Source organism: Sminthopsis crassicaudata, chromosome 4 (assembly GCF_048593235.1).
Source record: "Sminthopsis crassicaudata isolate SCR6 chromosome 4, ASM4859323v1, whole genome shotgun sequence".
In the NCBI taxonomy this organism is placed as follows: domain Eukaryota; kingdom Metazoa; phylum Chordata; class Mammalia; order Dasyuromorphia; family Dasyuridae; genus Sminthopsis; species Sminthopsis crassicaudata.
In genome coordinates, this window is record NC_133620.1 from 477,286,092 (window position 1) to 477,424,423 (window position 138,332).

Sequence of the window (138,332 nt, forward strand, 5' to 3'; positions counted from 1 at the left end):
CAGGAGCCTGGCACATGGACAGAGGGATGGGCCAGATTCATCTTGGAGAGAAGACTTGGGGCATGGGGGACCCGCCCTCCGATTGGCTAAGGAGGTGGGCGTGGCCAAGAGGCAGGGGGAGGCCTCCCCAGGGAGCTGTCCCAGAACCTCTGGCCAGGCAGAGGAGGGGGGGCTCCTCAGCGTCTTGGGGCTTACCCCGGGGCCTGGCACATAGTGGGCAACTTCTAAAGGCTGACTGGCTGATGGTCTGGGCTTGACAAGGGAGGGCCGCAGTGGGAGGTTCGGCCCACTCTGAATATTCTGTAATTCTGGGAAGAGATGGGGCCAGAGGGAGAGCCTGGGGAGCACACAGAAAGCACGTGGGCTCCGGGCGCATGGTGCAACAGCGGCTCCCAAAGGGCCCGCCCCCCAGCGGTGAGTGGGCAGGGGGCCAGCTTTGGCAAAGGCCAGTGTGGACAGTGGGCTTGTGACCCCGGGCGAGCCCCTTGGGGCCAGGGCCCGCCCTCTTCCCTTGCTCAGCTTGAGAAATCCACATGAACTCTGCCCCATCAGAGCCTTTGCCCACAGGCCGCTGAAGGCTCTCTGGGGCCCCTGCCCCTGGACCCGGGCCCCTGGGAGCCCAGGGCATTGCTAGAGAGGGGTCCCGCTAAAGCCCACAGTGATGGCCCTTGCCACGAGCTTCCAGAGCAGAGGGGATGTCCTGGGGAGGGTCCTGCTTTGGGGGTGGGCCAGCGCCAAGGGGCTTCCTCAGTGCGTGCCAGACTCCAGGGTTAGACCCTGCTCCACAAGCTCTCAGAAGCTGACCCAGGACATCCAGAGGGGATGCTCAGGATCGTCCAGAGGCAGACCTTGATCTTGGGGTCCCCTGACTCCAAGGCTGGCCCTTTCCCCCCTCCCGGGCTCCATTTGGGAAATGCTCCATCTGCAGCCCTTGCTGCAACTGGTCCTTCCTGCTGAGACATCAGCTCCGGGTGATGAAGCCCCCCAGGGACCTGCAGGTTCAAAAGGTGGTCCTGGCCCAGAAAGGGCCAACGGGCTTTAGTCCAGCTGAGAGGGCCATGGAGAGAGTCAGAGGAGCACAATCTGCAGGAGTGAGGGCTGTACCATGCCGAGGAGATGGGAGTCTTCCAAAGCCTCCATTTTCCTTGTCCCAATGAAAAACCCAAATCTTCACCCTGAGTCCTGCTGTGTCCACTGGATGGCGTTAGACCAGATGCTCTTTAGGTTTGGGGGTGTCCTGGATCCCTGGGACAGCCTGGGAACAGTTTCTTTCTCCAATATCATGGTTTTCAGAGAGAAGAGACTCAATTGCGGTGAAAATAAGCCCCCCTGCCTCCCTCGAGTTTCTGGACCCCCTTAAACAGATGCGCCGAGAATGAAGGATGAAGGCTGACATCAGAGAATAAGGGAAAGCCGTCGGGTTTTGCTGCGCTGACAGGGCCGAGGCTTTTCCTACTGCCAGTGGTGAGGGCCTGTGGAAGAGCACACAAACTTTGGGGTACAGAAAAGCTCTTCAGTGGCAGAGGTCGTAGATTCCGGACAATGGGCGGTACTCTTGCTCTCTCGGTCACAGGGGAGTGAAGCAAGGCCTGCTTCTGAGCTCTTTAATGGTGTTTTCAGAGATTTTGTCAGACGCCGTCCATGAGGACGAATGCACGGTCAGCGACCAGATTGACGGTAAACAATTGGACTTGAAAGGGAAACACAAGCCAGAACTCTAGGAGAAGGAGAGTCGGTCCTCTCTGCTGCTTGTGCTAATTTGGGCCTAACGACACCAAGCAAACACGGGTTCTCCCCCCCCAGCCAGCCCCACACAGCCAGCATGGAACGGTTGGTCAGAGCAAATGGAAAAGTTTTGAGCAGTGTGGCTAAGTCCACTTCCTTGGCAGTGTGGATGAAGAGGTTGGCACCCGCACTGCCAGAGCTGGCTCAGTGCTTGGGAGGCTCTGAAGGAAGGGCTGGGAGAGGAGATACAAATCTGACTCCCAGACTGAAGATCTACAGAGCCCCCGTACTGACCTCCTGGTGTACGCCCGTGAAACCCAGCACCGTGCCGGAAACCGAGGCCCCTTCCATTCCAATTATCTTGGGAAGATTCTGAACATCGCCTGGCAGGACAAGGTCCCAGACCCTGAGGGCCTTTCTCAAGTAAACCGCCCACTCTACTGCAGAGACAGCAGTCTGGCCATGTTCGGCTAAAAACAAGTTTACAACGACTCACCCAGGACGCGCACTCACCAGACAGTCGGAAGAAGTGGCCGAAGAAGCTCAGGCTCTCTCTGAACAACTCTGCAATCCACTGGGACACGGTAGACACGCCGACCCAGTCTCGCCCTATGCCATGGAGAAGAGATAGCGCCCCCTGAACAATGCAGAATTGCTGAGTACTCCGTGTCCAGAGAATCCGCCCCAAATGTTTACATGGGCCCTGTGCCCAACCTGCAAGGGAGCCGTCTGGGCTCATCTTGTGTGATCGGCCACCGGACCTCGACCCTGGAACAGTGATGGCATTTGGGTTCTCTTGGAGAACAGAGGACAAGAACCAAGCGTCATGGCTTAAGGGAACTGAGATTGTACATGAGATTGCATGAGATTGCACGAGATTGTGTGAGATTGTACAAGATTGTGAGATTGAACGAGGTTGCACAATTGTGTGAGAATGCATGAAATTGTGTGATATTGAATAAAATTGCACAAGATTGTGTGAGAATATGAGACTGTGAGATTGTATGAGATTGTGTGAGATTGTATGTGAGATTGTACAAGATTGCACGTGAAATTGTACAAGATTGCACAAGATTGTGTGAGATTGTGTGAGATTGCACAAGATTGTGTGAGATTGTGTGAGATTGTGAGATTGAACGAGGTTGCACAATTGTGTGAGAATGCATGAAATTGTGTGATACTGAATAAAATTGCACAAGATTGTGTGAGAATATGAGACTGTGAGATTGTATGAGATTGTGTGAGATTGTATGTGAGATTGTACAAGATTGCACATGAAATTGTACAAGATTGCACATGAAATTGTACAAGATTGCACAAGATTGTGTGAGATTGTGTGAGATTGTGTGAGAATGCAGAAGACTATGAGCTTGTGTGAGATTGTGGAGATCCTCCCAAAGTGTAAGTCTCTCTGTCCCTGACACCGTCTTGTCTCTCAGAAGCTTTGTCGGAATCCTCAGCAGCTCAAGGTTCCCGGACGGAGCCAGGAGCAGTAGTAAAGCCTCCCGCTTTCCCCTCCATCATCTCTGCTGTGTAGGAAGCACCCGTTTGGCAGCGGGCACCCCCACTCCCTGAGGAGGGACTTCTCCCAGGACTGGCCATTTCCTGTGAACACGTTATTAATATAGAACACTAGATGGAGCTGGGAGGTCCACGCTCTGGACTTCAGACGGCACACCCCCATCCGTGTGCACACATCCACGGACTCTCACACACACACACACATTACACACACAGACTCACACTGTGACATAAACAAGTTCCAGACAGTTTCTGGGTAACTAATGACTATTAATCATGCTGTCGATAACCAATGACCGGGTCAGGGGCACTTCTGAACGCAAAGGCGCCTCCCAGAACCCACCCAACCCTTCCAGGCCCTCAGAAGAGCGGGCAACATGGGCATAACAGCCACACACATATCCCTATGTACAAACACAGACACACACACTCAAACCCAGACATAAGAACCTCACACTCACACACACACACAAATGCAGACTCATGAGCATAGACACACACGTAGACACACTCTCACACTCACATAGACACATACATTCCCATGCACTCCCAGGTACGCACACACAGGCACATGGACACACAAACATATACATGCACACACATGTGCACACACACACATTCCTTGCAAACCTATGATGTCATCCTTTCAAAGGCTCCTCTATCCCCCTTCCCCCAAAGCCAGCCCCCCCAGTGCCTAGGCGGCAGAGGCCAGGCTGCCTTTCCCAGACACCCACTGCCACGACCTTTGCCCTCCGGACCAGGAAGAACACTTCCTTCCAGGTCCCCCAGGGTCAGGGTCCGCGGCCTTTTGAAGGGACCCTGGTTACTTCGCTGTCCATCTTCATCTCAGTGTAAACATTGGGGGGGGGGGGCAGGTGCTGTTTTGAGTCTGTCTGCTTGTAGCACCCAGCAGGCGTCTCATCAGTACTTGTGAAGCCTGGCTGAGGGGTCAGTGAGGGCAGGGGCAGGTGGTGTCTCCATGGGGTCCTCGGAGACAGGAAGCCACGGGCACGAGGGCTTCAAGAGGCCCAGACTTTGGTACCCGGCCCAGGATCCGCCGTCGTCTCCCCGCGGGGGCAAAGCCAGAGGTGGGCCCGAGCGCGTGGGAGCATGGGGGCCGCCCCCCACTGGGGAGAGCTCAGGGGGGCCTCTCTGGCCAGACTCCGCTCCCCCTCCAGGGCGCGGCCCAGACACATGTTTGCCAGTGTCATGGCAAAGATGCATGTGACCTTTGCAAAAAAAAAAAAAAAGGATGGAGAGGGCTGGAGAGGAGCTCTGGCCCATGGGCAGCCCCCAGCTGGGGGGGGGGGCGCTCCGGGAGGAGTCATTAGCGTCCAGGGGAGTGCCCACGGGCTCTGGGCCGCTCCTGGCGCTGTCCCGGGCACGGTTCCGGGGCAGCATCGGTATTTGCGGATTTCCAGTCCCCTCTAAGCCAAGATTTAATGGGTAAAATACGTCGCTGCTGTCCAGTGGCCTTGGAGTTTTCGGAGCAGATTCGAGTTGGGCCGTTTCCTGCTCCATTTCGCAGATGAGGAAACTGAGGCAAAGGGGGTGCGCGCTCAGGGTCCACAGCCTTGTCTGAGGCAGGATTGGGATGGGGGAGAGATTCCGGGCATGGGGGGCAGGCGGCCGGAGCCTCCGGGGCGCTTCATGGGTGATCCTCCATTTACTGGTCGGTGGGGGAGGATCTGGTCCCTCGCTCCCCGGGCTCCCGGGGTGAGAAGCCTCTTTTCCTTCTCTCCCCACTCTTTCTCTCTCCCCTCCCCCGCCCCGCGAAGGGGCGGGCCCTGGCTGAGGCTGGGGCGGGATCAGGCAGGATCGGGGGGCGGGCCCGAGGCGAGGGCGGGCCTCCTCAGGCTCCCCCTCGCCGCCGGACACGCCCCCTCGGCCCGTCCCCCGTCCCACTGCCTCCTGGGCCTCGTAGTCCTCTGGCGCTCGGCGCGCACGCGTAACCGGGAGCCCGGGACTGCGAGTCCCAGAAGGCCGCGCGCCTACTCCCTCCGCCCCCGCCCCTTTCTCTCCGGAGTGCCAACAGATCTTTCCCTGCCAGGCCCGGTCCAGCCCAGCCCAGTCCGCTGTCTGCCGCCGCCCCGGTGTCCGCGGTCCGGTCCCGCTGCCGCTCGCTGCCTCTCCGCGGCCGCCGCCCGCGCCACCGCCGGGGACCCCCCCGCCCCGCCTCCCGCGCAAGATCCCAGGACTTTGGTGCTGAGAGCACGTGACTCAGGTACCGGCATCTCCGGCTCCCAGCCCTGCCCGGGGGTCCGCGGGGGGCGGGAGACGCAGTGCCCCGGAGTCCGGCCTCGGCCGCGGACGTGCGTGGCTGTCTGCCGGGCCGCGAGGAACCCGCGGTCCTGAACCTCCGGCCCGGACCTGGGTCCCGGCCCAGCGGGGGGCCGAGGAGAGGGCGCGGTGGGGGCATGGCTGAGGGGCGAAGGGCAACGGGCCCCTCCCGAGCCCGCGCTCAGCCCCCGTCGCTCCGGAGCACATGGGTGCGCCACGTGGGGCCCTCCGGGAGGCCCCAGATCACCCATGGGGGGGCAGGGCCGGCCCCAGCCCCCTCTGTGAAAAGGTAAACTAAGGCCTGCAGAGGGAAGGACTCGCCCCCAGACAAGGGTGGCCAAGGAATTGAACCCTGGTCACTCGGGCTCCCCCATCCCCGGTGCGCCTCCGCCTCAGTATCCCCAGAAAGTCTTTGGGGAGGAGCCATGCTGGGGACCTCCTGCTGTGACCCTTTCATTCTCTCAGAGGAGGAGACTCCAGAAAGCCCCAGCCAAAGTGTGTGTGTGTGTGTGGGGGACTTCTAGGGACCCCTCCCAGCCTCCCACCTGTGTCTGTATGGGACTGGTAGGGAGAAGGGGGTGGGCACCAGGACACAGACCCTCCGCTCCTCCTTCCTCCCCGGGCCGTGGGGTCCTAGGCAGAAAGCCCCGGGAGGAAGTCCCTGGGCAAGAAGCGCAGGTGCATGAGTGTGTGAGTGTGTGAGTGCGAGCATGAATGAGGGAGAGTGAGTACATGTGTGCGTGTGCAGGGTGCCGCGGCTGGCGAGGGCAGCAGATCCAGGAGGGGAGGCCTAGGCCTGGACAATCTCCCAGGGTCCCTCAGGGCCAACCGTGGCCCTGGGACCCCTAGTGGCCAAGCTTGAGGCTCCTTGGCACCAGGCCGCTGGCATCCCTCGGGTCCTGCAGGGGTCCCCCGGCAGAGGCCAGAAGGGGGGGCTCCCCAGCTAAGGGGGAGGCAGTGAGCAGATACGGGCCAGACAGGAAGTGATGGACAGGGCAGGCCCCAGAGTGAAGAGGGCTTTGGGGGGCAGGAGGGGGGGATTTTAGCAGGGACAGAAAGGAATCTGCTGGGAGGGTGTCCTGCCATGGGAATGGTGATGCAAAAGCAAGGAGGTGGGAAACAGTTCCAAGTGTGAGGGACCGAGAGGCCAGTCTGAACTTGGCCAATCTCAATGTGCTGTAGAAAGGGGGAAGATGGGAGGGGGAGAAGGAAGGAGAAAAAGAAGCAAGAAAGGAAGAAAAGAGAAGGAAGGAAGGACAGAGAGAGGGAGAGAGAATTAAAGGAAAAAGGAAAAAGGAAGGAAGAAGGAAAGGAAAAAAGAAAGGAAGAAAAGAGAAGGAAGGAAGGACAGAGAGAGAGGAAGGAAGGAAGGAGGAAAGAAAAAAGAAACAAGGAAGGAAAAAAAGGAGGGAAGGAAAGAAAAAAGGAAGGACAGGAAGGAAAGAGGGGAAAGGTGCATATATTAAGAGATTAGTAACCCCTGTGACACAGAGAAGCCAGACAGTCTGCCCTCAAGGCAGTCGTCACATCTAGAGCAGGGCAGCAGCCGGGCAGGAGGAGGGGCAGGGTCCCGAGGGCGCCGTGGCGGGGCAGGAGGAGGGGCAGGGTCCTGAGGGCGCCACGGCGGGGCAGGAGGAGGGGCAGGGTCCCGAGGGCGCCACCGCGGGGCAGGAGGTGCAGCCTCTTCTTCCGTCATTGTTCCTGATAAAACAGGTGGAAAGTTGGGGCCAGCTTCAGTCCCAGGGCTCCTGCTCCGGCTTCCGGGTCTCTGGTGCCCCCTCCCCCCAAAGAAGGGGTCCCGGGCTTGACTCCTGCCCCTGCTGCAGGCGGCTCAGCCAGAGTTAGCTCCTTTCTCCGGCGCTGCACAATGCCGAAGGCTGCAGAGGGACGACCTCACTCGGTTCTTTGCTCCCAAACCCCGGCGGGGGCTCTTATCCCCCAGGCGGGTTGAGGTGAAGTGACCCTATCAAAGTCACAGCGTTAGGGAGTGTCTGAGGCTGGATTTGAACTCAGAGCATTCTGACTCCTGGCTGCCAGCTGCCTGGCCATCAGGGGCCCCCTTTGTCCCCCTCCCTCAGGGGTGGAGAGTGCCATCTGGGCAGCCTTGGAGACTTCTGGCTCCGCTCTCACTTGTGCCCACAGGGGAAGCTTTGACCTAAAACAGGAGCCCCCGAGGGTGGCGGGGGCGCCGAGTGCCAGCCGTGGCCCCTCTCTGTTCGCTCAGTCCCTGGTCAGGTGGGAGGAGGGAGAGGGACCTCAAGGCTTCCTGGTAGCCTCCTCCTGCCCTGGGCCGTGGTCATTCCTCATACCGGGACAGGGAGGGTGCCCCCCCCAGGCTCGGTGCCTTTCTAACCCCTCTCCCCTTCCCCCCCCCTCACTCATTTCTTCACTCTCCCTCCTCCTCCCCCCTTCTTTTCTTCCTTCTTTCCCTCCTCCCCTCCTGCTTCCTCCTCCCTCCCCTTCACCCTCTCTCTCCTCCTCTCTCCCTCCTTCCTCCCCCTCGGAGCCTGGGCTGGGGGTGGGCAAGCTGCCCACAGGTGAGGGGACGGAGGCCCTGAAGGGCAGGGCTGGAACCTCTGTCCTGGGTTGTCTCGTCTATACTGTGGCTCTGGGCTGGCTCCGAGCTTGGCAGGGTCCCGCACACAGTAGGGGCTTACCAGACTCCATTTCATGTTAGGCCGGGTGGCCCCGCTGTCCTAAGAGCCCGCCCCTCAGGGCCTGGGGCCAGGCCCCCCCCACAGCTCCCTGGGGCTTGGCGACCTAGAAGCTGGCAGACACACCTCTGAGGAGGAGCCTGGGAGGAGGCCCGAGGACGCCGGGACAGGAGTCCCAGGTGGGGCGCTGAGGCCTTTGGGAAGCTCAGCCGGCCGGCAAGGCCCCGTGTTGCTGCCCGGGGCCCCTGTTCTGGTGCTAGTGGGGGGCCCTGCTGGACGCAGTCTTTGAGGGGCAGGGCTGCAGTCCTTGAGATCCTGGAGCATAATGGCTCAGCCCAACCATGGGGCCCTTTCCGGGTGCCTCAGTTTCTCCCTCTGTCAGTGGCTTTCCCCCCCAGTCTGTGGCCAGTTGAGTCGGAGCAGTCCCCTTCCACCCCCCTCCCTGGCGGATCTCGGCCGCCGCGGGGATCATTCTCCAGACTGGGAATGGCCACCGAGTCCTTGGGCCCAGGAACTGCTCTGGCCTCAGCCTGGGGGCCGGGAGGCTCTGGGGCCCATCAGATTACTGCTGGGAAGAGACTCTGGAACTGACTTCTCCCCTCCCCCTCCAGAGTCATCCCTGGCTTCCTTCACCCAAGCCCTTCCTCAGGGACAGACACTGGGCGGGCTGTCCCCAGGGCGTGGGAAGGGACAGATATAGCTGTGTCCTCCAGGTCCCCTGGGGAGAAAGACCTAGACCTCGGTGGGGGAGGGCGCCAGACCGGACGGCCGAGCACTCCATACTCCCAGCAGAGGGTAGGTGACGGGGGGGGGGCTGCTGCCGCTGTCCTGGGCTCACAGGTGGACCATCCGCCTGACCGGGGACCCTTGGGCGTCCCTCGTGTCCTTTGCAGACTGCGCGCTAGGTTAGGAAACGTCTCCAGCCAGTGAGCTTGGTGACTGGGACTCGAATCCAGCTCCGCTCCTTCCTGCGGTGTCTCCTCAGGCAGATCCCTTTCTTCCCTGTGGCCTCAGTTTCCCTTTCTGACGTGAGTTGTCAGAGGAAGTCGAAAGGGCCTGGCGCCCAGCGCCAAGGAGCAGCTGTTGAAGGAGCCGTGAGTCTGGCCCGGAGAAGATGGCTCTTTCCAGTTCTCTGGGGCCTTATCGTCTGTACAGCTTCTGTAAAGGAAGTGCCTGTGGCCACCAGGGCCTGCGGCAGCAGAGAGCTCTGCTGGCTTTGAGACCCTGGGGGGCTGCTCAGGACAGAGCCAGGGACAAGGGGCGGTGAGGGGAAGAATCTGTGAGAGCCATCCCAGTGTGGGGGAGCCATCGCGGCATGGGGGAACGTCTCAGGGTGGGGGAATCATCTCAGCATGAGGGAGCTGTCCCAGCATGGAGGAAGGGTATCTCCGCTAGGAAGACTGAGTAAGAATAGAGTGTGCACTTGTCATAAGCACTGAACCAGGCTCCTATGAGCTACAAGTGACCTTGGAACACTATTTTTTTGGGGGGGGACTTGTTCTTCCGAGGCAGAGGTGTGTCCCCTGATGCCTGCTTGTCACTTCTGCTCAGAAAACTTCTGTGAAGGGGAAGGGAAGGGAATGAGCATTTATGTAGTACCTACTGTGTGCTGGGCACCTGCTAAGTCAGAACTTTTATAAACGCGATCTCAATCGATCTTCAAGATGAGGACAAGAGCATACTGTTATTATAACCCATTTTACAGTTGAAGAAACCGAGGCAGACAGACTTGCCCTGCATCGCAGAGCTACTAAGTGAAGTCACACTTGAACTCAGGTCTGCCCGACTCCCAGACCAGCGCTCCGTGGCTCCCTTGTTCCAGATTTTTTTTTTTAATAGTTTTTTCTTTTTAATTCTACATCCTCTTCCTCCCTTGCCCTTGGAGAAGAGAAATGAGGTTGCTCGCTGGTACACAATGGAGCCACCCAGACATCTTGCCCTCTTAGCCACATTATGGAAAAGGAGAAAAGCTTTTGAAATTACAGGAGGCCGGCTGCTGCGCCCCCCCCCCCACTCCCAGTCGGGTGACTCCCTCTCTCCAAGGCCAGGCCTTTGGCTGTCCGGGCAGAGCCTGGGTCTGGGCTAGTCACAAAGTCGCATTGGATACTTTGACTGTGTTTGCTACAGTGTTTCAGGTGCTGAATACTTTGGCTGGGCTTGTTACAATGTCTTAGTTGCTGGATACTTTGGCCATGTTTGCTACAGTGTTTCAGGTGCTGAATACTTTGGCTGAGCTTGTTACAATGTTGCAGTTGCTGGATACTTTGTTTTTCCTTGTTCTTTTGTTTCCAGAATTCCTCTGGCAGGCTGGGCCTGCCCAGCCATGTGCCCTGCAGCTCAGACAACTATTTCTGTTTGTAAACTTGTCTGGTGTTTTCCTTCCCCTGTCTTTGCTCACATTGTTCCCCCTCCTAGCAGTACCTCCTTCCCCTTCAGCCTCTCACGTTCCTGACTGCCCTTTCAAATCTAACCCCAAGGTCATCTCCCCATCAAGTCTTCCTTGATCCTCCCTGTTGGGACTTCACAAAATATTTTGTTTTGGACTCCAGCTGCCCATGAGTCCTCCCCCCATATATCCCTAACTTCCCGCATCCTCCTCCTCTCTTGCCTTTCTTCACATCAGGGATCAAGGTGAGGGTCTCTCCAGCCCCTTCACTTACTCCTGACTAGAGATGGGGGGTAGACAGAGTTTTGGACCGACGCTGTCCTTGTTCCTTTTGTTCCAGGCCCCACCGGAAGCCAGCCTGGGGTGCCATGGCCCCCACCATGGCAGATGGGGTGAAGTCAGGGGCTGCAGCCCCTGAGAAGTCCTGGAGGTTCCTGGTTTTCTACATCTGCTTTTATGGCTTCATGGTTCAGATACGACCTGGGGAAAGCTTCATCACGCCCTACCTGCTGGACAACAACTTCACCCAAGATCAGGCAAGTTCAGGGGCCTCAGCACAGCCCCACCCGGGGAGCCAGTGGGATTCCACCCCCAGCCTCTCCCCCTCCCCGTGAGGCCGTCTCCTCCCAGAAGCTGGCTCCTTAGCTCCAGCCTAAACCCCCTCCGTCCTGGAGGATTGTCCGCTGGTGCCACAGGGTGCCCCTTTCTGGTTCTTCTCATGTGAAGCACCAGGCAGGGTGGGGGGAGGAGCCACGGGATAGGAGCTGTGGCACGACAGCTGGGGCCTTGGCAAAGCACACGAGTGACTTGGGGTCATGGGGCCTCCCGAGTCCCATTTCCCCTAGATCTGGGACCACCACGGCTTCTCTGGTCCCTCAGTTTCCCCATCTGTAGAAGGGGCTCAGCAGTCTGTGGCCCCTTCTTTTGCCGAGCCTTGGGGGGCCTTCTCTGAGAAGCTTTTGGTCGGTAAAGCCACCTCACAAAGCTCCCCTCTGTGTGTCTGCCCTTCTCATCCACTCTGTGTGCATCTCGTTGATGGCCAGTTATTGATATAGATATCGATATAGACACCTGGCCTTCGGCCCTGGCCTCCCTCTTTTGCCCCTGGCCTCCCCCTTCCGCCCCTGGCCTCTGCCTCCCCAGAAGGTGAGCTCCTTGAACTAAGGGCTCCCACACAGGCACCCAGCAGGTGCTTCGGGGATGCTTGTGGAATGATGGGGGGGAGGGGGGCTCTCCTTCAGGTGAGGAGAGTCAGAGAACTCGGGGGACAGGAGGGAGGTAGGGAGAGGGGCCCGGCCCCTGGAGGACCTGAATAAAGCACTGGCCTGTCGGGATTGCAGGTTGTCTCCCTTGGAAGGGGAGGTCGTCCCGCGGCCCTTGCACACCAGGGGGCAGCTGGGCAGCCAGCTAGGAGGAAGCGGGCGAAGCCTCAGGCTCTGGGGCTCCTCAGACTGTATCAAGACCCCCAATGTATTCCTCCCAGGCTGAGCGGGGGTGGGACAGTGTCCTTCCAGTGGAGGCTCTGGGTGAGATTTCTGTGGAACACCTTCAGACTTTGGAAGCGTTCCCAGCTCTGACTGATTAACCAGCCTGGCCCCAAGGGGCCTACGTGCCTCAGCCGTGGCCACGCCCCCCCCCTGCTCCTTGGGCAGAGGAGGCTGGGAGCGGCTCCCTCTCCTCAGAGCCTGTTTCTTTGCTCTCTGTAAGTGGGTCGGGGCAACGAGGGCAGGAATGTTTGCCTGCTGGGACCCCGCGGGAGCCCAGAGACAAAGTCCAGGTCAGGGGACACTTAATTACAAGCCCTGTCCCCCCGCCAAATCCTTGGCTGCTTAGTCACCCAGCAGCACAGCTGGCGATTTTCCCCTTTACTCAGCAAGAAAAGGGAATGGAGACGTGCCTGTGCAGCCCGCCCGGCCAAGGCGGCGCTCCCTGAAAACCCATCAAGATCGGTCCATTCCCTGACGGCCGCTGAGCCCTCTGGGCCCGGAGAAATGGGGACCGGCCACGGGGGAGACTGGTCCTGACCCCAAACGCCAGGTCTGACCCAGAGGCCCCTTCACGCCCCCTTCACGCCCCACCTCAGCATGCGGAGGACCCCGGCGATTCACCACCTCCCGAGAGATCCAGATTCCAATCTCCACCAGCGGCGGCCCCTCAAGGACATACCTTGCTGAGGAGGGGCCAAGCTCCCATGGCCCGTGGTTACTACAGATATTATCTGTATGCATAGAAAGCCACTCCCACCCCCACTGAGGGGGCATGCCGGGCTCCCTCATTAGAATATCAGCTCTTTTCCCCTAGGGACTCTTCCTCTCCCTATCTAGGGCCCCGTCTGCTGGGTCCTTCAGGCCCCTGGCTGCAAAGGCGCCAGTTTCTGGCCGGCTCTGGGCTCCGGGCTTCCCCCTTGCCCCAGTATTGCGGTTGTTGCCCTGACCCCGGACAGCGGAAGCTCTGCGAGGGCCAGAGATTCCCGCACACAGGAGGTGCTCGAACCGGACTGAACCATGAGGGCGCTGGCCAGGATTGCAGGGTGAAAGGCCCAAGGTCCCAGAATGGAAACCGGCCCGGGAGCTGAAGCCATTGGACCAGAAGTGAGCGCTTGGCCAGGTTGATTGACGGGCCTGGGGGAACCTTGCTTCTTCAGCACCGAGGTCAGCGCTCTCTGCCTTAGTGCCACCCTGGCTAGCGGAGGCCATTGAGTATGAGTCCCAGGGGCTGGGGGCTGTGTGCCGCCCAGCCTGGCCGAGCGAGGGGTGCAGAGGGAGGCGACGGGATTGAGACGCCACGCTCTCCCGAGTCTCGAGGCAGCCACCCTCCAGGGGAGCCCAGATCTCCTGAACTCTGGCCACCATCTTGGTTGGTATTTCTATACCCGCCTTTTCCTTCCTGAAGCTCGCGAGAAGTCTCTGCCTTGCCCAGACTGACCTCCCGGGGTGGGAGCTGGAGGCCTCGTGTGTCCACCCTGGGTGGGTCAAATGGCAGCGGGTGCTGCCCAGGGAGGAAGCTGGGCCTCCCTGAGCCCCAGCCCCCCTGGAGAACCTCCCCTTCCACATGGGTTCTGGTTTCCCAGCAGATCCCAGCCTCTGGGCCTCCGTTCTGCCCCCTGGCAGGTCAAGGGAAGGAGGCAGGTGGAAAGCCTCACAAGACATGGTAAACACTTGCCTTGTGACCTCCCTAAGCAGCTGATTTCTCCCCCTTCCTCTTCCAGTCTGGATCATTACTCATGCCCCTGACTGTGCTCCCTCAGCCCCATAATCCACTGCTCCCACCCCAGAACCCGCAGGAGCTGCCAACTCCATCCCCACCCCCTCTTCTCTCTTCCCCCTCTCCAGCAGGGTTGGCCCAGCGGGCCCCCCAAGCCTCCCTGGCCTTCTGAATCCTTGCTCCAGCTGGAGGGGGGTGGGAGCTGCGGCTTCTGAGCTAGAGTCCTTTCCTTCCCAGCAGACCCTCAGCTCTTGTGGGAGGTGAGCAAAGTAGCTCAGGTACATCTGTTGGGGGGGGGGGGAGTTTAGTGAGGAAAGCCCGGGCTGAGTTCAGCCTCCTAACTCTGTGGTCCTGGGGGAGTCACTGCCCGTGCCTCAGTTTCCTTATCTGTAAAACAGAAATGGTAGCATCCACTACTATGGAGGATTGTTGAAAGAATCACCTGAGATAGCTTAGAAAGCACTTGAGGAATGTCAGGCGCTGCCAAATGCTCTTATTATTGGGGCCGTTGCTGTGAAGAGCCCTGCCTCATTCCCAAGTAAACCAGGAGGGCCTGAAGAGCAGGAGGGCAGCCCCCGCGGGCAGGCCCGGCCCCCCCCACAGTCAGGCCCGCCCCCCCTCACTCTTGGCCAGGTGCCCCTAGGGCCCTGGCAGCCCAGGATGAGGGGCCCAGTTCTGTCTCCCTCCAGTCAGTGAGAAGGGAACGGGGCCTTTATGGAGCAGGGGCTCCCTTTGACTGAGCGCTCCGACCTCATCACCCCCCCAGTGGCTCTCGACCCCTGGCCGGCCAGTACCCAGGCCAGGGCAGGCCTCCTTTCTGGCCATTGTCTCCCTGGTAACCAGCCTGCCCCCTTGCTGCCAAGTGTGGCAAAGGTACACCGCCTTGGGTTTCAGAGCACTGGCCCAAGCTGGGCCGCGGCCTGCTCCGGATGTGGTGGCAGACAGGCAGGCCCGGCCCTCTCGAGGGACAGAAGCCCGGTGTCTGGACAGCAATAACAGAAGGGTGGAGGCCGGGGCCCCCTAGGCGTGGGGACGCTGCTGCGCTGGTGTTCTCTCGGGGGCCCTCGCCGCCCGCGCCTTCTTTTTCCCACAGAACCGTGCAGGTGACGGCAGGGGGCTTGTGAAAGTGGGAGACCTGAGGGCCAAACCCTTTCCCTCCCCAGTCTCCCAGGGAGGGGGCAAGAGGAGAGATGGAGGGAGAGCACTGGCAGCACTTGCTTTTTTTTTCCTTTTAGAAAATGCCTTAGAACATGTTGGAGTAACTCTGGGTAATTCCCACGTGTCCCTGCTCATTAGCACTGAGAGTCCACAGTGGGCCCCAGAGACCTGAGCATCCCCTGCTCAGGGTCACCCACTCAGCTTGTCCCCCAGCACCAAGAATCCCGAGTGGGCCGCTGCGGACGCAGGCCCCCCCAGGTCATTCTGTCCCCCACGAGTCCCCAGTGGGCCGCTGCAGGCCCAGGTCCCCCAGGTCATTCTGTCCCCCACGAGTCCCCAGTGGGCCGCTGCAGGCCCAGGCCCCCCCCCAGGTCCCCCAGGTCATTCTGTCCCCCACGAGTCCCCAGTGGGCCGCTGCAGGCCCAGGCCTCCCCCCAGGTCATTCTGTCCCCCACGAGTCCCCAGTGGGCCGCTGCAGGCCCAGGTCCCCCAGGTCATTCTGTCCCCCACGAGTCCCCAGTGGGCCGCTGCAGGCCCAGGCCTCCCCCCAGGTCATTCTGTCCCCCACGAGTACCCGGTGGGCTGCTGCAGGCCCAGGCCCCCCAGGTCATTCTGTCCCCCACAAGTGTCTGGTGGGCTTCTATGGGCCTGGGCCCCCCCCAGGTCGGCCTGTCTCCCCAGTGGCCCCCCGCCCAGGCTCAGCGGCCGGCCTCCCTTGCAGGTCACCAACGAGATCACGCCCGTGCTGACCTACTCGTACATGGCGGTCCTGGTGCCCATCTTCCTGCTGACGGACTACCTGCGCTACAAGCCGGTGCTGATCCTGCAGAGCCTGAGCTACCTGTCGGTGTGGCTGCTGCTGGTCCTGGGCAGCGGCAGCCTGGTGGCCATGCAGCTCATGGAGTTCTTCTTCGGCATCACCATGGGGGCCCGCGTGGCCTACTCCTCCTACATCTTCTCGCTGGTCAGCCCTGCGCGTTACCAGCGCATGGCCAGCTACTCGCGCTCGGCCGTGCTCCTGGGCGTCTTCACCAGCTCCGTGCTGGGCCAGCTCTGCATCTCCGTGGGCCAGGTGTCCTTCCTCACGCTGCACCACACCTCCCTGGGCTTCCTCAGCTTCAGCCTGCTGCTGACGCTCTTCCTGAAGCGGCCGCGGCGCAGCCTCTTCTTCAATCGGCCCCGGGAGGCGGCGGGCGCCTTGCCCTCGGAGCTGGACCAGATGAGGCCCGAGCCAGGGAGGGCGGCAGGAGGCGGGCCGGGCCGCCGGCTGCTGGCCGCCTGCAAGGGCTCCGTGCTGGTGCGCATGCTGCTGGAGCTGGGGAGAGTGGCGCGCGTGCCGCAGCTGCGCCTCTGGTCCCTCTGGTGGGTGCTCAACTTCGCCGGCTACTACCTGGTCATATATTACGTGCACATCCTGTGGAGCGACACGGACAGCTCCAAGGTCTACAACGGGGCCGTGGACGCCGCCTCCACCTTGCTGGGTACGAGGCCGTTCCCCGTGGCCCCCGCCCCCCCCCCCTTGCCGGGAGGTGCCGGCCCGAGTAACCCTCCTGTCTCCGCAGGGGCCCTGACCTCCTTCGCCGCGGGCTTCGTAAAGATCCGCTGGGCGCTGTGGTCGGAGCTGGTGATCGGGGCCATCACCGGCCTGCAGGCCGGCCTCATCCTGCTCATGTACAGCACCCGCAACATCTGGCTCTGCTACGTGGCCCTGGTCTTCTTTAGGGGCTTTCACCAGTTCCTGGTGCCCATCGCCACGTGAGTCTCCCCACGGGTCCGGGGCGCTCTTCCCTTCCTGCCTCCGGCAAGGAGGAGGAGGGTCCCAGAGTCGCTCTTAGGTTTGGCCCCCCCCCTTCGGAGGTGTCTGGGGACGGTGACGCCTTAGTTCTCCACGCTCTCCTCCCGGCCCTGCCGTGGGCCTTCTGCCATGATCACGGCTCGTGTCTCGTGTCCGGGAGGAAGGGGGAGGCTGAGGTGCCTCCAAGGCCGGTGGCTTGCCCTCAGTTTCCCCTGAATAGCCCTTCGGTCACCCCGCGGGACTGGGAGAGAGCCCTCATCTCTCTGGTCGCCCCCATTTCTCTGACCTCAGAGAGGGATCGTACCTTGTCCCCAAGACATTATGTCAGAGGCCCTCTGACCACAAGCCTCCGGGGCAGTGGATGCCGGGGGCGGGGGGGCAGGACGGGCAGAACTGGGAAGGCTCCTGGGTCACAGGAAGCCCAAGGCTCATATGCCCGTATCACACAAGGGCTTAGGGGAGCAGGGTTCAGATCCTGCTTGTGGCACTTCCCCCGCACCCTTTGACGCCATGGCCGGTGTCTCTCTGCCCAGTTTCCAGGTCGCCTCGTCGCTGACCAAAGAGCTGTGCGCCCTGGTGTTCGGGGTCAACACCTTCCTCGCCACCATCCTGAAGACCGTCGTGACGATCATCGTGGCAGACAAGAGGGGCCTCGGGCTCCCCGTCCGCTCCCAGGTACGCCGTGGCTAGCATTTATGTGGCGCCAACGGCGTGCCAGCCACCGTGTTTTACCAACTGACCTCGTTAGAGCCTCAAGACAACCCAGGGAGGGAGAGAAGTGCAGTTATCATCCCCATTTTACAGATGAGGAAATGGAGGCAGGTAGTGGTAATGAGACTTGCCCAGGTCTGGGACCAGATTTGAACTCTAACCACTGCCCCACTGAGCTGTTGCTGTCATTTCTTCCTTCGCCACACTACCTTCCTTCCTGCCTTCTGCAGTCTGGCCAAGTCGCCTTCCGTCTCCCACCTCCACGCCTTTGTAGCGGTCATCCCGCCCCCTACCATGCAGCCCAGCCCCCACCTCCTGCACAAAACCCTGCTTCTGCTCCCGGCTGCCACTGGCTTCTTTTTCACCTGCTTTTGCTTAGGAGAGGCCGTGGGAGTGGGAGGTAACCGGCAGACCTCCCTGCCTCCCTCCCTCCTTTCCTCCCTGCCTCCCTCCCTCCTTTCCTCCCTGCCTCCCTTCCTCCTTTCCTCCCTGCCTCTCTCCCTCCTTTCCTCCCTGCCTCCCTCCCTCCTTTCCTCCCTGCCTCCCTTCCTCCTTTCCTCCCTGCCTCCCTCCCTCCTTTCCTCCCTGCCTCCCTCCCTCCTTTCCTCCCTGCCTCCCTCCTTCCTTTCCTCCCTGCCTCCCTCCCTCCTTTCCTCCCTGCCTCCCTGCCTCCCTTCCTCCTTTCCTCCCTGCCTCCCTCCCTCCTTTCCTCCCTGCCTCCCTCCCTGCCTCCCTCCCTCCTTTCCTCCCTGCCTCCCTCCCTGCCTCCCTCCTTCCTTTCCTCCCTGCCTCCCTCCCTCCCTCCCTGCCTCTTGCCTCTTGCCTGACTTGCCCCCCACCGTACCGGTACTGGGGGTTTCCCGGATGGGAGAGACTGCCACGGGCTCTGCACCGTTCCCACTCCCTCTCAGGAAGCGGTGGGAGCAAATAGAAATGCGTGCTTCAACCATGGCTCCTAGAGCCCCTGCTGGAGCCGCCCAGTCACACAGGTCACTGACGCGTGACATGGGCGGCCATAAGCAGGAACATCATTCCCCCCCCCCCGCCCCGAACCAGAGCAGTCAGGACCCACGAGACCGGAGCAGGACTGAGCAGGACGTGGGTCCCAGGCCCAGGACATGCCCAGGAGCGGGCACGTAAATGTGGGGCCTCGGGCCCAGCCTACGAGCCGCTCAGTCTAACCATCTGTGGCCTATGTGGGGAGTAGCGGGCCCGCCCCTCCCCTTTCTCAGCGAGGCGGTTTTGAGAAGTCCCTGGGGTCCCGGGCTGGACCAGGCCGCTCCTCGGCCATAGGAGCAGAGGGCCTGGGGCCCGCCGACTGCCCAGATCTGCCTCTGGGGCCGAGCGCAGAGGCAGCCTGAGACTTGCTCACTAGCAAGCGCTCTTCGGGACTGCCCCGAGCAGCTTGCTGGGCTTCTCCCCGGGATCCCCGAAGGGAGCCGAAGCCAGCCTTTGGCCGCTCTGGCTTCCTCTGAACCCGGGCGGGCTCTAGACGAAGGGCCTTTTCCTCCTGTCGGTCCCGAGGGCGGGAGGCGCTTCTCAGAGCCACTCCCTGCAGCCCGGTGAGCCCGGCCGGCTTCTGGCCGCTCGCCCACCGCCGTTTCTGACCTGTCCGTGCTCACCGCCCGCTCCTCTCTTGCAGTTCCAAGTCTACTTCGGGTACTTCACGGTGCTGGCCGTGGCCTATTTCTCGGGGGCCGCGTACACGGTCGTGAGGCACTGTCGGCAGAGCCGCTTCCACAGCGTCCCCTTGGCGACCGAGCTGAGAAGCCCCACGGAGGAGTCAGAGAAGGCGCAGAGCCCCGAGGAGGATGGCGTCGATGGCGTCCGGGCCTGATCGGAGACGCCGGGGGCAGGAGGATGATGGCGCGTGTTCGGAGCCGGCCCGGCCTGCCAGTGACGCGCCCCTGCTCGCCGTCCCTCCCGCCCGACCTGTGCAGGAAGTGGGTCCGGGCACGCGGCCGCAGCCCCGGCCAGTCCGGGCTCACGACACGGGCACCTTGGGGAAGCAGGGCTGGAGCACGAGCCCCGTTAGGTGGCCGTCTTTGTCCCGCTTCCGTCATCACGGGTAATCCCTTTTCCTCCACTTAAGAAACACTTCTTGCCCGGCCCGTGCCATGACGCCATGCTGAGCCTCGGCTGCCTGGCCAGACCAGCCGGGCTGGAGAACCAGGCGAATCGAGTGCCCGAGGCGTCGCCCGCCTCTCCAGCGGGGTGGCCGAGCCCAACCTGAGACAATCGCAGTAGGAATCCCCTCCCAGGCCCCAGGCGTGCTCGCAGCCCACACGTGGACACGTCCACGCGTTCTCACACTCACGCCCACACACTCACCACAGACTCCTACACACACTCACACTCGCACACCTAGATCCGTTCACTCATACTATAACACACGCAGACACACACATTTGCTCACTGAATACCGTAAAGGCGGAGACCCTCCCCCCCAGCCCTTCTCATGTCCATGAAGACAAGCGGGATTTCCCGTAAATGGGGGACCCTCTGGAAGAGCAGCGGCGCACCCCCTTCCTTGCGCCAGGCTGGTCAGCCAGTGCCGGGGGGAGATCGTCCCTCCCTCGTCCAGTGGCCGATTGCACCCCGAGTCTCGGAGGCCCGTCTGAAATTGGGAGGCGAGGGGGTGCTGCTGCTTCTGACCGGCCCCGCCCCCGCCCCCGCCCCACGGCTCTGTGTGGCCTGTGGTGTGATGGCAAGTTCAGATTATTGACCTTGAGGAAGGAGGGGCTGTGGGGGGGCACCATCTGTGTGGACCGGGATCTGCTGGGAGAGGGAGCGGCCGGCCCAGGCCCGTCATTAGCGAGCCTCCCAGGCCCTGCCCTCTACCCAGAGCTTGGCCGAGTGCCCGTCCCGGCCTCCCCGCCCGCCAGACCAGCGTGGGCCAGGAATCGTGGGTGCTCCCCGGGCGTCCCACCACTCGGGCCTCTGGGAAATCGGAAAGCTGCAGTCCCCCCTCTGGAAGCAAGGCTGTGGAGCCCTTCCGCGCGCGGGGCTGTCTCGGGTGCCGAGTGAATCGTTTTTGTGGAACGGTCAGCTGCCCTGGCCATTCCTCCACCCACATCCTGATGCACCGTGGCTGGTCAGCCACCTCCTGGAGCCTCGGACTCCCCATCTATAGAATGGGTTAATACTGACCTACCTCACAGAAATGTTTGGGGGGTAGAGGAGAGCAGCTAAAAGGGGACTCAGTCGGGGCTCGGGAAGAAGTGGGGTGTGCCGGCGCCGGTCCCCCAACAGTATTATCTCCCCCTCGTCCGGGATTGGATCGGGCCTGTGTCTGGCCCTAGCCGTGCCAGTGGTTGCCTTACATTTTTCATTCTCTGCAGAAGAACCGGCCCTGCCCCCCCGGCCCCCTGCCCCTGGCCCTGTCCTCCCCGGTCCCCGGCCCAACGGGCTGCACTTGATACACAAACCAGCTGCTTCTGAGCCAAGGGCACTGGACCCCTCTGGGCGCCCTCGTGCCCTCCCCCCCACCCCCGGCATCCCATCCCCCCTCTCACCTGGGAGGGCCTTCTCCGGGGGCCCCTCGGAGGGGGAAAGCTTGGGAACCCACTCATCGGTCGAGAACCTCAAGAAGTTTCAGAAATCCGATTTTCTGCTAGAAGAGGATTTCTTTTTTTGTGTAATAAACCGGCTCCTGCGAGGAACGAGTGCTGGCTGCTGCTTTGCTCCGCTTCCTGGGCTGGGGGGAGGGCAGGGAGCCCCCCAGGAGTGAAGGTCAGAAGCTGCAAAGAGAACGAGTCCTCCTGGGAAGTGGCGTAGTCGGGCGGCTCCTCAAGCTGGGGAAGGTCCCAGGCGGGCAGAAGTCGGGAGGAAGGGCCCATTGCCGAGGAGCGGGGGGGGGGGGGGGGGGCTCCGGGGAGTGTCCCCATAGCTGAGGGGAGGAAAGTTAAAGCAGCCCGTGGGGGAGCCCCGAAGCTCCGGCTGTGCTTTACAAATCCGCTCTCGGGGGCTTCTGGGCCGAGAGCCGGGCGTCGGGACGGGGACCCCGGGACGTGCAGCTAAATCGCTTTCCCAGCGTTACGGCCGGGCCTTAAGCCAGCCTGCCTCCCGTCGGCCCCGTCGGCCGCCCGGTCTGGACCGGCTCCGATGGAAGGAGCACGCGCTCATCTGTGCTTTGGCCGGAAAGCCCGCGCAGCCGTCCGCTTGTTCCATCTCCTGGTTTCAAACCGGGCCCCAGGGCTCCCCAGCCTTGACCACGAACGCTGTTGCCCTGCTCAGGCAGATCCGTGGAAGCCCTGAGCTGTCCCACTGCATCTCCCTCTGGCTCTGGAAGGGAAACTGAGGCAGGGGACCCTCCTTCTCCCTCGTACATGAAGGACAAATAACAACCCAATGATAGGGGAGCCAGGGGGGAGGAGCGGGTTAGACAAAGCCTGGAAACAGCCATTGTTCTCTGAAGTAAGTGGGACGTTTTGCCCAGAGAAGGGGGGCTCTGAGACCCCCCAAGAATCCCACCAGAGACCTGGTCTGTGAGCCCCTCCATGACAGCACTGACGTTCTACCTGTCTGAGCCCAGGACGAGGCAGGGCCCAAGGAGGCGCAGGCGTGAAGGCCCGGAGGACTTGGGTGGGTGCCGGGGAAGGCCTCCCAGCCGAGAGTCCTGGCCAGAGGGGGCTTTCTCCTGAAGTGGGGGACCCCCCCCCCCGGAGCGGAGGCCGGCCGTCTCAGCGTGCGTGCTCGCGGAGGCCCAGCCAAGGCCCCTCCCGGCCGGGGCTTCTGCGGCCACGACGCGGCCCCGGCCGCCCCCCAGACAGTAAGCCAAGGCCCGAAGGAACGACACGTGGTCCGTGAAAGAGGCTACTTTCCTTTATTCAGTGCTTTCAGAAAACGGTCCCGGCCTGCGCACGCGGAGCGCGCTTCCGGCATACAGCAGACGCGGAAACAGGAGGGGCCGGGCTGCTTGCTTGGGCCTCCTCAAGGGAACAAGAAACGAGGAACCAAGCGGGGGCCTCTGGCCCCCGGATGCTGGGACAGAAGCGGCCCTCACGGCGAGCTTCCAGCAGCGCGCGCCCCATTAGCCCCCAGAACGCAGACTAACCTCGGCCCACACTGCTTCTGGGCTGGCCCGCCATCCTCACCAGGCCCAGACCCCGCCCGCTGCCCACATCAGCTGTGGCGCGGCGGAAGTTGGCGAGCGCCCGTTCTGTCCCATTATTCACAGCTATTTCTTTCAGATCCCTGCTCTTGGCCCACACCCCTCCCCCATGGCAACACCGGGGCATTTGTCTGCCCTTCTCCCCTGCCCCCCAAAGGCTTGGGTCCCCCAGCAAATTGCAGGGAGATTCACAGCTGCCCAGCTTCAAAGTGACCCTCTGCTCCTGAAGGTCTGAGAACTCCAGCCCCAGCATGCAACAGTCCCTTTGGAGGCCCCCACTCTCCTCGGGAGCTTTTAAAGGTCCCCTTAACCCCCCCTCACAAAAAAGGCATCTGGGTGAGATTTGCACTTCAGGCCCCCCCAGCCCCCGCGGGCAGAAGCTAGAGCGTGCCCGAGGCCTCTGCTGAGGCGCCGCTCTGAGTTCCGGCATAAAGCCGGGCATCGGGTTTTGTCCTGGGTGGACATGGGGGGGTCAGCAGCGTGAGCGGGCAGCTCGGCCTTCCCAGCAGGCACGGCCGCCCCGGGCACTCGAGGGCTGGCGGGGCCAGGGCTGGGGGCCATAGAGCGTCCCAAAGGGGCTGCTGGCTCTCCAGCAGAAGCACCATCACTTCAGGTACAGCACAGGTACGTGGGCATAGGTGGCGTGCCCGTGGAGTCAGAGGGCAGGAAGGGGCCAGCCACCAGGAAGGAGAAGCCCGGGGGCTTCGAGAAGACCTCAGCTCCCCAAAGTCACGAGGGGGAGGGAGCCGAGGCGCAGGGAGCACCAGCGCAGCCCTTTGGGGAGCCAGCTCGAGCCAAAGCAGACTGCGCCAGGCAAGCGCCAGCCCGGCCTCTCCTTGAGGGACGGCGGCTCACTGCCAGCATGGTGGCTGGCTTCCTCTGCCCCTCTGATCCCTGAGCCCAACGGCTTTCCTTCCAAAGCCGCCGTGGCCCCCGCACAGGGCCAGGCCTCGCCCCCTGGCACTGCCAAGTGTGGGCAGATTCCTTCACTGCCCCGTCTCCCCGTGGCCTCCCTGTGTGCCCATGAGCCCCCCAGGGAGAGAAGGCTGGAGCAGAACAAGGGACTACGGTGCTGAGCCCCAAACTTCAAGGGGGTCCCCAAAGCTGCCACCAGTGCTCGCCCCCCTCCTGCTCACTGGAAGACCTCCTGGCTTCACCTGGCCCAGCTTCCTCAGTTTCCCCATCTGCGAAGTGGAGACATTGTGGCTGAGGCTCCCTCCTTCTGCCCTTCTGGGGGGAAAAGAGTCCTCCTGGGTGGCCGTCCGTCGGGAGGAGGCTCTGGACGGGCACGGGCGTCTGCCCTCGCAGGGAGCTGGGGCTTCGGGAAGCAAGGGCTGCCCACGTCCCTGCGGCGGGCTCGGGGGGAAGACAGCGCCCACTGCCCACGCGAGAGAAGGGCGCCGGGCTGCCGAGAGCTCTGGGGCTCTGGCCCCTTCAGCAAAGGCACGGAGGCAGAAGCGCAATTTGGGCACTAGGTGGGGGAGGGGGACAAGGAGAAGAAGATGAAGGAGGAAGAGGAGGAGAAGCTGTCACTGAGGCCAAGCAAGAACCCTTCCCCCAGGCAGACCTGCTCCTGAGCGGGAAGGAGCCCCGGGCCAGGGCGCTAAGGGGCCACGGCCACCGTGCCGGCCCGCAGGTCCGGAAGGGCAGAGCCAGCGGCCCCACCCTGGCCCAGCCCGCAGGGCAGCCGGACCGGGGGCCGGGGGCCGGGCTGGACCGAGAAGGGAGGCGCCTTCGGGACCAGCTTTCTGGTTACACTTTTTAAAAAATACACTCTTTGGCTTCTTTTTATTTCTTCAGTGATTACATGAAAGTCGGGGCGGCCGCGGGCCGTGGGTGCCCGTCTGGGCCCAGGTCCTCTGGGCCGGGCCACGGGCCACCCGCGGAACCCGGCCCGGTCCTCCGTGCGTCCATCCGTCCCTCGGCCACCCCTGGGGGCGGAGGCGGCTCCTACTTCTTGGAGGAGGAGGTCATGAAGCTGTTCTCGATGCAGAGGACGACGAAGGAGTTCTGGCAGCTCACGGCCTTCTGCTCCAGCAGTCTGCCCGAGAACAGGGAGGACGCCTGGCCGGTGGCGGCCCCCTGGTCCGTGCGCCAGGTCTCACAGTAGCTCTCCGTCAGCCGGCGTCCCTTGGCGTCAGAGCCGTGCCACACGCTCTTCTGCGGCCTACGAGAAGCACCAAGATGCCGGCGTGGACCCAGGGCGCGGCCCACACAGTGCCCACACGGGCCCGGGCTCTTATTCACCCAGGCCCAGCTCAGGCAGGGCTCACACGGGCCTGGCTCCTCACCAGGGGCTAAAATGGGCTCCCACGTGGCTCACATGGGGCCCACGAGGGCCCGGCTGAGGGGACTTTTATTCACCCAGGCCCAGCTCACGTGGAGCTCACATGAGGCTCTGGGAAGCCAGACGCCTGGGCCCACCCTGTCCCGAGCCTTGCAAGCGCCGGCGCCCCCCCGAGTGCCAGGAAGGCCCAAACAGCAAGGCCGCGTCCCGCCCGCCCAGAATCCCAGGGGACTCACCAGGCGGCGTGCTGCAGGACGTCCCTGCCGTCGAAAGAGAGGATGCGGGCGCCGGGCCGGAGCTGGCCTTCGGAGCCGGAGAACAACGCCTCCCAGTTGTCAAAGAGGAGCTCGTCCTTGGGGGAGGAAGAGGAGACGTTTCCGCGCAGCCTGCGGGCGGGGGGGCTGAGCCCCACCCCGGTGCCCGGCCCGCGCAGCCTACCTGGAGGTTGAGGATGGGCACGTTGCCGCGGTCGGCCCTGCGCACGATGCTGTAGAGGTCCTGCAGCCGGGAGGACAGGAAGGCCCTGAAGGTGCCCATCAGGCCCACTTGGCGGGCCTGCTGGAAGCACTGGAAGTCGGCCCCCCGGATGCCGCGCATGCTGCCGCTCTGGGGACTGTTGAGAGCGATGAGATGGAGCTGGAACGAGAACGGACACGGGTGAGCCGCCGCCATCCGCTGGCCGAGGGGCCGCGCACCGGCACAGGTGAGGGGGCTCGCCGCCCACAGGCCAAGCGGCTTCGGGCCAGAGAGAGGAGGGGCCGGGCACTCACCGCAGGCTGGAAGTCGTGGTGGGCGTGCAGCAGAGCGGCCGTGGGCTGGGCCGGCCGCCCGTTGGCGTAGGCGCCGTGGTAGCTGGGGACGCGGTCGTGGTGCTGCTGCACGCCGGGGTACGGGGGGTGCTGCCCGCCGTGCTCGGGGAAGCGGGGGGGGCCGGCCCGGATGTCGTCCGCCCGCCACGGCTTGGCGGTGGAGTGCGGGTGGCCCCGGCGGGGGTAGGGAAGGCTGCCCGCGGGCGCCGGGTTCCCCGGGGAATACTCCACCACGGGCGGCTGCAGGACCGCGACCTCGTTGTCCTGGAGGAGGGAGAGCGACAGCGCCTCAGCCCGGCAGCGCCTCAGCCCGGCTCCTCTGGGGCCTCGGGCGTGTGTGGGCTGCGGCGGTCCACAGGGGCTGGGGGATGCCCAGGAGGGGCTTTGAGGTCCACGCTGGCCCGAGCCCAGTGGGGAGGGTGGGGGGACCCCGGCCCCCGCTGTCCCGGCTGCCCCTCCCCTCCGCCACCCCGGGGCCAGCAAAGGGTCTCACTCACCGCCCCCCGAGAGAGCGCGATCCGGGCCTCGAGCTGCAGAGAAGACACCCCCGTCACCGGCTTGGCCACATTCCCCTCGGCGGGGTCCCCCGGCCCAGCCCTGCCGCCTCCATCCCCCCGTCTCGTGGGTCCCGGCCTAGCTCGTCGGCAGACCCCCGAGCCGGTGCCATTTCTCTCCCACGACCTCATTCCCCAAGGCCGGCGGAGGGCCCGTGCCCCAGGCGTGGGCAGAAGGCCTGTCTCAGGGACCCCCGAAGGTTCGCAAAGGCCTCCCTGCGTGGAGCAGGACCCTCACCGCAGCCCCGGGCCTCCCCGTCCCCCAGCCGGGCAGCCCGAGGCCACAGCCGTCGGGGCACTCACCAGGACCTTCCTGAGGCCGCCGCGCACGCGCACGAACAGCTCCTCCCTGTCGGCCACGTAGACCAGCCAGCCCTCGGGCACCTCGTGGGCCTGCTGCAGCATGGTCTGGTAGCTGCTCCACAGTCTCAGCTGCTGGAGACCCACACGCACGAGCCCCCGTCACTGGCGCCCCAGAGCCGGGCAGAGCCCCAGAGCCGGGCGGGGACGGCAGCCACGAGCCCGAAAGCCGGCCACGCACCCTACCCCCGGCCATGTGCCCCGCACACTGCACCCCGCACCCGGCCACCTCTCTGGCCACCTCCCGTCCAACCCTAAGGGGTGGGGGCCAGGCCCCCCGGGGAGCCACGAGAGCCAGCGCCAAGCCTCCCGGGAGCCCCGGCTTGTTTGAGGGGGGAGGTCCTGGCGGGTCAGAGTCCGTTCCCAGCATGCCGCCGTGTGCCCAGCACTCACCCCTGATGATGTGCCTGAAGTCCCGGGGGGGCCCGGGGGACCTGGGGGGCCGGGGGGGCCAGGAACACTGATAGCTGAAAGAGAAATGCTCGCGGATGAAGCCCCCGGGGGCGCCCCCAGCCAGAGCTCACCGTCACTCCCCTGCGCCACGCCTCTCCGGGGCCCTTACTCTGCCTGTGGGGTCCTGGGAACGATGGGGGTCCTGGAGGTCCGGGGGGCCCAGGGGGGCCCTGTCGTCCCTCGTAGCCTATGCCCGGAGGCCCCTGAGGTCCCGGGGGACCGGGCTGACCCCTGATGCTCTCTCCCTTGGGCCCCTAAGCACGAGACAGGGAAACACACAGGTCGCATCGGTTTTCCCCAAGGTCAAGGTCCCCAGAAGCCCCTCCAGGCCAGGGCGGCCTCCAGAAGCCCGGCTCCAACCCCGCAGCGGCAAGGACGGCTCGGTGTCCCAAGTGCCCGCGTGCAGGCGACCACGGGCGTGCCGGTGACGACGGCCCCTCGGGGAGCCTGGGCCCCGGACCCCAGAGGCCCGGAAGGGGATGGGCCGGGAGGGGCCGGCTCTCCCACGGTGCCAGCCGGGGCGAGGGGCGGCCTAAGAAGGACTAATGGGCACAAGTCACTCCCCTTCCCCAAAGCAATGAGCCCTGAGATGTGCCCTGGGCCCAAAAGAGATGAATGGGAATCTGGTCAATGGGCACAGCGGCGGCTCCTGTTTGGTCCAAAGGCTGCCCTGGCATTTCCCTGGGGCCGCCACAGAACAGGGTGCGTGGCCAACATGGCCCTGGAGAGCCTCAGGAGAAAAGGGAAAGGGCCAGGGGGTGCAGGGGAGCCCCCAGGCCAGCATCCACCCCTGGAGGCAGCCCCTGCCGGCGGCGCGGCCTTCCTCCACCTCTCTGGCTTCCCTCTCCCACGTGCTGTGGCTCAGCACCTGGCAGGGAGCCCTGGGTGGGCAGTGTGCAGAACCCACCCCCACAACTTCCAGCTGCTGTCTGCCCGTCCTGGAGCCCCGGGAGGTCCCGCTGCCGCCCCTGCCAGAGACCCGGCGTGGGGCTCAGGCTTACCGGAACTCCGGGGTACCCCGGGGGGCCGGGGGGGCCGGGCGGGCCTGGGACTCCGGAGCCGAAAAATCCTCCACCGCCGGGCTCCCCCCGTTCCCCTTTCGCGCCTGCTTGTCCCTTCTCTCCCTGTAGACAAAAGGAGCAGGTGAGGAAAGCTTTGGGGGAGGACCGGGGCACGGGGCCGGCCCCCCTCGGCCCAAGCTGGGCTTCCCCTCCCGCCAGGAAGCTGGCCACGCCCTGCTCCCCTGTGCGCCATCCAGCGCCTTCACTCCCCTCACAGCCACAGGCGCCCATCCAAGTCACTCCCCCGCTCTCCGGCTCTCCGTGGCTCCCTAGCGCCTGCCCCAAGCTAAGCCAGGGCCGGTTCGTGGCCACCGCCCCCTCTTGGGGCTCACCAGCGTTTGCTGTTCCAGGGGCCGCGCTCTGCAGGCCTGGGGAGTCTCACCTGATCTTCCCAACAGCCCCGAGTTAGGCCCATTTTATAAATGGGCAAATGGAAGCGACTGAGGCCCCCCAGCTGACAAGTGTCCCAGGCCACGTTTGAACCCCGGACTTCCTTCCCTGCCCTGGAGGCCCAGCAAGGGCCTCTCTCCTTCCCCCCCTCCCCAAATAGCCCCAGCTCCCAACGTGACATTGTTCTCGGGCTCTCCACACGACCTCCCCTGTGAGAGGGGACGGGTTCAAATCCTCCTTCAGATTCCCAGCAAGTCACTTCACCACCGTCTGCCTCAGTTGGCTCCTCTGTAAAACGGACCCATGCACCTCCCTCCCAGGGCTACTGGGAGGCTCGGCGGAGGTTATCCGGGGCTGCCTGGGCAGGAACTACCAGACTTGGGGTGGCACCCCACCCAGGCCCAACGCTCACGGCGGGCACTTAATACGGGCTGGCGCGTGCCGGGCAACAGGGCACAGGGACCCTGCGGAGGAGGCCGGGTTCCAGAAACGATCCTAACTTGATGGAGCCGAGGGTCCCGGGCCCTCCTCCCCCCAGCTGGCAGGCTCGGCCCCGGCCTTCGGAAGGCCGGCCCTGCCCTCCAGCCAAGCTCTCAGCCAGGGAGCCCGGGAGGCGCCCTCGTGGGCCGAGGCTGGAGAGAAGAGGCCCTCACCTTCATGTGCTCAACCAGGGCGCTGAAATCATACGGCAGGAGCCCTAGGAGAGAAGGGAGGCGGCTGTGACGGGCCCCCTGGCTCTCTGGGGGACTCGGGCCCCGGACCACTGACCAGAGCGCCTGGGGACCGAGGAGCGGCTGCCTGGCCTGGCCGGAGGTGACGCTGAGCGCGTGCCCCAGCCTGAGGTCCTGCCGTTCCAGCGCCCCTCTGGCTGACCCCCGCCTCCCCGCCTCCCCGCCTCCCCTGACCGTGGCCTCCCCCCTCTGCCTCGAGCCTTCCAGGAGCCAAGTTTGGAAAGCGAGCTGGCGAGGAAGGGGAGGGCCCATGGGGGCCCCCGAAGGGCACACGCTCCACGTGATGGCAGCTGCCGGGATCCCCCGGCGCCCAGACACAAACTCCCCCCACGCCCAGCACGGCGCCTTCGGGCTCACCTGGAGGCCCGGCAGGTCCGGCTTCTCCCTTATCGCCCTTGGGTCCGGGGGAACCTTGGTAACCTAGGACAGGATGGCATCTGGGCATTGGGAGCGGATGCCCAAGAACTGCCCGGCCGGCCCCTCGGGGGCCTTGCAAGGCCAGAGGCAGCGCCAAGGGGTACATGACGAGGGGCAGGGGGATGGGAGCCACGGCCCCTCCGGGGGGGCGGGCACGGCCCAAGCAGCCTGGGCTGGGCCAGAGCCGAGCCCGGGACGCCCAAAGCAGGGCCCGGTCAACAGTGGGGGCAGGGGCCCACCCAGGAACTGCCAATGGCCTGAGGGGAACCCGTGGGAGGGAGGCTCTTGCCCCAGTCAGGCTGGGGGGGAGCGTGAGTGTGGCTTCCCTCCCCTCCCCCAAGCCTGCCCGCCCCCCCCCCCCCCACCCATTCTCCTTACCTGGCAATCCCGGAGGCCCAGGGCGGCCAGGCTCGAGGAATCCCTGAGAAACACAAACAGAATCCGGAGCCCAGGTAAGATCGGGCCCAGAGAAGCCCCCTGCCCGGCGCAGGCCCCCAGCAGCCCTCCCCTTCCCCCGAGGAGCCCCGACTTCCAGGGCCTCTCCCCGCTCGTTCTGACCAGGCGACAAAGAGCCGAGCTCAGGGGTCACTGACGCCGCCCCCGGGGGCTCCCCCACTCCTTCCAGCTCTGGCTCCAAGGACCCAGAAGCGCCCCCGTGGGGACGAGGCCAAGGTCAGCACTCGGAGCCCCCACAACAGTAACCATGATGATGAGCGTGTGCATTTACACAGCACCTACTATGTGCCGGGCACTGGGCCGTGCGCTTCTCAAATAGTAACTGATCCACAAGCGCAGCAGCCCCCAGCCTGCCCCGGGCCCCGTTCGGGGACTTCTCAAAGGCACAGGGGGAGGTGCCCTTTGCTTCTCCAGATCATTTTACAAATAAGGAAACTGAGGCAATCAGAGTGAAGCGGCCGGCTCAGGGTCCCACCAGGGGAAGTGTCTGAGGAGCTCGGGCCTTCCTGACTCCTCGCTGCCCCTATTTCAGCTTCCGGAGGCTGGTCTCGACCCCGTGCGAGGTGAAGGCCAAGGTCTCCCCCAGCCGCCCTGCGGGGGCCCCGGCTCTTTCTCTGGGTCCTGGGAGGGGGAGCATGGGCCAGAGGGAGGAGCTACTTACATTATTGTCATAGAAAGAAGTGCCAAAGGAGCCTGGGGGGCCCGGGGGGCCCGGGGGCCCTGGGAGTCCAGGAGGGCCCTGCGAGGGAAGGAGGAAACAATCAAGGAGGGAACTCGGGCCCGAACGGGACGGGACAAGAGAACGAGGCTGAGGGAAAGTGGCCCAGACATTTCTAACAGCGGGAGAACCGGCAGCGTCAGGCCCGGGGGGGGGGGCCCTCAGGGGAACTGGCAAGGGGGGGAGGCGCGCACAGGGCCCTCGGGGGACCGGTAGCGTCAGGCCTGGGGAGCCAGTGACGCTCGATGGCTCTGGCAATGTTTCCTCCAGCTGCCGGAGGGCCCGCCTCCTCCCAAGACCGCCTGAGGCCAGGGGGCATCCGTGCCCACGGGGGAGCTGAGGGCATTCTTCCCTGGGACAGCCTCTTGGTCCCCAAGGTCCAGGTGCCCCCCGCCACACTTGGGAGCGTTTACCCTTGGTCCCACGCTTCTGCCGCCGTCCGCAGGCTCCCCCTTCTCGCCCTTCAGGCCGTTCATGCCCGGGCGGCCCTGAAAGAGGCAGGGGGCGGAGTCAGCTTCCCCCCCACAATGCCCCTCCGTGTCCGCCTCACTTTCAGAAGCCAGAGGCCGAGCCAGCCAGCGTCCGAGGGGCCACGGGGGACCACAAGGGGCCACGGGGGGACGAGGGGCAATGAAGGGGCCCCGGAGGCCCACATACAGACGGAGCTCGGGAAGTGAGCCCTTTGAGAGGAACCCACCCCCACCACGTCCTGACTCTTCGGCCTTGGAGCCCAGTCCAACCGAGCCGAGCCCACGGGTCCCAGGGAGGGAAGTCTGCCGGGCCGCGGTGTCTGTGCCAAGGCCTGGTGCCTGATGATGCTCAGGATGCCGCTCGGCCCCCAGAGAGCTGCCTCGATGGACCCCGAGCCAGCCCTTCCCCCTGCTCCTGCCCACTTCTCCGGGCCCTCTGTGGGGCTGCGGGCAGTGAGGGACGCCCCTCTGCCCAACCCACTAGTCGCCCTATTGCCACCCTTTGGCAGCAGCAGGCCTGGGCTCCTGACAGCGAGACCGGGGCAGGGGACGCTGGGAAAAACAAAGTGGAAATGGAGGTGGAGAAAACAAAGACGGAGCGATGCTTACCGGTCTTCCCGGCATTCCGATTTCACCTTTGTACCCCGGACGCCCGTACGGACCCTACGGCAAAGAAACGGCCTTTGAGAACCGCTCCAAGGAGGAGGAGGCTTCCCCTGGGTCGGCACTTCAGAGGATCCCAGAACCTGACTAGAGGCCCTGAAGTCCAGCCTCCATGTTAACAGATGGGGAAACTGAGGCTCAGGGGCATCATGGGATTTGTGACTGGTGGGCCCTTAAGGCTCAGAAGGTGGCTGCCTGGCTGAGGTCCCTCACTGAGCCAGCAGCAGAGCTGGACCCCGAGAACAGGTCCCCAGCTTACCCCACATCACCCCCATTCCCACCGGAGAAGGCTGAATGCTCAGCAGGAGGGAGCCTGGGAGGAGCCCGGGAACGGGTGGGGCGGGCGGGGGCCCAGGCTCCACCGGTGACAGCGGGCTGGGAGCCACTGCTCCTGTGCCAGGGCTCAGAGAGGGCGGGGCCTCGGTCAACGGATTTCTCAGGCTCTTGGGACAAAGCGAGGGCACCAAAAAAGCATCCAGAACTTACCGGAGGCCCCCTGTGGCCTTGCTCCCCCTGTCAAGGAAAAGCAGGCCCCGTTAGTGCCGTCACTGCCGCCACTGGTCCCTCTGCCCGCCCTGCCCCCACCCTCCCACCCTGGAGACCCTCGCTCTTGCCCGAGAGTGGGCTGTGGGCCTTGGAGAGCCATCAGGGCAGCTGTCTCCGAGAAAGAGCCAGGAGGAAGGGGCTCCCCTGAGTGTGGGGGGGCCGCTGAGTGCCGGGCTCCCCTGAATGAGGGGCCCAGACCCCCCTCACTGCCCCCAGCCCCAGCTTCATGCCCCGGCCCTGGTACAGAGCACAAACACCTGCTACTGGTCACTCCCTCTGCCAGGGGCGGGTTTCAGCACCCTGGACAGCACCAGGTGGCCTTGAGGCCACAGCACAGGTGCAGCTGAGGCAGGGGCTCCCCTGAGTGTGTGGGGGGGGCCCAGACCCCCCCTCACTGCCCCCAGCCCCAGCTTCATGCCCCGGCCCTGGTACAGAGCACAAACACCTGCACAGATCCCTCTGCCAGGGGCAGGTTTCAGCACCCCGGACAGCACCAGGAGGCCTGCAACCACAGCAGGGGCCAGAGCAGCTCAGAGAACGGAGCCTCCCTTCCCTGGGACGCCCAAGGCTCAGAGCCTCGGGGGGCACTTCCCTCCCTCTGGGGCCACCTGGGAAGGGCGCAGGGGACTGGAGAGAACGGCTTGGCGTGGGGGTGCTGCTGGGGAAGTATGGGCCCGGCCTGACTGCCCGCAGGCTCCCAGAGTCCGGGGCGCTCCGCTCCCCTCCCCTTTGCTCTAGAGCGCCCTTGTTCTGTTCCCCAAGCCCGGGGATGGAGGGCGGGTCAGCTCAGCGCCTGGAGCTTTCCCTGCCAGGGCTTCCTCCGGGGCTCGCCTCCCCAGCTAACAGGGGCACCCCTCTCAGTCCCAGAGTCTCCGGTCAGGAAGCCCGGGGCACGGGGCAGGGGAAGGGGCCGGACAAAGCTTCTCACCTTGTCTCCTTTCTCGGCCAGCGTGAGGACGCTTCCAGGCTCACCCTTCTCCCCCTGAGGTCAGGGAGCAAAGGACACGCAAGGATTAAAAAGGAGGCGGACTGGCAGCAGAGCTCTCCTCTGGGCAGTGACTTGGGCCCAGTCTCTGTCCCAGAGCAAGGAGGTCGTAGCCCCATTGTACAGCCCAGAAAACCGAGGCTCTGGGGGTGGTGCTCAGGGCCGGGCTTTGCTCACCTCCCCGCCTCCCGACTCTCTTACCTTGGCTCCCGGGGAGCCCGGCAGCCCATCATCTCCCTTGGGACCAGCGGGGCCCTGGAAAGGAAGCGGATCGGCACAGATGTGACGGAGCCTGCTGCCGGTGCTGGCCAGAGGCCGATGGGCCTCCATGGCCATTTAGGGAAAGGCCCCGGACAGGAAGCCCCGTGGCGGAGTGCTCCCTCTCTGACCCATTCCCAAAGGAGCAAAACTGGCCGGGCCCTGGCTCCCACTTGATCAAGAAAGGAACTGAGGCTGTGGCGGGGCCTTCTCAAGGCCGCCCAGACCGGACCCAGATGCCAAGTGTCCCGGCCCGGGTCTGGGGCTCTTCCCGCCACACCTCGCCGCAGCCGGACGGGGCTGTTTCCCTCCCTTGCCCACCCTGCTCGGGCAGCGTTTCTACTTTAGCCCCTGTAGGTCTTTATTTTGAGGCTGCTCCTATATGGGGGAGCACCCCCAAAAGTGGGACAGGAGGTGGGCAGGAGCCCCAGAACTCCCAAGGGGCCTCCTCCCTCGAGAACTGGGGGGGGTCCTCCGTTCACCCCCACGCCTTGGAAACCTGCCCCCTGGCCCTCCACCGCGCCTGGGACTCATGAAGGCGGGAAGCTGGCGTCTGTCACCCCAGCGGATGCTGCCAGAGTTCAGCAAGGGGCAGGGGGCAGGGGCAGACAGTGCCAAGGGTTAACAAGGGCATAGGGAGACTCCTGGGACGGCCACTCACCGGGAATCCAGCGTAGCCGGGTCTGCCCTGGGGGAAAGCCAACAGGCCGGTTACCCGGGAGGGAGGGAGGAAAGGCCCACGCGCCGTCCCACACTCCCGCCAAACCCCTTGGCCGGAGCCCCGAGAACCAAGCCCGGCCACCTACCTCCCGTCCTGCCACGCCAGCCAGCGTTCTCTTTAAAGCCACCGAAGGAAAGAAAGGAAAAGAGAAATGAGACCCCCAAGGTTCGGCTCCCGCCGCCCGCCCTCTGCCCATCACGCAGCCCGGGCCAGGTGCTGGGACGCACTCCGGGTCAGCCCGAAGCTTCTCTCAGCGAGCCAGACCCCTGACCCTCCCCCCAGTCTCATCCCTCAGAGAGGGTGCTCCTCCCACAGGAAAGCCCCCCCACCAGCCCCCAGCCTCCCAGAGAGTGGCTGCTTCCAACTGGCAGTCAGATCCCTCCTGGTGACAAACCCCTCAAAAACAGAACAAGCCTGGCCTTGGGCAAAACGCTCCCCCTAGAGAGCGGAATGTCATCCGGCCATTAAGAGGCCCTCTGAGCAGTGAGGGGCGTGGGGAGCACGGGCAATCCAGTGTCAGCTACCTGGGTCACAGTGGCATTAGTGCCATGGTTGGGCATGGGGAGCACTCAGAGCCTGCCATTAGCTCCCAGTTGGGCATGGGAAACAAACAAAATCAATGCAACCACGGAAGAAGGGACAATGGTGCGCCTGGTAGCTGGTGCTGTCCATCCCGGCTGCCTGCTCACCCCGCCCCTCCTTTGGGTCCCACCTACAAGCCCACCAGAGGGGCCTACTTCAGGGGCTCACTCTAAGGCGTCGCCCCCCCGCCGGGGTGAGCTGCGGGCAATCTAGCCCTTCCTCCCGACACTCTCGTCCCTCCCTCCTGCCGGTCGCTGATGTTCTGGCTTACGGCTGGGCCAGATCTCAGAGACCGTCCTGTCTGCTCTCCCAAAGGAGGCCCCAGGAAAGGGCCGGGGAGTTGGGCCTGGAACCCAGAACCGGGTTCTTCTGGCTCTGGCCCAGCTCTCCAGCAGATTGAACCCCCAAGGGGCCACAGGAAGGGGAGGCAGCGACGGGGCCTGTCTGCCACTCATCACAGAGGCTTCAGGCCTTAGATCGCAGGGCGTCTAGCTGCCCGTCCGAGCTCAGGGAGGACGCCCAAGTCACTGTCAGAGACCCCCGGGGACCCACGGGCTCCGCCCCACATCCAAGCGCAGCCGCAGTCTGGCCAGCACCGTCCCCAGATCCTGACACCAGGGAGCAGACGCATTCCTTACCCCTCCCTCTGATACGTAGGTCAGCTCTCCTGGGGGGCCGGGCGGCCCGGGGGGGCCGGGCAACCCCACCCCGTCCTTCCCTGGTTCTCCCTGCAACAAAACACAGAAACCCTCTCAGCAAAGCCCCGGATGCTGGCAGCATGCAGAGGGCTGGATGAGGGGGACGGGGAGGACCGGCCGGGCAAACCCCAGCTCCCTCCTCCCCAGCTCCCACACGGCCCCAGCATCAATCTAGGAGGGAAATCAGGGCGGCAGCCAAGAGCCCGGGGAGCTTTCCCACACTGGGACGGCCTCAAGCCCCTGAAACCAGGGTGATCCGGCGTCCAGCACCCAGCCCTCCTGCCCGCCTGCTGCTCGTGCTTTGGGCACAAGGGGAAGGTCATTTCACACTGGAAGGGCTCTTAGAAGTCTCTGAGGTCAACTTCCCCACTTTACAGAGAGGAAAACTGAGGTCTTGGAGGCTTAGGGACTTCTCCAAAGTCACACAATCAGGGAGCGAGGGAGGCAGGAGCTGAGCCAGAGCTTCCTCCAGCCATTAAGATGCCCACACCCTGGCCACAGGCGAGCCCCTGGCATCTGGGGGAGGGGGTCACAGTCAATTGGTCAAAGGACAACAAAGCGCAAGGCGCCCTTTCTCCTACCTTCTGCCCTGGGCTTCCTGGATCTCCTTTTGGGCCCTGCAGGGAAATAAAGGTGGCCTTCAGACCTGGAGAAGGAGAATTCCCTGCTCCGGGACCGGGGAATAAGGCCCGCAGGTTCCCAGGCCTTGACCTGCACGGGGGCCGGCCGGCCCGACCCCCTCAGCGGAGGAAACCGAGGGGCCCCTGGAGGGGCCAGCACCCTAACCGCTGCACCATCCTGCCCGGGACAAGATGTAGGCCGGACCGGCCAGGACCCTCGGCGTCCCTCTGGGGGGAGTCACTAGCTCCACTCTGCAGATGAGCAAAGTGAGGCGACCCCGGCCAGCCCCCTTTCTCCTGGACCTTTGGGCTTCTCAGAAGGGAGCCCACGGGCCTGCGTGACCTTGGGACATTTAACGCTTTGTCTCACAGAAGAGCACTGTGGTGAGCACACAGTAGGTGCCTAATGTTTGCCGACCCTCCCTCCTGCTCCACCTTGCACTGGGGCGTCAGTCCCAGGGAGCCGCAGGGACGTGCAGCCGTACCTTGCACGGCCCTTGGGGGGAGGAGGTCCCCGAAGCTGGGGCTCTCCAGGACCCCTCAGAGAGCTGGGGGTCAGGGTGGAAGGCGTGGTGGTCCCCTCCCCCACTGCCCCCCTTCACTCCCTTTACCTGAGCCCCTGGCACGCCTTCGCTCCCTGGAAGCCCGGGAAAGCCAGGATCTCCCTGAAACGAAGAGGGGAACCCGGGTGAGCCCCTGCCCTCCGCCGGGCAGCCCCTCCTCCAGCCCTGGGAGGGGCGATCCCCCCCAGCCTTCCCTTTGGCAATGCTTGGCGATGGCTCCCTGGCCCCGGGGAGAGCTCCCCTCTGCCCTCTCCGCCCTACAGCCGCTCCCCCAGTGTCCGGATGAACAAATTGAAGCCCTGGCAGGGAATAATTTCTCCCAGAGTGCGTGGGGAGCAGAGGGCAGGGAGAGATTTGGACCCAGGGCTCCAGCCTGCCCCATTCTCCGTTTGGCATTCAAGGCCTTTTCTCCCCGTGCACACACCCAGGACCTCATCCAAGTCCCCCCACGGGGCCCGGCTGGTCAGGGGCAGGGGAGGAAGATCATGGGGAGAGGGGAGACATGCCCCGGGGGGGCCCAGGCGGGCCCCCCCGCTCTGGCCCCAGGCATGGCAGCCCACGCCCCCCCGCAGTCTGCCCAGGGCAGCCTCACCTTCTCTCCAGGGAGTCCAGCCGCGCCCCGGTCACCCTGAAACGGACAAAGCAGATGGGAGTGAGCCCGGCTGAAGGGGCCGAGAGGGTGGAGCCTGGATGGGACTGGGGGGCCTCGGCCGGAGGGGCCGGGAGGGAGGGGCTCGGCCTGTCACTCCCACGCCCGCCTCCAGCGCGCCCCACTGGGAGCGGGCCCCGCAGGCCCGGTCTCTGAAGTTTTCCTCGTAGGCTCCAGGACCCCGAGGGGGGCCCGGCCGGACCAAGGCAGACCCGGCCACGCCAGGTAGGGGCTCAGAGGGCTCCTCGCCTGGCCGACTCCTCATTTTACCAAGGAGGAAATCGAGGAAATGGATCCCAGGGCCCTAAACTCCCCAGGCAGAATTTGAGCCCGGGGCCTTGGACTCTGTGGTCCAGCCTCTTTCCGCGGCTTTGACGTGTGGGACGGATCGCGGTGGGACTCCCAGCCCAGGGCCGAGCGGTGGGGGGCACCCCCGCCCTCCAGGCCCTCCCGCCCCGGGCAGCTCTCCTCCCACGTTGGGAGACCGAGTTGTCTCCCCCATTGCTTCCCTCGTCACGAAGCAGATCCCCTTTGACTTCATCAGAAGGGGCGCAACAAGCGCCCCCCCCGATGGCCCCCGTAGACACGGTCACACAAGTTCACTGAAAACCAAGATGAAAATGTTCTCTGACCTTGATCCCAGGAAAGCCAGGCAGTCCCTGTTGGAGAGAGAAAGAAGCCGCCATCACTACCCAAGCTGTGGTCCAGGGAAAGGGGCACGGGCCGGGGGGGCTGCCCGAAGGGGAAACGGGCACGGACTGGGGGGGGGGGGGGCCGCCCAGGGAAACGGGCACGGGCTGGGGGGGGCCGCCCGGAGGGCTTAGGGCTCCCTCCGCCCACTCCGGGTGTGGGGCCTGTGGGCATCGATTCCCCCGGGCCAGGCCCAGCTCAGACCCACTAACCAGGGCATGGGGGGGGCATGGCTGCCAAGGTGAGGGGGTGCACCCCCTCTGACTCCATCTCGCTCTAGCCCCATGAGAGAGACGCCCAACTGCTTCCTCCCAGGGGAAGGGACCAGGTTTCCTCATTCGGCCCATGGAGAGCCATGTGGGCAGCTCCAGGTCCCCCCTTCGGGGCCAGACCCTCCTTGGGCGCCTGCTCTTGTCCCCCCAGCCGTCCGTACCTGCGGTCCTTCGGCCCCTCGCGTGCCCGGGCCGGCAGTCCAGAACGGCCCCCCTGAGCCTTCCATGTCGTCCTAGGGGCAAACACAGACACACGCTCGCGTGCCGGGCTTCCCAAATGCGGCCAGGTGCCCCGAGCTGCCAGCTCAGGACGAGGGAGGCCCGCCTGGGCCACGAAGCTCGGGAAGTGTCCAAGCCCCAAGGGAAAGCCGGGGGGCAGGCTCCCGGGGGAGGGAGCCCCCACTCAGCTGCATCGAGCTGGAGCCAGAGTGCCAGGGGGTCCCTGGTGGGCGAGCCAGGAATCCTTTCACAAGGAGAAGCCCCAAAGTCCGAGGAGCCGGAAGCAGAATGGGACTCGGCCCAAGTCCCCCAGTCACCGTGCTTGTGACCGAAGGTCTCTGGGCCCTCCACTCCCAGGCGGGGCGGCCGGCCCCCCGCGGCCCCCCAAGCTCTCTCGCAGAGGCCCCTCGAGCCGAGGTCTCGGCGTGTCAGAAAGGCCGTTCCTGGACCTCCAGGGGCCGACGAGCGGAGCTCGGGATGGCCGTCTCGGCTCAGCCCCTCCCACGGACGTCTCAGAATACCAAGGGTCTGCTTTAACAGAGCGAGAGCCCCCACACACGAGGGGAGATTCCAGGGCGCCTAAAGCTCCCCGGGGGTCCCACCAAGGAGAGACAGCTGTCCGGTATTCCTGAAACCCCCAGCCTCCCTCGGCCCAGAAAGGGCGCGAGGAGACTGCGGCCTCGGAGCCGGGAGCGGGCCGGCCGCCACATCCCCTGCTCCCGCCTGGCACACGCCACGCGTGACCCGGTCCTCGGCTGCTGGAGATGACGGCAATGTCAGGGGGGGCCCAGTCAGGAGGGTTTTCAATGGCTGCCCCCCAACCCCCCACTTCATTCGGGTCCAGTCTAAATGAGAGGGCTTCAGGTGCACAGACGGCCCCCAAACCACAGGGGGCGGAGGGAGGGAGACGACAAATTCTGGGGGTCGGGCCCAGGAGCCCCCTGACTCTCAGCAAGCTTAGACAGGATCTCGGGGAGCAGAGGAGAGGGAAGGGGTCATACTTACAAATCCAGCTCCCCAGCCGGGGCCAGGAGGCCCAGGGGGGCCCGGCAGTCCCCGAGGGCCCATGGGTCCAGGGAGACCGGCCAAGCCCGTTTCGCCAGGAGCGCCGACTGGGCCGGCGTCTCCCTTGCTGCCCTGCAGGGGGAGACAAGCAGCAGGCTGTCACCCTGCCCTTCCCCGGGGGGCGACCACCCAGCAGCACTTCCTCTCGGGGACTCCCACTCCCTGCAGCTGACCATCCTCCCAGCCTCTGCCGGGGAGCCCCTCCAAGGACCTGGCCGGCTCCGCGGTCAGTGAAGTTCCTCCTCATCCTGGGCTGAGGTCTGACCCCTGTCCACCCCCACTGCTTCCTGTCCTGCTCCTCGAACCCCAGGCCAGAGACCTCACCCCCGGAGCCCCACCTCCCGCGGCTGCACGAGCTCAGCCACCCCCCAACCGTCCGAGAAAGGCAGGTTCAGGCCTACCTTCAGTCCTGGGGAGCCCACATCGCCCTGCGAAGGGGAAGAAGGGAAATCAAGGTCTCTGCTGACGGGTCGCCAAGTAGTGTGCGGGGACTCGGCCCCGGGCTCGGACTCGGCCCCCACCACGGACTGGGTCCCGGGCTCGGACTCAGCCCCCGCCACGGACTGGGTCCCGGGCTCGGACTCGGCCCCCGCCACGGACTCGGCCCCGGGCTCGGACTCGGCCCCCGCCACGGACTGGGTCCCGGGCTCGGACTCGGCCCCCACCACGGACTGGGTCCCGGGCTCGGACTCGAGCCCCCGCCACGGACTCGGCCCCGGGCTCGGACTGGGCCCCGGGCTTGGACTCGGTCCCAGGCTCGGACTCGGCCCCTGCCACGGACTGGGCCCCGGGCTTAGACTCGGTCCCAGGCTCGGACTCGGCCCCCACCACGGACTGGGTCCCGGGCTCGGACTCGGCCCCCGCCACGGACTGGGTCCCGGGCTCGGACTCGGCCCCCGCCACGGACTGGGTCCCGGGCTCGGTTTTGAGCACAGACTCGGGCCCTGGGTTCAGACTCGGAAGTTAGGAGCCGAGTTGCTGGGCGCTAGCTCGATGTCAGCCAGCGCCACCTCCGGGCCTTGGCTGGTCCCTGGGGTGACCCCTTCACAAGGGAGGGGAAGCCCTGTCCCCTTCAGAATGAAAGAAGTGCCTTTTCTTTCAACATGGCGGGCCGGGGCAAGGGCCACACTTAAGTGGCATTTTTACGGTTTAGTTCAATTAATGTTTGCTAAGCACCAGCTGGGCCCAGGACGCCACAGATGACAGTCATGAGGTGCTCCCAGGAGGACCGGCCTTCGCAGATGGGCCGTGCTGGGCTCTACCTACTTGTCTCAGGGGAGGGCTTCCATTGCGGGTGGGGAGGGGGACGAGGGCAGGGAGTGAAAGGCAAGAGGCTCAGGGCGCAGAGCGGGGCAGCCCGATGGGGTCCACAGTGGCCCCGTTACTGCCAGCCTCAGCTTATGGCCCCTTAGAAGCCCAAGCGAGCCAGTCCCGCTCACACACCCTGGGCTTGCTGGGGCTCGGGCCCACCCTGGTACAGACCCCGCCCTTGAGGAGACACCACCTCCTGAGGATGCACGCTCATCTGAAAGGCGTGAGGGGGGGGGCTGCCAGAGACCCTGGAGACCACCTGGCCAAGTCTCATTTTAGAAAGAGGGAGACTGAAGAAATGTCCCCCAGGCCAGAGCGCCAAAGGCAGGATCCACAGCCTCTGAGCCACTTGTGACCGCTACGTGGGCCTGGGGCAGAAAGCTCCCGCTGGGCCCCCTCCTGGGCCGGGGGCCTTGAAGAGACACAGACCCCAAGTCAGGGAGCCTCTTACCCGGTCTCCTTTCGGCCCCTGAAGGCCTTGCTGCCCGTCTTTTCCTGGAAGCCCCGCAGGGCCCTGGAAGAAAAGAGAAGAAGCCGGCATCTGTGATCAGAAGCCAAACCAGCCACGAGGCCGGGCTCCCAGCCACGGGCCATGGCTTCCTGGCATTCTAGCCCCAGCAGGGACTCCAGAGGGAGGCAGCTGCTCCCTCTCCTGGTAAAGAGGAAGCAGGCCAGTCACCGCAGGGGCAGAGAGGGTCCCCAGGGCCAAGGCTTTGGCTGGAATGGCAGCGGAGTCCTCCCACAGGCCAGAGTCGGCCCAGACCCTGAATGACTGGGTGAGCCTCTGGCACACATCACCCAGCAAAGGGCCCACCACATCACAGGCAGCCACTCCTGCCCTCAGGGGCGTCCACTCTAACCCATAGTCAAGGCCACAGATGGACTTTAGACTTCACCCAAAGCAGTGAGGGCAGGGAGGAAGGGCAGGGGCTTACCGGGGGTCCTCGGGATCCGGGGGAACCATCTCTTCCTGGCACCCCAGGAAGGCCCGGGGGGGCTGGCCCATCAGTGCTGTTCATTCCAAACCGCCCCGGCTCTCCTGGTAAGCCCGGCACGCCCGGGGGCCCTGGGGGCCCTGGGAATCCTCGAGGGCCCTGGAAGGTGTAAACACAAAAAACATGGAGGGCTGCCCCAAGAATGGGCTAGCTCATCTCAGTCACTTGGGAGACACGGACTCACCCGTATGCTCTCCAGGTCCCCTCCAAAGCCAGATCCTTCCATGTCGATAAAAGTCTACAAACAAACAGACAGAGGCTCAGGGAGGCTACTGTTATCAGATGCCCGCGCTTTCTGGCATTCTGGATGCAGGGTCAAGGTGCAAGTCTAGAGGATGGCCTACTTCTGGGGGGCCTGGGACTTCAGAGCTCAAGCTGGCTTACAAGTTACTGTGGTCCTGGGGCAGAGACCACGAACCTCCCCTGGGGAGCAGCCAAGCTACACTTCTAAAAGTTTGCCACCAAACAGTAAACTGCCCAGTCATAGTTCATGTGTGTTTATGTGTGTATGTGTAAGAGAGAGAGAAAGACAGAGAGAAAGAGAGAGAGAGAGACAGCAGGAAGAGAAAGAGAGAAACAGAGAAAAGAGAAGGAAGCAAGCATAAAAATCCTTGAAGATTTTGACTATGCCATAGAGACTGAAATCAGCATCAGTGGAAGGACCATCTCTACTTGATGGAATTACTGGTCTCAAGTATTAAATTTACCTCTGGCACCTTTGGAGCCACTGGCAGATAGGAAAGGCCTGGGATGCTCAAGGATGACTGACTCCCAGAAGGAGGAGCAGAACTCTCTTTGGATAGGGATTATGTCCAGATAAAGAGGAAATAAGATACTCAAATCCCATTTTAGAAAAATAAATTGAACAAGCCATCAACTCCCTAAGAAAAACTCTCCAGGGCCAGATGATTCACACCTGACTTCTACCAGGCATTCAAAGTACAATTCATTCCAATTGTATGTCAGCCATTTGGGAAAATAGGAGAGGGAGGAGTCCTGCCAAATTCCTTCTATGACACAAATGTGATGCTGATACCAAAACCAGGAAGAGCTAAAACAGGGAAAGAAAACTACAGACTCTTATTAATGCAAAATATTGATGCAAAAAATTTTAAATAAAATATTAGCAAGGAGATTACAACAATTTATCAGCAATTTTATAACACTATGACCAAGTGGGATTTATACTAAGAATGTAGGGCTGGTTCAATATCAGCCCATAATTGACCACATCAATAACAAAAATAACAGAAATCACATGATAATCTCAATAGATGCAGAAATAGCTTTTGACAAAATATGGCATCCAAGCACTAGAGAACATAGGAATAAGTGAAGATTTCTTTAAAATGATAAACAGCATCTATTTAAAACATCAGCAAGGAATCCTTGTAAGGGGAGAAACCAGACACATTTCCAGTAAAATCAAGGATGCCCATTATCAGCACTATATTCGACATTGTACTAGAAATGCTGGCTTTAGCAATAAGAAAAGGAAAAGAAATTAAAGGAACAGAGTAGGCAATGGGGAGATAAAACCCCTTGATGTGATGGTCTATTTAGGAAATCAGCCAGAATCTCCTTGAATCAATTAACTGCTTAGCCAAGTTGCAGGATACACAATGGACCCGCACAAATCATCAGCATTTCTATATGTTCCTGACAAAACCCAACAGCATGAGCTAGAAAGAGAAATCCCAATTAATAGCTAGACAAAATAAAACATTTGGGGGTCTGCCTGTCAAGACAAACCCAAGAACTATCTGAGCACAATTGCAAATTGCATTTCACATAAATCAAGTCAGATCTAGACCAGAAGAGATTCTGATGGGCAAGGAATGGACAGAGGGAGACTGAGCTCGTACAAGGGAGGGCAGGGGAATGTCCGGCAGCCAGAATGACGACTGGCTAGGGAGCAGTGTTTGGGAGCCACGTTTCCTGGATCAAAGGGCTCCGTTAATAATGATTATTAGCCAATTATTATTTACATGATACGAGCCTTGGACTTGCAGGCCAAGAGCAGGCAGGGCGGGGCTGACCTGCTGGCCTGGACTCTGACTGGGGCACGGGCGGCCTTCCTGGAGCCGCCTGTCTGGGAGTGGGGAGCGGGCCCAGGCCGGGCAGCCCTCAGGCGTCGCCCTTTCCAAGCGCGCCCGGCCTCTCCCTTCTCTTCCGGCTCTGCACCTGAGTTTCCTAGGGGGGACCCCCTCTGCCCGTGGGGGTCAGAGCCACAGGGACCTGGCCAGACTCTGAGTCACGCACGTGTCGGGCAAGACTCGAACCCAAGGCTCCTGGACCCCAGACCAGCTCTGTAGCCATTAGGCTACATTGTTGATCTTTTCTAGGAAGCAAAGTTCCCACTCCTCGGGGTTGTTCCCTTCCAAATGGAGGCTGAAGGAACGGGGTCTGGCCTCCCTTGGCCGGAAAGAGGACAGAAGTCTGAGGCCATTCCACAAACCCCCAGAATGGGGGAGGGGGCTCTAGAGGACAAGGTCTGGGGGACAAAGGAGCCCCACTGCAATTGATGTTCACTCCTGTAGAGGGCAATGCAGACCACCAGAGGGCGCCATGGGCCCAGAGCATAGGGTCTGGAGGCAGGAAGATCTGAGTTCAAACTGATGCAAGACACTGTGTGTCCCAGATCTTTGGGGGGGGGGGGGGGGGGGCGTTGGACCCGAGTTGGAAAAGCCCTGAATCTCGACCCCTCCCCACATTTGGGAGCAGCCCCACCCTCCTGTTCCCAGGAGAAACTCCCACAGTGATCCCCAGCTTCAGTGCACCGGGAGGCTCCCTGGCTCCGGGCCATAGAAGGCCAATAAAAACCCACTCTGGACCCCAACCTGGGCTACCCCGTCTGGGGAGCGTCTCCCGGGGTGACGAGCCCAGTTTGGGCCAAAAGCCCGGCCCACAGACGGGGCTGCGAGCGACAGCGGCCTGGGGACCCCCGCGCGTCAGGAAAGGGCCTGCCGTGGGCCTGTTCAACAGAGACCCTTCCCCAGTCATCGGTGACAGCAAAGCGGGGTCCCGCTTCCCCGGAGACCAGCCGGAGGCACTTCCCTCCCGAGGGTCTCAGGTCAGCACGTCGTGAAGGGCCGTGGCAGAGAGGTCACGTACCAACTTGTCGGGTCGGAAAGCGGGTCCGGGAGGTCCCGGGGGTCCCGGTGGACCAGGGGGGCCCATCGGCCCAATGCCAGGATCTCCCTGTTAACAAAGAACGAGGCGTATCATGGGGATCCGCCAGGCTGCACGCGGCCGTCCCCCGCCCCCAGGCCCGGGGCTCACCTTCTCGCCCTTGGGCCCCACATCTCCTGGGGTTCCTGGGAAACCCTGAGGCCCCATCTCGCCCTGGAAGGAGAAAGACGGGGAGACGGTGACTGCCCAGAAGGGGGCTGGGCTCGGTCGCCATCCTGAGACCAGTGGGACAAGCCGGCGGGCTCTACTCGGGGGGCAAACGGGCAGGGGAAAGAGGGGGGGCGCCCAGATCAACTGTGTGTCTTTGTCAATGTCAGCCTGGGCCTTCCCAAAGTGACATCCGGCATCCAAAACGGTCGGACAGAAGGGAGAAGCAGAATTATGGGAAGGACACCCTCGGACTGCTGGGAAAAGCGGAGGCTTTGGGCAGAAATCAGGGGAGGACCCATCCCCCATCCCGCGAATCCCAGTGAAAAAGCGTGTCAGGGCACAGCCCGCCGCCAAAGCAAACCAGGAGAGTCAGAGGGAAAAGGAGACACTTACAGGCTTTCCGTCCTCACCGGGATCCCCCTAGAAAGAGAGGAGAAGAGGCACGGGTCAGAGCACGCGGGCTAACAGCGCTGGGAGCGGGGAAACCTCAGCCGGCCACGGGGCAAGCTTCTGTGGGGGAGTGGGGGCCGCCGCTCCCGGGGAGGGAACCTCGGCCACGGGGAGGGAACCCCGGCCACGGGGAGGGAACCTCAGCCATGGGGAGAAGCTTCCCCCGGCCACGGGGAGGGAACCTCTGCCACGGGGAGAAGCTTCCCCCAGCCACGGGGAGGGAACGTCGGCCACGGGGAGGGAACCTCGGCCACGGGGAGGGAACCTCAGCAATGGGGAAAAGCTTCCCCCGGCCACGGGGAGGGAACCTCAGCTCCTGCGGAGAAGCTTCCCCCGGCCACGGGGAGGGAACCCCGGCCATGATTTCCTCCCATCCTTCAGCAGAGAAGGTAAACCTCCCTCATTCCCAGGCACCCTTGGGATATCCCGCTGCCAGGGGTGGGCTCCCAGCCCCTCCCGGGCCCCCCGCCAGCCTTGTTATTTTCCCCGAGACAAGAAGGAAAGGAGCAGAGGGGGCTTCCGGCCTCAGGCTGCTACGGCTTCTCCCCTGACCCCAGAGACGGCGCGAATGTGGACTCACGGGCTCTCCATTCTTGCCGGGGGGCCCCTGAGGCCCCGGGATCTGCTGCGCCGTGGAACCGTCCGGGTTGTGGAGAGCAGGGCCGGCGGGGCCCTGGGGACCGGCAGGCCCAGGTGGGCCCCGAGCCCCGGGTTCACCTTTCTGCCCCTTCAAGCCTGGAGCCTCGTGTCTGGGGCCTTCCTAAGGAGAAGAGGGCCAGGCTCAGGGTGGGCGCCGGCCCAGACTTCCCGCGGCCAGGGCCGGCGGGGGCCTCGCCCCGCAGACAGAGCCAGCCCTCCTGGTGACTCCCTCCTCCAGCTGACTGCAGGGTTTAGCCCCCAAGTCTGGGTTCTCCCGGAGGGAGGGGGGAGATCTCAGCCGGGCTCTTCCCACCCGTCCACGCCCTCTTAGTGCCCCCTCGCCACGTCCGTTCCTCCTTCTGGCCCAAGCGCCAGGGAGCGGATACTCAGGCCGTGAGAGTGCCAGCTGGCCTGGCCAGGGAGAGCTCCCCTGGGGGCTTCAGAGAGAGGGCGAGCACCCGCCAGAGAGCCTCGGGAGCGGGGGGAGGCTCGACCGCTCGGGGGCCCCGTGGCCACGCGCCAATGAGCGGAGCTCAGTGCGGCCTTCGGGGAGGCTCAGCCTGGCCTGGCTCAGAACCTCTCGTCCCCCAAAGAGCTCACCCGGCCGCGCCTGGAGACCCTCCCCCGAGAGGGGCCGCGGCCCTGACAGTGCAACGCTTCCCCCATGCGGATTCCTGGGCTGGGCACTTCAACCCCCACCACAACCGGACTTCTCCTTTTATCCCCATTTGACAGACGAGGAAACTGAGGCAAACACGGCAGGTAAGTCTGCACGCGGGCGCTCAGCTCCCAGAGCCCGGGGACCCGCCGCCTCTTGAGCGCTCCGCCCCCCACTGGGCAGTCCCTGTGGGGCAGCGGTGCCCTCCTGAATCACTGGCGCTCCTGGACTGGCCAGACCCTCCCCCAAAGGCAGGAAATAAGTGCTTGGGTTTCCGGGGCCCCCTCAGCGAGCTGCGCCCCCACAGCCCCTCCCACCTCTCCAGCGTGAAATGGGGACGGGGATTTGCCAGAGCCCCCGCTCAGGAGCAAGTCCATGAGGGCCGCGGCTGCGCCCTCCCGGTCTGGGCCCCGGCCGCAGTAGCTCCGGGCGGCCACAGCACTCACACTGGGCGGGGGGAGGCCGGCCAGCCTCGGGGCTCACCTCTGCTCCTCTCCTGTCCTGGTCCTGAGCCCCTTCAGGCCTGCTGGCGCCTCGGGCCCCCTCCTCCCCACTGGGAGCGAGCCGAGCTGAAACTTGAAATGAGAGCAGAGCCACGGGTGGGGGCGGGCCCTTCGAGAGTGGCTGAGGACACGGGGCCCGGGGCCACAGAGGTCATGGGGGGCACAGAGGTCACAGGGGCCATAGAAGTCATGGGCCACAAAGGTCATGGGGGCCACAGAGGACACGGGTTCCGGGGTCACAGAGGTCATGGGGGGCACAGAGGTCACAGGGGCCATAGAAGTCACAGGCCACAAAGGTCATGGGGGCCACAGAGGACACGGGGCCCAGGCCACCCCACCTAGGACCAACCCTTCCACGAACCCCCAGTGGGTCTGGGAAGCCTTCGTTCGAGGCTGTTACCTCCAGAGGAGGCTCCTGCCTCCACGAGGCCTGGCTGCGAACTCGTGGGGATCCTGTCCAGGGGAGGCAACGTGACCGGCGGAGCCTCAGGGAGCCTGGGCAACAAGGGGGGCCCCTGGACGGAGGAAAAGACATCGGGGGTTCTCCTCATGTCGCCCTCCCTGGGCCACAAGCCCACGGTCAGGCTGGCCACACTGTCTCTGTCTGTCTCCCTCCCTCCCTGGGCCACAGGGTCTCCAGCCGCCCCTCAGGAACAGGCCCCGCCCAGGCCTCCAGCTGCGTCTCACTGATTGTCCAGACTTAAAGGAGGGGCAGAAAACAGCTCCAGATGTGGCTTAAGCACAAGAGCTGGTTGTTAAATGTTTACTAGCAGGCCTTTGGGCAGAAGGGGCCCCAGCGGCTGTGTGTGTCTGTGCCGACTCTATAAGAATGAGACTGAGGGACAGAGAGCCGTGTCCTGCCCCAAGAGACGCGGCCTTCGAGGCCGGATCAGGGCTCTGCAGACCAGACAACGCTCTTGATATTTAGCTATCAAGGTCACAGACCTCCTGCCACCCCCCAAGCACAAGTGCCCGGACAACGCCCCCGAGGGACACGGCGCACCGACGCTCGCCCGCGCCCAGGGGAAGCGCCGAGCCCACCCGGATCCCCAGACTCACCACGTGCGACCCCGAGGCTTCCCCCTCGTCATATTCACCGCTTCCAAAGTCTCCAGACGCCTGGATCGTTTTAGAATGAGAAAGAGCCATGGAGGGTCCTGAGCAGCGCCGTGCCGGGGCCCCCAGGAATGCTGGGTATCCCGGGATGCCCCTCGGAGCCCAGCCCCAGATGGGCAGTGGGTGTGTGGGGCTGTGGTCAGCCGGAGCAGCCTCCCTGGGCCTCTCGGGGCACTCCCCCCCAGGAGCCCCCAGGAGTCCTGAGCTCCCACTCCCCCCGGGGTGCCGAGGACAGAGCGGCTGGCCACTCCTCGGCAGCTCCCCAAGACCCCTGTACACCCCTTGGCCTCCCGCCCCCATGAGAACCCAGCTGGGCCCCCAAAGGCTCCCCCAGGCCCAGGCCCGCACTCACCCCGTCGCTGTCGTCATCGTCATCATCCAAACACTGCAGCAGAGTCACCCGGGGATCCCCTCGCAGCCGTAGCTCGGAGATCACCCCCTGAGCAAAGAAGGGAGCAGTCACAGGGAGCCCCCGATACTCGGCTGAGGGGCCCGGGCTGGTCCCTGACACTCCCCCCGGTGGGGGCCCTGCAGCTGGGGACTCGGCCCCGACCAGGGCCCCCAAAAGGAGCCCCCCCCCCCGAGAGGCTGTGCAGAAGGCCACTGTCCAAACTGTGAGCTCGAATCCTGCCTGGGCGGTCCCGGGGCCTCAGGAAGCCGGGGGGTGATCCCCGCTTCCTCAATCTCCCCCCCCGGCCCCTCCACCCAAGGCCATCTGTCTGTGGGTCAGGCCCCTGCCCTGCTCCCCAAGGGGACGCCCAGAGGTCCCGGAGGCGGCTCAGCCCTGTCTTGGAGCTGTCCGGGGTCCAGCCTCCTGTGCCCAATGCAGACCCCTGGGGGGCTGGGCCGTGGCCCGTCTCCCTTCTGCTGCCGGAGCTCAGCATGGGGCCGGGCATGGAACAATGGCCTCCCGGGCGGTTCCCCCCCATTCCTCCAGCCAGCCTCTTGGGGCATTCTGGGGCAGCCAGAGCATCTTGGGGTGATGCTGAGAGGAGCCCAGCACTCTTGGGAGGCTGGAGGACAAAAGGGAGGCCAGAAAAAGCCAAGTCATGCAGCTAAAACCTTGGGTTGAGTGCCCACGACCCCCCCAGGTTCTGCCTTCCAAGCTGTGCCCCCCCCAGACCTAGGACAGGAGGCAGCGAGGAAGTAGGGGGCCAGAGAGCTCCTGGGGGCACAAGGAACAGCTCGTTGGGCAATGGGAAGAGTGACAATCAGGGTCATAGAGCCAGCAAGGATCTGGGGCTGCACTGGAAGGCTGGTGTTTGCCCGCTGCGCCCCCTCGCAGCCCCCAGACTCATTTCTGTGACTTACGAGGGCTGAAAAAGCCCATCACCGGTGGGCATCACTCTACCAGGATCACCTGGCGCCCCCCAACGTGTGACTGGCACAGCACCATTGGGTGCCAGCCTGCCGGGCATCCTGTGGGTGCTCTTGAGCAGCAGGGGCTTTAGCCGTCCCAGCTCAGCCCACAAACCTGTGGGATCACGGCCCCTCTGTGAAAGCCCCGGGGCCTCCGTCAGCCTCAGGAACGAGGAGCAGCCTCTGCTGCTCGTGCCCAGGCTGGCCCAAGGGGAGAGGCGGAGAACTCACCTGGAACTTGTCCGGGTCAGCGCCACCCGCCTGGGCCACAAAGAGGCCGGCCCCGGGCTCCAGCTCCAGCTCCTGTGCGGACCGTGCCAGGGGGAGCCTCTGAATCTCCTTGCAGTTGACGTAGAGCGCCACCTCGTCGCCGTCCACGCTGAGGGCGAAGCGCGTCCACTGGTTCACGAAGGAGGGCAGGCTGAAGCTGGCCGCCGTGCGCGTCTCGCTGGCGCCGGGCTCCGTGTAGAAGAAGAGCACGTCCTGCTTGCCACCGCGCGGCGCCGAGAGCTTCACGCCCACCGAGATGATGGCCTGGGCTGCATCAGTGAGCGCCAGCAGGATCCCTGCTCGCGCGCTGGTGGGCTTGACGTGGAAGAGCAGCGAGAAGTCCCGGTAGAAGGGGTTGGGCACATGGTAGCGCGCCACCTGCCCGCCGCTGGCATCCGGCCCAAAGATGTAGGCCGGGCCGATGTCCGGGTCGTAGACCTGGGAGACGTGCTGGGGGGGCGGCTGCCCGAGCAGCTGCACGAGGCTCACCTCGGCGCTCACGTTTTCTGGAAAAGAAAAGACACTCTCTGGGAGATCTGTGCAGGCCGCAGACCCCCCCCCCCGCGGAGCTGCCACGGGAGCCGGCCTGAGGGCCCCTCCGGGCCGAGGGCACTGCCAGCTCAGCTCACCCCAGGCCACAGGCCCCCACCCCTTGCAAAGCCACAATGGGAGCCGGCCTGAGGGCCCCTCTGGCGAGGGCACAGCTAGCCCGGCTCACTGGGCCCAGGCCCAGGGCCTGCACCGACACCTGCCGAGAAGAGGAAGCCCTGGGGGAAAGGGGTTGCAGGCGGGAGGAGGAGACCCCCACTGGCCACAGACCATAAGACTTAGAATCCCCAGTCCCGCAGGTCCTCCCTGGGGCATCCCCAGAGCCGTGCACCCCAAGCTGGACAGGGGTTCCCCAAAATGAGAGCATTCGCCAGAAGGCCAGCATGGGAGAAATGCCAGGCCCAACAATTAATCAGAGAGCATTGATTAAACGCCTATTGGGTGCAGGCACCGTGCTAAGCACTGATGTTGCTGCTCAAACACAGACATAGACACACCTGAGCACTCAGCCAGTAAATTGTCCCCACAGAGAGCGAGCACGGACTCCCAGCTGGTGGCCCCGGCGGGATAACACTGACCCAGGCACCCTTAGGAGCCTCACCTCCATATTACATTCATGTAATATGAACCAAAAAGTGCTCAAAACCCGAGATCCCCCAGAACGGGCGCAAAATTATTGGGGGGGAATGCAAGGGAAGGCGGGCTGTCGGCCACGAAATCAGTGAAACAGAACAGGAGGGCATCAGAGGAGAAAGTGCCACAGGGGACGAGTGTCTGATAAACCCAAAGATCCAAACATCTGGGACAAAAACTGCCGGAAAAGCTGGAAAACAGGAGGGCAGAAGCTGGTGTCGACCAGCAGCTCACACCCTATACCGAGATACGATCAACAGGACATCTAGACGTACGGCGGGACACCACAAGCAGTGTAAAAAGCAAGAAACGCTCTCCCTGTCAGACCTAAGGAGAAGAGGGGGAGAGGGGGAAGAAGAGAGGAAAAGGGGGAAAGGGAGGGGGGAGAGGGAGAGGGGGAGAGAGAGGGAAATCAAAAGGTTTATGCAAAAACAAAATCAATGCAGCCAAGATTAACAGGGAAGCAGAATCTGGAGAAAGAAAATTAGTCAAATGTTTCTGATAAAGGCCTATTTCTAAAAAGTATAGAGAACTGAATCAATGGTCAAAGGACACGAAAAGACAATTTTTTTAGACAAAGGAATTAAAACCATCTATAGTCACATGAAAAAATGCTCTAAATCACTATTAGAGAAATGCAAATTAGAACAACTCTGAGGTACAAATGCAAATGAAGACAACTCTGAGGCGCCACTGCACATCTCTCAGACTGGCTAAGAGGACAGGAAAAGATAATGACGAATGTTGGAGGGGATGTGGGAAAACTGGGACACCGATGCATTGTGGGTGGAGTTGTAAAAAGAGAATCGTTCTGGAGAGCAATCTGGAACTCTGCCCAAAGGGTGATCAACCTGTGCAAACCCTTTGACCCAGCAGTGTCTCTACTGGGCTTGAATCCCAAAGGGATCTTAAAGGACGGAAAGGGACCCACATGTGCAAGAATGTTTGCAGCAGCCCTTTTCGTAGTGGCCAGAAACTGGAAACTGAGTGGCTGCCCATCATGGAGAACGGCTGAATAAATTGTGGTTTATGACTGCTATCGGAAACTAGTGTTCTGTAAGAAACGAGCAGCAGGAGGATTTGAGAGAGGCCGGACGAGCCGATGCAATGGGAAGTGAGCAGAAGCAGAACGGTGCGTCCGGTGCCCGTGAGACCGCCGGGATCAATCATGACAGACTGCTTCGGTGACCCAAGATCCAAGATCAACGATCCCAGACGATCTCAAAGAACTCCCAAGGGAAAAAGCCATCTGCCTCCAGAGGGAGAAACTGGCTCTGAACGCCGACTGAACACTGACTCTTTCCACTTTCTTTATCTTTTGGGCTTTTTTCTGTTCCCGTGGGTCAGCTTCTGCCTTCCCAGCATGACCGACATGGAAAAAGGTTTTCTGAGACTGCACACCCACAATCCCTCTCACATGGCTCGAAGTGGGAGGGAAGAGGGGAAGAGGAAGAGGAGGAAGAGGAGGGAGGAGGGGAGGAGGGGAGGAAAAGTTGGGAATCTCAAAGAATGAATCTTGAGAATTGGCTTTACATGTAACTGAAAAGATAAAATACTGTCTACATTCGAATCCCCCCCCCAAGTCCTGAGATCTCCAAGAGGGACAGAGACCCAGCAGGAGCAGAATGAAACCGCACCTTCCCCACCCCCAGGACAGCCCCCCTCCCCAACTTTAATTTAATTTAATTTAATTTAACTACAAACAGCAGGCAATGAGCAGTAACAGGAAAGGGGCTTGGCCCAAGGCTGCTGTTGACTGAAGCCCAAGGGAACCATGGGAGGAGGATGACATCATCACCATTGCATCCCCAGCACTAAGGTTTGGGGAGTGCTTCCTTCTCCAAGGGGGAGCCGGGAGGCAGGTGAGGAGGAGGAAGAAGAGGAGGAGGAAAAAGAGGAAGAAAAGGAGGAAGGGAAAGGGGAGGCGGGGGAGGGAAACGAGGAAAGGGAGGGGGTAAAGGGAGAAAAAGGATGGAAAGAGTCAGAGGAGGAAGAGGAGGACAAGCAACAGGGAGCTGCCTTTAAGGACCACAAAGCATTATGGACAAATCGCTGTTTGGAAGGACCTGGATGTCTGCAAAGGACCGGCAGTACACCTTGTTTGAACCCCACAGTGAATTGCTGTTCCCCCCTTATTCTGCAGGAGCCTGAGAATCTGCAAGGTCACAGCACCGGCACAAGGTCACACAGCCACAAGGATCTAGAGCGGGATTTCCCCCCAGGCTTGGGTCTCCAGGTCCGGAGTGTGGTCCAACAGCCCAATTTGGCTCCAGGACCTGTGATGGTGCTCCCCTTGGGCCCTTCTGCACCGGGGGCCTTTCCAGTGCTCCAGGTCCTCATGAGGTCAGCAGAGGGGAGCCCGAGGACCGGTTGGGTACAGCCTAGGAGTGTGGCCCGGGCCCTCATGGGGCCGACTTGGCTCCTATGTCCCTTCCTCCTCCTCAGTCTGAAGCCCAGCTGCTCCTGCTTCTTCCTCCTCCTCCTCGAGGATGAAGGGGAAGGGCCTTCCCCACACCCTAGGAAATGAGCTCTCCCAAGGAGGGGAGGGACCCCAGGCCCCGGGACGGTCCGGCAGACTTGGCCTTCTCTCTGAGTGACCCCACAGCAGGGAACTGGGGGGGCTTTGGAGGGACTAGTGCCGCCAAGGGCTAGATGCCCACTTCCAGCCCCCTTTACCCAGAGCCATAAGAGGGAATGGGGGGGAGCAGGATCCACCCACTCGACCCTCGGCCATGACCTCCTCCCCCACTCTGGACAAATGCTCGGCGGGGACAATCGGCCCCTTCAGGGCGGACAGAGAGAATTACTCGGAGGAAAGGAATCTGGTCAATCCAATGACTCGCCAGCCTTGGAGGGGGGCACTTCAGGAGAGCTTTTAGCACAAAAACTCATTCTCCAGATGCAAATCCCGGCCAGCTGCTCTCCCAGCTGCTGGGACGGGGGGGGGGCTGCGCTTCAGGCCCCAAGAAAGGGTTGTGAGAGCCTGGCCCAGAACCTGAGCAATGAGCGCCCCCCCAGCGTCCAGGCCAGGCCCTCGGGTGTCCCTGGAGCTGCCAGGGGACAAAGAGGGAAAAGAAGAGAAGGGGGAAGAAGAGGGGGAAGGGGGAGGAAGAGGGGGAAGGGGGAATAAGAGGGGGAAGGGGGAAGAAGAGGGGGAAGGGGGGATCCCCTCCAGCCCAGGCCTGAGTCAGCTGTGAGTCACAGGCTTTCCCTCCAGGCAGCTGAATCACTGGGAGCCCCCAGCCTCCTGGCCAAGCTTCCCCACGTGTTCCTGGGCCAGTCCCAGGAGTTTCTATTCCAGACTGTACTTTTAAAGTATCTGAGGAAGAACAATCAGCAAACCCCGGACCCGAGAGTCCGGCGGGTTAACCCGAGCCCACCCGGACCGGCCGGCCTGCGCACGCTTGCCCTGCCGTTTTCCGAACCCTTCTCGGTCACCGCCGAGTGCGGGGGGGAGACGATGAGCTTGGGGTCTCAAGGGCGAGGGCAGGGAAGTTCAGGAGCGGCTCTGGCCAAGGGGAGAAGTGTGGGGCTCCTGTGAGATCATCTGCCCACCCGGGAGGCTCTCTCCCTCATCACAAGTCACTAGCCCCAAAGTAACGGGCTGCCTCACTCCCCGTGCACGGGCCCGGCGCTCTGCCGCAGCCCTACAAATTCCCCGCCCCCCCCCCCTCTCTACCATCTTCGAGGGATCTCTGCAGCTAGCAGACAGACCGGACCGCAACCGTCCCCCTCCCCGAAACCCATGAATGCAAAGATGAAGGCCGGGCGGGATGCGCTTAGGGGCCGCCCCAGCCCCCTGGCCGCCCCAGCCCCCAGCCGCCCTAGTGCTTGGGGGCCGCCCCAGCCCCCTGGCCGCCCCAGCCCCCAGCCGCCCTAGTGCTTGGGGGCCGCCCCAGCCCCCTGGCCGGCCTAGCCCTTGGGGGGGCCGCTAGCCAGCCGGAGCAGGATGCGCTAAGGGGCTGTACGTGATTCCACGGCTGCTGAGGGGAACGGCCATGAGGGAGCTCCGGGTATGGAGGAGGAGGACCCGGAGTTGGCAGGAGGGGGAGGGGGGGGCTCGTGCTGCCCGGGGGTCTCGTGCTGCCCGGGGGTCTCCTGCCCGCTGACGAGACCTCTCCACATGAGAGGACGATAACTGTGCGGGCAGGTCGGGCAGGCTCTGGCCTCCCTCCCCTTCCCTCCTGTCTCCCATTTATCTCGTTCCCAATCCACGAGCAACAAGTGGGCAGGAGAGACTGCTAGGCAGGCCCCTCAGGGCGTGAGGACTCCCAGCTGTGGGCCCTCGGAGAACCACCCGCCCCTGCCCCCTTAGGCGAGGTCCTTAACAGGTGCGAGGTCCCCTTTGAACTGGGGCTTCCCGGCCCAAGTCCCAGATGTCCGGGTCCTGCCTTGCCCTTGCTCTACGGCCTCCGTGCTCGTTTGCCTCCTTTTCTGCACCAGCGCGACCCCCTGTATGGGAGAAGGGAGCCCAGGGTCTTGGGGGGAGCAGGGAGAAGCCGGTGGCGGGCACTGAGCCGGGGTCGCCCCTCAGGACGCCGCCTTGGGCTTTCGGGGCCAGAATGATGTCCCTCTGACGCTTGATGGGAGGTGGGCCAGGAAACAGGAGGCTGGGCCACAGAGCTCCGAGTGCCGATCCTGCCTCACACGTTCCGGCTCGGGACTCGTCCCTCACTCCCGGGGAGTCTCCCTGCTTTGGGAAGAGAAGGGGCCAGGGCGGCAGCTCTGCGTCTGGGCCTCTGCCCTGGATTCTTGCCCGGGCTTGATGGCCGACCTGGGCAGCTCTCTCGGGGCCCAAATGCCCGGGGCCCTTCCCCTGGGGGAAGCCAGACTGCGACCCAGTGTCCTGGGATGAAGAGCTCTCACGTGGGTGGGGCTCCGGCAGCAGGCCAGGCTGGGGGGAGGGGGGGCCGCAGCCTGGCTCGGCACCTTTTAGGGCACTGGAAGCCACAGGAGAGACCCCGGGGCCGAGTCCCTTCTCACCGCCCCTCGGCCAGTGCTGGGAACGCTCGCCCAAGCCTCTAAGTGACCCCGTCCGGGAACGGGCCACATCCCTGAAAGAACTGGCCCAGAACCCGGGAGTCCCGGCGGGGCCCGGGCCGCCAGCCTTTCTGAAGGCCCCAGCGGGACCCCCAGAGACTGCCTCGGAAGAAGCAGCGGCCCCAAAGTGCGGAGGGGGAGGGGGGCGCGCGATCTGAGGCGGGAGCAGAGGGTCCTCCGGGAAATCCCGCTCCTGCCGCCCCTCCCGGGCTCCGGCCACATGACGCCCCTGCGGCTCTGCCTCAACAGGATCTGGGGGAGGGGAGCGAGGACCCGGACAAATGCAGGGGGCCAGACTCGGAGCAGGGACGGCCCCGCCCCAGCGGGAGAAGCCCGGGGCCTCCTGCCTTCTGCTGACATGTGCACACGCGCACACGCATGGCACATGCACACGCACACACACGCATGCACACTGTACACGCACTGCACATGCACACGCACATACACACTGCACACGCACTGCACATGCACACACACGCATGCACACTGAACACGCATGCACATGCACACACACACATACACACTGCACACGCACTGCACATGCACACACACACATACACACTGCACACGCTGCACATGCACACACGCATACACACTGCACATGCACACACACATGCACACTGCACACTCACTGCACATGCACATACACACATACACACTGCACACGCTGCACATGCACACACACATGCACACTGCACATGCACACACATACACACTGCACACGCACTGCACATGCACACACACGCATACACACTGCACACGCTGCACATGCACACACACGCATACACACTGCACACGCACTGCATATGCACACACACTCTTGCGCCAGTTCTAAAGCCCCAGGCCACTGACCTGGTGACCCCAATTAATGATGAAAGGGAAAGGTGCATTCCTGTAAGGCAGGAAGCAGAGGAGGCCCTGAATGCCGGGCAAGGGAGGGGGAGGGGCGCATCTTTCTGCAGAAGCCGAGGTCCCCCCCAGACTGAGGAAGCAGGTCCCCAGCTCTTCCTCCTCTCTCCCCAGACCAGAGCCAGGGGAGGCCTGAGGGCTCCTGGGCTGGGCCCCTTTTGAGAAGGGCCCCTCCCTCCCTTGGCGCCTGCTCCCGTCCCACGGGCTGCTCCCCTGGCCGCCTGACGGGAAGGCGCTGACCCCGGGCGGAGGAGGGGCCGGCCCACAGCCGGGCACTGGGCGTTCTAGCCTTAGGCTGGCAGCCGCCTGGCACGTGGGGGGCAAAGGAAGGAGGGGAAAGTGGCGCTGGCGCAACACGGCCTGCCTTCTCGACCGGGAGGATAAGCAGGGCGGCCCAGGAGAGGGCGAGGCTCAAGCCTTTACCCTTCCACCTTCCGATCTAGACTGTGCCCATCTTACAGATGAAGAGACTGAGGCCCAAGGAAAAGCACTTGACCAGCACACAGCTGAGAAGAGGTTTGAATCCAGAGCTTCGGACGCCAGAGCAAGGGATCTTTGCACTGAGCCGGAGGCTGGAGAGGGCCAGAAGGCAGAGCTGGGGGTGCGCTCCTGGGCGGGCTGGGGCGCCCCCCATCACCTGACGGAGGCAGAGCCGGGGGTGCGCTCCTGGGCGGGCTGGGGCGCCCCCCATCACCTGACGGAGGCAGAGCCGGGGGTGCGATCCTGGGAGGGCTGGGGAGGCTCGGCCGGGACCCAGGCTCGATCCCCCCCCCCGCCTCCCCTCCCCTCGTCTTCCCCCCACCCCCGCCCGCGCGGAGACAAAGGCCGGGAGGGGGGCGGCCCGGGGCATTACCTGCAGCGGCCGCTACGAACACGCAGGCCCGCCGGGCGTCCCCCCGGGCGGGGAGCGAGGAGCAGGGCACGGGCAGCCGGCCCCGGCGCAGGTGGCCCCAGCACGCGTCTCGCAGGCCCTCGCAGAACTCCCGGCAGGGCGGCGGCGGCGCCCCGGGGCCGGGAGCGGTACAGCGGGGCGCCAGCAGCGAGCAGAGGAAGGCCTCGAGGAAGCGGTGGCACCGCGTGCGCAGCAGCCCCTCCCAGCGCCGCAGGGCGGCCCCCACCTGGCGGGCGCTGCCGTGCCCGGCGTAGTTGGGCAGCCAGAGGCGCTCGGGCTCCCGGCCGCCGCACAGGGGCAGAGGCCCGGGCGGCCGCACGCAGCGCCCCGGGGCCGGCGGGGCGCTTTGGGGCGCGGGGGGGCCCGGGCGCGGTCCGGACCGGAGGGGCCCGCCGGCCCCCGCCCCGCCCGAAGCGGCCCCGCCCCCGCGCGCCCCGAGCCCGGCCGCCCGCAGCCCCCGGGGCCCGCCGCCGCCCTGCGCCAGCCCGCGCCCCAAAGCGCCCGCCACCACAGGAAGAAGCGCCCCGGGGCCGGGGGGGAGGAAGCCTTCTCTTTCCAGGGAAGCTTGGCCGGCGGCCACGGTCCGGGGCAGGTCCCGGGGGGCAGGAGGCCGGGGCGCCCCGGGGGGCAGGGCGGGAAGAGGCACGCTACCTGGGGGAGGGGCCGAGGGCTGTCCCGGGGCCGGCTCCCGAGAGCCGCTTCCCGGAGGGGGGGCTCGGGTGCCCACGCTCCCGGGGGCGCTGGGCTCCGGGCCGGCTCCGTCGGAGGGGAGCGTGGGAAGGGTGGGGGGGGCGCCGGCCGCCGCCTCCCCCTCGGCGGAGCTCTCCGCATCGCTGCTCTCGTCCCAGAACTGAACCAGGCTGCGGATCCCCTGGGCCACGTTCAGGATCTTGGCGCCCACGCCGGCGAGGTTCTCGTCCTTGGGGTTCGCCCTCCCGGGGGGCGCCCGCGACGGGGCCGGGGCGGCACTGGCATTGGCGGGGGCGGTCTGCGACCCGGGCTCCGTCCGCTCGTCCGGGATCGCCCCGGGGGCGCTGGTCGGGGCCGCCGGGCCTTCGCTGGGGGCTGCGGGCCCCGCACCGAGGCCAGGCCCGCCCTGAGGCGCCGAGGTGGTCGGGAGGGCCCCCGGGGGGGCTTCGGTCGCCTTCGGGCCCCACCAGTTAAAAAAGTCAGCCCCGGCGCCGGGCCAGCGAGCGGCCAACAAGAAGAGGAGGGCCACGGCGCTCGCAGGGGGCGCCATCTAAAGGCGGAGAGCTGGCTGGGGTGCGGGACCCCGAGGTTCTCAAGTGTGCAGCCGCTGCACCATTCCTCCCTGGCAGCCCGTCTGTGCTCTCTGCCTCCGAGCACCCTTCCCAGTTGGCAGCCAAGCGGGGAGGGGTGGGGCCTGTCCAATCCTGGGCCGGCCCTCCCGCCTCCCCCATTCATTCCCGGCCTCCTCCCAGCGGGCCCCCTCCCGCCCCACCCACAAACACAAGTCGGAGTCCCAGACTGTCCCGGGGTGGGGGTGGGGGGCGTTTACAAGCATACCTGAAGTGCCTTTTCCCCCTTCCTTCATTTCAAATCAAAGCCATGGGGGAGGGCCGTAAGGGAGGGGGCGGGGGGTAGGGGAGGGAGGGGGCAGAAGATCCTCTCTAGGTCTGCAATCACCTTCTGGGCTGCCTGCGGTTCTGGGAGGAAACCCAGGTCCGGGCCCCACTCAGCCTCCGTTAACTCCTTACTAGCTGCGAGGGGAGGAGATCACCCAGTGCCCGCAGCTCTAGGACAGTGGAGTCAGCGAGCCAGGGGCAGTTCAGTCCCTCTCTGGGGTCAGGTAGCAGACCACCCCACAGCGGGAAAGCCCTAAAGTGGCCCAGGAGAGAGAGGGCGGCCAGGGTGAATCGTGGGGAAGGAGCAGAGGGTGAATCCCTGCAAGCAAATGGCCACAAATGTCGCCAGCTCCCCAAGCCTTGTCAAGTGGGCTGCTAGAGGGGCCAGGCCATTCCCCAGGCCACATCCATCCCCCAGGTCAGGGGGCTTCCAGAGTGCGCCAGACAGACAAGCATCCCCAAGGGGAAGGGAGCCCATTAGAAGGAGCCTCCTGGTACCCAGTAGGTATTGGTGACATCTCCTGGCACCAGGGGCCAGTGGGAAGGGAGGGGAGCACAAAGCTGAAGAAGAATGGAGCTCTGCCTGATGGGGAAAGGGGAACACACTGAGAACACCGAGAGAGCCCAATCTCTCAACCTGCTGATTTGCCCTTCCATTCAAACACACCCCCCCCCCACCTTGGCTGCATAAAATGGGCCAATCTAGCTAGACCCTCTGGGGAGAGGACCAGACAGGTCAGGAGTTGGGCACCAGGGCAGAGTCCTAGCTGGGACTCTGGGCAAGTTAGTCCCAGACTGTCTCCCGCTCATGTCCAAATCTATGAAATGGGCATGAAAAGTCCAACCGGGCCTTCCTCAAAGGCTTGTTGGGAGATTACAGACAGGAAAATAAGGCATTACATGTGCACCAAGAGACCAAGACAGAGCAACAGAGAGACAAGATGGAGAGACTGGGAGCAAACAGAACTGACTCCTCAGGCTAAAAATAAAAAGCCAGCCAGTCGGATGATGTCTGCTGGGATTAACAGACACCTCTCATTGTATCTGAATTCTTTTTCTTAAGGTCTGTCGAGGCCATCTCCACACTGGTGTCTGACCCCCTTTGTCTAGGTCATGTATAGGAGCCCACATGCACAGCGGATGTTATCTAGAGTTCCTCGAATCCAAAAGTCTTCCCTCCAATTCGTGCTGCCCGGAAAGAAACTCATCTCCAGCCTCTCCTTGAAAGCCTCCAGCAGGGACGGAACTTCATTACATCCTGAAGAAGCCAGCTACAGTTTAGGCAGTTCTGTGGTTAATCCTTGGTAGCCGCTTAGAGCCTGCTCCTCTAATTCCTATGCGTTGCTTCTGCTCTGTCTCCTGGATCAAACTGAACCCGAATAAGTGCCCTTCATTGACATGGAAGCATCCAGGGGCTCTGGGATGCCTCCGGTTAGGTGAGATCTGGGACCACAGAAAAAGAGTCTAAAGGTGCCGGTGACCCACACTCAGACCAAGACACTAAGGCCATCACCACTAACAAATGATGTTCTTTAAACTATCCAGCATTTACCTGTTATTTCGTTGGTTACTCTCTACAACCCAAGGAAGTAGGTGGTTATTTCCCATTACTATGGAAAAAACCGAGGCAGGCAGAGATGACTTGACTTGCCCAGAATTCCAGAGTTAATAGCAAACGTCTATTGTTACATCTGAATTCGGTTCTTCCTGATGCAAAGCCCACTGAGCACTCATGGAGGCTCCAAGATCATTGAGGTAGAAGGCTGTAAATGGCAGCCCTCCGGCTCCAGATACTGCACGCACGTCTCCACTGGACCACGCTGCCACTGCTGCACGCTCTCCCTGTGGGATTCCACCGGCACTTCCAACGCTCTGAATCCATTCAAACCCTTCTTCCACATAGATGAACTTAAGGTTGCAAGAAGGAGAGACAGGAGCCCTGTGAATGAGGAGGTGACAGGCCTGCTGAGTTCTGCTCTGCTCAGACCCACCTGCATTGCAGGATTCTTTTCTGGGGGCCACATTTTAGGCAGAAAGTGGGCATCCTGGGAAGCACCCCCAAGAGGAGGAAGACCAGAATATCTCCCAATCATGCCACAGGAGGCACACTTAAAGGAATCATTGGCAACCCAGGAGTCCTCCTGCACTCCTCACTCTCTCATCCTCCTCCTCCATCCAAGCTGTTGCCAAGGCCTGTCAATCCTCTTCACATCTCTGTCACTTCTGCTTTACCAATTTCACCTCTGATGTATCTTTCATCTATTTTATCTCTATAGCATCTCTAGTCAACTTCACCTCTACAACATCTCATCAATTTCATCTGTACAGCACCTCTCTATTTCACCTGCTTTGCCAATTTCACCTCTTCACATCTCTCTCACATCTGCTTTGCCAATTTCACCTCTACATCTCTCTATTTCACCTCTGCTTTACCAGTTTCACCTCTTCACATCTATTTCACCTCTGCTTTGCCAGTTTCACTTCTACATCTCTCTATTTCATCTCTGCTTTGCCAATTTCACCTCTTCATATCTATTTTACCTCTGCTTTGCCAATTTCACCTCTTCATATCTATTTCACTTCTGCTTTGCCAATTTCACCTCTTCACATCTATTTCACCTCTGCTTTGCCAGTTTCACTTCTACATCTCTCTATTTCATCTCTGCTTTGCCAATTTCACCTCTTCACATCTATTTCACCTCTGCTTTGCCAGTTTCACTTCTACATCTCTCTATTTCATCTCTGCTTTGCCAGTTTCACTTCTAGAGCATTGCTCCAGATTTCACACTGTTATATCTCTTCCATGCATCCCCTCTTCTCCTCTGACATTGCCCCTCCCCTGGAGCGGACCCTCATCTCCTCATGTTTGGACCATGGCCATTGCTGCTGAGGCATCTGATTTCCTCATCTCTCCACTCCAACATCTTCCATTTAGACACAAATGTGGCTTTCCCCAAAGATCAGGGTCTGACCTGTCACGACACACACACACAGCACACACACACACACACACACACACACATCCCCTTGATAACCTCCAGTGCCCCCCCCAACTCCTCCAGGACCCTTCATCCTTCAGCTTCGACCTGATTCTGCAGAGTTGTCGTATGCATCGCCCCCCTTGTGCAGTCAAGCCAGCCCCTTGTTCTCAGCGTTCTAGCTCTGCCTGCATTCTGGAATACAAAACCATTATCTGAGCATCTTTCTTCTTGATCTCGCCTCCATGGAAATGTCTTCTCTCTCCAAATCATTCTGTACTTTTTGATTTATTTTCTCTTAAATTGGCTTAAGGCAACTTAACTTGATGGCTTCTAAGGCATTCTAAATTCTAAAAATAGGGGATTCTAGAGCATATGATCTCTGGAACATGGACTTCTGGGAGCAGGGTCTGTGATTCTTTCCCTCTTTGTTATCTCCTGTGCAGAGTCCGGTGCGGGGCACAGAGTGGGCCTTAATGAATTATTATTGACTGGGGATTGGGGATGTTTAGCCAGCAGAAGGAAAGACTCAGGAGGAATAGAATTTCCCTTCCCAGCTCCATTCCTTCCCAGGTTTTGTATGTACCCAAAGGCTCATTGCCTGCCCTCTCTCAGGTTGGATGCAGGAGCAGCCACTCGTGAAAGAGCTAATGGCCAAAGCTACCACAGAAAGTCATTCATTAATCAACCTGCCTCTGGAGAGATTTGTTCCCCAAAAACTTTCTCAGAGAGAGTTAACTAAATTACTTCGTGGAGACTTTGGCCATTGGCAGTTGGACTTGGTCCCTCCTTCCCTCCCTGGGCTAGGGATAGGCCAGATGCAAACATCTGTTCTTCAGCAGCCTCAGCTCTCAAAATTAATCCCCTGATGCAGAGGATTAATCCTAAACAAATTATCAGAGAATAGTGTCCTTTTGTTTGAAAATCCCTGCAGACTCAAATACTGGTTTCTGCAAGGCTCTTTATCCCTCCCTTCCTCATTCCCTCACTCGGAGTGCAGTGTCTGAGTCCAAGGATAGAGAGAGAGATGCGAGCAATGAAGCTTGAAATGCCTGGAACTGTCCTAGCCATAGAAAGGAGGAAGCAAAGAGAGGCAGCGTGGCCTAGTGAGAAGGGAACCAACAGGTCTTGGTCTTGGAGCCAGCAGAAGCTGGTGGCAAGTCCCCTTAAATATTGAGGAGTATGACCATGGGCCAATCACCTCATAAGAGCTGAGACCGAGGGGTCTAAGTCACCCATTTTACAGATGAAGAAACTGAAGTCCAGAAAAGAAAGAAAGTTCCTAGAGCTGGAGTGAGGCTTGGAGGTCATCTATCAGACCACAAACTTCTGGAGGGCAGGGACTGAAGTTTTCCTCTTTTTGTATTCCTAGTATTTAGCTCAGTGCCTGTTATACAGTAGATACTTAATCAATATTTATTGACTGACTGACCTGATCTAGCCCTTCCTTTTACAAAGAAGAAAATGATGAAGTGACTGGACCAAGGACAAGGAGAAAGCAAACATTTAAAACAAGACCCAATCCAAGTCCTCCGAACCCAGAGACCACACTAACTAGCTCCCTGAACAGCACCCGTGGGAAGCACTTATAAATGCGTGTTCACTGGCGGACAGATGGAGGAGACCAATCCCTGAGGCAGCTGGCAGACACGCAGGAAAGACACTCCACTGAAAGTCCGGCTCGGAGCTGGGCCCTCCTCCCGGACCTCGCCAGGGCCCCGGCCTGACCTGAGCCCCAGGGGGCACAAGCTGGGCCACGGGGAGATGCCTTCAGGAAGCAGAGGCTCCTGGGAGAATTGGGAGGTGGGGGCAGTGGGGCATAATCACCATAGAATGCTCTAAATGTGAGCAAACCAGAGGAACATGTATTTATTTGCCCTATGTGTGAAAATCAAGCTGCACAGAGAGCTGCACGTGGACGGAAGTGGCCACAGATACGCTCCCTTAGAGACACACTAATGCCCAAGACTTCAGCGACACACCAGTGGACACTAGCAGCCCCCCCTCACTTCTGGCCCCCAATGAGCGGCAGAGGTCCTCTCGGGGCCTCGGCCTCCACCTCGGTGCCAGGATGGCGCAGCCAGGATCCTGCTCCATCCCTGAGTCTCTTGCCAGCAGTGATGGGAGGATACCTTTCCCCTAAAAGCCTCCTCGGAGGCTGTAAGCAGAACCTTTGCCAGCCCTGCAGGAGGCTGGGCAAGGGGAGGGATCTTCCTTGGGAGTTCTCAGGGAGAATTGGTTAATCCTCTCTTCTCCCAGTACGAAGGACCAAGCAGACACCCCCTTTTATGGTACGGAACTGTGCCCCGACATGTCAGCTGCTCTCCTGGCATCCCACACCCGCAGCCGGGCCACGCTCTGTCCCAGCATGCTCAGCTCCCATTCCCAGGGGGGCCGTCTTTCGGCTGGCAGGAGGTTCTGCCCATCTGCAGGACAGACATGGGGGGCGGGGAGAACCCGGGGCTTTGAAGGCAAAGGGCCCGAGTGCGAGTCCTCTCTCCCTGGGGGCTGCTGGACAAGCCTCCCGGAGCTTCTGGGCCCTTCTCCAAAGTGCCGCTGGCCCCGGGGCTGCCTTGGGAGTCACTAAGAAGCTGCTCACCCCGAATGTGCCCCCGTCTCTTAGGAAATGGCCCTGGGAGTCATGTTTTCCCCCAAAGAGAAAATGAAGTCGGAGGGCAGCCAAGAGCCTTCCCTCCCCTGGCCCATCCCCAGGGAGGCTCTCCAGGACCCTGCAAAGCCAAGGGGAGACTCCAAAGCCCCAGGCGGGGGGCGTCCCCATGTCCAGGAGCACGGATCCCGAGGCTGTCCGGACCTCGCACAGAGTACCCGCCCTGGGCAGGAAGGGGGCGTCGCCGCCGCAGATCTTCTGGGATAAATGAGCACTGACGCAGCGGGGGACGCACCACATCTCCCGGCCCCCCGGGGCTCCGTGCTCTTCTGGGGCGCTCCTCACCAACGCCCCCGCCAGCGCTCCAGGGGGTGGGAAATGCTGCCGCAGATGAAGGCTCAACAAGCCGGATGAGCCTCGGGAAGGTGGGGCAACGGGAGGGGGGGGACACGAGCTCTGGCAACCCCAGCGCGTCTCATCCCCCCCCCCCCCCGGGGCCAGACCCGAGCTTCAGGAAGGGCGGGGAGGGTTGCAGAGTCCCTATTCCTCACCCATAAAATAGGGCCGTGGCCTGAGAGGCCTCCAAGACAGCTCAGCTCCCTAGGGTCCGGCCAGGGGCGGGAAGCCCAAGGCCTGGGGAAAGCCCTTGGAGAAATGGGCCGCTTGGCGCAGGACTCTGGCTTCTGCCTTTTTATTCCCATGCACAATCCTAGCATACATTAAGCACTTAATAAAGGCTTCTTGGATTGAAGCCCTCCCACTCTAGCGCACTTTTGTTATCCCGGGGGCCTTTGATCACAGTGAGCCCCCGCGTTCTTCGTAGCTTCTTCCCAGTCCTGAGGTAGGAAAGAGGAGGAAGAGGAGGAGGGAGGGGAGGAGGGGAGCCTGGCTCCCGCTGCCCTTAAGTTCCCCTCCTCGGAGGCTCCCAGCCTCCTTCGCTGGGTGCCGGCCTCCCGGCCTCCGAGGGGGCAGACGCTGCCCAGTGCCCGGCACGCCTGCCCCACTGTCGGGGAAGCTCGGTCCCAGCTCCCCGAAATGGCTGCGAACCTGTGGCTCGGAGGGTTCCTTGTGGGTGCGATCGCCAACGTGGGGGGGGGCAGAAGGGGCTCCGTCTGCTCCTCCCCCTCCCCCCTTAGGGCTTCTGAGGGCTCGCAGCCAATGCCCCTCTGCAGGAGCCCAGCCCGCCCTGGCGATCACACACAAACACACCCGCCCTGGACCCCTCCCCACCACTGAGTCACATTCGCAGCTTGCTCATTCCTGTCCTCTGGGTAGGAGCCTTCCTTCTAGCGGCCTCAGTTCTATTATTAAACACGCTCACGCACTCACGCACTCACACACACACTCACACTCACATTCACACACACTCACACATTCTCACACACAATCTCACACTCACACTCACACACATTCACACACAAACTCACACTCACACACTCACACTTACACTCTCTCACACTTACACACATTCTCACACACAATCTCACACTCACACTCACTCACACTCACACCCAAACTCACACTCACACACTCACACTTACACTCTCTCACACTTACACACATTCTCACACACAATCTCACACTCACACTCACTCACACTCACACCCAAACTCACACTCACACACTCACACTTACACTCTCTCACACTTACACACAATCTCACACACTCACTCACACTCACACACACATTCACACACACTCACTCACACCCAAACTCACACACACACTCACACTCACATTCACACACACTCACACATTCTCACACACAATCTCACACTCACACACATTCACACACAAACTCACACTCACACACTCACACTTACACTCTCTCACACTTACACACATTCTCACACACAATCTCACACTCACACTCACTCACACTCACACCCAAACTCACACTCACACACTCACACTTACACTCTCTCACACTTACACACATTCTCACACACAATCTCACACTCACACTCACTCACACTCACACCCAAACTCACACTCACACACTCACACTTACACTCTCTCACACTTACACACAATCTCACACACTCACTCACACTCACACACACATTCACACACACTCACTCACACCCAAACTCACACACACACTCACACTCACATTCACACACACTCACACATTCTCACACACAATCTCACACTCACACACATTCACACACAAACTCACACTCACTCACACTCACACCCAAACTCACACTCACACTTACACTCTCTCACACTTACACTCACGCACTCACACATTCACACACACTCACACACTCTCACACTTACTCTCTCACACTGACACACTCACGCACTCACACACACACTCACTCACACTCACATTCACACACACACATTCTCACACTTACCCTCTCTCACACTCACGCACTCACACACTCACTCACACACACTCACACTCACACACTCACACTTACACTCTCTCACACTCACACACACACACTCACACTCTCACGCACTCACACACACACTCACACTCACATTCTCACACACATTCACACACACACACTCACACACACACTCACATCACATTCTCACACACAATCTCACACACACACTCACGCACTCACACACTCACTCACACTCACATTCACACACACTCACACTCTCACACACAAACTCACACACACACTCACACACTCACACTCTCTCACACTCACACACTCTCACACACACTCACACTCTCACACACAAACTCTCACACACTCACACACATTCACTCACACTCACTCACACTCACACACTCACTCACACACTCTCACATTCACACACACACTCTCACACTCTCACACACTCACACTCACACACATTCTCACACACACACACACTCACACTCACACACACCCCCTAACGACTCCTGGGGCTCTGAGGGATCAGCTGTTTCCAAGGTGGGACCAGAGGGGATAAAGGTGAGGAACATTGAGAGTATGTGATGGGGAGCCCCCAGTCCACGGTGACAGGGCGCTGCCCCCCTCAGTCCCTTTGCTTCCCTCAGCTCCCACCATCAAGCCTTTCAGGTCTTCAAAGCACTTTGCACGTGTTCTGTCATATGAGCTGCAGTGATAACCCCGTGACACAGGAAGTCCGGGCCCTTTATCAGTTTTACATTTGTGGAAACTGAGTCTGAGGAGGAGACATAATGTGCTCAAGGTCCCACAGCTAGCAAAGGCGCAGGCAGGACTGGCATCCGGATCCTGGGGGGTTCCCTGTGCTTCCCTCTAACTCAGCTTTGAGTCCTTTTCAAGTCATAAATCAGCCTTCCCTCCAGAAGTGCTTTATCCTAGGAAATGATCCCAGTGCCCAAGGCCCAGATCCCACCCAGAGCCCCAGGTCACTCCCCCCTTGCCCAGAGCTCCCCCCAAACGAGTGACCCCCCACATCTGTGGATCCCTTGCCCAAGTGCCCAAGAGCAGTGGGGAAAGCCCTGCCTCCCCCGCAGGCTCCCCGCCTGTCCTGCTCTCCTCCCACCCAGCCGTCACCTGGACCCGCATCCCCCCCCCACGATCCGTGGCCATTCTTTCTCGGGCTTCGCTCTCCCCCGACCCCGCTCTCCCCCCAAGAAGCCCCCGGTTCGGGGCTGCTTTTAAACTTGAGGTGAAGAGGAAACAAGGGCCGAAGCCAGAGCCGCCGGGAGGTGGACGGCGGTGGGAGCTGTGCCGGACGGGCTGGCTCGGGCCCAGAGGTCACGGGCCAAGGCCCCAAGCCTTCTGAACATCAAGGGGCCAGAGCCGCCTCATCCGCCCAACGGGGCCCAGGCCTGGGGCGGGGGGAGGACTGATCGGCTTCCAAGAGCGATTTCCTCATCCAGGAGCGGGCCCTGCTCCAGCCATCCCCCGAGCCTTCCCCGTGCACACACAGACACACGCACATGCAGACACGGATGTACACACACACGTGTGCACACACATACCCAGAGAGCACGCACATGCACAGGAGCAGATCTGCTTGGGAAGCCCCTCCCCGTGGGGCAGCATCCCCCCTTTCCTCTCACCTCAGCCCGGCCAGACTCTCCCACGCCCGCTCAATGTCCCCACAGCCCCCACAACCCCCCACAGCTTCAGTCCCCTCCCGGTGGTCCTTCCTCCCCAGCTTGTTTCCCGAGGCACCGGCCGAGCCCTCTCTGTCCCTGCTGCCCCTAGCCCAGACCCCCCAGCAGCCTCCAAAGCCCCCCATGCTGGCACCAGGTCCGCGGCTCACCTCCCGCTCCCCCTTTCATAAACTCTGAGTTCCGGATGCTCCGGGTCCCCCATCCTGCCCCATCCCGCAGCCATTCCCGGGCTTCCCTGAGCCCGCCTGGGATCCTTTGCCAGCTGCTGCCCTCCTGGCTGGGACGGGACCCTGGGGGAGACGCCCCACCCTGTGGGGCAAGTGCCGTGCCCCAGGGCCTCCGTCCAGAATCACCTCCCGGCCTTCTGGAGGCAGCAAAAGCCAAGCGGGGAGGGTTGAATGCCTGAGCCCGAGGCCGGCTGGGGGCCGTGTGGAGGACACGGGGAGAGCGCTAAAACTGATGCAGGGGAGAGGGACGGGCCCAGAGACCCCGGCGAAGGCTGGCGGCGGCTCCAGAAGCGCCTTCTCTGTGGTAGAGGATAGCGCCCGCCGGGGCGCTCTGCAGAGGGCCCTCCGAAAAGGGCCCAGAACCTTTCCTAGTTACAGCAGATTGCACCTTTGCTGGGAAATAGGAACGAGATGGCAACTTGGAAAATCAAGAACCCGAGCTCTCCATGGGGCTCTCACTGTGCGCACCTGGAGTGAATCGGGGCCTGGCTGGAGCCTGCCGCAGGAACGGGGGTTTGTGCTTCCTGGCCCAGAGACAGACTGGCGGCTGGAAGAGCCCCCGCCAGGGAGAGGCCTAAGGTGGGGCCCCTTGGGCTTCTCCCGGTCACAGAGGCAGGTCACCCGACATCTGGATCAGAACCCGGGCCCTCGGCCTCCCGGTCACCTCACCCGGAGCACTCCACCTGCACGTTGTCCAGCCGAGCCGGGGACTCGGAAGGGCAGGGTGGGCGTGAGCATCAGCGGCGCAGCCCGGCCCCCGCCTCCTGCTCCGGCCCCGGCCCCTCACCCAGACACCGGGAAGTCCCCTCCGGCTTTCCTGTTGGTCTTCCCCATCCCGGGAAGGCACGGGAGGCAGACTCCATATGAAGGAGGGATGCGTCCGTGAGTGGAGCAGTCGTGTCCCACTGCGGAAGGCCTTCCCTTCTCACCGCCATCCCCTAAGCCCAGGGAGGGCCCCTCTCACCGGGGAGGACTCAGCCCTGGCTGACTCTGGACTCCAGGCTAGCTCCCTGCAATGCCATGTGAGCTCCCTGCGGGCAGGGACGCCTTCCCAGCACCTGCGCCCGGTCTCCTTAAACCCAGGGCCGGCACTGAGGCATCAGAAGCAGAGAAGTACGCGAAGTATGGAGGAAGGAAATTCAGTTTTTGTGAGTCCCTGGATTTGGGGGGAGGGAGGGGGCTCCACTGGCTTGACCTCTGACCTCTTACAAGTGGGACTCCGAGTATTCCAGCTTACTTTGTCATTGACGAGCTCCCATCTCCCCTTCAGTTTTCCCAATAGCAAAGCCAAGACTGGCCCAAGGCCTGGCAGTGACCGACCCAAGGCTGGGCAGTGACCACCCCAAGAGCTCTGACCCTGGGAACTCCAACTCTGAGAGCGGGGCTTCTGCCCACCCCAGGTATCTAGACAAGCACATTCAGGAGGGAAGGGCACCTCCTTAAGAGAGACCAATCGCACCTGGGGAGGAGGAGGATAGTAAGGGAGGACCACGTCAGATAAGGTCAGTGCGGCTCAAGAGCTAGAAGGAACCCCAGAGGTCTCGGAGCCCTTTCCCTTCTTTTTATAGATAAGGAGGCCAAAGCACAGGAGTGAGGAAATGCATCCTGGGTCACTCGAGATAGTTCAGAGGTGAGATTTGAACCCAGCTCTTGAGCCTCCAAACCCAAGTCTCTTTCCACTGTACTGCACTGCCTCTCACCTTGATGTCTGTTATGTACCCAGGTTAGATAATCTGATTAGCCTGTCAGAGCTTAATGAAGTGATTTACTGCTAATGTGATGTCACATTGTGGTTTGAACCCTTCCTTCTTACCATATTCAAGGGCCTTGTATATGGTAGGTGCTTACCACGTGCTTGTTAGATGGATGGGTGGATGGATGGATGAGTGTGTGGATAGGTGGATGGGTGGATGGATGGATGGATAGCTGGAAGGAAGGACGGATGGATGGGTAGCTGGGAGGATGGACAGATGGATGGGTAGCTGGAAGGATGGACGGATGGATGGATAGCTGGAAGGAAGGATGGATGGATGGGTAGCTGGAAGGATGGATGGATGGATGGGTGGATGGATGGATGGATGGATGGATGGGTAGCTGGAAGGAAGGACGGATGGATGGGTGGATGGATGGATGGATGGATAGCTGGAAGGAAGAACGGATGGATGGATAGCTGGAAGGATGGATGGATGGATGGGTAGCTGGAAGGAAGGACGGATGGATGGGTAGCTGGAAGGAAGGACGGATGGATGGGTAGCTGGAAGGAAGGACGGATGGATGGGTAGCTGGAAGGAAGGACGGATGGATGGGTAGCTGGAAGGAAGGACGGATGGATGGGTAGCTGGGATGATGGACAGATGGATGGATGGGCAAATGGGTGGATGGATGGATGGATGGATGGATGGGCAAATAGGTGGATGGATGGATGGATGGATAGCTGGAAGGAAGGACAGATGGATGGGTAGCTGGAAGGAAGGACGGATGGATGGGTAGCTGGGAGGATGGACGGATGGATGGGTAGCTGGAAGGATGGACGGATGGATGGATAGCTGGAAGGAAGGATGGATGGATGGGTAGCTGGAAGGATGGATGGATGGATGGGTGGATGGATGGATGGATGGATGGATGGATGGATGGATGGATAGCTGGAAGGAAGAATGGATGGATGGATAGTTGGAAGGAAGGATGGATGGATGGGTAGCTGGAAGGATGGACGGATGGATGGATAGCTGGAAGGAAGGATGGATGGATGGGTAGCTGGAAGGAAGGACGGATGGATGGGTAGCTGGAAGGAAGGACGGATGGATGGGTAGCTGGGAGGATGGACGGATGGATGGGTAGCTGGAAGGATGGACGGATGGATGGGTGGATGGATGGATGGATGGACGGATGGATGGATAGCTGGAAGGAAGAACGGATGGATGGATGGGTAGCTGGAAGGATGGGTGGATGGATGGATGGATGGATGGATGGATGGATGGATGGGTAGCTGGAAGGAAGGACGGATGGATGGGTAGCTGGGAGGATGGACGGATGGATGGGTAGCTGGAAGGATGGACGGATGGATGGATAGCTGGAAGGAAGGACGGATGGATGGGTAGCTGGAAGGAAGGACAGATGGATGGGTAGCTGGGAGGATGGACGGATGGATGGGTAGCTGGAAGGAAGGACGGATGGATGGGTAGCTGGGATGATGGACGGATGGATGGGTAGCTGGAAGGATGGACGGATGGATGGGTGGATGGATGGATGGATGGACGGATGGATGGATAGCTGGAAGGAAGAACAGATGGATGGATGGGTAGCTGGAAGGATGGGTGGATGGGTGGGTGGATGGATGGATGGATGGATAGCTGGAAGGAAGGAAGGACGGATGGATGGGTCCCAGAGTGGGCTCCCCAGGACCCTGCGGTGTGGGTTCCCTCACAGCTCCAAGATGGCGGCAGTGCAACGGGACGGTTCCTTAGAGAGAGCTTCCTAGGGAGCAGGAGCTCAGGATGGGCTGGAGCGATCTGGGAACGGGACAACTCCCACACTGCACATACCCATCCACAGTGTGGTGACAACAGACAACTTGTCCTTTGTGAGCCTCACAGTAACCCCGTGAGATAGGGCTGAATTATTATCCCAATTTTACAGATAAGGAAACCGAGGCTCACAGAGTCAGCCAGCCCTCAGTGTCAGAGGCGGCCGTGCCGGGGGCAGAGTCCTGAATCCTAGCTGGGTCCCCCCTCCCGCCCTGTTGAACACAAGCACAGGCAGAAAGGTCTGGCCTGGGTCCTAGGGATGGCGCAGGATGAAGGCTTCGGCTTACTCATTGACCGGACGGTCTCTTTGAGAGCAGGGCCACGTTGGCTGCTTCTCCTCCTGCCCTGTTTGTTTTAGCGCGAGGGACTGTTTGTTGTTCTTTCTCCTTCTCCCTAGTCAGCAGGAAGGGCCATGGCCGGCGTCACCCTGTTTGTTTCTGCTAACCTTGACTGGGACCTGTCCATCAGACCCTCTGTGCCACTCCCTGCCGCGCCAGCTCCCACCGGCCTCCACACACTTATGTGCCGCATTTCCCTGAGAAGGATCAGATGTGGGAGGAAGGAGGGGGGAAAGGATAGAGAAATGGAGGAAGAAGGGAGGGAAGAAGGAAAGAAGAAAGGCAGAAGGGAGAGAGGGATAAAGGAAGGGAGAGAGAAGAGAAGGAAGAGAGGAAGAAGGGAATGAAGGCAGTGAGAGGAGGAGGAAGGAATGAAGGGAGGGAGAGAAGAAGGAAGGAAAAGAGGGAAGGATAGAGAAAGAAAGGAAGAAGGGAAGGAGAGGAGAAGGGAAAGAAGAAGGAAAGAAGAAAAGTGGAAGGGAGAGAAGGATAAAGTGAGAGAGGAAGAAAAGGAAGGGAGGAAGAAGGAAAGGAAGAGAAGAAGGGACAGAGGAAGGGAAGAGGGAGGGAATGAAGGCAGGGAGGGAGGAAGGAGAGGGAGAGAGGTTCCAGCTGTCCTTGCCCCTGTCCCAGGTATGGCACCTTCCATCCTGCTGGTGCAAGACCTCCTAGGTCTTTGGGCCCACAAGCCCTGGAATCACAAAGGCTAGCTTGCGGGCCTGTGCCATTTGATCGAGGGAAAGGGTGACGCTTGTCAGCTATGCCCCTCCGAGAAGGGCTGACCCTGTTGGCAGCCTGGGCAAACATTTGGTCTGGCTCCATCGGGGCTTGTGGCCCCCCTTCGTCCCTCTAGCACCACAGACCAGAAAACAGGGAAGCTGGCAGTGTATTCCAGGAGAGGCCCCCCTCTGCCCCCTGGCCATACCCATTCCCAGCAGTGTGAGGTGCCAGGCTTGGTGGGGGAAGGGCACCCTGAGGGAGATGAGTCCCAGGGCCTGTCCTGGCTGTCAGTCGAGCAGAGGAAGCAGGCAGAACTCCCATCCCTGGAACACATGGTGGCCTGGGAAAGGCTCCAAGGGCTCTGACTGGCAGGGATAGATGCCTGGCCATTTGTGTGTGGAGTAGGAGTCCATGGACCTATCTTATCTTGACTTCTCACTTGCTGCTGGGCCAGTTTGGGGTGCCCTCTGAAGGATCCCTGAACCCCATCCAGCCTGAAACTTGGGTTTCTGTGAATGGGAGGACCCCAATTCTGGGCTCTCCTCCCTGCCCTTCAGGCATCCCTAGCTTAGTCCCCACACAGCACGCCCATAAAGGCACTTTCTGTCTCTCCCTAGAGGCAGCTCCATCCCTTTCTCCTGCTCAGCAACTTCTCCTCACACGAAGAAGGAGAAACACAGACCCCCTGGCCTGGGGCCTTAGCCTGCAGGTGCCAAGGAATGTGAAAAGAAGGGGTGCTGGCAGCTGGGGCCAGAACACCCCCCAGACTACTGATCAAAGACCTCAGGTTTTGGCAGGACTTGGGGGGCTGACTCCGATGCTTTTTAGCTGGAGACTAGTTTAGACCACTTTGCCTCTAGAAAACTCGATCCTCTCATCTGTAAGCTGGAGACACCCCTTTCTTCGGGTGGGTAGGAAAAAGTGCTTCCTGACCCTTGAAACATGACACAAACAAAAGAACAGCACTCTTTCAGTTAAAATTGCCGCGAAATGATCATGACCCTGCAGAGGGACCCTGGCGTAGGATCCTGCAGAGACATGGTGAGGGAGAAGAATAAGCTCCTGTGGCTGAACTGGTATTCCCTTTTTTCCATGTTTGTTATAAAGGCTGGTTCTCCGGAGGGGGTCAGGGAGAGGAAAGGATCTTGAGGAAATAGTGGTAATAGAAAGACAAGTGATGAAATAAACCCCCATAAATTATCAACATTTCTAGATGTTACCAACAAATCACAGCAGGAAGAGATAGAGAAATCCCATTCAACATAACTGGAGACAATGTAAAATAGGTAACAGTCTACCTGGCACTGCCCAGTCAGGAACTATATGAACACAATTCTCACACAAATAAAGTCAGGTCTAAATAACTAGAGAGACATTAACTGCTCATGGGTAGGTTGAGCCAATATGATTAAAATGACAATTCTACTTAAACTATTGGTGCCATACCAAACTACTAAAAATATTTATAGAAATAGAAAAAAATCACAAAGTCATCTGGAAGAGCAAAAGTTCAAGGACATCAAGGAAATTAATTTTCTCAAACCATTATAAAGTGTAACCATCAAAAATTACTTGTTGTTGACTAAGAAAGAATGATGGATCCATGGAACAGATTCGGTATACAATAAATGGTAGTAAATGGCCAAAGTAATCTGAAGACCAAAGTTTTTGGGACAATAAGTTACTATTCACAAAAACTCCTGGGAAAACTAGAAAGCAGTTTGGCAGAAACTAGGTACAGACCAACATCTCATAGCATATACCAAGACAGGGTCCAAATGGGTACATGATTTATTTGTTGTTTGTTTGTTTGTTTATTTTTGATGAGGCAATTGGGATTAAGTGACTTTCCCAGGGTCACTCAGCTAGGAAGTGTTAAGTATTTGAGGCCAGATTTGAGCTCAGGTCCTCCTGACTTCAGTGCTCTACCCACTGCGCCACCTAGCTGCCCCTGGGAACATGATTTAGATATAAAGGGTAATATTGTGGGCAAATTAGGAGAGCATGGAAAAGTTTACCTGGCAGATCTATAGAGAAGGGAAGAATTTATTGTCAAATAAGAGATAAAGAACATTATGAAATGCAAAATGGATAATTTTTATTTTATTAAATTAAAAGAAGGTTGCACAAACAAAACCAATTCAGCCAAGATTAAAAGAAAAGCAAGAAACTGGATGGAAGGATTATACCAAGTTTCTCTGGTTATGTCTCATTTTTTAAATATATAGAGAACTGTGTCAAATTTATAGGAATACAAATTACTTAAATGATCAAAGAAGATTAAGCGTCAGTTTTCAAATTAAATCAAAGCTACTTGTAGTCATATGGAAAAAATGTTCTAAATCATTATTAGAGAAATGCAAATTAAAACAACTCTGAAATACCACCTCACACCTATCACATTGTCTAATATGACAGAAAATTACAAGTATTGAAGGAGATACGGGAAAACTGGATCACTGATAACTTGTTGATGGAGTTGTGAACTCCATTTAGAAGAACATTTGGAATTATGGCAAAGAGCTATAAAATGGTGTGTACTCTTTTACCCAACAATACCACTGCTGGGCCTATATCCCAAGGAGATAAAAGAAAGGCAGAGAGAGGACCTATTTGTACAAAAATGTTTATAGCAGCTCTTTGTGATGGTAAAGAGTTGGAAATTGAAAGGATCCCCATCAACCGGGGAATGACTGGACAAACTGTGGCATATGATGGAGGTTGAATCCTAGTGTGCTATAAGAAATAGGATGCTTTCATAAAAACTTGGGAAGACATATGAACTGATGCAAAGTAAAATGAAGAGAATCAGGAGAACATCATGCCCAGTATTGTGTGATGATCAATTGTAAATGACTTAGCTACTTTGTCCAATATCCAATGATCCAAGACTAATCTGAAGGACTTGGGATGAAAAATTCTATTCACCTTCAGATGAATAACTTTTCCTTTATTTTTCTTGCTTTTTGATCTGTTTTCTTTTTCCACATGGCTAATACGGAAATGTTTTAGATGACTTCACATGTGTAATCTATATTATATAGCTTATCTTCTCAAGGAGGGGCAAGGAGGGAATCAGAGAAATTAGAAGTCAAAACTTTGAAAAACAAATTAAATTTTTTTTAACAATTAACTGAAAAAAACTAAAATGAGAGGAAAAAAATACAAAAAGAAAGAAAGCAAGAAAGACAAAAGACCGCTGGGAGGAGGGGGAATACTCAGGCTCGCCATCTAGCCCAGGCTGGAAGTACAGCAGCCACTCACCAGCCCATGCTCCCTGCTTGGGGTCACTACAGAAATGTGAGCTACCCCATCCCCCACAGAGGAGATTGTGATCAGGAGAGGAAATCACTTGTTCCAGTCCACACAAGAGCAGAACCCAGCTTACAATCAGCCCCCTGCCTCCTGCCCTTCGGGGACCAAGTTAGGTTTTTTCCTCTATATCTGTCTTCTGGAATCCCACGAAGGTGATTTGCTAAAAAGCCTCCTGGGTGAGTGGGGATGAGGCATTTTCCCAGCATGAAAACTTGACCACTGAAAACCTGATCTGAGATTTGGCAGAAATGCACTTATTGCAAATCCTTCAACCCCCACCCCGGGGAATTTGCATCTGTTTTCTCTTCCTCGGCTGAAAGTTATCCCCCTCCTCTCGGTTGAAAAAATAATTTTGGTGAGCGGAGCTTGAGAAATGTTCCTTTGGCTGCTGGGAACCAAGAGAAAAAAAGACATTAACTCTCATTCTCACGTAAAAGACCGTGAAACTCCAAAAAGGCCCCATTCCAGATTGTAGTAGCAGGTGGTGGGAAGAACAGCTAATCCCAACACAAACGGCTCTCTGTGAGCCAACTCTGTCTCTGTCTACCCATCTATCTTCCCGACTGTCCTGCTCATCTATCCACCCACCCACCCATTCATCCACTCACCACTCATCCCTCTCTCCATCCATACATATACTCACCACTCATCCATCTCTCCATCCATCCCTCCATCCACCCATCCCTCCACCCCTCCATTCACCCACCACTCATCCATCCCTCCATCCATCCATCCCTTCACCCATCCCTCCATTCACCCACCATTCATCCATCCCTCCATCCATCCATCCCTCTACCCATCCCTCCATTCACCCACCACTCATCCATCCCTCCATCCATCCATCCCTCCACCCATCCCTCCATTCATCCATCCCTCCACCCATCCCTCCATTCACCCACCACTCATCCATCCCTCCACCCATCCCTCCATTCACCCACCACTCATCCATCCCTCCACCCATCCCTCCATTCATCCATCCCTCCACCCATCCCTCCATTTACCCACCACTCATCCATCCCTCCATTCATCCCTCCATCCACCCATCCCTCCATTCACCCGCCACTCATCCATCCCTCCATCCATCCCTCCACCCATCCCTCCATTCATCCATCCCTTCATCCCTCTCTGCTCCCCTCTTGGCCCCTGCATCCATGGTGGATGGGTTGTGTGTGTGGATTCCTCTACTTCAGCTCACTTCAGTATCTTGGACTGAATGAAAGGAGGGAAGGCTAAGAGGAATAAAGAGACATGGTTCAGTCCATTTCACAGGGACCTAATGGACCTGTCTGGGCGTGGATCAGCTGGAAATGATCAATCCCCATTCCCTCCATCCTTGTCACAGACATGCCCATCTCCGCCAGCCAGTAAGCCTGGAGCCACAGGGACCCTTTCCTTTCCAAAGGAGGAAACTGGGGCCCTCATCAAGGTGGTGACTTCCCCGGGGTCACAGAATCAGAGGGAGGAAGTGGCCTGGCTGGGGCTCAGCTCCCTCACCTGTGACCCAGCATGATGCTATCCACATGGCCCGTCCACCTGACGAGGACTACGAAGCCCCTACTGTGCGCAGGCACCCTACTGTGCGCAGGCACCCTACTGTGCGCAGGCACACTGCTGAGCTCTGAGGATGCAAAAAGAGGCAGAAGATGGCGTCGGTCAGGAGATTCTAATGGGGGAGAGCCACGAGGCAGCCATGTTGTGTATGTGCACTACAAACACACACATCACACACATTATATACATACATGCACACTCACAGACACACACGCCCCAGGCAGATTACACAGGAAACAGCAGAGGGAAGGCGTTAGAACAAGGAGGGGGGTGGTAGAAGGATCAGAAGTCAGAGCAGGAGGGACGGCCTGGGGACCTGGAGAGAATGGCTTGGGGTGTCCAGGGGGAGCCGGGCAGCTGCCACCTCCTGGGGCTCCCCTGGATCCCTGAGCTGCTCTGAGAGTCTGGGGGGCTCCGGAAACAGTCCTGATGAGAGACTCAGCAACCAGACTAGATGAGGCCAACACTAGGGGGAGCTCCAGGCCAGAGGATCCGGCCCAGGATGGAGAGCCAGGCTCAGCCCAGCCCACCTCCCTCCTTCTAACCTTCCTTCCCAGATCGCTGCTCCCCCTCCTCCCCCTTCTCCCCCCCCCCCCCCCCCCCCCCCGTCCTTTGGACCAAGATCGGGTCAACCCAGGCCCACGGGAGCAGCCCCAGGATGGCCGCACTAGGTCAAGGAGCCCAGGAGATCCGACCGCCTGGTTCTTATAAAAAAGAGTTTGAAGAGATTCTCAGGGAGCCCCCTCACCTCCTGCCTGAAACCAGAAAACAGGCCCAGACGGATCCGGGACCGCCCAGCAACTGGCTCTAATGCCATTAGTCACAGACACGGGGGAAGGAGGGAGCCAGGGAGGGTGGGGGAAGAGAGAAGAGGGAGAAAGGAGAGGAGGATGGAGAGAAGATAAAGGGCAGGGGAGGGGAGAGAGAAGGGAAGGGGACAGAGAGAAAATAAAGGGGAGGGGGAAGGAGAAAGAGAAGATAAAGGGAGGGGAAGGGGAGAGAGAAGGGAGGGGAATGGAAAGAAGATAAAGGGGAGAGGAGGGGAGAGAGAAAAGATAAAGGGAAGGGGGAAGGGAGAAGGGGAAGGAGAAAGAGAAGATAAAGGGGATGGGGAAAAGACAAGGGGAAAGGGGTATGAGAGAGAAAGAGAGCAAGGGGAGGAGGATAGAGAAGATAAAGGAGAGGGGGGAATGTGGAGGGGGTAAAAGGAAGAATGGAAGGGGAACAGAGAGATTAGCAGGGGGAGAATTACATTTCTCTCTCATGTTCTCCCAAGCTGGTTCTTTGTCATTCAGTAAATGAAATTTCTAAGCAAAGAATTTTGAGAACTCTGGAGGTTCAAGTCCCATCTCTGATTTTACAGATGAGGAACCAGGTATCGCGTCACTAGTAATTGTTATTGGGAACAATTTGAACAAAAGACTAGAACTAGCTAATAATTCATCCAGACTCTCCGTCCCTATGCCTGTCAAGGAGGCTCTCTCTTGCCACCATATCCCAGCCTCCTTAGCGGTGGCAGACGGAGTAGGAAAGGAGGCTGCTGGTGTCTAAAAAGCAGCCCTGGTGCCTCGGCCCTGCTGTACTGCCATCTGTCTTTGACTTTGTAAAATATTTTTGTTAATCGTGAGAAAAGCAAGTTTCCTTGCGGTCTGGAGTTCTCCAAATACTTTCCCTCTCCCTCTGTCTTTCATTGGAACGCCAGGCCCAAAGTGACCCCCCTCGGAGCCAGAGCAGGAGGAAAGCCGGGACCCCGGCCCTGCCCCATTTCCACCCACAGTCCTTCCTCCCAGGCCCTGATCCAGATCAGCCACCTTCTGCAGGCCGGGCCAGGCCTGGGACAGCCCCGACATCCAGATGGCTTTGGAAAGTTGGCAGAGCGACAAGTTGTCTCATCTGACCTTGACAAGCCCGCTGGGAGCGGGGCCCAGGGGATGCTTGTCAGGTGGCAGAGGCCGGATTTGGCTCTTGACCCCCCAAGTCTGGGGCTGCCAGCTTGGGGGCACTGGGGGGAGGGGGCCTGGAATACCAGAAGCCTTGAGCATAAGCCCCCAAAATACCCCTAAGATCCAGAGAAAAGGGAGGGGGGATGGAGAGAAGATAAAGGGGAGAGGAGGGGAGAGAGAAAAGATAAAGGGGAGGTGGGGAAAGGAGGAGGGGGAAGGGGAAAGAGAAGATAAAGGGAATTCCATGGAGAAGTCTCTCTAGGCCTCAGGGTTCCCTTCTAGCTCGAAGCCTAGACACTCCCCTGGCCTCTGGGCCTGACACCCCCACCCCCCACCCCCCCACCCCCCGGTCAGCTGGCCTGGACCTTCCTTATCTTATTGCTATGGGGACTTCAGGGTTCTGGCACTCCAAGCCCCCCTCCCAGTCAGGCTGGGCTCTGGGGGAGACCACCCTGGACTTGGAGCCTCCGCCACTGAACAAAAACCTAGAAAGAAGGGAGCGTATCCCAGAGGAGGGAGGGACCCCCAGGGTCCAAGCCTGCAGAGGGGTCAGGGAGAAAAGGATGGAGAGGAGAGCGGGGGAGGAAGTCAGAAGCCAGATTGCAGAGGTCAGTAAGGCAAGAAAACCCAGCCATCAGTCATGCTACAGGGTCAGAACTATCAGTGTCGGGATTCAAACCCACAACCTCTGGCTTCACCCTAGAGCCCACGATCTGCCTCCACTAGAAATCTCTGTGTGGCTGAAGCTAAGACTCCAGGGAGGCACTAGACCTAGAAACAAGTCCCGAGTTCAGATCCAGCTGCCTCGCTGTGACCCCCAGATACTGCATCTGTAAAATGGGAATAACCACCATCTCTCTCCCGGGCTTATGTGAAAATCCCACGAGAAAATAATTGGAAAGTGCTCAGCCCACTGGGAGGCCCCAGGGACACAGACAAGCCAAGGCCTATGAATGAGCACCCCCAGAAGAAGAGTGGGGGTCCAAACAGAACTCCTGCCTTGCCAGCTCTTCAGATGATTCCTCTGGGGAGAAGGACCCTGGGGACACCCCAGCCCCTGACGGAACAAGGTCTACTTTAACTTTCCCAAATTCCAAAATAGCAGGAAATACAATTAATGCAAAATAGGATCACAGCCCAGAGTTCCGGCTCTCAGAAGATTCCCTGATGACTGGCTTTATTCTATTCTCTCAGTGTTGGGCTGAGATCCTGAGGTGCCCCTCACTATGGCTGTGTTGGGGGAGGGGCTCACTCTCTAGTCAGCACTCACTCCTCGGCCACCTTTCCACCCAAGCCTGGTGCACTCTGGCATTCAAAGCTGTCCTTAAGCTCTCTTTTCTAACCCCCTCCAGCAGCCTCCTGCAAGCCTTTCCCATCTTCCTGCCTGCAGAGAAGTCAGATCACCCCCCAACAAAGTCCTAAGGGTCCCCAGAGTTAGTTTACAGGACTTTCCTCTCTAAAGAAGAGATGGGCTAAGTAAGGCTCCCCACCATGGCTTTTGGCTTGCCCCTGAAGTCAGAGGCCAGAACCCCACCTCCAGGGCTTGCCACCAGAAGGCTGGGGTTAGATGGCCCCTTGCTACCTCTAAATTCAGGACCCTCTGATTTCAAAGGGGTCCCAGAAGTCCTGAAGCTGAGTGCCCAACCTCTACTCTGGCATCTCTGCCAGAGCTGGTTACCCACTGCCCCCAGTCACTACTCCAAAGGAGAGATGGGATTAACTGAGGACCCAGGAGCACCATTCCCTGCAGTCATGCTGCTGAGGTGGGGGGCACACATGGCGGGGGGGGGCCTCCAAGTACAAGCCCAGGATATCCTCCCTTCCAACAGAAGACACTGTCAGGGTCCTGGGGAGGCTGGTCACTTCTTCCCAGGGGCCAGAGTGCTTTGGCTGGGGGAAAGATGGCCCCGTACAAAACCTTGTGGAGCACAGCCTCAGAGGGTCCAAGGTCTCCTTCCAGCAGGCTGGCCTCCTGATCCAACTTTACAAAAGGTCTGATAAGGCCCACAGGGGCTACAGGCCCCTCTGAGAAGAAGGGAACCTGCCAGCCGGACCAAAAACACAGAGCCCACTTTTCTGACATCCGGGAGTGGAGCCGAAAATACAAAGGATCCAAAAACAGTTTTCAAAGTGATAAGAAGGCTTGTGGAGAAAGGCAGCACCCAGGGCTGGGGCCCCACGCTTTGAAGAGGGAAGAAAGGAGCCACTGTTTTGGAGTGGGGCCCACCAGAGGCCATCCCGGCTTTTAGGGGAATTACTATCTGCCCCACAGGGCCCATGTTGGGGGGGGCAGCACTATAAACAAGGGACCAGAATCCAACTGTATTAAATGTGACAGGTGCCCACATGGCCCAGACCTCACAAGTGAACATCAGCAATTGTTCAGTTTCTGTCTCTGCATTCCTAATGCCTGCCATAAAAACTTAAGTAAACAGTAGGAGCTTAATAAGTGCCCTGAACCAGGTGACTCCATGCCAGATGAAGAACCCCACCCAGCCAATTTCTCAGTTCCTCCCTGTACTGGCCGCCATCTGCTACAGCCTGTCTAAGGTTCCCTCACTCAGAAGGGAGGAGGATTCTGCTTCAGCGCTTCCTTTGGGGCTCAACTCAGGGTCCCCCACTATCTAAGCCCCTCTTCAGAGGGACGATCTGATATATATTCTAAATGGACAACGGCGAACTCCCGGAAGGCCGGCCCATTTCTGGCTCTGAATCTCCCTGGCCTGAGTTCAAGGCCTCCTGGAACAGAAACCCCGAAAAAGCCATTCTTTGATGCTGTCAAATTCTAAAGACTCCCAACTCAGCCATGAGTCTTGACCCAGAAGTTTGTTTATGATGTATCAGGCACTGGGCTAACCCTGGAACCCACCACAAAGTAGCTGCCTGGCCCAGAGGAAGGAGAGCGCGCTCTCCACCTTTAACCTTTAAGGGTCTCACCATCTGGAGGACAGTTAAGCAACTTAGGGTCTATGAAAATAATGGAAAATCTGTCCTCTGTGAAATGATGGACATGACAAATACAGAGAAGCATGGAAAGACTTGGGAAAACTGAGGCAGAAAGAAGAAAACGAAACACAATGATTTCACCAATGTGGATGAAAATAATGGCACCCAAAACCGACATGAGAAGTTGAATCCTATGACCAAGGCCAGCTCCAAGAGCAGAGAGAATTCACTCCCTCCCTTCTTTACTGAGGTGGGGGACTATGAGGATGGAGTAGCACATATCAGGTCCCGGCTCCTTTTACTGAATTGTCCCTCCTGGCCTTTGTTACCTAAGAGGAGGACCTCTGGAAGGGAAAGGCTGTACTAAACACGGAGGGGGGCGTAGATGCAAAAGACAGCGGGAATTCTGGACTAATTCAGAGCAGGAAAAGCTCTCATCTGCTCCCAGAAGGAGCACCTGGGAAGCCACCAAACTCTTGGGGGATTGGGGGCCATTAACGGCCTCCTCTGTACAGGGGAGCCCAGGTAGGACCCACTCCACTCCACAAACACACAGCTGCCCTCTGGGCCAGAGGAGAACATTCCCAGGCCCAGAGTCTCCACGCAGGCCCCGGCTCTCCCCCTTGTCTTGTCGGGCCCACACAGTCCTGGCCCCTCGGGGATTTCCCGTCCAAGGCCTTTCCTGATCGTCCTCTCTCCTGCTGACCTTGGCCACTGGCCGGAAGCTCCCGGACTGCAGGCGGCGGAGCTTGGCGACGTGGGCATTGTCATCTTCAGGTCCCCTTTCTGGGTCCCTCAGCAAAGATAATCATGCAGTGCTTGTTGAATGAGTAGATATTACCTTCGGAGAGAGGGGAGACTGCCCCATCCTCCCCACACCCTGCTCTGTTAAGCTCCCAGTGGCAGCGAGGGCGGCTGGGCCCCGGAGATTCCCCAGGACAAAGGAGCATTCTCTGACATGATTAAATCTACACTCTGATATTATCTACATTAACATATATTACATTATGTTATAATTCATTCATTAAAATTATAATCACATTCTATGAATCCCTGAGGGAGCGAATCAAATAGAACCGGCAGCTTGGGGTGGGGAGAAGGAAGAAGGGGGAGGGGAGGTGGGGGAGTGAGCCCCTGCTCGCCTTCACCCAGGCTCCCGGGGCTAATGGACAGCTCCCAGATAACATGACAAGAGGGTATGAGTGGAATTTGACCTTCTCCTGGCAACAGCCAGCCCTGAGTCTTATTAATAAATTACCTGCAAGATAAACACCATTGTACCTGGGAGTGCACCCGACAAGCCAGACCTGGGGGCTACGGGCCATGGGAGGGGGGAGGGGGCAAGCGGGAGGGAGGAATGGGGGCCAGTGGGAGTGGGGGATGGGGACAGCAGGAGTGGGGGATGGGGTCAGTGGGAGGGGGGAACAGCTCAAGCGTGCACCCCCGGGCTGTCCAAGGCCCGTTTGTTTCCCGTTCCTTTCAGCGCATGACCAAGCCATGAAGTAACTGAGGCTTTTAAATCGGGCCTGCGGGATTGGCGCAGGGGGGTGGGCGCTTCCTGAGCATCCCCGCGAATTTCGGGGGAGGGGGGGTTGTCCCCCACGCCCCACCGAAGCTCCCCTAGCTCTCCCCCAAAGGCAGAAGGCCCATCGGAACCCGGTTCGGGTCCCTCGGCAGATGGAGAGGGAAGGGCGGGCTTCGGAGTGGGGCCTGGCCCCAGTTGGGCCCCTCCCCCGTTCTGAGTCGTCCGTCTTGGGGCGGGAAAGAAGACAGCCACACGCTAGCTCATCTGGGTAGCAACACTTCCCGGCAGCCATCGCTCCATCAATCTCCCCAGAAAATGAGCAAAGGGTCACGGTTTGCCCCACGGCCGGCCACTCCTCGGAAAGGGGCCGGTTTTCCTCTGCAGAACAGAGCCCCCCGGGGAGGCTAGAGGAGGGAAGCCCCCCCCTCCATCCCGGAGCCAGGGCCCCTCATTCAGGGGCTCCACCCCTCCCTCCCCGCGCCCTCCCCGCACAGGTGAGTGAGGCGCAGCTCCCCAGGCCATAGCGCGGCGTCCGCGCTGCCCCTCCCTGGCCGCCCTGCAGTCCTAAGCAGTCCGGTCGGGGCGCTGGGGGCGGTCGGCCCGGCCGCGGAGGGAGCCAGCGGTGGGGCTGGGGTCCCAACCCCTCCCGGCCCGCGGGGGAGCCCGCCCGGAGGCGCGTCCACACCTCCGCCCGGAGGGAGTCAGCTTTGCGCTGAGGAGGCGCGTCCAGGCCTTCTATCCGGGTGGTCCCGGCGCCGAGCCCCGCACACAGTAGGTCCTTAAAAGGCGCCTTCTGATTGGTTGCCGGATTCTGCGTGTGCAGGACAAGAGGGACGGTGAGCGCCGGCGCCAGGCAGGAGACTTGGCAAGCGCAGAGAGCCGCGCGGATTCAAAAAGGATCGAGTCCCCCCCCCCCCAGCTCCCCGCGGCCGCCTCCCGCTCCGCTGCCTCCCGAAGCAGTGTCCCAACACGCACAGCAGCGCAGAGGGAGTCGTGCTGAGGGAGCAAGAGGGAACCTGTCGGGAGCGGAGCGCAAAGCTGGCAACAATGCGCTCATTCTCCGCCGCCGCCGCCCCGCCCGCTCCCCGCGAGGGCCCGACCCGGAGCCGCCGGGGCGCCCTCCCCGCCTGGAGGCAGCCGAGCCTGGGGCAGAGGGAGCCTCCGGGCCCGAGAGCCAGATGCCTTTGGGGGGTTCGGCCCCAAATGAACTCCCCGGAGGGCGGCTTGAGGTGGGGCCCTCGGGGAGCCCCGATACCTCCAGAGCCAGGCTTCTTGGGGAAAAGAGAGGCAGGGTCGGACCGGCAAGAGGTAGAGTCAACCAGAGCAGAACGCTCCCAGAATGCATCCCGGCCGACACCAGAGCTCAGTCTGCCCCTAACAGAGCCCCGGGAGCCGGGAGATGTGGCCCCAGGACACTGCACATTAACCCCAGAGCCCCGCAGCGCCAGCCACGTTAAAGATGGCCCAGAAAGCCCCCTCCATCTGTGACCGTAGCCAAGCCACTTCATTGCTGCCTGCCTTGGTTTCCTCTTCTGTAAAATGATAATTCAGGTGGTGGAGAGTATGCAATGAAATTTTATTTGTAAAGCATTGAAGCGGCACCCAGCAGCCGCACTCAGTAAGTGCCTAATCAATGCTTCTTCCCTTCCTTTCTCATCTCTGGGAGTCAGCCTAGTGTACAATGTTGAACTCAGTAAAGACTTGGCAAATAAAAGAAGCCAAGAGAGGCCATTCGTCTCCAATCGGGCCCAGAGTTTACAGCCAAACAGGAATAAAACTGAAAATGCCTTAGAGCTGGGACCCATCCTCCAGATCTTTCTGAGCCTGAGCTGAGAGACCCAGGAGAATGAGGAACAGGATGGAGAGCAGGGACAGAGGACAGCTGGGGGCCCCAGGAAGGACAGGAGAAGACAAGGCTTTTTAAAATCAAGTTGTGTGTGTGTGTGTGTGTGAGTGAGTGTGTCAGAGTGTGTGTGAGTGTGTCAGAGTGTGTGTGTGAGTGTGTGTGTGTGTGTGTGTGTGTGTGTGTGTGTTCTAAAGAGATCTTTTCCTTTTTGCTCAGTAGGCATTGGTGAGCCTTAGCATGTGTGTAGTGATGTATGTATGGGGGATGAAGTCACAGAGAGACCCAGAGACAGAGACAAAGACAGACAGACAGAAAAACCCAGAGAGACAGAAAGACCCAGAGACAGCCAGAGACCCAGAGACAAAGACAGACAGACCTACATTTGTCAGACACAAAAGGCCCCAGCTTGGAAATGCCGGTGATTGCCCCCCCCCCACGGTATCTGATTGAATCTTGAGAGCCCAGAGGGGGGGGTTCCACTTAAAAGCCTGTGGAGAATTCGATCCCAGCTCAGAGGCCGAGTTTCCGTGGCTAATTGGTAATTAGAGCCCCGCTCCGGGGTTGGCAGCGCTTGATCTCGGGAGCCAGGGCTGCTCCCCTGGCCCATGGGTCCCGGGAGGGCCCCCAGCCTCAGCCCTCGCACTCGCCCAAAGGCACAACGGGCCGTCCTCCCCGGGAAACCTGGCTCCATAGTGCTCCTTTGGGAAGAGCGACTCCATTTCAGTCCTGGGGCCGAGGCATTCCGGCTGCCCGCACTTTTGTTTAAAAACGTGGTGTCGGGTTTTCCTGCCGCCAGCCGGGACACAAGCTCTGATGCCCAAAGGCCCTCCTCGAGTCCAGCCTCCTCCTGTCACAGAGGGAGAAACTGAGGCAGCCCTCAATCCTCCTGAGTCTAGACCACTGTTCTTTCCACTGGAGCCCAGGGGCAATCTCCCCAAAAGAAGAAATGGGAGGGACCCCCCTTAAAAACCCAGAGGAAGTGCCCCGGCTCCAGGGACAGACAGTCCAGGGCGGGAACATGGGAAGGACCTTTTACCCCCCTGGACTTTTGTCCAAGATTCAGCTGAGGGTGGTCACAGGGCTAGAAGGGCCAGCTTCCGGCTACATGTGACAGCACCCGCACCAGCTGAAACTAGGGTCCGTCTCTGTCCAGCCCCAGGACAACGGTCTTCCCCTCCTCCCTCTTCCCAGGGCCTCTCCTTTCTCTACCACCTGCCAGGGAGGCCAGGCTGAGCTTCAACCGCCAGCTATAATTCGCTCTGGAAGGGCAGGGTGTTACGCCCCTTCCCCCCCAGTTCCTGCTTCCCAGCAGCCCTCTAAAGGGAGCCTCCCCCACCTCATTCTCCCTTAATAAAGGGCGTCCTCAAAACACCCAGAATCCGGAGAATAAAGTGGAAATTAGCCCCAGAGGGGCCAGGTCACAGTAAGGGCAGTTCTGGGACTGCCATCTTTGAAGGAAAAGCCCCACTCTTGTGGGCTCTGGGCAAAGTGAAATGTTCGTGGATTATTACTTTGCAATTTTAGGTTTAAAAGAAAAGCCACGGCTCCTCCATTTCTCACTGCCTGATGTCTTTAGTCAGACTGCAAATGCAGGTGGCAGGCCATCCCAACACGGTGCCCAAAGATTATGGAGCTGCCCACGGGTTATAGAACTGTCCAGAGATTATAGAGCTGCCCACAGGTTATGGAGCTGCCCACGGATTATGGAGCTTCCTACAGATTATAGAGCTACCTGCAAGTTATGGAGCTGCCCTTCTCCATTAAATTAGAGCCTGAACATGGGACATAAAGAGAAAGATGACAGAGGGCAGCCTTGACTTTTTTGCATTTTGTCCAGCTCCTTTCCTGTCTTGTTCCTTTCAGATCACTGAAATTCCTTGACAGAAAAGTCATTTATCTTTAGGAATTTTTATTTTAATCGTGACCCCTTAGCCCCTTGACTCAAAAACAAAAAGACTCCTAGTGCTATAAATCAGCCTGTTTTCCATTCTTCTGCCTTCCTCCTCCCGGAGAGAGGACAAAAGATCCAGGGGCCGGCCTTCTGAAGCTCAGCAAGCCTCTGTCAATCACAACTGCTTTCAGCATAAAGGACCCTCTCTGCCTGAGGAACCATGGGCAAAGGAAAGCATTCTGGGAGAGCTGGCCTCTAGCCATGATGCTGTCTCTGGGTGTGTCTGTTCACCCCCAGAATAAGGGGGCTCTTTCCCCTCTCCAGGTTCCTAACCGGTCCCCTCCCTGCCAGGCATGGGGTCCATCACCCGTCCAACATGGAGGTTCCAAAGCCCATGGGGGCACCTGGCAGATACTGCTAACCCAGCTCCCAGAGGCTCCTCCAGCTGAGCCCAGGAGAATGGCAAAGCCAGCGAACTCCCTATCTGTTGGAGAACAAGCTTAGCCTGGAGGGAGTCAAACACGCGTTGGGCTCGGTTTCACTGCCCAGCTCTTGCCAACTTGGCTCCGACGCCCTGCTGCTCTTCTCCTGGGCCGGTCCTTGACTGCCGGCCTCTGTCCTCTCCCACCAAAGAGGAGCTGGGAGGAGAACGTATCGGGGCAAAGCAAGGGATACAGGAAAAACACTCCTTCAGTCTTGAAAAGGAAAAGTCTGGTGGGAACAAGGGTGCAGGATAATACGGTGCTCCTTCTGGGAGCAAAGGCCTGGAAATAAAATAGATTCGCACAGGAGCAATGGCTGAAAAAGCCAGGGGCCACAAGGGAGTCCCTGGGAAGGTGAAGGAGTGGGAGCCCCTGACCCCTATGGGGAGCAGGGAGACAATGGGGGGACTCGCGGGAGAGCCCAGATTCTCCCTGGAGCTGGCGTCCCTCCAACAGCCCAGCTGACCCACCCTGCGCGTTCTGGATGCTCCGGGGAGTCGCCACAAAGAGGCCTGCCTGACCCTGCGCCAGAGCTGCCCACAGGCCCTCTACCATTCACCTTTCTCCCCCCCTTCCCCGGACGGTCCTGGCTCCTGCACTCAGGGGGGAAGCTGGCCCTTCCAGTCCGGCCTCCCGGCCTCTACCCTCTGTGTGGGAGCCGTTAGCGCTTCAGAAACCTTCACATGAAGTGGTGCAGGGACATAAGCCGGCCCCCAAAGACGGGCTGAACGTTGACCACTGGGATCGGTCAAAGCAAGAGATCTGCCCAGGACCAGAGGTCGCCAGCAGGCCGGATGGGGAGAGTGGGGGCTGAAGGTCAGGCCCAGTGGGCATCCCATCAGTCCCTGTTCCAAAGGAACATGTCGCCCTTTGTCACAAAATGCGCCGCAGCCACGACTGGAGGAGGGCAGGCTTGGCTTTGCCCCTTAGAAATGCCTTCTCCAGCTATCAAGAAGACGCCTTCCTCAGAACTGTCATTGAAAAGGACGGTTCTGGGACGCACCTGGTTACGACGCCTGCACCCCCGAGGACCCACAGACCCACAGCCCACTTTCAAGCACCTTCCCCTGTGACTGGGGGGGGGTGGGCGCTGGGAGGGAAGAAGGTGCTGGCTCTTGCTGATGTGGAAGCCCCACCTCCCTCACTGACAGTCTGCCCGACAGAGTTCTCCTGTCACGGCTCCCGTCACTTTGTGTGGGTTCTTGGAAGGCTTTCCTGGAGAGGCCCGATAGCCCAGTGGTTCCCTGTTACATTCGTTTAGCACGCCTTGCTCCGCCATCGCCCAGCTGATGGGCAGCTCCTCAGTTTCCAGTTCCTTGCCACCACTGAAAGAGCCCCTTCTTTTCTTTCTTCTTTTTGCCCCTTATTTTCTCAGCGACCCCTGATGATCCTTCCAGCAGAGACTTGTCTCCCAGTCTTTCTGTGGGGATGGGACCCCTCCAGTGGAGCTTGCTGGGTTCGTAAACGGCTGCGGCCCCTCCTTGGAAAGCCTGGGTGAGGATCCTGCTCCCCTGCTGCCGATCTATGCGACTCCAGGAGCTCCCCACCCCTGCTCCCTGGGCCTCAGTTTCCTGCACTGTCAAATAATGGTCAGCAATGGACTTGTGATGGAGAGATGATCTGCCCTGCGAGAGAGGGCCGTGGGGACCGGATGTGGATCATAAGATCGTATTTTCACCTTTGGTGTCGTTTGCTCTTTCTCATTTTTTTCCTTTTGGATCTGGCTTTTCTTGTCAGACTGAAAATTGGGGCCGCACATGTTTAACCCGTATTGGATTACCTGCCATCTAGGGGAGGGGGTGGGGGAAGGGAGGGATAAAATTTGGAGCGCAAGGTTTTGCAAGGGTGGACGTGGGAAAGCTGTTTTGCACAGATTTTGAAAATAAAGGCTACTATAAAAAATAATAACAAATAGTGGCTAGCCTGGCTAGCCACAGAGGTCCCTTCCAGGTCCGAGTACCATGATGCCTCTGGCCAGATGGAGAATTATCCCGATTCCATTTGTCTATAAATAACTTGGGCATTTCGGCTCAGTGGTCTCCGAGACCCACAGAGAGCCCCCCAGCCTGCCCCAGGCCCTCGGGATCGTCTATGGGCTGGTCCCCAGCAGCAAGGGACGCCTTGGGTCGGAGCCAGGCTTCCTCAAGCCCGTGCTGGGTCGGTCGGCTTCCTTTGGTCTCTGCAAGCCTCCCTCCTCTCCCTTAGCTGCCTGCCAGCCCCTCTGTCTCTGCCAGTGCTCAGATTGCTGCCCATTGTCCAGAGGCCCTGGGGAAAGTGCCTGGAGAAGGGGCCAACAAACAGGCTTCTCTCCTCCGAGTTCTGAAGCAGGAGCCTCTGGGAAGCCATCAATGAGAGTCTGGAAACAGGGGTGCATTTAGTTTCTGGGGAAGAGGCTGGAGGCTGCCAGACTGGGCTCACAGGGGCCTGGAGCCCGCAGGAGCTGGGGCTCTGTCTGGGGCTCACGGGGACCTGGAGACCTCAGGAGCTGGGGCTCTGTCTGGGGCTCACAGGGACCTGAGCCTGCAGGAGCTGGGGCTGTCTGGGGCTCACAGGGACCTGAGCCTGCAGGAGCTGGGGCTCTGTCTGGGGCTCACAGGGGCCTGAGCCTGCAGGAGCTGGGGCTGTCTGGGGGTCACAGGACCTGGAGACCGCAGGAGCTGGGGCTCTGTCTGGGGCTCACAGGGGCCTGGAAATCACAGGAGCGGGGGCTCTGAGGGACCTCGAGTATCCTGCTCCAGGGTCCTGATTTGCAGCTAGGAAAAGGAGGTGAAGGAAGGGAAGGAAGTACAAATGGGGTCCCCGGAGTCCTGAGTTCTCCCAGACCATGTTCTGCAAACCCTTCTAAGGAGACTGTGTCCTGAGGTTCCTTCAATCTGAGGGAGTCCCCTCCCGGGGCAGGGGCTCCAGCGAGGAGGCAAGAGTCACCTCCCAGAATGGGCCTCCGCAGCCTGCCTGCCCCGGGTGGGGGAGGGCCCTCTGCAGCACCAGGTTTCCCCCAGCTGTGGGAGCCCCCAGTTGGCCATCCTGCTGCGGCTGGCCCGGCCCGGGCCGGGCCAGAAGGCAGCACCTCCCCAGCAGCCCAGAGACCCTGAAAGGAAAGGTGAATAAGGCTGGCTGCTGGATCTGAGCTAAACCAGTCCTGGGGGAGCGGGAGGTCTCCCATACCTGGAGAAGGTGGACCAGTCCCCCGCCTCATCCCCCACACCAGCCAGGACCCCTACCCCCTCCCAAGCACGCTCCAGATGTTCTGAAACACCTCGCTCTGGCCACGTTAATCCAACAAGCATTTATTAATCTCTTGAGAGTTACACAACCAAAGTCATCAATAGGCGTTTATTAAGCACCTACTGGTGCTAAGAGCCATAAGTGCTAACTAGACAAAGACAAATCCATCCTCCCAGTGCTGAAGGGGCCCGCATTTTAATGGGGAGACAGCAGGAAAATAACACCAGAGACCCCAAAGGGAAGCAGAGTGGAGGCCAGGCTGGAAGGGAGCCGAGGCTGGAAGGACACGGGGAGGAGGGCAAGCGCTTGGTGATGGGAGATGGAGGACTCTGTGAGAGGACAGGGCGTGAAGCTCAGCGATCAAGGAGGGCGTGAAGGGGAAGGAAGGGGAAGAGGCCTGGAGGGAGAGGCAGGAAGGCCCCACCCTGAGGAGGGGAAGACCGCTGGCATCTTAGCAGAGCCGCCATCCCGGACAAAGGGGCCCCGGCGGACGCTGCCGCCGAGGAATCCCCTCTTGGGACTGGCCAAGGACTTCGTTTTCAATCCACCCAAAAGAGGCAATGAAAGGGAGGTGGGGTCTCGCCAGGGTGGAGGCAAAAGCAGCCGATAATCGCCAGCCCCAGGGGCCGAGGGGCATTGGGCCCAGCCTCACGGCTGGCCGAGCTCTGCCCACTTGGTCCTCTCACAGCCCTGGGTTAGAGATCACTCCCAGTTCCATTTCAGGAACTGGGAAACCAAGGCTGAGGGAGATGATCTGCTCTGACCCGGATAAGTGTCTGGGGCAGAACTAGAACCCAGGTCTCAAGGCTAGAGCTGAAGCGCAGAGGGGACTGACAAAATCTACAACCAGCAACCAGGTCTAGAGGGAGGCAATGGCCTGGGCAGGTGGATTTGGTAAGTGTGCAGCCCATTTTAAAGAGGAGAAAACTGAGGCTCTCCAGGATGGTCCCCAACAGCCATTAAAGGAAGCCCGCCTCCTCCATCCCCAGCCCGGCTGCCCTGCTGGAAAAGGACAGAAGAACGGGATCCATACAGTGCCCCCCCCAAACTTCCTAGAAAGCTCTGGATTGAGCACGAATTTTCTCACTTGAAGACAAAGAAACAACTCACGGAAGCTGCGAGGGTGTCCCTGACGCCCAGGCCGCCAGTAGGTGGGGGTGGGGGTGGGGTCAGAGGCTAGCCCCACTCAGGCAAAGAGAAAGGGGGAGGCTCAGCGCTGAGCTTGGCCCGGCACCCCGCGTCTGGGCTCCCATCAAGCTGCCGGTCACAAGCAAGTGTCCCCAGCGGCGGGTCCAGGCCCAAGATGTGTCCCCGGCACCGAGAGAAAGCTCAGGTGTGAAAGATCAAAGGTGACCTGGAAGGAGATGAGTGCAGATTGCATCCGGGCACCCACACCTGGTGCCAGCCCAGCGCCAACATCAAAGCGGAGACGAGGGGGGGAGGGGCGGGTGCTCTCTCTAGGACGGGGGGAGGACAGACACCCGTGTGCTGTGGGCCGATCCGCCTGAACACGGAAGGAAAGCAGGCCCAGCGGCAGCCAGTGGCCCACCTCATCTCCGCCAGCCTGCCTTGGGGAGGTGGGCACGGGATTTGTAAGATGGAAGGGCCCCCGGGGAGGGGGCCCCTTGCATGGACGGGGCTCCCACAAGGCAAGGTCCCCAAATACTCCCACCAGGCAGGGAAAGTGACCCCCAGGGCAGAGCCAAGTTAGGTCAGCATCCAGGTGACAGTCCTAGGCTGCTCAGGGCTAGCTGTGTCCTCCCCTTCCCAGGGTCAGAGGGCGGAGGGGGACATCTTCAAGTTCACCCAGCACTTTGGGAGGGAGACGGCCCTGCAGGGGGCCAGGACACATGGCCAGATGCGCCTGGGAGGGCACCAGGCTGCTCAGGCCCAGGACCGGAAAGAACTCTGCCTGTGAGCTGGGGGCCCCTCTGGGCCGGCTCCACTGCCCACCCCCAGCCCCCTTTGGGCCCCTGCCCTGCCTGTCAGCCCCTTCCGTAAGCACCTTGGTTCACCTGGTATTCTAGGTCTCAGCTGACCCCCGTGAGCCCCAGTCAGTGATGTTCAACGGGCTGGCCAGAGGTCAAAGCGGGGTCCAGGGAATCACCTCCTAGCTGATCCTTTTCTGGGGGAGAAGGCGGGGGAAAGACGTGTGCATGTGGGTGGGTATGGCGTGTACCGTGTGTATCTAAGTACCCGTGGGTGTCTCATGTGCGCGCATTTGGATGTGGGTGGACAAGGGGCCACGTGTGTTTATGTACATGTATCCATGGCTGTCTTGTATGTGCACAGACACGGACACAGATGTGGGGAAAGGAAGGAAGGAGGAAGGGAGGGAGGGAGGGAGGGAGGGAGGGAGGAAGAAAGGGATGGAGGGAGGGAGGGAGGGAGGGAGGAAGAAAGGGATGGAGGAAGGAAGGAAGGAAGGAAGGAAGGAAGGAAGGAAGGAAGGAAGGAAGGAAGGAAGGAAGGAAGGAAGGAAGGAAGGAAGGAAGGAAGGAAGGAAGGAAGGAAGGAAAGGGAGGGAGGGAGGGAAAAAGAAAGAAAAAAGAAGGAAGGAAGAGAAGGATGGAAGGAAAGAAGGAAAAGGAGGGAAAGAAGGGAGGAGGGAAGGAAGGAGGGAAGGAAGGAAGGAAGGAAGGAAGGAAGGAAGGAAGGAGGGATCAAGAACTTTACAAATATTAACTCACTGAATCCTCCCACCAATCCTGAGAGGTGGGGATTATCATGATTCCCATTTCACAGATGAGAAAACTACCCCCTCCTCCCTAAAAGATTAAGGAAATGAGCCAGATGGAGCCCCAGCCAGAACAGGCTTTGCCCGTGCCCGGCACTGCCCGCCCCAGCAGCCTCATCGGCGGCCTCCGGAAGCCCAGGCGGCACAAGCTGGGGGTTCTCTGCAGCGCCAAAGCGGGTCCTGCCTGGGGAGGCCGGGAGCTTTCCGAGGCAGCGGGTCGGCCCCCTTGCTTAGCCGGGAGGCCCCAGTAGAGGCCGGCCTCCACGCCAGCTCTAATCCAGTTGCTAGGACACGAGCTCAGGGGAGAAATGCAAATCCTAGAGGATTAGTGTCTAGACCGCCGGAGCTCTCCCTCGGTTTTCCAGATATAATTGGGGGGAGGATCTGGTCTTCGGGAGGTGATTCTGGACGGATAAAGAAGAGCAGGAATCCGCAGCTGTGGGAGTTATCTGTGGGGGCCCTGGCGGGGAGAACAGGGAGAATCCTGCTGGGGAAACGTCCCAGAGTCCTCCTGGGAGCACCTGGGGAAGAGAGCTCAGGAGCAGAGCGTGCGCAAGGCAGAGGGGGGGAAGTGGGTGGGAGGGAGAGGGAGGGAGGGCGGGAAGGAGAAAGAGAGAAAGGGGACGGAGGGAGGAGGAGAGACAGACAGAAAGAGAAAAGAGACACACAGACAGAGAGAGAGATAGACAGAACAGAGACAGGGTCAGAGACAGAGACAAGGACGGAGGGGCGGAGAGGGGGCACAGAGAGCGCAGGAGGGAGGGAGGGAGGGAGGGAGGACAGGCGAGGCAGCCAAGGAGGGAGTTCCCCGGCAGCCAGGCCAGACAAAGGGGTCTTTCTTTGGTGAGGGACAATGTCAACTCTTCATTAGCCATGAAAGAAGGAAAAGAAGATGATTACCTCCAGGGGGATGGCCGCCTCCGCCCCTCCCCCTCCGGGTCCTCAGATTAACTCTCTAATGGCCACAGGCCAGACGGGGCCCCAGGCCCGGCCTCCGGGCACCTCCACTTCCAGATCCCTTCTGGCCTCCCAGCCTCCAGTTCGGGCTCACTCCTCTCCCCCCTCCCCCCCCCCCCAGGTGGCCCATTCCACGCAGGGCTCATCCATAGGAAGGTTTTCTCCGCTGCTCTGGCCCTGCTCTGAGCCCTCCTCAATCTTCCCTCTGCACCAGTTAATTCTCTCAAGAAGCATTTATTAAGCACCTCCTGTGTGCTGGACCCAGAATAAGCATCAGGGATGCAAAGGTGAAATGAGCTGAGGGAGGTGGGAGGGAGGGAGGGCCCCCCAGCTCCCTCAGTTTTCACTCCCCCTCCCCCCCCCAAGCCTGCCTTCTCTAAACCGGCTCCCAGGTCCCGTCCCTGTTGGGGCTGGAATCGGGCCGGAGCTGGAGTGGACAGCCTAGGGGGTTAGCGGGTTCCCCGAAGGCTCCTCTGCGCCCCGGCCGCTCCAGGCTGGCCGGGGATCCTCGGCCCTTCCTCCCCCATCCTGGAAAGGGGACGGTCAGAGAGCCTCGGGCCCTGCGCCATGGGCCTGAGGGCGCCTGCGATCTCGGCGTCCTCCGCCAGGGACTGGAGGCCGGCGGTCCTCCGGGGTCAGACCGTGAGCCCACAGACATCTCCCGGGACGGCCAGAAATCCTCTCCGCGGCCGAGGGGCCTCGAGTGAGGAAGGCCCGAGTGCAAATCTGGGCTCAGACACCTGCTGGCTACCCTGGGCCGCTCACTTTCCTCTGCCTCAGTTTCCTCAGCTGTAAAACGGGGATCATACGAGCATCTACTTCCCAGGGTTCAAAGGCCAAACGCAATAATCGTTGTAAAGCGCAGAACTCAGCGCCCGCCGGCTCTCACGGCCCCCCTTCCCTTCCCTGGGGTGGGATCGGCTTCCCTGCCCCCTCCGTTCTGTACTGCTGGGGGGGACAGCGCCATCTCCCGGCCGGAGGGGTGGGAGCAGCAAGGGGCTCCAGGGCTGAAACCCGGACTGGAGAGGCTGGGACTGGAGGAGGCTGGGAGCATTCCTGGAGCCCAGCTGCCGAATCCCGCCGGGGGCCAGCCTCCCTCCCCCTCGCTTTGCCAAACACCGCCGCTTGTATTCCTCCGAATACCTGGGGAAACCTAAAACCTCCCAGCCGCAGCACTGGTGGGGAGGGGGAGGGGGCGGGGCTGCCACCCAGCCAGCCCCAGCACTGAAGCACCTGCTGCCCGGGACGGGGGGAGGGGGCTGGCAACAGCAACACAGCCCCCCCCCCCCAACTTTGCGCTCCGGAGATCTAACAGAACAAATCTGGCCCCGGCCCCAGCCCCGTCCTGTCCCTGTCCCGGCCCCGTCCTGTCCCTGTCCCGGCCCCGTCCTGTCCCGGCCCCGGCCCCGTCCTGTCCCTGTCCCTGCCCCGGCCCCGGCCCCGGCCCCAGCCCTGGCCTGTCCCGGCCCCGGCCCCGGCCCCGGCCCCAGCCCTGGCCTGTCCCGGCCCCGGCCCCGGCCCCGGTCCCGGCCCCGGCCCCGGCCCCGGCCCCAGCCCTGGCCTGTCCCGGCCCCGGCCTGTCCCGGCCCCGGCCCAGTCCCGGCCCTGCAGCCCCACGAGGGTGAAAGACCCGCCCCCCCAGCAAAGCCGGAAAGGCCCCTCCCTGCGCCTCGGTCTCCTACGGGGCCCTGGGCGCGCTGATGGCACCGGAGCAGCTCAGCCGCGGAGCGAGCTCGAAAGGAGCCGCTTCAAGCTCCCCGTGTCCCGGCAGGCCTCCTCGCCTTCCTTGTGCAGGGAGGGGGTGGCCGGGGCGGGCAGGACGCGGACGATGCGCCGGGGCTGGGAACTCCCCACCCGGGAAAGAGAGGGCAAAGGTCCTTCTCATAACCAGCCGGATTCCAGCTCCTCCAGAAGCAGGAAAATTCCCAGGGCCCAGATAGGAGAGGAGGCAGGGAGATCAGGGAGGAGGCCGGGGAATCTGGGGGAAAGGTGAAGGGGGGAGGGGAGGGAGCAGCTCGGCCGGCTGCTCCAGGGAGAAGCGGGGAGCCCTGGAGCCAGCCTCCCACCGGAAATGGTCAGGAGTCCCCCAGGGCCTGACGAGGGGGAGGGAGGGGGGGGGAAAGGAGGGACAGGGACAGGGAAAGATGGAGAGGGGGGAGAGAAAGAGACGGCCCAAAGTTCTAAGGGGGATGGCGCAGAGCAGCCGCACCAAAAGCGAGGGGAGGGTGTGCCTGTTCCTACAGCCCGCCCCCCCCTTCCCGCTTACCCACCGATCCCCCGGCCAGAGAAAGCCCCTCCATCTGCCCAGGGACCCGGCCTGGGTGTGGCTCATCCAAAACCGGATGCAAGAACTGGGGGGGAAGCCCCATCCCAGGGCGACTCCCCCAGCTCCCATCAGTCCCAGGAGAGCCCAAAGCTGCTGGTCTGTGGAGACCCTGCCCTCCAGGAGGGTCCGGGCTCTGGGGCAGATGCAGTGCTTCTCCCTACTACTCTAGAAGCTGGCCCTGAGGCCCTGTGACCCTGAGGCCCTAAGGCCCTGTGACCCTGAGGCCCTGTGACCCTGAGGCCCTGTGACCCGAGGCCCTGAGGCCCTGTGACCCTGAGGCCCTGTGATCCTGAGGCCTTGTGACCAGAGACCCTTTGACCCTGAGGCCCTGTGACCCTGAGGCCCTAAGGCCCTGTGACCCTGAGGCCCTGTGACCCTGAGGCCCTGTGACCCTGAGGCCCTGTGACCTTGAGGCCCTAAGGCCCTGTGACCCTGAGGCCCTGTGACCCGAGGCCCTAAGGCCCTGTGACCCTGGCCCTGTGACCCTGAGGCCCTGTGACCCTGAGGCCCTGTGACCCTGAGGCCCTGTGACCCAAGGCCCTGAGGCCCTGTGACCCTGAGGCCCTGTGACCCTGAGGTCCTGTGACCCGAGGCCCTGAGGCCCTGTGACCCGAGGCCCTGAGGCCCTGTGACCCGAGGCCCTGAGGCCCTGTGACCCTGAGGCCCTGTGACCCAAGGCCCTGAGGCCCTGTGACCTGAGGCCCTGAGGCCCTGTGACCCTGGCCCTGTGATCCTGAGGCCTTGTGACCAGAGACCCTTTGACCCTGAGGCCCTGTGACCCTGAGGCCCTGTGACCCTGAGGCCCTGTGACCCGAGGCCCTGAGACCCTGTGACCCTGAGGCCCTGTGACCCAAGGCCCTGAGGCCCTGTGACCCTGAGGCCCTGTGACCCTGGCCCTGTGACCCTGAGGCCCTGTGACCCAAGGCCCTGAGGCCCTGTGACCCTGAGGCCCTGTGACCCTGTGACCCTGGGGCCCTGTGACCCTGAGGCCCTGAGACCCTGTGACCCTGAGGCCCTGTGACCCAAGGCCCTGAGGCCCTGTGACCCTGAGGCCCTGTGACCCTGTGACCCTGAGGCCCTGTGACCCTGAGGCCCTGTGACCCTAAGGCCCTGTGACCTGAGGCCCTCAGGCCCTGTGATCCTGTGGCACTGACCAGATCCCCCCTCACCTCCCCCACTCCAAGTTCTCTCTGAGAATTCTGACTTTAAAAGCCTCCATCAATCAGTCCACCAGGATCATCCCCCTCTTGTGCTCTCTGGCCCAAGGGCCCGGCAGATGTCAGGCGAGCCCACTGCCTCCCCCCCTCACCAGGCCCCCACCACTGCCAGTATCCTCACTACGGCCAGCCCCCCCAGCACCCCCACTGCTGTCACCACCTTTGAGGAACCACAGGGATTATGGCTTTTGTGCAAAAATACCCAAACTTCAGCTGGGGGGGGAGGGGGGCTGGGGCCCACCCATCCCGGAGCCTCCCGGGCCCTCCATGGAGAGCCTAAGATAAGGCTGAAGGAAGCCATGGCGAGGCAGCAGGCCCGGTGGGGCTGCCAGGTCGGCGTGGGGGGCCGGAGGGCGCCCTCCATATTGCTACCCAGGGAACAGACGGTGAAGTGGCCCTGAGCGGCCATGATTCCTACAGCACTTTGCGTGTATTGTCTCATGGGAGGCTCCCACCATGTCTGACCCACTTTACAGTGGATTGGAGACAGAGGCCTGAGCAGGAAGACAGTTGTGGAGGCCCTGGGGAAGGGACAGATCGGAGGCTACAGGGCTGAACAAGGCTGGGAGCTGTGGAAAGAAGGGACCCGATGGACCTGGCATCCACTAGGAGAGAAGGGGGGCCAAGGGACCCACGATGCTCCTAAGTGAGCTGGGGCAGTGGGGAGGAGAGGCGGGCTCAGGGCGGCGGAGGAAGGGAAGGGGCGCGTTGGGGAGCTCTGGACGCTGGGGGACGAGCTCCGTGGGCCCCCTGGGCAGCCGGGGGAAGGCCGGAGGCCTCGGGAAGGACGCAGACAAGAAGCAACCTGGGCGGGCAGGTGTGGGCGGAGGGCCGGAGGACACCAGGATCCCAACCAGAGGCCTGGAAGTCTTCCTGCCGGTCAGAGCGAACAATGGCCACATTCATCCAGCCGGGGCTCCTGAGCTCACCGAGCTAACCACCTTCCTCCTCCTCCCTCCCTCCCTCCCTCCTTTCCTTCCTTCCTCCTTCTCTCCCTTCCTTTCTTCTTTCTTCCCCTCCTCCCTCCCTTCCTCTCATCTTTCCTTCCTTCCGCCCCTTTTCTTTCTTCCTTCCTGAGTTAATAGGGGGTTAAGTAACTTGCGGCAGCTCCGCAGTGAGTCGGCGCCCAGGACCTAAGGCCAGATTTGGACCCGGGCAGGGCCTCCTTCCTCTTGGGCCACTGGGCCACGCAGCGACCCCTGGAACCCTTCTCGGACGGGGAAGTGAATTGGTCCCACCCCATCATGTCTTTCACTGAAAAGGCCTGGAGACGTTTGAGGGGGGCTCCCGACTGGTTCTTGGAACTCGGGGGGCTACGCAGAACGTTCTAAGCTAAGGAACCCTGCCGGCAGAGAGTCACCCCGGTGCTACCGTAGCTCACCCAGAAAGCGACCGCCCTGAAAGCCCACTGGCCCGCGGCCGAGCCATGGCCCCCGATCCCAGGACCGCGGAACGGCGACGGGGGAGCCTGGAAGATGGAAGCGGGCGTCTTGGAGCAATGTCAAAGAGCAAGCACACTCTGAGGACTTGATGACTTGGAAGCCAAGGAAGAATAGGCGGAATGCCTCCGAACTGGTGGAGCGCAACCTCCGGCCAGTCCCCTCTGGGGGGCTGGTGCCGGTCCCCCCCTCAGCAAGGCCGGGATTCCCTTTAAGGCGGGGTGCATTTGGCCAAAGGATAAAGCTCCAGACAAAGGAAACCTCAGCCTCCTACGGGCCAGGGCAGAAGGGAGGCTCAGCCAGAAGGGAGGCTCAGCCAGAAGAGAGGCTCAGCCAGAAGGGAGGCTCAGCTGGGGGAGCATGCGGCGGGAAGCAGTCCCGTGACGGGGCAGCTCTGCAATCCCAAGGGAGCCCCCGGAGCCAGCCTGTTTCTTGCCCCGCCTCAATAACCCACCCCCCACCCCCCCACCCCCCCGGGGCTGGAGATTTACGACTTCTTAAATTTTACATAATCACAAATACTTTCCAAAGCGCTGCTCCCAGAGGTATTTTAGCATGAAAGGTTTGCAGCTGGAGTCAAGCCTGGGGGTCTTGGAGCACAGAATGCTGGATGTTAACAGTCCTCAGCCGGGGACATGGAGGTGGGGGCCACCCCGACCTCCCCAGACCCATTAGAACAGGAGCTGAGTCCCTCAAAGGCATTAGCAAGTGCCTGCGATGACACTGACCTCCTCCATGCTAGAACAAGGCCGCGCGGCCGGCTCCTCGGTCCGCAGGGCTACTGACCCCGGAAGGCTTCCTGTGGTCTCAGAGATGCCGAGGCTCAGGCGACTTTTCTCAGGCCTGGAGGTGCTGGACGATTGGCTGAGCTGCCATCAAGCGGCTGGAGAGCGGGGTGAGCCACTGCTCACTGGGGAGCAAGAATATCTGCCTGGGGCATGATGGGAAAGGCTGAGTCTGGCTCCAGTGGGGCCACGGCATCCTCACTTCCCATCACCGCTCGAGGGCCAGGTTTTTCCTGGCCCACCACGTTAGGCTCCCCGGGCCCCGACAGAATGACCGGGTGCGGCAGCTGGGAGTCCGGGTCCGACTCCTCGGGCCCCTCTCCCACACCTTCCTTCCTGTGAGCGGAAAGGGGAAGCAGCAGGAGGCAGCTTGGGAGCCCTCGGTGCTGGTCCCAATGAGGGGGGGCCCGAGGGCAGAGGCCCCGATGGAGCAGAAGCTCTGCGGGGAAGGGAGTGTTTATTTTTGGCTTTCACACCCCAGCACGGCCCCTGGCACCCGGTGGGTGCCCGGCAGCCAAACCATTGCTCACTGCTCGAGGATGTCACTCGATGCTCCGGCATCTGACAGCTTGGGGGAGGGGAGGAGAGGGAGAGGGGGACCCAGTGCAGGATTCCGGGAGAGCGCCCTGATTCCTTCCCAGCTCTCAAGCCTGCACCTGCAGGCAAAGCTCCGCGCCCGCCAGGCCCGGCTCAGCTGCAGAGCCCAGGGGCTGCTTTCCCAGGGTTATCTGGAAGGAGTATGGGGGGAGAGGTTGGGGGGCTGCCACAGCTCAGGCGCCAACAGAAAAACCTCCCCCTCCTGCCAAGAGCCACCACTGCGTGCTTCCACAGGCAACATCCCGTCTCCCGGGGACCCAGCAGAGCGCGCCCTCCCTGGGGCTCGGCACGTGCGGACCGGGCTTTGCCACGGGAACCAGGACTGCTTCCGGGCCGATGCTCTCCGGGAGCCGGGGCCCTGGAGCAGCACAAGGGGAGGGGGCCAATCCAGCTTGCCTGGGGCCCCAGGAGCTTCCAGAAACAGGAGTTCTGGGCTGTCCCTGGCCCACAGTGGGCCCTTAATGGCCGACTGACAGTGGCTGGAAATCGGCCCCCTAAGCCGCCTCTCCTGGACAGCATCACTGCCACCTCCAAGGGACCGGAGCGCCCAGCCACCCTACGGCCGGCCCGTCAGCAACCCTGGCGGTCTGTCGCTCTCCAAGGGCAGCCCCCCAGAGGGCTTAGGTCTGCTCCTTGTCAAGGTGGCCAGAGTCCAGCCCTCCACGGGCCTCCCGTGAGGCCCCCTGACCTCTGCAGCGTGGGGGAGAGACCTCCCGGCTGCTCTCAAGAGAGGAAGGAGGGGAGAGTAAAAGGGAAGAAGGGGCAAAGTGGCCATTCCACCCGGCCCACCCAGCCTCTCAGGCCGGCCCCGTGGGGGGGGGAATCTCGGGGGGGGGGGGCTTGCTTTCAGGATCTTGGGATCCAACACCCAGCTCAGCCCCCAGGGGCACCTCCTCCCTCGGCCTTCCCAGGTGCTGACAGCGAGAGGAGCCGGCCTGCAAGGACATGCTCAGAGGCCTGGGCAGGCCTTCTTTCCCGGGGGATGAGAAGGAATGTGGCCCCTTCCCCCACTGTCTGATTATTAGCCAGGCTCAAATCAAGGGGGGTTAGAGAGACAGAGACAGAGAGAGACAAAGAGAGACAGAGACAGAGGCGGGAGGGTGGGAGACAGAGAGATAGAGAGACAGAGACAGAGACAGGAGAGAGATAGAGAGATAGAGAGAGAGACAGAGAGAGAGAGAGAGAGACAGAGAGACAGAGAGAGAGAGACAGAGAGAGAGACAGGAGAGAGATAGAGAGATAGAGAGAGAGACAGAGAGAGAGAGAGAGAGAGAGAGAGAGAGAGAGAGAGAGAGAGAGAGAGAGAGAGAGACAGAGAGAGAGAGAGAGAGAGAGAGAGACAGAGAGAGAGAGACAGAGAGAGACAGAGAGAGAGACAGAGACAAAGACAGAGACAGAGAGAGAGAGAGAGAGAGAGAGAGAGAGAGAGAGAGAGAGAGAGAGAGAGAGAGACAGAGACAGAGACAGAGAGAGAGAGAGAGAGACATGTCACTGGGCCTCCTCTGTTACTGGGCCTCTTCCAGGCCAGCTCAGGGCCCAAAGGGAGTTCACGCAGCCTTCTGGTCAGCCCAGTGAGCCCAGCAGAGGTATTAAGCTTGTCTCACACAAAGATGGAAAGGGATGAGGCCCCGGGGAAATGGATTTTGTGGCTCTCCAATAGGAAAAACCGACTCCCAGGCTTAACATCCCTCATACCCAGGTCATAGGATTTCATCAAGAGAGAAGCATGTTCCCTGAGTCCGTAGGGTCAGTAAATTTTGTAATCAGTGAAGAGTCAGTAAACACTAAGCATCTACTGTGTGCTGGAGTACTGTGGATACTGGGGATACAAAGAAAGACAAAAGACGATCCCCGTCCTCAAGGAGCTCCTGCTCTAACGGGAGAAACACCCAGCAAAAGGCTGTGGACCAACAAGCCCTGGCCAAGATAAATCAGAGCAGCCCCCCAGAGGAGGCCCGAGCCGACAGAGCGGAGGGGCGGGCTTCCTGGGGAAGCCGGGACTGGAATATTCCAGGACGATGGACACTCAGAGGCCAAAGCTGTGAGCCCAGGCCTTGGAATCCCCGACTGGAAGGGCCTAAGCAGCCTCCGGGGTGGGGAGACCTCCGGCAAGAGGCACCTGAAGTAGTCTGGGGGAAGTTTTGGGGGAGGGGGCAGAGAGCTGGCAGCCGGGGCCGTTCCTCGCCCGAAGCCGGCAGGTTTGGCAAGGGCAGCTGGGATGCATTTTTCCCAGGACACTCAGCAGCATTCATCTCAAGGGAGCAGCTGGAAAACCCTCCCAGAAGCTCAGAGCCGAGGAACCCTCCTTCCTTATACAGCCTGATCTCCAGCTGCACAAGGATCTCTCTAAATGCAATACCCCGAGGATTAGTCAGCACTCCGCCAGCAGCCTCCGGGGATCCAGTTCTCCTTGGCTGAGCTCCCCCACATCAGACCCGAGCCCTTCTCTGGGACTTCCAGCCACGGCTCCCCCCCCGCGTCAGACCCGAGCCCTTCTCTGGGACTTCCAGCCACGGCTCCCCCCACATCAGACCCGAGCCCTTCTCTGGGACTTCCAGCCACGGCTCCCCCCCGCGTCAGACCCGAGCCCTTCTCTGGGACTTCCAGCCACGGCTCCCCCCCGTGTCAGACCCGAGCCCTTCTCTGGGACTTCCAGCCACGGCTCCCCCCGCGTCAGACCCGAGCCCTTCTCTGGGACTTCTGGGGCCCAGCAGAACAGCAGAACCCTCCCTCAGACACCTGAATCCCACTCAGACACCCCCTGTCCCTGCCCAGCCTTCCAGCTAAGCCACCCCAGGTCCTTGGACAGGTCCCCGCTGTGGCTGACCTCCTCCAGACACTCCTGGTACGATCCATCCATCCACGGCCGGGCCTCTGCCTCCCAGAATGGGACCCACTGAACAAACGCACTGACCAACTGGGACAAAGTCTGGGCTCTAGGCCTGGGAAAGGCACCCCCCCCATCCCCACACATTTAGAGCCTTCCAAGAAAGTCTCCTCTGGAGGCAGGGCAGAGGCTGCCCTACACTGGGAGAGAGGCTTCCTCACAGGGCGTCGCCGGGACCAAGAACATTACGGGGACCAGGAACATTACGGGGACCAGGGACATCACGGGCCCAGCGGGCAATGATGGAGGGAGCTCAGGGGGCGCTTCCCCCACCAAGTTATATATTGGAGTTGCAGTGCACACGTCCTCGGGGCTGTGGCCAAGGTCAGAACCCAGGGTCTACACTTTCAGCAAAATGGGACTTCTAGGGTTCTGCACAAAGCACTGAAAAAGAAATCAAGTATTTCAAGCAGACAGAGAAATCTGGGCCCAGAAAAACACGTTTTGCTGAAATTCAAAACTATTTTAACAGGCAGGGCTCAAGGATGTGCCACATTTGAAGAGTTTGGGCCAGGCTTTGTGGCTCTGGCTGAACATGATCCCCCACTGGCCCCCACTGGCCCCCCATTCATCGCTTGCTAGCCCAACAAGCTCTGTGGAGCCCATCCCCCCATCACCCTCCATTCATCACTCTTGTAGCCCGGCAAACTCTGGAGCCCATCCCCCATTAACTCCCCGTTGACCCCCCAATGACCATTCAGCGATCTTTATGGGGCCAGACCCCTATCCCCCATCCCAAGAGATCACACACCATAATCTGCCATTTGTTTTAAGTGGGAAGGGCATCCCCAGCCTAGAGCTAGAACCCAGAATTCAGGTTCTAGAACCTAGAACCCCTCCATGGTGCGCCCAGCAGGGCTGGAGGCATCAGAACTGGCCTCCCCATTTCTCATTCTGGGGTCCTTTGCCTTCTACCCCCTTATGTGCTTTACATTGAACTCAGCTAACCCATGTGGCCTGGCTGAGACTCGCTTCCTCACCGGTGAAATAACAGTTTTCCCAGCGGGTCCCTCAGAGACCCAGAGTCCTCCCCCTCCCGACTCTCTCCCCACCCCCACATCCTGCTGTGGAGTCTCCTCAGTGCCCCCCTTTCCCCGGGCCTCCCGTGACGTCCCCTCCCCAGAGCTCTCAGACGCGAGCTTTAGCAGAGTCCTCCACCCTCGGCCTGTGCCGCACGGCGCTCTGCTTTGGGGCCATCAGCTCTTCCTCCTGCCTTGGCAGCCCACCAGGGCCCGGGCCTGGAGCACCACGGGCACGGGGCTGGCACAAGCTTCTCAGAATCCCTATCGGAAGTTGGCATGTTGGTAGTGTGGAGGGATGAAGCGTTGGGCCTGGAAATACGGGCCTGGGGGGGGCAGGGTTAGGGCTGCTTCTGCCCCTCCCTAACGGTGTGACCCCAGGAATGACAATGAGGCTCCCAGGTGAGACCCTCGGGCTTCCCCATCAGACAGAACATCAGACTCCTGGAACCTCCTAAGATACACAAGGCGCTTCTCACAGAATTCTGGGAAACAAGGGGAGGGGGGGAGATGGGGCAGGGTGGGGGGGAGCGTGGGACAAAGTCCCAGGCCCGAGTGGTTTTTGGAGGGTAGGAGTCATCCTTTAAGGCTACGATGCCCCACAAGAGGCGAGGGCGGGAACCAAATCTGGACCGCCGCTGTCTTCCCAAGAGGGCAGATGGAGAGCAGGTGCCGAGGCCGGGCCTTCCTCACCCAGCCGGCCAGACCCTGCCGGGAAAGGGACCCACTCTTTTCCAGTCCCGTGTCTGCTTACGCCGCTGCCTCAGTGGTGGTGGTGGGGAAGGCTTAGTAAGGAGGGAGGAGAAGCCGCCCGCTGCGCCCCTCCTGAACCCGCTGTCCCCGAGGTGGGCCGCCGAACCCAGGCTTCCACCTCCATCGGGGCTCTTTGCTGGGTTGGCTTTGGCGCGCGCACAGAACTGGCCCATTGCCACCCTCAACCTGCCCCACTTGCTTCCAACAAGCTGAAACCCATGGAAACGGCTCGGGGGGCATCTGCTCATCTCTGCCCCCCACTCCTGCCCCTGGCCAGGGCTCCCCTTTCTGGAGAGGCTCCCGCTCTCACACGCAGCTCCACACCGTCAGGGAGAACGCTCATCTGAATGGCCAGGCTTTGCTGCTTCCTGCCCACACTGGCCTGGCAGCCCTCTCCGGGCCGGCAGGGCTGGGCATCTCTGCCACACGCAGCCCCAGCCTGGAGGGGAGGGGGGGAGGGGACAGAGGTTCCTCGCAGGTTTCCCCGACACGAATCTGCGTTAAGGAGATCGGTCCTTGACTTGCATCGACTCTGCCCTTGGCACCTGGCCACCAAACTCTCCAGTGTGTGAATGCCCGGGGCCAGCTGGGCCATCGCAGCTCCCGGGAGCTCCGGCACGGCCCCTTTATGCTGCCGAGGCTTTGAGGAGGCCGGGATGCTCTTGAACTTGGCAGCCGAGCCCCGGCCAGCGGGCAAATCGGCGTTCCTTCGGGCTGCGAGCTTCCCACTTCCTCCGGCCCCAGTGCCCATCCCTCACACTCACTCACACGCCTGCACATACACACAGGAGCTCACGCACACACATGTACACGAGCTCCTGACACTGAACACAGACGGGGGACTTTCCTGGAATTCTATGGCCCCGGCTCTGCCCCCCTGGCCTCAGGCCCCAAAGACCACTGGGTAATGGAGGCAGGAAGGAGGCTCTTCTCCCGCCCCGACCCAAGGACCGGGGTCTCCATTTCCCTCTGACAGAGGGGTAAAGCTCCTGCAGCTTTGGCCGGGCCTGAGTTCGGAGGGAGAGAGAAGCTGGGCCTGAGGCCCCCACGGCCTCCTCTGAACGAGCGGACTCCCGAGGCAGCGCCGGCGCCGGGCGAGTTTTGTATGTGGGATGGGGTAGAGGAGGGCCCGCAGCCTTGCAGGCAGCTCCAGGGAACAGCTTCCCTGGCCCAGGAGGAAGCAGCAGGGCCCCCAGAAGCTTCTTGTACCATGAGGTGACCTGGGTTGGGGGGTGGAGGCCGAGCCCGAACTGGGGGGCAGAGGCCAAACCCCTGCCAGCCTTCCCAGATAGGTACTCCCACAGAGCGCAGCTCACTGAGCGGCAGGGAATCCCTGGAGCTGGGGCAGCCGGAGAACACCATCCTGCGTCTGGCGGCGCCAGCAGCTGTGAAGGGCTCATGGCAAAGGCTAGGAAGCCTAAGGTAGTGGCGGGGCCCTTCCCGGGTGGCAGCTGCCCCAGCCCCAGCTGCTGGTGCATACAGCTGGCTCCTGGGCCATGGACCCCCCCCCCCCCAGCACTTCCTCACGGGAGCAAATGGAAAGCAGGGGTGTCAGGGACAAGGGAGGCTGGAGGGGACAAGGGAGGCCGGCGGGGACAAGGGAGGCCGGCGGGGACAAGGGAGGCCGGCGGGGACAAGGGAGGCTGGAGGGGACAAGGGAGGCCAGCGGGCTGAAGAGCCCCAGCCCCTGCCCCTAGCCGCTGACCACCAGGGAGGGAAGGCATTGTCCAGCGGCCATTGTCCCACTAAATGCCTGTTTCTGGTCCTCGTCCTCCTCCCGGTTGCTCGGCTCCCGGCCCTGAGGGGCCAGTAAAGTGCCGCCACAAAGGCCGCAGCCTCCCACCCGTGCTCCCGTTGTCCTTAATATCTTGGGCTGCATTCCTGCCTTCCCCAGTCATCAGCCAGGGGAGGGGGAGGTGCTGGGCCCGGCCCTACCAGACCTGGGAGGGAAGGGCTCCTGGGGGAGGGGGAAGGAGGGGAAGGGGGGGCTGTGCACCAGAGGAGAGAAATGCAGAGTCCTCCCGTGGAGACAGGGGACCCCTCCCCCCAGAAGAAAAGTTTGAGAGCCCGTTGAAGTTGAGCGGGCCGGGCTCCCAGGAAGCCCCCCTAGCTCCAGTAGCCACTAAAACCCAGGAGCAAAAGTGAGGGAAGAACGGAGGAGGGGAGGGGAAGTAGAGGCAGGCCGTGGAAGGAGCTGGTCCGGGGACAAGGGGACGGGGAGACGGAGGGGGAGACGGAGGGGGAGACGGAGGGGGGGCTGCCCTCCGGCCCTCTACTCCATTGCAAAGACGAAGGTGTGTCCCTTCTTTGAAGAGGGAGGGGAGGAGGGGGGCAAGCCGGAGCGGGCGGGGAGCCGCCTCAGCCCGCCTCGCCTTCCCTCGGCTCGGCGCTCCGTGCCTTCTCAGCTCTGCAGCCATGCCGGGCAGTGCCCGCTCCTCCGCCTCCCTCCAGCCCGGGCTGCCCCGGCGCTTGGGCTGCGCCCGTCCGAGCGCCCGCCTCCGCCGCTGCTGGGCCAGCCGGGGGCCCTCAGCGCCGCCTCCTCGCAGCCAAGTCGGGCGCAAGTGGGCGCAGAGCAGGAGCTGGAGGCTGAGAGCAGGGCCGACCGGGCGGGCGGGCGGGGGCGGCCCGAGGCAGCACAGGAGTCGGGGAGGGGGGGTACCAGCGCGGACTCCGAGTCCGAGTGCCGGGGCGGGGGTCACAAGCACGAGTGCCGAGCCGGGGAGCTGGGGGGGGTACCAGCGCGGACTCCGAGTCCGAGTGCCGGGGCGGGGGTCACAAGCACGAGTGCCGAGCCGGGGAGCTGGGGGGGGGGGGTACCAGCGCGGACTCCGAGTCCGAGTGCCGGGGCGGGGGTCACAAGCACGAGTGCCGAGCCGGGGAGCTGGGGGGGGGGGTACCAGCGCGGACTCCGAGTCCGAGTGCCGAGGCGGGGGTCACAAGCACGAGTGCCGAGCCGGGGAGCTGGGGGGGGGTACCAGAGCGGACTCCGAGTCCGAGTGCCGGGGCGGGGGTCACAAGCACGAGTGCCGAACCGGGGAGCTGGGGGGGGGGGGTCGCAATCAGGGGTGCGGCGAGTGGCTGCGGGCTCCGAGCGGGCACTCGGACGCCCCCCCCGTCCCGCGCGCGCGTCCTTACCTGGCTCCGCGGCGGCCAAGGAGGCGGCGAGCAGCGCCAAGACTGGCAGGAGGGGCATCCTGGGCAGCGGCGGCGGCGGGGCCGGCTCCGGCTCCCGCTCCGCTGGGAGAGCACCTGCGGGACGGAGGAGATGGTGAGCGGGGCCGAGCAGGCGGAGGGACCCGGTCTCCCTCCCCCCAGCCCGAGGCGTCCCCGACGGGCTCGCGGGCTCCCTACCTGCGGGGCTGCGCGGAGGCGGCCGAGCCGGGACGCGCGGGGAAGAGACGCGCGGGGCCAGCAGCAGCCCGGGCTGAGAGAGCCGGCAGAGAGGGAGCCGGAGCCAGAGCCCGCGAGGGAGGGAGGGAGGGGCCAAGGGTCCGGGGCGGGGCCTACGGCTTCCAGCCCCGCCCCCGGGCCTCCCGCCCCGCCTCCTCGGCACCTCAGGCCGGGGCGAGGGGTCGGGGGATGGGGTTCGGGGGCCGAAGAGGCTGCTCCCCCGGGTCCTAGCGCTCCACTTCCCACCTGCCGTCAGGGGCCGGGACTGCGAGGGGAAGCGGGAAGGGGAGAAAGGAGAGCGAAGGCACTGGGACTCTCCCCGACCCGGCCCCTCCACCTGCGCGCCCCCACCGCCTCGCCCGACGGCCCTGGCGCGGCCCACGTGGGGGACGAACTCCTTTTGAGGGAAACTGAGGAGTGGCTGGGGAGAGGGCACGGAGGGGGCCCCCTCACCTGGCTTCGGCCCCTCCCAGACCCGCCGACCCCGGACTACCGGGGCCGGAGGAATGACAAGCCCCGCCCCCTCCTTCGTGGACAGCTCCCCGCCCCGGCTGGGCCGGGCAGGACAGCGGGGGACCAGCCCCGCGGGCATCCGGAGACAAGCCTGGGAAGGGGTTCTCCTTTGTCCCTGCTTTTTAACCGGAGGAACTGGGAGCTGGGGGCAGCACTCGGGCCTCTGGGGGTTAAGGGGGGCGGGGGAGGGAGGGGGTCCGGTCCAGGAGGGAAGAAGGCACTGTCCCGGTTCTCCGAGATTCGAAATCTGGCGCTGCCCCGGGACCCTGCCCTGGGCGCCCGCCCCCTCCCAGCCAGCGAGCAGGGCCCGCGAGCCACCTGAGCCCTGGCTTCCCAGGGGCCCCCTCCCCTCTCCTCCCGGCCCGGCCCCTGGGAAACAGCCTCCCCTCCCCTCCCCCTCCATACTCGAATCCGGCCGCCCCAAAAGGCGAACCGGGGCTTCCTCCCACAATCCCTTCTCTCTCCGAGGAGCTGGAAGGGCCCGGGAGGCCCCGACCCCTCCTTTCACCGATAAGCGAACCAAAGCCAGGAGGGAGCTGGGATCCCGGTGGCGGACCCAGGGAGGGGGGAGAGGGGGAGGGGGAGGGGGAGGGGGCCGGGCCTCCAGAGGCCATTTTGTCCGAGCCCCTCAGAGGACACTGTCGGAGGCCCCATCCTCTCCCTCTCCCCCGGATTCCCAGCGCGCCCTCCGGCCCACTTCTCCACCAACACCTGCCGCTGGGCCAGCGGTCCCCCTGAGCTGGCTGCCCCTCCCCCCCAGCACACATCTCTCCCGCACTTCGCTCCTCCTTTGACCTTCCTGCACTTCAGGCCCCCGCCACCCACAAGCCTCCGGACTCAGCCCCTACCCGAGGGAGGCTGGCTGACAAAGCAGGGGCCAGTGGGCCTCCAAGTGAAACTTGCCAAGGAGCCTCCCTCCTCAAGGGGCCTCCCCCCTCAGGGGGCATCCCTCCTCAGGGGGCCTCCCTCCTCAGGGGACCTCCCCCCTCAGGGGGCCTCCCTCCTCAGGGGGCCTCCCTCCTCAGGGGGCCTCCCTCCTCAGGGGGCCTCCCTTTCAGTCTCCGAACCAAGGAGGGAGCCGGGGAGCTGAGGAGCAGGGTCACCACCGTCCGAGTGGACAAGTCAGCTGTGGGCTTTCATGAAGCTAAGACTCTACTCTGGGCCTAGAGTGGGGGACCCGGCCCTTCCGGAGGGGCCCAGGGTAAGTGGGCGCCTGCGGCAGAGGCCAAGGAGCACTTTGAGGGGGCAAAAATGTCATTTGTGCTGAGAAGTAAGGCAGCCAGGGACCCTGGCGGAGGCCCAGGAGGCTCAGGAGGCCGTCCCAGAGCAGATGAAGCAGTGAGACGCAAGACTGCAAAGCTGGGAAGGAGCCAGGTTGGGAAAAGCTTTGGAAGGGGCAGCTTGCCCGGGTGAGGCGCCAGGGGGCGCCACTATGCACAGTGAGGGCCAGAGTTGGGAAGCCTGGACTTCCTGAGTTCAAATCTCACCTCAGACAATGACTGGCCGGGTGCTCCTGTCTGTCACAGTAATTGGGAAAATGGGCAGGACCAGGCAATGGCCGGCATCTGTGCCAAGAGAATTCCAGACGGGGTCTCAGAGAGTCGGCCGTGACGGAACACCAACAAGGGAGAGGCGCGGGCAGCCGGGGACTGAAGGAGCAGACTCGGCCTCGGCCCTAAGCCCAAGGGGAAGATTCCACAGTCCGTCCTAGTGTGTTGGAACGTTAAATGCAGGGGCAGCTGGGTGGTGCGGCGGCTAGAGCTCCAGCCCTGAAGTCAGGAGGACCCAAGTTCAAATCTGGTCTCAGACACTTAACACTTCCTAGCTGTGTGACCCTGGGCAAGTCACTTACACCAATTGCCTCAGCAAAAAACAAGAAAAAAAAAAAAAGGAAGGTTAAATGCAGATTAATACCGGGGTATTATAATCATCCCCACTGCTGGCTGTATGCTCTCAAAGTACTTTGCAAAGTATTTCATAGATAGCTGATCTGGAAGGTGGGAGCTATTATTACCCCATTCTACAGATGAAGAAACAGAGGCTCCATGACTTGCCAGCATCTGTCTCCAAAGAAGGCGTATCTTTGTGACTCGTGTCCCCAGTGCTGAACGTAGGACCGGCACACAGTAATGTTTCCTGACTGACCGAACCTCTGAGGGAGAGACCCATCGGAGGGGATGGGCAGAGGCTTCCTGGAGGAGGTGGCAGCCGGGCCAGCCCGGGCTGGAGTCAGGGATCCCGAGAGGCGGCAGTGAGCAGAAGCTACGTCAAAGACACAGGCACGGCTTGAGCAAAAGGCCGGCATCTGGAGACGTCAGATGGGGCCCGGCAAGCAGAAGCACTGGGTCTGGCCCAGCAAGTCCTCAGCCTCCATCCTGCCCATCCCTGGAAGGAGCCCCCCCCCAGCTGACCCGGCCCCTCTTGTGACCCGAGCGTGGCTGAACTATGCAACTCCTCTCCCCGCCAGCACTCCCCCATTGCCCCCGGCAGCAGGCATAGAGCTCAGGGCTCTCCAGGACTGATGGGAGAAGGCAGGGGAGGGGAGGGGGGGCTGAAAGTGGGTGAGCCTGGGCTCTTCCAACTGCCTTTCACTGCAGTTAACTCATCCTGGGTGGGCAAGCGGCTCAAAATGGTGGCCAGCCCTGGCAGAAGATGGGCGCTTCCTGCCTGGGCGCTTGGTCCCTGCCCTCACGGCACCTCGCTTCCTGCTGCCCATTTTCCCTTTTCCCTCAGTCCCCTTCCCATCTGCCACACATCACACACTCTCACTCCCACACACTCACACATACACACGCTCATATATTCACTCACACACATTCATTCACACTCACACTCACACATACACCCAGACATATACACAGGCTTTGGGCAGCCAGGACAAAGGGGGTGCTATCTCTCCAGTGAAGGGCTTGGAGGAGGTGGTTGTGGAGGCCCTCCCGCTCTCCCTCTGGGACCATGTGGATCACAAAGGTGGATGTGAAGCTCTGCTTCCTCCTCCCTGGTTTTCCCAACTTCCCTTGTTTCGCAGCCTTTTAACCCTTCACGAATAGCCTGAAATGAAGAAAAACGGACGGACTCGGGTCCAGCTGTTCCGCCCCAGGCAGGGGTAGCGGGGTCCTCAGAAGGGGCTTGTAAATAAATGAAAAAGGACGTAATGAAGCCTTAACTAAGTGCCGAGCATCGGGTGGCAAGAGTGCGCGGCCTTTGTCCAAGTGCTTCCGTCTGCCTGGGGAAGCAGGGCACGGGAGAGGATGGCAGCGCACGGTGGATGGCAAGGCCCCAGGGTCCTCAGGGCGAGGCAGCAGGGCAGCGGGCGAGGCCTGCAGCCGGGAGAGAGAGCGGGAACGCCCTCCTCCGGCCGTCTCCTGAGGCTCTGGGCTGGTTCATGCTTGGGCACCCACCGGGGGCCCTGTGGGCCAGATGGGGCTGCCTGAGCTGGGGGTGGGACCCGCCTGACATGTTTATCAAAATCAACTTGATCCAATGAGCTCATTTTTTCCCCAGATGCCCCCCCGTGACTTTTGAGAGTCTACCGGGAGGTGCTGGGGAAAAGCGCCAAGTGCCAGGGCTGGGCCTGGCATCGAGGAACTGTCATTTGAATCCTGGCGTTGCCGCCCACTTACTCCCTGTGCAACTTGAAGCAAGTCGGGGAACTTCCCTGGGTCTCCAGGCTCGAGGGCCCACCAGCAGCCTCGTACCTGACCACTGGCCACTAGATCATGGGCCAGGCCACGGGACAGCCCGGAGGAATCCGGTGGCCAAGGTTTGCCTGGAACTCTGGTTTGGAGGGTGTTCTGGGCCTGGCTCTGAGGGGAGTTTGGAGCCGGCTCTAGCACGCCATCTTCTCCAGGCTGGGCCACGGCAGTCCAGCTCTCCTGGGCTGCTGCCGGGACCTTGCAGGGCTGACCTAGTCCCGAATCACAGGGTGCTAGGCCCGGGCAGGCCGGAGGAGGGGGCAGACATTCTGGGCTGTCAGACTCTAGTCCGAGGCTGACCCGTGGGCCTGAGGGTTTTTCTGGGGCTGTCACAGCCTCCCCGCTCTGGCAGCTGGGCCTGAAGTCACAAAAGGTTTCCTGGAGCGCGATGGGCCCCCCGGGGCCACCTGGGCCGGCATCAGCCTCGCAGGGGCCCGGGGATTGGCCCTGACCCAGGCTGGCCCGGGGCCCAGTGGCCGGCTGACTCAGCCATCCCCTTACTCATCAGCAGCAGCAGAGCCAGGTTTCCTCACCTGCCCTGTCGGGCGCCCTGGGGAGTGGATTTCAGGCAGGGGAAACTGGGGCTCTGGCTCACAGCTATTTTTCACACTGAGTGACTCATTGCCAGGGGGGGGATGGGAAGGGCGGAAACTTTTGTGCTCTCATCCCCAACTCTATTCCCTTCTGGAAAACTTCCCCCCAGTCTGTCCTTCCTCTCCCCCGACCCTCAGCCCACCCCCCATCCCCAGAGGAGCAATTCGAGGTGAGTCACACATTCTCTGGAAAATCCTAACCTGACTTATGTTGGCCACGTGACGGGCTGGGAGAAAGGAACAGAGCAAGAGCCAAGGCCGCGGGATTCTGGGACGCCGTGCTCCGAGCCGGGTGGAGTGATGCAGGGCGCCGGGGTCTGGGTCACAGAACGGAGCTCTGTGAGGGCGGGGTGTAGGTTTCCCGATGCCCGCTCTAGAACCAGGCACAGAACGGCAGCTTCTTGCCCGCTGACTCGGCAGCTCGGCCCCAAAGCAAGCGCCTGCACCCCCAGGCTCTCAGAACCCCCCCACCCCTGTGGAAGATGAGGAGCCGGCCTTGGCTTTGCTGGGGGCAGCCAGCCCCGGGGGGGATCTCAGCTCTTCCTGTCACCCCAGCGGGCACAGACACGTGACTCAGGGGCGGCCCATCGAGGGCGCTCCTCCCAGGCCTGCCCCACCAAGAGAGGGAGCTCCCCAGCCCTGAGGCAGCCTCTTCCCACCCTGGCACAGGCCGATTGTTAGGACATGTTCCTGACCTCATTTCTGAGGCTGCTGCTTCTCCAGCTCCCTCATCTGCCTCTGGGGTCCAGGAGCTGCTCCCTCTCCACCTGGCAATGCCACCAAGCCCAGCACAGCCCCCTCGCTCGGAGCCTCCTCCATTTTCCTCAGTGGGACCCCCTCCCCGGACATGGTCTGGCTTATCAACGTCCTGGGCTCTAGGCCCATGCCAGGATATCACGGGGAGTCTAGGGGGGTGGGTAACTCTGCACCTGTGGATACCGGGGAGGGGGCTGGTGGGACACGGGCTCCCGGGCGCCTCACTAGCACACCCGGTCACACTCAGCAAGGACTCAAAACACATCAGGGCTCCCGAGTAGTGCAGGTAAAAAGAGATTCTGAGCAATCCTGAAAGCAGTCAGTCGCCAGCTTCACTGATTCACCTATCAAATCCCTGCGAGAACTTCAGCGTCCACCTCATGGAATTCTGGGAAGCTTCCCAGAGTTACTGTGGGCCAAAAGGGCCATTGAAGCCAGATCGTCCAAATATTATGGCAGGAGAGACAGGCTCTGATCCGGGAGGACCTCCAAGGGACAGGAGACAGATGGGAAAAGGAGGCGCAGGTCAGTGTTGGACGGCACCTGGCTTCTCCTTGGAAAGCTCTCACAATTTCCTCCTGTGGTTGGCGCTCCGCTCACACTCTCGCTCCTTTGGGCCAGGCGAAAGATATCCTGACCCAGGGCAAAGCCGGTTTGGGGGGAGGAGAGAATCTCTCCGAGAGGCCAGGACCCCCTGCTGGGGAAGGGCTAAAGTCAGCCCCGCTGCGAGCAGGGCTGGACCGTCCCTAGGATGGGAGCCCAAGCCCGCGCTGCACGAATCAGCTGCCATTGCTCTCCTGATCTCACCCCGGCCACAGGCTGGTCATCCTGGCACCCGTGACCAGGAGCTTGGAGGGCCTGGACCGCCGAGGGGCCGGGAGGAGGAGTGGGCCTCCTTCGCCAGCCAGGTGCCAATCCCATTCTGCCAGAGCTCCAAGGAAGCGAAAGCTCTGCCCAGACTCAGGCCGCCTCCAGAAGCAGCGAGGGTCCCCTCCTGAGGCCTCTGGGAGAGAGGAGATTCCCAGGAAAGGCGAGAGAGCAGCGGGGCCCCAGAGAGGCTCCTGTTCACAGTGACATCGTGCCCTGGAGCACCCAAGGCCTTTCCAGTGAGAGAAACCCAGAAACCCTGACTTCCAGACAGGAAGAGAAGGGGCAATAATCACGTGCCTGACATCAGCTTCCTCCAGGCATTCTGGGAGCTCAGTGCATCCCCACCCCAGAGAGCCCCATGACCACAGCCGTGGAATATGACCAACAATGACCTGTCCGGGACAAACGGTCAAGGGAGGCGGCCTGGCGCTATGGGAGGAACTCTGCCTCTGGTGCCGGAGGACCTAGATTCAAATCCCGCTGCTTGCGAGAAGCCCCTCCTATCCCTCGCTCAGGGAGCCCTGGCCCAGATCCCTGGGCCGCAGGTGGCCAGCTCGCGCTTCAGGATCTGGGGCAAGAGTTGTCAAGATCAAAGAGCAGAATGCTTGGTAAGAAAGGGAGCCCCCCCCCCCAGGAGATCCCGGGGCCCCTTGGAAGCTTCGGTTGGGATGTGGAATCAGAACTGATGGCTTCTGACCTCTGGGGGGTTTCCAAAGCTCATGTGATGTGCTGTTCAAGGCAGAAATCCGCTCCCCGGGGTGCCCGGCCTTGGCGCCCAGCCACGGCTCATTCCCTCGGCTCCCCAGCAAGTCTCCAGACTGGAAGAGCCAGAACTGAGTGTTCCCTGAGGTTCTGAGGACTTGCCGTGGATTGTGAAGGCAGAAAGGGAGGGAGGAGGGCATCCTCCAGCCTCAGGGATGACTCCCAGCCTCCTCTGTGCTGCCCCAACCCCCACATTTCCCGCTGCCCCAGGGGACACACCCTCTCCTGTGAATGGCTATCAGGGTGAGGCAGGAGGACCCACAGGCTCCTGCGGCCCCCTCCTTTCCTGGCAGCCCCAGCATCAGTCCGGGGGCCTCCAGGAGCCGGGCCCACCTCGGAGGCTCCTCACATCTTGGCCATCTGCTGGAACTCACAGCCCTGCCTGAAACCCATGGCCCTGCCTGGAACCCACAGCCCTGCCCAGAACCCATGGTCCTGCCCAGAGCCCACAGTCCTGCCCGGAACCCATGACCCTGCTCAGAACCCACCACCCTCCCCGGAACCTGCGGCCCTGCCTGGAACCCGCTTCTCAAGAAGGGAAATGCCGCACTTGGGCTGCAGGTAGGCGAATAAGGAGGTACGTTTTTCTGTCCCGATTCAGGATCCTCTGACATCTCGCCACAGGCTCCTGGGGGGCCGGGGGCCCGGGCTGGGGACTCCTGGCAGAAATTCGTCGGTGGAAAGCCCAGGACTTGCTGGGTCAGACTCAAGATGGCCAACATGGACTATTTTTGACCTGACCCATCCTACCCCCGGCCTTTGTGGGTGCAAGAGGGGCCCCTGCAGCTCTGAAAGCATGGGGGCTATTTCCGGGTGTGGACGTGGGGGCTGCCTCATGGCAGCTGCTGTGGGGCAGACGGGGAGGGGGGTCCAAAGCAGGCTAATCAGCCTCCCTCTCTCCCCTTCCCCCCTTTCAATCTCCCTCCCCTCCTCCTCCTTTCTCCTCCCAAGATCCAAGATTGGATTCCATACAGCAAACACTGATTAAGTGCCTACTGTTTGCCTGACCCCATGAAACAGCACTGGAGATTCAGAAACAAGTGTCGCAGGGCCTGCCCCCCAAAAGCCGACCTTCCCCTGCGGCTGCCACGTGGCCCCAGGGCTTGGGAGGCCGGGTGAGCGGAGGACTGGTGAGCCCTGGCTGGCCCCTGGGAGGCCGAGGCGAGGCTGGATCTGAGCCGAGGCCCTCCCAGAGCTGCCAGGAGCCACAGGAGTCCAAGTCCAGCCCTGGTAATTCCTGGGAGTTCCTGGAGCTGTCCCCCACACCTGGCCCTTCTGCCCCTCCCTTCAGCCCCTGGGCCCCAGAGCTGAGTCTCCTCCCTCCCCAGTCATGCTCCAGATCTCCCCACTGCCTCAGGCCATCCATTTCTCTCCTTGCTTCTATGAGGCACACGTGTCTGTCTGGGAAACTGGAGCTCCAGGGCCCTCAGCAGCCCGCGGCTGGCAGGCCCTGGGTGTCTGGGGAGCACCGGTGCCCGCGGCTGGCAGGCCCTGGGTGTCTGGGGAGCACCGGTGCCCGCGGCTGGCAGGCCCTGGGTGTCTGGGGAGCACCGGTGCCCGCGGCTGGCAGGCCCTGGGTGTCTGGGGAGCACCGGTGCCCGCGGCTGGCAGGCCCTGGGTGTCTGGGGAGCACCGGTGCCCGCGGCTGGCAGGCCCTGGGTGTCTGGGGAGCACCGGTGCCCGCGGCTGGCAGGCCCTGGGTGTCTGGAGAGCACCGGTGCCCGCGGCTGGCAGGCCCTGGGTGTCTGGGGAGCACCGGTGCCCGCGGCTGGCAGGCCCTGGGTGTCTGGGGAGCACCGGTGCCCGCGGCTGGCAGGCCCTGGGTGTCTGGTGAGCACCGGTGCCCGCGGCTGGCAGGCCCTGGGTGTCTGGGGAGCCAGGGTGGGGCAGAAGTAGAGTGAGAGTGCTCTCAGAGCCCACACTCCTGTAAGTAAGCCCTGCCCCCAGGCAAGGGAAAAGCTCTGGTGAGCCTGAGGCTGGTTTGGGTTCTAGTGGCCCAGGGTGCAGAAGGAGCTCTGGCTGCGGCCCAAGCCGCTGTGGGGGGAAGGGGGGGGTAGTGTTTCAGGATAATTCCCAGTGCAGTCTCCGGCTCCAGACACAGCCCGCTCTCTGCTGCCTTCTCCCAGCCTCTGCCCCACTTCCCTTTGGGCCCCAGACAGAACGGACCAAAGCTCATCCCTTTGATCCCTGCAGCAGCAGGGGGAGAGGAGGGGGGCAGCAGAGCCCCCCCACCTCCCGAGGCTCCTGAAGGCTGGGGGGAGGGGGGGCTGCGGGGGCTGCTTCCCCCAGGGACCTGGCTCCCAAGCTCCTCTAGACTCTGCTGATACAAAGTATCCTCCCAGGTCGGCTAGCCTCTCACTGATACAAAGTATCCTCCCCTCATGTCTAGCCAGTGGCTGATACAAAGTATCTGGGTCCTCCCGCAGAAAGTGAATCTGATTCTTTGTATTTCCCCCCCCCCCCCACCTTCCAAGCCTCAATTGTTCCACGTTCCCTGAAGGGGAGGGCCCTGTGACATCACGGCCATGTCTTGGCTTGCCCACAGACTTAATTAAGGAGGCCGGGAAACCCTGGATGCATTCTTGTGGGGGCTGGAAACCGGGTAGCGGATCTCCGGCTCTCTTCCCCACCCCCGCTGGGCTCACCTGGCCCTGACTGGGAGGCTGGGGACCGGGCGGGGAGGATGGGGTGCATGGGGGGTGGACACGAATGGCGTGGGGGTGGGACGTATATGTGTATATAGGAGTGTGTGGATGGGACCGTGTATTTGGGTAGGTATGTGTGTGTGCATGCGTGTGCATGTGTACAAGTGTGTGTGTGCGCGTGTGTGTGTGTGTGTACAAGTGTGTGTGTGCGTGCGTGTGCATGTGTACAAGTGTGTGTGTGCGCGCGTGTGTGCGTGTGTACAAGTGTGTGTGCACGCGTGTGCATGTGTACAAGTGTGTGTGTGCGCGTGTGCATGTGTACAAGTGTGTGTGCACGCGTGTGCATGTGTACAAGTGTGTGTGTGCGCGCGTGTGTGCGTGTTGGGGCAGGGGCAAGGTTGTTCTTCCAGGCTGCAGACCAGGAAGAGGAGGCAGCTCTTGGGATGGAGCCAGAAGTGTCGCAGCCCGCCTTTCCGGCTCCATTTTGGAGGGACCCCCTTGGGGGAGGTGGGAGGGAGGGAGGCCGGGGCTGGGCTGCAGAGCAGGAAAAGGGCCTGTGGGGGAAGCAGGAAGGGGCCCGGAGGGTTCAGAGGGACAACGAGGAGCAGGAAGAAGGGGTGGTTGGGCTGGGACACAAGGGACAATGAGAGCCCCCCCAGGCAGGGGGGGGAAAGGGCAGCCCGAGAGCCAGCTGGGACCACGAGCCCCCTTCTGGGGCCCAGCGGTGCGGGCTGTTCTCACCCACTCCCCAGCCCCACCCGGCCTCAGTAGCCCTCTCCGTCCCCTAGTTAGGCGTCTCCCCATGTCCTCCACTCTCCCCATGATCTTTTCTTCCCTCCCATCTCTTTTTAGTGGCTCACAGACAGGAAAATGGCCTCCCTGCCTCCAGCCTCTGCCCTATGGGTCCCACCCTCAGGACCACCAAGATCACCTTCCAAGGTGTGGGTTTGATCCCGGCCTTTGGACGGCTCCCTCTCACCTCTGGCAAATACGGCCTCCTCAGCCTCCTTCCTCCTTTCTATGTCCCCCCAAAGTGGGTTCCCCTGAGCCTCCTGCCTCCCACGGCTCCACTACACCCTCCCTGAGCCCGCGTGGCCCCGGCTGTCCTCGGCCTCCACCCATTCGGCTGTTCCCTGGTGCAGGCACCTGTTGAAAGCCCCTTTCCCTCCTTCTGGGACCCCAGCTGCTCCCCAAGCCTCCTCAAGAGCCTTCCTGGCTTCTGGGCATCCCCTCCCTTCCTCCTCCCCTCTGCCCCCCTCCTCTGAGGTCCCTCCCTTCTGCTGCCCGGGGTATTCCGCGGGCACAATGCCCTGTGCCCCTCTGCCTCCCAGGGTGGCTAGCTGTCTGTGGTCTAACTCCCCCCGTGAGAGGCCAGTGGCCTTCTCCACAGCCCCCATGTCATTCCCTCAGTTTTTGGGGGGCCCAGCCCCAAAAGGCACGCTTGGGGAGGGGAGGGCAGGGCCTTGCCTTGGCAGACTTGGCAAGACCAGAGTGGGCACTGTGCCAACAGACCCTCAGCTGGGCAGCACTGGCACAGTGCAGGACACGGCCCCCACTGAAGACGTCGGGATGGCTTGTGGAGCGGATCTTTGCTCTGCGTTTCTGGTTCCTCACGGGAGTGACTGTCGGACCCTAAAAGGGCTCCCAAGATGCTGCAGCCGCCCAAAGCTGCCCACAGAGACTCCCCCAGCCCCGGGAGCGGCCCAAGTGGGCTTCGCGTCCGAGGAGGGCCGGTCTCTGGGGACAAAGGTTTCCTTCAACGCCTGAACATCTGGGATTGAGTCATTGTCACCTGATTCACAGCCATCATTTCCAAGGGGCAGCACGTGCCACAATGGACTCAGTCATCCTGGAGGTGCCCTCTGGGCATGGGGAACAGCTTGGGCAAAGGTGCAGAGGGAGGAAATGGAAGCACTGAGAGGGCGAATTGGAGTACATACAGAACATAATGGAGCCGTGAAAGGTCAAAGGGAACTCCAGGGAAAGGGAGTCTGTGCTAGAGGGACGGGCGGGACCCACCGGGAAGGCCTTGCTTTTGGAAGCTGGAGAGAAGGTGGGTGAGAGAGGGCAGAGGCTGGAGGCCAGGAGGCCTCTCAGGAGGAGCCCAGCCGCCCAGGAGGCAGAGCTAGGAACTGGCCCTGTGGGGGAGGAGAAGGGTCCACACAGGCTGAGAATCTGGGGAGAGGGGAAAGGGGTGGGGGCCAGGCTGCGGTGCCTGCAAATGGAGGGGACTCCTCCCGAGAAGTCAGGGACCAAGCTTCGAGGAAGAGAAAGAGCGGCTGAGAAATGTCCAGAGACCCCCAGGCCCAGGCAGCTGCGGAGGAGGGACGGCTTGGCCACCCCAGGGGGGAGCACAGCCCGAGACCCCCAGGCCCAGGCCGCTGCGGAGGAGGGACGGCTTGGCCACCCCAGGGGGGAGCACAGCCCGAGACCCCCAGGCCCAGGCAGCTGCAGAGGAGGGACGGCTTGGCCACCCCAGGGGGGAGCACAGCCTGAGACCCCAAGGTGAGGGCCAGGACCCGGGAATCGCTTTTCTCCGGGGAAGGAGAACCCCCTTATCTCTTCCACAAACACGTCATCTGGGTCCGTCCCTCACAACTCGAGGAAAGGGAAGGGAGGCTTCTGGAGCTGTCTCCCGCAGCAGCCTCGCTCCTCAGTGGATCCCTCCCCACCACGGCTGCTGAGGAACCAGTCTAGGGCTGGCCAGAAACGGTGAGCTCCTGCTTGGCCCCGGGAGAGCTGGAACTCCTTCCGGCCTCAGCTGCCCCTCGGGGCTCCTCCCAGCCTCTCCAAAGAGGAACCTCCCGAAGGCTCCGCTGGGGCTCCCTTGGGGCCCTGGCCGGTGGGGTCAGGGACCAGCAGCTACTGTCCTGTGACAGAAGGTGGCCTCTGAGGACTGGGGGCCGCCGGGGAGCCCCTGAAATTGGGGAAGAGGCAAGAGCCGGGGCCCTCGGAGGGGAAGGACGGTTGTAAGCCCTTCTCTCAGGAGAGCTCCAGCCCCGGTGGCGGGCCCCGCCGAGTCTCCGGGGACCAAGGGCCCCGGGCCCCCCAGAGCCTTTCCGTGGAGGCCGCTGCCCGAGGGATTGGGCCACACCTTGAGGAACAAGCATGAAATGGGGGCCTACATGGGACCAGAGCAAGATGGTGAGGGCCCAGACCCAGAAGGGCATGGGAGGGTATCTGGAGCAAAAACTGGAGCGAAGTAGGGCCCCGGCTAGCGAGAGGAGGGAGGTCTGCTTGAGAGAGACAGGCAGCCAGAGGTCTGGCCGGAGCGCGAAGACTCGGGGCTCAGCCCACCAGTGTCTCCCCAGGCCCAATTCAAGACCCAAGGAGGTTCAAGAGAAGCCCCCCTCCATGGGCCCAGCCTGAGACTCCCAGAGGAAACCGCGTCTTTCTCCAGAATTTCCAGGAAACTCAGAGGCCGGAGGCTGACGGCAATGTGAAGTCAGGCAGAGGCCAGTCTCGGCCTCCGGGTCCAGAGTCTTCCCGGCTCGGGCTCCTGGAGGCCGAGAGTTCTTGAGGCTCTTACTTTGTGACCATCACACTAGAGGCCCTGGGGGGCCGGGGGGCAGGGGGGCAGGGTTTGCGGGGGCCATTCCATTTCCTGAGAAGCTTAAAATAAACTAATGGTTAGAACAGGGCATTCATTGCCTCTAAATTTGGTTTGAACTCCATGTACACATTACCCCCTCCCTCTGCACCCCCTTGCACGGAGCCAGGCACACTGGACACACTCGATAATTGCTCACCGTCTCCGAGTCCTGTCTAAGCAGACACGACATTGGGAGGCTTGGGCGGCCTCGAAGGCCCACCCCGGACTCCGGGCCCCCAGTCCTTGAGGAGGGCTCGCTCACTGTCTCAATTTGAAAGTTCTCCCCCCCCACACACACACACTATCTCCTACGTCCTTCTGAGTCTTCAAACTCACAGAGTCCGTGGAGCTTTAGGGCAGGTCCTGAACCCTGAGGAAATTCTTAGAGAAGGAGAGACAGAGACAGAGACAGAGACAGAGACACAGAGAGACAGAGAGACAAAGAAACAGAGAAACACAGACTAAGAGAGACAGACACACAGAGGAACAAAGTCAGAGACAGAGAGAAATACAGAGACAGAGACAGATTCAGAGAGACAGAGATAGAGAGACAGAGAGACAAAGTCAGAGATAGAGAAACACAGACACAGAGAGCCACAGAGAGACAGTCAGAGACAGAGATAGAGAGATAGAGAGAAAAAACCAGACAGAGAAACAGACTGAGCAGACAGAAACAGAGACACAGAGAGACAGAGAAACAAAGAGACAGAGAAACACAGACTAAGAGAGACAGACACACAGAGAAACAAAGTCAGAGACAGAGAGAAATACAGAGAGAGAGACAGATTCAGAGAGACAGAGATAGAGAGACAGAGAGACAAAGTCAGAGATAGAGAAACACAGAGAGCCACAGAGAGACAGTCAGAGACAGAGATAGAGAGATAGAGAGAAAAAACCAGACAGAGAAACAGACTGAGCAGACAGAAACAGAGACACAGAGAGACAGAGAAACAAAGAGACAGAGAAACACAAACTAAGAGAGACAGACACACAGAGAAACAAAGTCAGAGACAGAGAGAAATACAGAGAGAGAGACAGATTCAGAGAGACAGAGATAGAGAGACAGAGAGACAAAGTCAGAGATAAAGAAACACAGAGAGCCACAGAGAGACAGTCAGAGACAGAGATAGAGAGATAGAGAGAAAAAACCAGAGACAGAGAAACAGACTGAGCAGACAGAAACAGAGACACAGAGAGACAGAGAAACAAAGAGACAGAGAAACACAGACTAAGAGAGACAGACACACAGAGGAACAAAGTCAGAGACAGAGAAAGAGAAAGAAACAGAGACAGAGACAAAGTCAGAGACAGCGATACAGAGAGAAACACAGAGTCAGAGAGAGACAGAGACCCCGAGATTCCAGAGTGAGACAGAAAGAGAATGTGTGCAGGGGGTCACCCCCTTCCTGCCCCTCCCAAGCCCCATTTTCTTTGTTTTTGCGGTCTCCCTCGAGGAAAGCTGGGCGTGTGGTGGCCCGCTCCTGCGGGGAGGGGAGGGGACGAGCTGCCCAACCTGTTCGGGGTCAGGCTTCTGGAACAGGGTCAAGCCCTTCATCCACTTCCTTCTTTATTCAACTCAAGTGAATGGCAGCTTTCAGGGTCTGGAGGGGGAAGGGCAGGGGCAGGTGGGGAGGGCGGCCACCTGGAAGGGGCGGGCTGGAATTCCTGCAGGACTTTCCCCAGCCTCTGGCGGCCCGGGACCCTGAGCTGGGCCTCAACCTCGAGCAGACATCAAGGAGGCCCCCGTGGAACACAGTGGCCTGGGATGGCAGCAGGCCCCCCGCTCTGGATAACGGCGTTCTGGGGGGGCTTATGGATCCTAGTGTCCTGGGACTCCCCTGGATGACAGCATCTGGGGGGGAGCACCTACCCATAGTGTCCTGGGGCCCCTCCCCTGGGTCCTTGAGCCCCTTGTCTCTGGTGGGGGGACAGGGAACTTTTGTGGCCTGCTCCAGGGGATGCTTTGACAGAAAAGGCTTCCTGGGCCCCTTCCCCCCCCAGTTTTAGCCTCCCTGGGATCCTTGCCTGAAGTCTGGCCCCCAGGACCTCAGGACTCAGGGACTCCATTCCCTTCCTTATAGCCAGAGAGGAAATCAGTGACAACACAAGCAGAATTTGAACCCGGCACCCGGGACCAAGCCCAGCTCTGTCCAACAGGGAGGGGCTTCTCTGTCCAATGGAACCCTGGAGGCGAGTAGAATGGGCCAGAAGCCGCCCCCCCCCCCTGCAAACAAGACTTCTCCCAACCCTCCCAATAAATTCCTGCTGGGGGGGCAGCAGCCCCGAGGGGGAAGAGGGCAGATTTCCTCCCCAGAATGTGTGGGGGAGAAAAGGGAAAGGGGCCCAGGCCCCAAGCAGCTGCAGCTGCTCCTTGGGGCGGCTGGAGGCATGGGCCCTGTCCTGAGGGTGTGACACCCGGGGCCTGCACATGCAGCGACCCAGGGTCTCCCGGGTCCTCATCCTGTGGGGCCGGCATGTACATTGTGAGGGGCCTGCATATGTACCCAACGAGGTACGGGTGCCTTGTGAGGGTCCTGTGGAAGCACCATGTGTACGCTGTGTGCTCATCACATGGTCCTGTGCGAATACCATATGTGCACCATGTGTGCTCCTCCCATGGACGGGTGACTCACCTAAGGGGTCCTGTCTAGGTCAACCCCTCATTATCCAAATAGAGAAACTGAGGCCTAGAGCAAGTGCAGAACTGAACGTTTCCCAGGCCCCCGGAGCAGGCTCCTCATTTTAGGTGGGGGGCAGGACCCCAGAAAGGCAGGATTCCAATCCAGGTGCTGTCCCTACCTGCACCAACCCTCTGCCCACAAACCCTACTTCCCGCCCTACTCGATCTCTCCTGGATGTTTCTGAACTGGAGAGGTGACATCTAAAATCATCATCACTTCGCTTCCTCGGCCCTCTTATGGGGGGAGGGGGGACCTTGAGCCAGTGACTCCCTGTCCCAGAGACCCTTCTTCTCCATCAAAGGGAGACCAGGGTCCTGTGTGTCCCTAGCGCCCGGGAGCTCCGGGAGAGGAGGATTTGCTATTGTTCCTCAGTGTCCTTGCCAAGGAGGACGGGGCTTGACTAGGCCTGGGAGCCAGAGCCAAAGGCCAGGAAGCAGAAAGGTCCGAGCTGGCTTGGACCAGTCCCGCTCTGCCTCTTCTCCAGTGAGGCATTGGTTGGGGGGGGGGGAGAGGAGAGGCAACACTTCTTTGTTCGGACCATCAGCCATTTCTCTGGGGGACAGCGGGAGAGCTGAGATGGAAAATCACCCTTTGATGGCTTCTGGAATAAGATGAAGCCATATTCGGGCCCCTCTGCCCCACCCTGGGGGCTGCACTGACCCCTCACCCCAACTGATTCCAGTTTGGGGTTCTTAGATTCCTCGAATATTTCAAGATCCCCCACCCATCCACCCCACCCCAGGGCGGGGAAGGGGGAGGGAGAAGGGGGAGGGAACCCTGGGGAATGAGGCCCAACTTTCAGGCAACACCATTCAGGTCACAAGCAAAAGTCAGAATATTAGGCGCCACCGAGGTCAGGGAAGAGCTGTCCTTGGTCCCCATCTACAAGATCTTTCCCCACATTTTGCTCAGTTTTCTTGAAAATAAACATTCTACTTTGGAGCTCTCCAGAAGGATTTTATTCCTTTTAAAGTTTATTTGTTGCTAATATACATTGTTTATGTTGTATATTGTGCTGGTAGAGAAAAATCAGAGCAGAAGGGAAGAACCATGGGAGGGATTAAAAACCCAGAAAAAAAGAAGTGGACAGAGCATGCGTGACTTACCCTCAGTGTCCTTCCTGGCTGTGGGCAGCACTGGGCTTGCCTTGGATCCCCGCCCCCAAGAAGGACGGAGCCTTTCCTAGGCGGTCATCCATGCTCTTGCTGTAACTGTGTACGGCGCGTTCCTGGTCCTGCTCGTTCCTCTCAGCATCAGTTCATGTCAGTCCAGACAAGATTTTCAAAGCATAGGAAAGCTTTGTTTGGAATGACATAAATGGGAGGACTCTTGAGCCAGTGATGAGGGTTGGGGTCCAGATTAGTGTATTTTCTCAGTGTATTTTCCAATCGACCTTGGAAGAGGGCAGGATTCTCCTCAGCTGTTTGAGTAATCCCCCTGAGCTTGTCATAATTGACTTGCTTTTTGATTCCTTTCCTCATTTCCAGGATTTGTGAATCAAGGTCAGTCATGGGTTGGGCAATTAGGAATCTTAAAGGGACCCCAATGCTCATCAAGAGCACATGGGTGCTGTCTGTTTTCCAGAGGGCTTGGAACATTGGGGACAGCACGGGATGGGAACCCCACGAACTTCGGGCGCTCTCCTTTGGATTTACTTTTTCGCGGCTTCCCTACTCATCCAATGGAATGGCAGCTCGTGAGGACAGGGGATGAGCCTTTTTCTTTTTGGGGCCTTGACACCCATGGCCAGCTCGGAGCCCAGCACAAGGTAGGCACTATATAAATGTTTATTGAATGGAACTGTTCACCGAGGTAGAAGGGACTTCAGATCGCTTAATGAGGTGCTTCATGGCTTGCTCAAGGCAGGATTTGAACCGAGATCTTCTAATGTCAACTCTACTATTTTTCCTTTTATAACTCTTATTTTTACATCACCAAAATATTCCTTCTAGCTAGGGAGCCCCGGACCTGAGTCAGGAAGCTATGAGTTCAAATTCAGCCTCCAACACTTACCAATTGTAGGACTCCCAGCAAGACACTTGATCTCTTTCTGTATTAAATTCTTCATCTGAAATGAGGATAAAATAGCTCCCACCTCCCAGGGTTGCCATGAAATTGAAATGAAATAATACTTATAAAGCACTTAGTACAAGGCCTGCCTTTTAACAGGTGCTTGATAAATTAATGCTTGTTCCCTTTCCTCCTTCTCTTCCTAATAGAGGGCCTTCCTTGGAACAAAGACTAAAAAACGACCCAATCTAAGGTAGCGTGCAGTATTCCTTCCCTCCAGTGCCCCACCTGTTCAGACAACAGAGGCAGCTGTGTTGTCCGGCCTCTCTTTGGGACTTGGCCAATGAGTGGGCTTTCACAGCCCTCATCCGCTCCATCTGCCAGATCACTCCTCAGTGGCTTGTCGTTTCCTTGGTCTCAGTTACCGTTGGATCCAGTGATCGTTCCTCTCCGTGAGGTCCGGGTCTGGTTCTCCATCCCCTCCTCCTCTTTGCTTGTTCACTGGGTCCTGTTTGTAAACTCTCTCTTTGTGCAAACTATTTTCCTTTGAACTCAAGCACCAGAAGAACATTTTCAGATACACAGGAGAACATAAAAAGAGGTTTCCAGAGCAGCAGCATCTCCATTTCAATCTTCCTTTAAAAAAAAGTGTATAATAAATTCTGATACTTAAAAATTGTCCCTCTTGGATGACGAGTAGGCTGATTGCAGAAAAGTCTGGAGAGACTTATGTGAACTGATGTAAGAGCAGGGAGCAAGGAGATCACGGTGCACGGCAACAAGAGTGTGTGATGGCCGGCTCTGATGGACTCGGCTCTTTTCGACAATGAGCCGATTCAGGACAATTCCAATAGACTTGTGATGGAAGTGCCATCGCCATTCAGAGAGGGACTGTGGGGACTGAATTGGATCAAAGCAGGCTATTTTCACCTTTCTTTCTGATTGTTTATTTGCTAGTTTTTTCCCCCTTTTGATCTGATTTTTCTTGCACAGATAATGAATATGGAAATATGTTTAGAATAATTGCACACATTTATATCTTTTTAATTTCCCCTGGGATGTAAGAGGTTTGTTTTTCTTGTAAGTCTTCCTCTGCATCTTCTCCTCCCTCGTAACCCTGACCCCACATCCCATCTCATCCTCTCTTGAGCAGATAAGAGGGATGGCTCTTTCTGCTGCTCCCTTCCTCCCATCCCTTCCTCCAGGTTTTAGATTGTTCCTTCCAGGCTCCAGGCAAGAGGAACAGAAAGTTCTATACCTCCCTCCTTCTTTTGGCACCAGTGAGGATTCCTCTGCCCTTCCTTTTTTTCTCCCTGATCCTAGGAAAAGTGTTGGGATGCAAAAGTCCAGGATAAACCAAGGCTCTGTGGGAGGCCACAATCCACTGGGACATGAGGAGGCTCCCACTGTTGCAGAGCTCATGGGATGATGAGAATGAGGGCCCCGGAAAGCCCTTCAGAAGTCGGTAACTCTTTCTTTGCTTCAGGTTTATGTTCTGGAGAGAATGCCCTTTGGCCTGGGAAGGCTAAAACAAAGATGGTGAATAGGATGGAAAGGTTAAGATTGGTTCTGATCCAAGTACTGAAAGGAGTTAAAACCCAAGCTAGGCACGGAACCAGGCTTCCCTCCATGAGTCTGAGTAACTGGGCAAGCTCCATCAGGCTTCTCAAACACCTGACTCGTTGATGAGCCCTCAAGGGTCCCTTGGGCCAGATCTGGGGGGAGGGATGGGCCAATTACCAAGCCACTCAGCTGGAAAATGGGAGGTGGGCAGCCTGGCTTTATTGCTTTGACTGCTGGGAAAATCCCAGGATGTATTATTAAAGGGTTGGTTTGTGAACATTCAGAGAAGGAAACAGAGATCGCCCGTGTTGGTCAAGCACATGTCATCGGGGCTCAGGACCTGGCTCAGGCCGTCAGGGGCCGCTTGAGCAGCGGGTTTGGGTTTAAAGCATCTGTCAGGGTCTCCGAGGCCGGTGCTCTGCAGGTGTTGTCAGAGGGGGTTAGTCAAGTGGTTAGACACCAGAGTACCTTCCCAACTAGAAGCACTAATTATAAATGGGGGGGCTGTTTGGGACACGAACATCATAATAACCAAAAGCAGATCCCAAGCTCAGAAGAGGGGAGCAGTCTGGAGTCATTTGGGGTGGGAACAAACAACCAATGACCCCTCTGTGTTCCTGGGAGATATTTGTATTATGGCTCAATAAACTCAGTTGATAAGTATTTATGAGCACGTCTCTATGGCAGGCGCTGTGCCGGTTTCTCGGGACGTCCTGATGTTCGTGGTGAAGACCCTGAATCACCAACAAAGAAGGTGGAGAAACATGCACCAAGTTTCCATTTCTAAACCCACACGCTCAGGAGAAGAAGCTGGGCCTGGAGCGGATAAATGAGCTTCGTTTCTCTGAAAGCCGAAATGTGAAAGCTCATTCCCCTCCCGCCGTGGCCTGGAGAAGTCATTATGGGATTCCTGGATGCAGCTTTTGATTAGACGGAAACTTTCCAAAGCAGCGTGGGACCTCTAGGAGACCCAGGGCATGGGCGAGCCAGAGTGAATCAGCCGTTCCCAAAGCAAGGTCAATAGCAGCCAGAGGGCTGAGGGACCCTCCCCAGCCAATGGGCCCCTGACTTCTGCTTCAATGTCTCCCGTGGGCTGAAGGTCCCCTGACCGAGGCTCCTGGGCCACGCTGATGGAGCCCTCCTCCAGCCACGACCCGGGGCCCAGCAGAACCCGCTTCCTCTGCCTCCCAGAGGACAGACTTTCAAGCTTAGCTTTTGTGTGCTCCCCGTCTCCTCTGGCCAGAGCCTCGATGCCCCGGCCGGCTTCTCCCACTCCCCTGGGCAGCCTGCCCACCCTCCTTAGGACAGACTCCAACTTTTCCACTTCCTTCCCAACAGGGGGTGGCCAGGATCAGAGCCGGTGACTGCCCTGAGTGAGCTCTGGCCAGAGCAGAAGGAAGGACAAGGGGTTGGTCCCCAAACTGCTCGGGAGCATCCAAAGAGAATGTTCCTTGGTTCCTGACTCTCCTTTGGACGCACGGTCCCCTGAACTGTCCCCCTCCTCCATCCGGGGAGGGAGGGAGGCCCCCCATTGCTGGCCGCTCTGCAGCATTGCCTCGTGTCTGCAGGCCCGGGTCCCGGGCCCTGAGACCTTCTTGGCTTAAGGAGCCGGCCCAGCCGCTCTGCTTCCCGAGGCTCCGGACTCAGACTGATGACACACGTGAGGTTCGAGATGTACCCGCGAGCCTCGATGATTCGCCACTCTCCCGGCCTGGTTCCGAGCTTGGGCGTCAGCTGGCCAGTGGCCGAGGCTCTGAATCCCCCAGACTTCCACAGAAGGAAGGAGAGGCAAAAAGGCACACGGGCGCCCCTCCTTCGTGCAGGGAGATTCTCAGCCAGGAAAATGGGGGCCTTTTTGGAACTGCCAGCAGAGCATTAGGAGGCCGAGAGCCTTCCGGTGGGGGCAAGGGCCCAAAAGAAGGCCACCCCAGGAAGCAGGACAGATGTTCCCCTGCCCCGGGGGACGGGGCCTGCACCGGCCCTCTCTGCGGCTGCCATCACTGGCCAGGCAGCATTCCTCGCCCCGGACCCGAGCCCGCAATGGGACATGGAGGCTCCTTCCCTCGCTGTCATTTATTAGCCCTCCTGCCAGCGTCATCCACGGCTTCCCCATCATTCCGAACTTCTACCCTTTTCACCTTGGCTCTATTAATCATGATGCTTTGCCCCCCCTCACACACACACAATGCACTGGGAAGGCTCAACTGTTCTCCAGGGCCTGGGGGCTGAGGGGCAGCAGGACCCAAGATGGCAGAATTCCAAGTGTTATGGGCAGGGGCCCGAGGCCACTCAGGGCTTTGCTGCGGGGACTTCCCAGAGCTTCAGAACCCATGGAAAGCTCAGCCTGGCAGGGGTCTGTGGTGTGGTCCTTGCTGGGGCTCCCAGGTACCCCTGGGCAGCAGCCTGAGCCTGGTCCATGGCTCCAGCCCAGACTAGCTCCCTGGGTCTGAAAAGTCACATTGAACCAGGAATCTGTTCTGTCCCAGGCCCCATTTGGACCCTATAGACAGAGGCCAAAAAGATAGGCCTTGGCTCACATTCTGGAGGGGGGGGAGCCCACAGGCCTTCCCGGATAAATTAGTGCATCCGAGGAGGGAAGTTTCCCCACAAGAGGAGGAGGAGAAATGAGGACATCCTGGAAGAGGTGGCAGCTGAACAGAGCCTTGTTCTAAGGAAGGAGTGCCCTCCAGCCTGTGAAAGGGCAGAAACAAGATGGGGAGCTGGGAAAGGGGAGTGGGGACCTGGCACTCAGTCCTCTGAGCCCTCCCTGGTGCTGCCCTCCACCTCAGACCCTGACGGGAGCCCCTCCCCTGGGTGATGAAGCTCCTCTTCCTTGACTCCTCAGCTGGAACTGGGCATCAGACCAGGACATCCCCAGCTCACCTTCCCCAAGGGATCAAGGTGGGTGGGGGGATAAAGGTAGGGGGGAATCAAGGGAAGCATCCACCAGAGTGGGGTGTTTGGGTTGGAAGCCAGAGTACAGCCCCTGAGAAGTGAGGAAGAAATAAGATGGAGGGAAGGGGGGAGGACTTTTTCTGGGAAGGGGGAGGACTCTCTGGGAAGGAGGGAGGACTCTTTCTGGGAAGGGGGGAGGACTCTTTCTGAAGCCTGGCACAAAGATGAGAAAAAGCTCTTCTTTCTTTGTATCTTGGTACAGTAGCTGCGCATAATGATTTCTGAGTACATTTGTTGACTGACCAATTGACTGGCTAGCTGACTGAAATGGGGACTGCTAGCTTGAAGGGATGCCCTCTATCTGTGTTCTCACCAAGACAACATCAAGGGAAAACTTCCCTGGACTGGAGGAGAGTTGGTTGTCCCAGCCGGCTCCCCTGATTGACATGTCTGCCCTGCCCCGATGCACCTGGAGGTAGGTAGAGGAATCCTGCCTCCTCCTGGAAGGAAAGAAGCAAAAGAATCAATAACCTGTGCAGTTCCCCACAGACCCAGCAGTCTGCAGAATAGATTTGGAAGACCTGGAGTCTCAGTTTCCTAATCTGAAAAATGGACATAATAGTTGTCCTGCTTTCCCTTCAATCAGGATGTGAGCATCCAGTTCAATCAATCGGTCAGTCAGCATTAATTAAGCACTTACTATTAGGCAATTTGATTTAATTCTGTAAACATTTGGAATGTCTAAGCACCAGTCCTACTTAAATAATAGGCATAAATGGCTAACATTTACAAAAAGCTTTAAGGTTTATATACACTATCTCATTTGAGTCTCATAACCACCTGGGAAGGTGTTCTTAGTATCTTTACTTCACAAATGACAAAGGGAGGCAGACAACAATTTAATGACTAGCTAAGATCACAAAACTAGAAAAGGTTTAAGGCCAGATTGGAACCCAAATTGGAGGAGATTTCTTGACTCAATGCCTTCTCTATTCTTTTTAAAATTTTTGTTAATAACTTTTTATTTTTTGAAATACATGCAAAGAAAATTTTCAACATTCACCCTTCTCGTGTTCCATAAACAAATCAGAAGAGCAAGGGATAATTTACCTCTCAGATCTTTGAAGAAGGGAGGAATTTATGACTGAAGAAGAACTGGAGAACATTATGAAAGGCAAAATGGACAATTGGATCACATCAAATTAAAAAGGATTTGCACAAACAAACCAACAAAAACAAGATTAAAAGGGAAGTACAAAGCTGGGGAAAACATCTTTACAACTGTGTTTGTGATAAAAGTCTCATTTCTAAAATATATAAAGAACAGTGTCAAATTTATGAGAATACAAGTCATTCCCCAACAGATAAATAGTCAAAGGATATGAGCAGACAATTTTCAGATGATGAAATTAAAGCTATTTCCACTCATATGAAAGAGTGTTCCAAATCACTACTGATCAGAGAAATGCAAATTAAGACAACTCTGAGGTATCATTACACACCTGTCAGATTGGCTAAGATGACAGGAACAAATAACGAGGAATGTTGGAGGGGCTGTGGGAAAACTGGGACACTAATACATTGCTGGTGGAGTTGTGGTCTGATCCAACCATTCGGAGAGCAATCTGGAACTATGTCCAAAGAGCCATCACACTGTGCATTGCCTTTGACCCAGCTGTGCTACTACTGAGTCTGAATCCCAAGGAAATAATAAAGGAGGGAAAAGGATCCACAGGTCCAAGAATGTTTGTAGCAGCTCTTTGTGGTAGCAAAGAATTGGAAAAGGAATAGGTGTCCATAAATTGGGGAATGCTGAATAAATTGTGGTTTATGAAGATAATGGACTATTATTGTTCTATAAAAAAGGATGAACAAGCTGATTTGAGAAAGGTCTGGAGAGATTTACACGAACGGATGCTGAGTAAAACCAGCAGAACCAGGAATACATTGTACACAATAACAGCAACAATGTACAATGATCAACTAGGAAAGACTTGGTCCTTCTCAGTGGTTCAGTGAGACTTTGTGTTCAATAGACTTTGGACAGGAAATGCCATCTGCTTCCAGAAAAAAGAACTATGAATATTGAATGTAAAACAACACGTGCTATGGTCACTTCTTTGTTTCTGTTTTTTTTTTCTCTCATATAGTTTTTCCCTTTTGTTCTGATTTTTTTCTCCCAACATGATTCATAAAGCAATGTGTATTACAAAGAAAAAGAAAAGAAAACCCTGTGTTTCAAATTTTTCTCCCTCCCCTTCTCTTCACCACTCTCCCCTAAACAGTAAATAATCCAATATAGGTTGAATGTGTACAATTCTTCTAAATATATTTATGCTGCACAAGAAAACTCAGATCAAAAGGGGGAAAAAGTGAAAAAGGAAAAAAATTAAGCAAACAACCACCACAAAGGTGAAAATACTGTGTTGTGATCCCCACTCAGTCCCCACAGCCCTGTTGATGCAGATGGCTCTCTCCATCACAACTCTGTTGGAACTGGCCTGAATCATCTCAATGTTGAATTGAACCACATGCCTCACAGTTGATCATTCTCTTGGTTCCACTCATTTCCCTTAGTTATCAGTTCACAACTCCACCAATAATGTATTACTAATCCAGTTCTCCCACATCCCCTCCAGCATTCATCATTATCTTTTCCTGCAATCTTAGCCAAACTGAAAGGTGTGAAGTGGTATCTCAGAGTTGCCTTAATTTGCATTTCTCTATCAATAGTGAGAGCATTTTTTCATGTGACTAGAAATGTCAGCTCTCTCTATTCACTAGCTGCCTTTAAAGGGGACTCCTGCTCCAGGGTTCCCCAAATCCTCCATTTTCAAATGGGGAAATCCTCTTATCAATTTGAAGCCCCCCCATAGTGCTGATCACAATTCATCCAGTCTCACACATCTGAATGACTTGTGTCCTGGTTGTCCAGGGGCTCACCATGGGAACTACCCCCTACGCAAAGTCTCTTGGGTGGTAACTATCCAGGAGATTCAGGTCACTGGAGCAAGGAGGTACAAGAAGGCAGGAAGGCACCAGGTCATGAAGGGCTTTGAACACCAGATCCAAAGTTTTATATTTGATCCTGAAGGAGCTAGGAAGACACTGGCATTTATTGAGTAGTGGTGTGTCAAAGGTCAGGCTTGTATGAGACTTGTACCTTAGAAAGATCACTTTGACAGAAGAGTGGAGGGGGACTATAGTGGGGAGAGACTTGAGACAGGCAGACCCATAAAAGCCACAGTGGGATAGCGCACCCTAAAAACCACGGGGTCTGAGACTGCCCTAGTCCGGCTTTGTTTATTGTGGGGCAGAGAGTTCCCTGCGAGGCAACATCCTCTCCCTGTACAGGCAGTCACTGTCCCACGACTTCAGAGAGCACTTCTAAGCACAAACGCCTTTCCTCTGTTGATTGCTTCTAGTTTGTTTTATCCATATCTTGTCTGTACACAATTTTTGCATGTTGTCTCCTTTACTAGATTGTAAACTCCTTGAGAGCATTTATTGTTCAGGTTTTGTTTTTTTCCAGTCATATAGGACTCTTCATGACCTCATTTGGAGTTTTCTTAGGAGAGACACTGAAGTTTGCTATTTCCATGTCCAGCTCATTTTTACAGATGAGGAAACTGAGGCAAACAGGATTGAGGGACTTACCCAGAGTCACGCAGTTGGTAAGTGTCTAAGGCCCGATTTGGACTCAGAAAGGCGAGTCTTCCTGACCCCTACTTTGAGGATAGAGATTGACTTGCTCTTTTTTTATATCCTCAGAATTTAGCAGAGTGTCTGGCATATATTAAGTGCTTAATGAATGCTTGTTGAATGACCTTCCTGAGCATCTACAAGACATTTACTTGATGATCTCAAGCATTTTCTTTGAGGTCTGTGTCAAAAACCTTTATCAGAACATTAGAGAGTAACATTGCCTGGCACTTAATGCCCTTTAGCACTAACTTATACCCATTTTTCCAGGCTAATTTCACATCACTTCCCTCCATTCACTTTTCATCTCAGCCAGGAATCTTAGTGAAGTGGGGAGAGGAGTCCAGGGCTGAACTTGGAGTCAGGAAAAGCTGTGTGACCCCAAGCAGGTCACCTGGTCTCTCTGAGCTTTGGACAAACCTTTATGCTTTACCTATTAATGTAGAACTGCAGAGGCAGATCTCACACCAAGAAGGCACTTGATACATCAAAGTTGAACAATATCAATAAACTGCATTACAAGAACCATGGAGGGAAAAGGAGCTGATAGAGACAAGACTGAGAAGGTTTTGTTTGATTACTGGCCCAGATGAAGGAACAAAATTAGCAGATGAAAAATGGAGGATGAAAAAAGGGGAAGAGGCAAATGGAAAGAATTCTATCTTCTGTGGAGAGGCCTTCTTCATTGTGAGGTTTTGGGGGTTCACTACTGACCCCTGTGGAAGAGCACAGG

General features: G+C 60.2%; 2 protein-coding genes across 10 annotated transcripts; one reads left to right on the forward strand and one right to left on the reverse strand.

Annotated features, from left to right (window-relative positions):
- Window positions 1-5,273: 5,273 nt before the first annotated feature.
- Window positions 5,274-21,092, forward strand: SLC19A1 (solute carrier family 19 member 1). Of its 6 annotated transcripts, none has more exons than XM_074264514.1 (6): window positions 5,274-5,470; window positions 10,907-11,102; window positions 15,650-16,409; window positions 16,491-16,683; window positions 17,257-17,398; window positions 19,077-21,092. In XM_074264514.1, the coding sequence occupies exons 2-6, from the start codon at window positions 10,935-10,937 to the stop codon at window positions 19,269-19,271; spliced, it is 1,458 nt and encodes a 485-aa protein (XP_074120615.1). In that variant the 5' UTR covers window positions 5,274-5,470; window positions 10,907-10,934; the 3' UTR covers window positions 19,272-21,092. The 6 variants fall into 6 exon arrangements, with proteins under 6 accessions (XP_074120615.1, XP_074120614.1, XP_074120621.1 ...); XM_074264513.1 differs by lacking the exon at window positions 5,274-5,470 and adding an exon at window positions 5,503-5,815; XM_074264520.1 differs by lacking the exon at window positions 5,274-5,470 and adding an exon at window positions 6,626-7,478.
- Window positions 21,093-22,243: 1,151 nt separating this feature from the next.
- COL18A1 (collagen type XVIII alpha 1 chain) lies at window positions 22,244-111,929 on the reverse strand. Of its 4 annotated transcripts, none has more exons than XM_074264522.1 (42): window positions 111,284-111,929; window positions 111,068-111,181; window positions 50,389-50,933; window positions 49,151-49,237; window positions 48,742-48,801; window positions 48,083-48,197; window positions 47,663-47,754; window positions 46,463-46,642; window positions 45,826-45,852; window positions 45,373-45,435; window positions 45,205-45,291; window positions 42,275-42,328; window positions 42,031-42,189; window positions 41,547-41,609; window positions 40,186-40,212; window positions 39,725-39,856; window positions 38,662-38,733; window positions 38,171-38,197; window positions 37,482-37,517; window positions 36,938-36,991; window positions 36,288-36,323; window positions 35,647-35,736; window positions 34,512-34,541; window positions 34,367-34,393; window positions 33,649-33,702; window positions 33,391-33,444; window positions 32,403-32,429; window positions 31,863-31,916; window positions 31,197-31,271; window positions 30,727-30,804; window positions 29,988-30,030; window positions 29,550-29,612; window positions 29,115-29,158; window positions 28,012-28,134; window positions 27,120-27,264; window positions 26,951-27,024; window positions 26,501-26,629; window positions 26,141-26,173; window positions 25,605-25,907; window positions 25,273-25,470; window positions 25,071-25,186; window positions 22,244-24,714 (listed from the first exon to the last, which is right to left on the reverse strand). In XM_074264522.1, the coding sequence occupies exons 1-42, from the start codon at window positions 111,912-111,914 to the stop codon at window positions 24,498-24,500; spliced, it is 4,638 nt and encodes a 1,545-aa protein (XP_074120623.1). In that variant the 5' UTR covers window positions 111,915-111,929; the 3' UTR covers window positions 22,244-24,497. The 4 variants fall into 4 exon arrangements, with proteins under 4 accessions (XP_074120623.1, XP_074120622.1, XP_074120625.1 ...); XM_074264521.1 differs by having other exon boundaries at window positions 26,501-26,632; XM_074264524.1 differs by lacking the exons at window positions 111,068-111,181; window positions 111,284-111,929 and adding an exon at window positions 59,102-59,779.
- Between the last annotated feature and the right edge of the window lie 26,403 nt (window positions 111,930-138,332).

Excerpts from the sequence above, each read along its gene's own strand:
- SLC19A1 (XM_074264513.1), top strand. The coding sequence starts at position 5,664 with ATGGCTGAGGGGCGAAGGGCAACGGGCCCCTCCCGAGCCCGCGCTCAG. Across the intron at positions 11,103-15,649 it reads ACAACTTCACCCAAGATCAG|GTCACCAACGAGATCACGCC; the intron begins GCAAGTTCAGGG and ends CCTCCCTTGCAG. Across the intron at positions 17,399-19,076 it reads GGCTCCCCGTCCGCTCCCAG|TTCCAAGTCTACTTCGGGTA; the intron begins GTACGCCGTGGC and ends CCTCTCTTGCAG.
- COL18A1 (XM_074264521.1), bottom strand. The coding sequence starts at position 111,914 with ATGCCCGCGGGGCTGGTCCCCCGCTGTCCTGCCCGGCCCAGCCGGGGC. Across the intron at positions 50,934-111,067 it reads CTTGGCCGCCGCGGAGCCAG|AAAACGTGAGCGCCGAGGTG; the intron begins GTAAGGACGCGC and ends TTTCTTTTCCAG. Across the intron at positions 35,737-36,287 it reads CAGGAAGCCCAGGGCAGAAG|GGAGAACCAGGGAAGGACGG; the intron begins GTAGGAGAAAGG and ends GTTTTGTTGCAG.